General features: G+C 44.5%; 4 protein-coding genes across 5 annotated transcripts; 1 reads left to right on the top strand and 3 right to left on the bottom strand.

The window, feature by feature from the left end:
- Window positions 1-28,534: 28,534 nt before the first annotated feature.
- On the bottom strand, window positions 28,535-40,261 carry GDF6 (growth differentiation factor 6). The gene is made up of 2 exons (XM_042786326.1): window positions 39,847-40,261; window positions 28,535-29,488 (listed from the first exon to the last, which is right to left on the bottom strand). The coding sequence occupies exons 1-2, from the start codon at window positions 40,181-40,183 to the stop codon at window positions 28,617-28,619; spliced, it is 1,209 nt and encodes a 402-aa protein (XP_042642260.1). The 5' UTR covers window positions 40,184-40,261; the 3' UTR covers window positions 28,535-28,616.
- Window positions 40,262-74,440: 34,179 nt separating this feature from the next.
- LOC104357186 (cytochrome b-c1 complex subunit 7) lies at window positions 74,441-79,283 on the bottom strand. The gene is made up of 4 exons (XM_042785796.1): window positions 79,172-79,283; window positions 77,852-77,923; window positions 75,923-76,089; window positions 74,441-74,679 (listed from the first exon to the last, which is right to left on the bottom strand). Exons 1-4 carry the CDS (start codon window positions 79,188-79,190, stop codon window positions 74,602-74,604), a joined length of 336 nt encoding a protein of 111 aa, XP_042641730.1. The 5' UTR covers window positions 79,191-79,283; the 3' UTR covers window positions 74,441-74,601.
- A 3,098-nt stretch (window positions 79,284-82,381) lies between these two features.
- MTERF3 (mitochondrial transcription termination factor 3) lies at window positions 82,382-96,898 on the bottom strand. The gene is made up of 8 exons (XM_032987913.2): window positions 96,738-96,898; window positions 95,995-96,331; window positions 93,721-93,873; window positions 92,517-92,706; window positions 89,191-89,338; window positions 87,873-87,944; window positions 84,926-85,087; window positions 82,382-82,638 (listed from the first exon to the last, which is right to left on the bottom strand). The coding sequence occupies exons 2-8, from the start codon at window positions 96,308-96,310 to the stop codon at window positions 82,444-82,446; spliced, it is 1,236 nt and encodes a 411-aa protein (XP_032843804.1). The 5' UTR covers window positions 96,311-96,331; window positions 96,738-96,898; the 3' UTR covers window positions 82,382-82,443.
- A 130-nt stretch (window positions 96,899-97,028) lies between these two features.
- On the top strand, window positions 97,029-128,782 carry PTDSS1 (phosphatidylserine synthase 1). Of its 2 annotated transcripts, none has more exons than XM_042785795.1 (13): window positions 97,029-97,300; window positions 102,655-102,746; window positions 104,320-104,364; window positions 106,220-106,344; window positions 109,448-109,606; window positions 113,134-113,285; window positions 115,272-115,413; window positions 116,358-116,470; window positions 117,985-118,050; window positions 122,072-122,171; window positions 123,339-123,407; window positions 123,935-124,004; window positions 125,314-128,782. In XM_042785795.1, exons 1-13 carry the CDS (start codon window positions 97,122-97,124, stop codon window positions 125,421-125,423), a joined length of 1,422 nt encoding a protein of 473 aa, XP_042641729.1. In that variant the 5' UTR covers window positions 97,029-97,121; the 3' UTR covers window positions 125,424-128,782. The 2 variants fall into 2 exon arrangements, with proteins under 2 accessions (XP_042641729.1, XP_042641728.1); XM_042785794.1 differs by having other exon boundaries at window positions 125,311-128,782.
- Window positions 128,783-142,960: the final 14,178 nt, after the last annotated feature.

The following is a 142,960-nucleotide window of genomic DNA, read 5'->3' as shown; positions in this document are numbered from 1 at the left end:
TTTCCTTTCCAAGAGGGCAGGGAAGAAGAAATAAAGCAGGCTCTCCCCTGTTATCTGGTAGAAGCAATAAAGAGCTTTCTACAGCTGTCAGGACAACCCAGGGAGATCTACCAGACAGCATCAGCTTGACCCTGTTTTCTGTCCCAAAGCCAAACAGTTGACACGTCAAAACCTTGCTGCCAATGCCTGCATCAGCCCAGGTCTCCGTGGGGGCCAATCCTGCAAGGTGCTGAGCACCCCAGAGCAGGAGCTTAGAAACCTTTTTGTGCTGACAACAAAATGCATTAGAAAGCATTATGTGCAGTCAATGGGGCACAAAATGAACTGTCATTTCCATAGCCCCTGTTTTCACTGTCACTCTATGGTGTTTGCATTTCGTGTATGTATATTTTCTAGGGGCACTGCTTATCTGAGGTGCCTTGTCATCCACTCAAGGCAAACCTAGAACTATGTAACAAGACATTAGCTGAGTGAGGAGCAGCTCCAGCATCTATTCCTCCCATAGCTCCAAATAGCTATTTCAAATAAGGGGAATATTTGTTTGCGTGTACTGTTTTCAGCTGGCCTGGCTCTAAGATATTATCAGTACATGTATGTGGAGGAAGTTTGTCAGAACTGAGTTTATGCTGTTGGGGAACCCGAGAAATGAGGGGAAATCAAGGACAATTCTTAACAGATGCAGCCTGAAAACAAAGAGTGTTTTTTAAAAAGAATGCAGAGAAAAAATAAATTATTTTGTGAGGATCTGTTGTGCCATGTCTGGAGACATCCAAGTGTAAAAGAGTTTCAATTCTACTTCAAGTGAAAATCTTGACTCAAACTTTAACATGGAGCAGCTACCAACATCTTCATTTTATAACATGTAAAGCACACATGCAACCACAGAGCTATTAATTTCCATGCACAGAAACTTTTGAAGGAACAACACCAGCTGCTTAAATATGTCTATAATTATTCACGCATTAACACCTACTGAATTAGCAGCATTAGCACCTACTGAATCATCTTGTACACATTTAAATAAATTAAGGCTGGGATTCGGTGGCCCTGGCCCAGGAGTCTGTTGTTGCTGGGGTTACAGATGCGGTGCTGTTTGACCTGCCAGGCCTATACAGCAGGTGAAAGATGTTGCAAATGTCTTTTTAAAAAAGCCTAACCTCTAATGGGCAGCAGTGGTGTAACCCCTCAGATGATGTCGTTTGGCACTGGAATTTATTTCCTCTGACTCCCTGGTTTTGTTTCAATTGAGGAAGATTCTTGCAGCCTTTTTATTTTTTTTCCCTCCTGTACTCTTCTTACTAGGCCCCATTAGGAAACTCACATTTCTCCATCTGTCTGAGAGCTTATTTTATGTGGAAATATTTCAAAACTCACGCAGCTCTTGTTCAGCCCCATGCAATTGAAAGAAGTTCAAAGTTGGACAGGGCACCAAGTCAGCAGACATTAATAACATTACCTTGCAACCATTCAAAACCTGTCATTTGTTAAGTCTGTCCCTCTCTCATTCCAGAAGACATAAATCGTGTATAAATGAGCTCCTACCCACAAAGGAGAGCTGATTTTAACATCTAAGGCAGTGCTGTCACCATCAGGAATTTTTTTTTTTTTTCACTGTTTTTATTTTTTCGAGTCCAAAACCAGAAACAACTCAATGCAAATACACCTCAGGAATGTTTTGGGAAAAGGAGATAAACAACTTTTGCATGAATATCCCAGCTCCTACCACTCTGATCCCACATACACACCCAGCACAGTAGGAGCATCCTCCACATCCCACCGTCAGCACCTGCATCAGCCGGGTGGGGAGAGGGGCTGCCCGAGGGAGGGCAGTGGGTGTCCGTGCTGCCAGAGCAATGCCAGGGCTTTGGAGGGACCGTCCTCCCCCACAACCTTTCCTGCTCTTGGCAGCTCTTCTAGCACTGAAGCATGTGTGTCCAGTGGAGTCCTTCTACAGAAGCCTTGCCAAATGTGAGGAAACAGTAAGTCTTCACATCATCGCATCAAATTGTCACGGGGCTGAGGGCTGTGGGTCTCAGGAGAGGTTCCCACCTGCCTCGTCCCTTCCCTTTCTCCTCTCCTGCAGGCACCAACCTGCTGCTTCCTATAGGACAGCCCCCAGGCACAGTGGACTGACCTCACTAATTGAAACACAAGAAATTCCACTTAAAACATAAGAGAAAAACCTTTTTATGGTGGAAGTGGTCAAGCACTGGGATAGGCTGTCCAGAGAGGTTGTGGAATCTCCAGCCTTGAAGATACTCAAAGCCTGACTGGGCAGGGGCCTGGGCAGCCTGCTGCAGCTGACCCTGTTTGAGCAGGGGTTGGACCAGGCAGTCTCTAGAGGTGCCTGCCAGCCTCAGTTATTTTGTCACACTGTGACTCTGTGAATATCCGACTGTGCCTCCCAGCTACCCTCAGACACTGTATTCCTGGTGTGTGCCCCCCACCTTTAAGGTAACGTTTCATCTCTAGTCCAAACCATGCTGCTGTGGCCAGAAAATGTCCTCTACTGTACTGTGAGGCAAGAGCCCCAAGAAAGCATTCACCCCAGGCAGGAGTGCCTGCTGTCCTGCAGGTCATGGGAAGAGAGAAGGCATCCTTCCCTTTTTATGCATTTGTGTATACATCAACAACTTGCTCACCTGTGGTGTTCACAAATAGAGCTTGAAGACCAGGCGCTGGAATGACCCGGTGCCCGGGGCTGTGCACAGCTACAACCCTGCAGCGCTGCTGTTTTCCCACAAAGGCTCTGAGCAGAGCATATGGTTTCAGACTATCATGGCAAAAGCTGTCCTAACCACAGGCTTCCTGCCATGAGAAATCAGTGACTGGGAAATTGTAGCTTTCTGCGACAAACCATTGCAAAGCAGCTCTTAAGAGACTACTCGAGTCTTTTATACACCAGTAGGTCTGAAACACTCTGGCTGGCCTTTTGAAAGTTATTTCAATGCCCTTTTTGTTCACACTCTGAGCCATGAATTTGGGGATTTGAATTTTATATAATCTGCTGAAACACCTAAGGGTGATTTTTGCTTCAGCAAGCGTTGTGGAGTCTCCATCACTAGAGATACTCTTTTTTATATCACTGGAGCGAGGCAAGTTGACTCCTCAGGGCTCTAGGTTATGAGTAGGTTCAGAAAGTGCTAAAACCCATCCTATTTATCACAGTCAAATCCAGGTACTATATGACCAGTGTGACCTCCAGAGTCCTTCTCAGAGCCATAATGTACCCTCTGGGGTCCTCACTTCAGTTTGTTTCTGCTGACAAGTTTCAAAGAAGTTACAAGTTTCATTCAGTTACAAGTCACTTGGGCTCCTTCCTTTTAGTGGAAAATCTCCTGCGAAGTATAACAATTAGGTTACCAACAACCTCAGCAAAGCTTTTGCAGGCTAAAAATTATGCACCTGGGCGGCTTCCCAAAGTGGGATTATGGTCTGTAGATGCTGCCTTCAACAACTGCCTAAATAAAGCTTGTTCTTTTGCCTTTTTGGGAAACTTCCAGACACTGCTCTCACTTTTTTGCAAACCCTCCAGCTCATTATGCCCTCTTTCAATTCCTTCTCTGATGTCTCCAGCTACTTCAGGTCTTAATTCCAACTGCAAGGTCCACAGGTCTTGTTTTAGACTTTGTCTGTGATTTCTTCAGGTTTTTTACTGACTCCAGTCAAGTCATTTTGATATCTCCATCATTTGTTTCTTCTTAGTTCAATGAGACCATCAGCTCACAACAACTTTGCCAGGATTGATCTTCTGTCTGACTCCAGGGTTGTCCTTCCCAACCCAGGTAGGACAGGGAGTTCTCCTTCTTGTTTCTGTTAAAAAATCAGGGATTTCACTGATGCTATCCCACTCAGTAACAAAAATAAAAAGAGAAAACATGTTCTACAAGCACATTTGGACTCAAAGTAGCAAGATACGATTTCTTAGTTACTTCTATCACCCATTCCCAGGTAGTATTCTACTCCAGTCTCTCTCAGGATCACATTACAAACTCTTCCCGCTGGCTCTCTTTAGCTGAATTCTGCCTTTTTTTGTCTACTTTTCTGGTGATCTGGCTTAATTTTTCATGTCATGGTTCTATCACAGCTAACACCTGGTTACCTGCCCACAGTGAAACCTCTCTGCCCGCACAGCTTTTCTCCTACCAACCCTGCCTGCTGTCCACTGTTTCACCAACGGATTTTTGTTTCGCTTGTCTTATACCTACAGTGAGCTTCACCATTTCTTAGAGATAATGTATAGGATGATTCATGTTGTTTTGTGTTTTGAGTGAACCTAGGAAGTGTCCCTGGGTGAGCAGCACCTTTGACATCAAACAGCTGTACCCAACACACTCTCTTTCCTACCACATCAAAAAGGGAGAACTGGAGGATGCTTTTACGCAAAGGCACCAGCGGTATCACTGACTTTTCTTAGCCACTGTGGCAGAGTTTCTAACCCAACTTCCTTTTTGAAGTTCTTGGGTACCTGAAATGGCAATAATCTGTGGCCAGAAGTAACTGAGACGAGGGGTGGAGATACAGAGGAGAAGAGGTGTGTGGAAATCTTGTAAATCTTGTATCCCAGCCTTTGAGGTTACAGGCTGTTGGGACAGTCTAGGTCCAGCCAGTCCTGGGCCATGGCCAGGGGGAGTGCAATGGGGACAACACTCATTTCACAGGGGAAGACTGTCAGGTGATGGGATAACATGGGCACCTTCCATGACAAGACACTTCTGCTGGGCTGACCTGTGCCCACCACCCTCAAGGGTCACCTAATGCTGCTTCTCCTCATGACCTGCAGCAGAGTTTGGGCTTGCTTGGCTTTACCTTGGGCAGCAGCACCAGCTCCCAGCTCTTCACCCAGGCCATGTGCATGCAATTCTGGAGTCTCAAATCAGGCATTGTCCTCCCCATCCTACTACTGCCTCCCACCAAGGTGGGACCCTGAATCCATGTCCTACACTTGTCTCCCTCACTATTCCTAAAAGGTAGGAGCACATCTTCTCACACCATCCTCACCCCTCACCTCCTGACAGCTACACTTTTTGCTTTAGCTTCTGAACTCAACCCATCCTTCTCCTCCGCATGATATATAAATACCTGCAAAGGTCAAGGCAGCAGCACCAGCTCTGGACTTTGTCAAGGCACCAGCTTTCACTGGAGATTAAAGACACCTGCCCCACAGCATCTGTTAGAGCCTGTATCAGAGCTAGCAACATCCATTGCCCCTAGCTTTAAATATGCTGCTTTGAAGTGTTTTGGGGTCAGGTAGGGAACCCCTGCTTCTCAGCAACCTATTTGCAAGTCTTTCAAAAATAAATATATTCCTTTAGCCAGATGTACATAGTTTTCACAATATCTGCATTTGTGCTTTACCCTATACCCTGTTCCTACTATTCCAAAAAATTAAAAGTTGCCCTGGGAAACCAGAAGCTGACCGCAGACCAGTTAGAACCCAGTTTTTCTTTTCTTCTGAGCCATCAGCAACAAAGCGTTGAGTTTTGCATGGCTGCAAGAGTACCAGAAAAATAGTATCAGATGCACACAGATCTTAAACACCCCTCTTCCACCCACGCAGGCACACACATACACACCCAGAGCAGAGACCAGGAGGAACAATAAAAAGCTCTGTATAAATATTTATTTTAAAATAGAAGCTATAGTTAGCTCTGCTCTGACTTACGGGACAGTCGCCTGTGCTGCTTCTCTGCGGGGGCCTGTAAAACGTTGCCTGTAGCGGCCAAGCAGGCTGATAAAACCCTGGCGGTTCCTGCAGGGTTGGAAGGACTCGGCACAGCACTTCTCGCAGCCAGCCAGCACCACCACTCCGTATTGACATTGGCAGGGCTGCACGGGTCCGTCAGAGGGAAACTGGTGACATCATGCAGCCTTCATCCTTCCACGGTGACCCACATCAAAGGCAATTTAATCACTGCCCAGAGGAATGGACATTCTGTAACACACAATGAATCACATTTTGAAGTCCTTGGAGGTCAGACACAGCTCCTGGCAAACCCAGAAGAGGAAGATGATGTGGATGACAACCCTTTGCAGCAGATCCCAGAGAGGCTGTAACTCTGATGATGAACTAGACCCCCAGAGGTTTGGCCCTCGCATACTGTAATGGCTGGATAATGTGAGGTTATCAGTAGCTCTGCAGGGACACTGATACATACATCATGGTTATCCCAAGTGTTAATACAGCTCAGAAAAGAAAATCTTATTATAATCTTCTTGGTCAGAAATTATTAGGACAGTTAAATCAGCTGAAGATCCTGCTTGTCTGATTGAACTGAGCACAGCTTGGTACTACAACGATGCTCAGGGCTGCCTTTCCAGTCATATGAATCCAGGTCTGCTGGGCAAAAGCATGGTCTTTTAACCATGCTTTCCACCAGCAGACAGCTTCCCTTGCTCTCCTTGTTTCAGCAGGGCGTGATGGAGGACCGTTACTTGCCCAGCACCATCACACTGTAGAGACCTGGGACGTTGTACGCTGCAGTCAGTGCATATCTACACTGTTATCAGCATCTTGTAGCAAGCCTACTCGGCAAGGCGAGAAGATTTGGCCTAGTAGCTTTAAAAGAAGTAAGGAAACCAAAGATTTTGGCCAGATACAGCTGCAAAAGCTCCTGAATTTTTCATGTTTTTATTAATAAGTCCAACCTCTACAAGGCCAAGGAGATGGTTCATTGGCCGTGTACTGCCACCATGGGTCTCCAACCCCCACCAGCTGAAGGCACTCTCGATTCTCAGCATCTGACAAAATGTTAACTTGCAGGTACTTCAATATATTGAACATAGTAAAGAGCAGGACATTTGTGAACAGCTGCTTGAGGGACAGAGGTGAGTGAAGACCTTTCCTTTTTGGTTTTGTGGGGGTTTTTTTATTATTTTGTTTTGTTGTGGTTTTTTGGGTTTGTTTTTTTTTTTTTTTTTATGAGTATATTGCAGCTGCTGGAAGGTCTCTGTTCACAGTTGACAAAGGAGCAGTGGAAAACAGAGGTTGTTGCTTACAGAGGGGAGGAGGCCTGTGTCTGCATCTGCAGGGGAATGGGAATCCAGAGATTTTTCACCGCAGCTGCAAGCTTCATCATGGGCAACTTCAGCAAGAAGAGTTTTCCTATTTGCCAAAAAGATCATCTCAAAGTGTTTAGTTGTCCTTAGTTGTAATGAGCAAAGCAGAAAAGTCATGATTTCTTTGATCAACAGTTCAAAAGAGTACTCAGAATGCTGAGGTTGTTTGCAGACTCATTTTCATCTGAACCTAAAGAAGGTAAGGGCAGAGCTTGCTCTGAACTGACAGTTACCATGTGGTGATCCGCTCTCCTAACAAGCTTTCAGACAGAAAAGTGAGGATTTGCTCTAAAAACCTGGCAAGTCACAGCTTCCCTAAATCAAGTGAAAGCGCTGCCATTTTCATAACCATCTTTGGAAGTCCTTCTATGTGTGAAGAGGGTTTTTTCCTGGTCTGAATCTGATCAAATCAGAGCATTGCAACTGCCCAGCAGACTCACACAGATTCCTCTGGCCATCTCAAAGGCAAAGTTGTTGGTTTGAGAGGAGCTAGGGACAGATTTCCCATTGAAATCACCTTCCCAGCTGCGACAGGAAACCACGATGTCTTTATTGTTCAGGTGTTTAATGCACTCAGAGCAGTCAGTAATAAAAAATAATGTCTCTATGTATCACAGAACAAAGTCCAGTGATATGCAATTCTGTGCAGTCCTGAGGCTCCCTCCATGCACTGCTGTCAGTCATGTGCCCCTGTTGTGCAATTCTAAAATATGGGGTTTTTCTATTAAATATAATTGCCTGTGGCTTTTCCTGAAGATGGTGAGAAGATTTCTCCTATTTACTACAGGGCTCACCTCTCTAAGGACCTCCACAGAAAGTGAACATTGCAAAACAAGAATCCAGGATTATGCTGCCTCCAGGGACTCCACACCTACCTGCTGCCTTCACTGAAATACCTTCTCAGAGCTCATGTCTTTTACTACCACTGCTAGCAGGAATCCTCCCAACCTTTCTTCTTTGCTTAGTGATTTAGCCAGCTTTTTTAGAAAGGCATGTTTGCAAAAGGTTGTACTTCTGTGAACATGCCTGCACCAGTAGTTAGACCCAGTACTAAGGCCTGCAAACAGTACTGTCCACATTGCAAGACTGGGACTACTGTGGGACCAGTCCCACAGTACATATCTCACTAACCCCTTGACCATGCCCTACCAATGGCCAGCTCTGTGTCAGGAAGACCTCTGCAGTCCTGGAAAACCACCTCAGCTCCCTCTTGGAGATATACTGTATAGGAAGTATGTTCACTTTTTGACACAGTAAGATTTAATTGCCTCAGCATTAGTGTTTAGGGCTATTTGAGATGCTCCAGCCGGTCTCACCTGGCCCCAGGCAGCTGGATAGCAGAATCTTCCATAAACCCTCTCCCCATCAACCATCAGCAGATGTCTTGGTGTGTCAGGACCTCTCAAATGGCACTAGACACCTATGGTTGGGAAGCTGCACTGAGCTGGCTGGTGCCTTCACTGGGAAACTCCCAAGGAGGGCTTAGATCACACACCTAAATGCTTAAATAGAGATGGGTGGTTTAAGGCTGGGTTACTCATTTTCTAAAATTATTTGGAAGTGATGTGGTTTAACCCGGCAGGCAGCTAAACATCACACAGCCATTTGCTCACTCCCCCACAGTGGGATGGGGGGAGAGAATCAGAAAAAAAGGTAAAATTCATGGATTGAGATAAAGACAGTTTAATAGGACAGAAAAGGAAGGGAAAATAATAATATTGATAAAAGAATATACAAAACAATTGAGGCACAGTGCAATTTCTCGTCACCCACTGACCAATGCCCAGCCAGACCCTGCGCAGCGGGCTGCCATCCCCCCAGCTAACTCCCCCCAGTTCTTTTGTTCAGCATGACATCATATGGTATGGAATATCCCTTTGGCCCATTTGGGTCAGCTGTCCTGGCTGTGTCTCCTCCCAGTTCTTTGTGCACCCCAGCCTCCTCACCGGCAGAGCAGCATGAGAAGCTGAAAAGTCCTTGTCTCAATGTAAGCACTGCTCAGCAATAGCTAAAACATCAGTGTGTTATCAACATTATTGTCATCCTAAATCCAAAACACAGCACTATACCAGCTACTAGAAAGAAAATTAGCTCTATCCCAGCTGAAACCAGGACACTGACTTGGTTTATAAATACAGACAGTAGGGAGTGAATCGGCTTACATATGTGAATGTGTATTTTGTTCTCTGCATGTGTGTTTGTCAGTGAGCATGTGAATGCCAAACCCCACACACAGCTGACACTCAACAAGCACCAAAAGCAGGTGGAGATGGTGCAGGTCTGGCTTGGCTCTAGATCTAGATCTTAATTCTTTCAAAGTCAGGAGGTGTTGAGATAAGAGGTTTTGCAGCAGACTGAGCACTGCAAACCTCCGCTTCACCTGCTCCCTCCTGCTGCCTCCCTCCGTGGAGCTGACTTTGCCAGCTGAGCACAACCGTGCACGAGGGGTCTCCCTGGGAGGAGACTTCCCCTGTATGCTGGTGCAAGAGGTCTATTTACCTCAAACTTTGCTAGCCCAGCTCCAGGGGTAATTAATTGACATAAAATAATCCAGCTATTTTTCAAATCCTGACCCATTGTTTGAATCAGTGACCTCCTGTAGTACCAAATTCCACAGATTGACTCCATACTGTGTGAAGTAATATTTCTATCCATTTACTAGCCATTAATGTCTGGCCTTTGGGAAATCTGAAATATGTATGATCATGTGAAAGATCTTGAGCAGTTCATAGTTGTGTGTTGTGTGAAACACATTTGCTCGTTTAACTAACTCCCAAGCTCATTTGGCCCTGACTTGAGCACCAGGCAAGACAAATCAGCCCAGAAAGCAAGAGGAATAGCAAGAAGCAAGTTACCAGCTGTTAGATGAGCAAATGGGGAGCTACAGAGATTGCCAGAGCCAAATTCTTATCTTATTTATGCTAGCATAAATCTAAAGTAACTGCACTGAATTATTCTGGATTTACCCTTCTGTAAAAGAGATCAGAATCTAACACTCACTTTAGAAACTTCCTTCATCTGATTTCCATTCTTCCTAGAAACAGAATTAGACACTATTGTGCCACAGCTTTTCCAAATATTTCTTGACAGAAAATAATAAAATAACCAACATTTCTGGGAAAAAAAAAATAATCCCTTGCAAAACCTTCAATAATCAAAAGAAATCTCACAGTTTTACAAATCCAGAGGTTGTAATGCCAAGACAGCTATCCAGAATTAAAGTTTTGCATGTTCTTTGTCTCTTTGGCCCCTACAACTATCTGCCATAAAATCCAGTTGTGGGTCTCAGTAGATCCTAGCTCTGGAGCTGAATTTGATCAGAGGGAAACACAAAGAGAGAAGGAACAGAGATGTTGCAGATGACAGGGAAAGAGTTGCAGGCAGATTCAAATGTGCACTATAAATTCAAGCGCTCGCTTGTTCTTTGTGGTTTTGTCCTCTTCTCATTGTCTTTTACAAGCATATCATGAGGCTGCTGTGATAGAGACGAAAAATGCAAATGTTGCAAAAGAAATACAAAGCAGGCTGTAATGCTAAGTTATGTAATAACATGTTGTTACAAACCAGAATGTCCTGAAAAGAATATTACTGCTTCCCTCATTTCTAGTAAAGCCTCCAGCTTCATTTTTCTAACACACACTATTTTATTGCCAGAGCGTTTTATACAAGACGTGCCTGATTTGCAAAAGTAGTTCTGAAAAGTTTCTTAAATGATTACCTTGCAAAACATTCTGGGACATTTAATTGAAATGGCATCACCCTGTTTTAAAACATTGTAGTGTTAAATAAACTTGACCTGTAGCACCAAAGCACTCATTTTTCTCCAGCTACGTCATACCCTTGAAATGCATATGTACGTATATAACACCCTGACTTCTCCAGCTGAAAGACAAATGCAAGCCCCCATTTAAAAATAATGACGCTCCCACCTTTCTTCTTGTCACAGAGGCTAATGGAGAAAGAGGCTCTAAGAAAGAAGCGCCTTGATCTTAATTACCAATGGAAAATGAGATTGAACAAGATGATAGATATTTTAAGCATGCTCTCGTGCTGTGAGTCCAGCTCCCACTTCGGCAGTTACAGAGTTCTCCTGCAGCTCTGCCCGTGCGTGGGCACTGGGGAGAGGGAGGGCAGGGGGGGGTCACGCTGGGGGTTTGAGGGTCAGAGCATCCCTGTGCGACAGGACCATGGGCAGCAAGGGGAGAGGGCTCCCGGCAAGACACGGGGCGAGCCGAGGGCGCTGGCCATTGCACAGCCAAGGTGTGCGCGGCCTCCCGCTCCCCCCGCCCTCGCCGCGGCTGCGGGGGGGTCGAGCTGCCTGCCAGGAGCCGCGTTAGAGCCCTCGCAAAGCTTGGCAGGGCAGTGTCCCTCGTCCCTTCCCCCTCTCCAGACCCTGCCGCCCGTCCCTCCTTTGGCACACTTTTTTTGGGGGGGTCAGAATCAAAGCGGAGGAAGGCGCAGCTCAACGCAGTTACCCAAATTGCGTAACTGTGCTGTGAGGACCAATAAAACTATTAGCAGCTGGCATCAAGCCAAGAATCCATTAATGACAGGCTGGTATCTCTCCAGGAATGTAAAATGTTTTACTAAATAAACATTAAAAGCAGGAAGCGTTCAACTTCTGTCACTAGGTAAAACTCCAGTGTGATTCTATCCCAAGGAGGGATAGCTGGGAGGTCAGCAAGGAAACTTTGTTTCACTGACAAAAAAAAACTATTTAGTACCAGGAGGAGCTGGTGAGATAAGTTTTATAGTGCCTTACAAAGTGTGATGAATGAAGCTCAATGCTTTCATGGGATCAGCATGCTGGCTATACAGAAGGGAAAAGAAGGCAGCAACCTGTGCAGACAGAAGGCTCCACCATGCAGGACGATAATCAGAAATCATCTCACCAAATATTGTAACTTTTTCTGGCTATACAAGCAGAATTGAGAATGAATGAAAGCAGAAAATTTGCTGAAAGCCTGTTAAGGTGTTTTGTTTTGTTTTGGTTTGGTTTGGTTTGGTTTGGTTTGGTTTGGTTTGGTTTGGTTTGGTTTGGTTTGGTTTGGTTTGGTTTGTTTTTTTTTCGTCTGGGGATCACTGCAGTGTGCTTGCATGAGGAACATGATGAAAAAAATATACAGGTTATCATTCCCTTCCCCCAGCACATGAAATGTCCAGTACCAGATGGCCCGTATCAAAGTCCTCCCAGTGCTAATGCGTGAGATCTCCATTTGGGGGTAGAAATTACTATTCTTTAGGCCATCTGTCCACTCTGGACCCAAAAAAAAAGGTCCATGTCAAAGGCAGAGCACTGTGGCATCACTGTGCTCTTATTTGAGGTTTTCCAGTGAAAGAGACCTGAAAATTGGAAATACAGACATTTAAGTTCCCACAGTTCACAAGGAGGCAACTTACCCCCACATAGATGAGACACAGAAGAAATCCATCTCTTGGAATTCAGGAGGAAAAGAGAAAGCATGGTTAGTTGGTTACTTCCCACAGGTTATGTCATTAGAAGGATTATGACGTACAGCAGGTAGAGCACATGATAGATATTAAGGCTAAAGGGAGACTTAAATGGTGGGCAGCTGAAAAGAAAAACACATGGCAAGAAATTTTGAAAACTCTCAGTGGCAAGACACTCGTAAAAAAGCCTGTGGCTCTTCTAAACTCATGCAGAGCCAAAGTCATTGCAGGGAAGTCAAAAATATGTATATGCTGCCAGCTACAGCATTGCATAGAAGTAAGAGAGCCCAAAGTGTATTGTGCGGGCCAGTGTAAGCTGATATTGCCCTTCTTGGAAAGAGGATGGGATTTCCCACAAAAAGTGAAGTCTGTAGTGGCAATATTGGGTGCAGTCATAGTGCTGGCCAGGGGAGACCCAGCTCCAGGAGTCCCACCAGGTGCTTTGTACCCTGCGCAGCTCTGTCTCCAGAGAGCTTGCAGAGCAGTTTCTCTTGTTCTGCAGCCTGGGAGACAAGCTGGCTGTTTGACAGCTGGTGCCCCAAATGCATGCAGCCTCTTCCATCCAGGTGTGCCCCAGAGAAGGGACCTCTTTGGTAAGTTCAGAACTGCAAACTCTTAGATTCTCAGCCCAGATCTGAAACTACTCCTGTATCCTTGAAAAATCTTCTCATGTCTCTGGTTCCCATCCTCTGTACAAAAAAAGTCTAAATCATCTTTTTACAGCAGATAGGGTCTTTGTCTTCCCATGCAAACCTGAAATTAGAGACTGCACAGAACTTGGCCTGAGGTTGAAGCAGGTGGATGTGGTCTCACTGGCAGGCTGTGTATGAAAGCCTCCTGCGACACACTTCCACCCACCCTCCAAAGCCAGAACAAGTGCCTGTCTGAGAAGCGTACTCACGACACAAGAAGGCAGAAGGAGCTACTCTGCTGGGGGGGGAATGCAGCCTGCCATCCCCAAAGACAGCTTGCTGCTGCCAGGGGTGATGGAAGGAGCTGATGCTTGGGCAGAGGTTGAGAGACAGTGGCTTGGGTGGCTTGTGGGGCTATTTGCAATGGTACAGGAGGGAAAAGGCTCAGGGGGGAGAGAGGTGCAGAGTCTAGATCAAGTCCTGTGGCTATTGAGATGGGACCATCCAGAGCTACAAGGTGGAGATTACTTTGGTACACTTTGGGCTAGAGGCTGACATTCAGCACTTGAAATTTTAGTCCCCCATTTGCTCTTTGTTGGCTTTTACACAGGATGCTCATCTGCACAGCCATGTACCAGTTGGCTTGACTACAACTACATCTATACTGGAAGAAAACTGTTTAAAGCCAGATCCTCAGCTGCAGTAAATCAAGCAGCTGTGGACTCAGGCCAGCAGAGACCATGCGTGAGATCTCCCAGTTTCTCCTCTCAAACTGTTATATTAAACTAAACATAAGATTCAGTAGCTCCCTATCTTTGCCTTGTTTTTGCACTCTGACATTTTGTCCGACTTCACATGCCAGGGTAAATACAAGAAAGATGATCACACCAGAATTGCATCCAAATTGTCAATGACTCACCCGCTCAGACAGCTACCTCTGTAAGGAAATATGGAGATAGTTTTCACCTCTCACTGTTTTAGGAAAGCAGAAGTATAATCCATGTGGTCTTGCATGGGAAGATCTTTATAATTCTACACCCCCAGTGTGTGAGATCTAAGAGTCAGCTCAGCAGGTACAAGAGGGTCTGGACAGCCCTGCCCAGGGGCCATCTCTGTTGAAGCTCTCTAATGAAGAGGTGCTGCTACTCCACAGAGCAAGCACTGTCCACGTGGGACCACCTGATGTTGGGATGGGAAAGCCAAGACCCAGCAGTCTGCATCTTCCTGGGTTTCTCTGTGTCACCTCAAGCCACCTGAAGGTTGATACCACTTGTTTGGTAATTTTTGCAGAGGTCAGTGGGCTCTGTGAGTTGTTGGTAGGAGGTGTGTTGCTGCTGCTGCCCTTTCCACGATCACACCAGAGTGGAAAGGGCTGTTATACAGCTTAGGCCAGCAACACAAAGGGATCCCCTGGCACCACAGGCACCTTCCACTGGTCATGCAAGCCAAATAGCAAGATGTTTTGCACAAGTAGACACAAGCATCAAGTAGCCTTTGTAGTACTGGAGGTCTCATATGTGGGAATCAAGGAGTCATGAGTGCTCTGGCACACCACAACCTGGGGCTGACCATGGCCACGGCTGACCTTATCGACTGCTGTGCCCAGGAGGGCACCCCACACCCCAGACCATTCCTCTGGAGCTGGTTAAACTGGCTTTTATGACCTTCTGAGAACTTCTCGGGTGCTTTTCATGAAAAACACCACATCTACATAAGGCTCACAGCCAGCATCAGGCCCCTTGTCTCAGATTCCTTCTGGACCCTCCTTCAGTGAGGAAAGGGTTGTAAATGAAAAAGAAAGAGATCCTGGTTTTTTTCCCCCAACAGCTTACAAATGATACCGAAGCATTTATTGGCCTGGAATTCCTAACTCCATAGAGATAATTCCTGTGTACAGCCCATCTAACAAATAGATGAGCAATGGCTGCAGCATCCGAAGGTAACCAGTGGCTAGCTGCTCTGCAGCACTCGGGGGAGGATTTTTGGTTTTCACATCTGGGCCAAGCTGTTACATTTGTGTGACCTTTCAAAATCAGGGGAACTTTCTGTGAAATACACAGGCAGCCAAATATTTAGGTCTGCAGAGTTACTGTGGGCCATTATTTACTTATCAAAACACACAGCTCAGGAGAGACAGAGCTGTCCAAAGTTTGGCTTGCACGTCAACTCTTCACATTAATGTACTTTGTCTATCATTAAAGAGCAATACGGTTTTTCTCCAAGAGCTTAGTTAGAGCCCATTTTTAGTAGGAATAGATATCCACGTTTGTGATCTTAAGGTATTGACCACGTCTTTCCTACAGCATCTACATGCACTAATTCCAGACAGTCGTCTCCCTATAAAGCAGCTCTCCTCCCTGTCACAACACTGCTGAGCGCTATTCCACCATAAGGGTTATGGAAATCAAAGCTTGTGTTTCCTCACTGGGTCAATAACAGCATGTTTTCTCCACACACCACACTTACTTCCCCACCCGGCACAGGTGACCCCCCCACAGCGGGCCACGGGAAGACTTGCCACCAACTGAGCCTCACACAGACCTTCAGACAAGACTTGGCTGCTGACCTTCACCACAACTGTGTGTTTCACCTCCCAGGAAACCTTCTCCAGGTGAAAGGTTTCATGCTAAAAAGTTAAAATTGTTTAAGATCTCTTAACTTGTTTAACCTCAAGGAACAAATCCAACATGGTTGTTGCTGGTTGATTCTGGGGATGCCATGACACACAAAATGTTCCAAGCATCAGAGCTGCTAAAAATAAAGTATTTTTTTAAAGTGTGCTTCAAGCTGGGGACTCATAAGAAGACCCTAAAATTGCTGTTGTGCCTGGCCTCAGTTGCTCAGGGTTGTGCATAGCTGCAAGCACTCAGAGTTCACCCTTTGCAGTATAGTAGCCTTTGGAGAGCTCCCAGGGTCGCTTCACTGCCACGCGAAGGTACATGCATACACCACACTTTCAACCAGGTTTGCTCTTCCTCATCAGTTGCTTTCCTCACTTTCAAGCACATGCTGTTTGCTGAGCTCAGATCTGCTTGGTTGCTCTGGCATATGAGCCATCATCTTCACACAGAGTATCTGCCATCTCAGAGAAGTGACATGTTTGCCTCCTTACAGCTTCTCCCCACCCCAAACTGGACAGCAGAGATATCCTCTATAGGGTCAGGAGATGGGGAGGGCCAGGAAAAGGACATGGCAATGAATTCTTTGAAATCCCCTCTGCTATAGCAATAGCCTCTTGCGATGACTAGACACACTGGAGAGCCAGGACCACCTCCACCAGCTACCCCAGGGCCGCCCCGGAGACCCCACACGCATTGTCCAGGGGCACATCTCAGCCAAAACACAAAGCAGAGTGTTCATTACATGTAGTGACAAATGCTGTGCTTTTTCTGCTCACTCAGCGTTTGTGAGCACCTCCATCCCTCACACATCTCTGAGCACCATCTCTGCTTTTGTGTTCTGATCACAAATACCCAGGACTGGGGCTGTGCTGCTGAGCCACCGTTGCTCACCTAAGCGACATGATATCCTCTCTCCTCCCAGAACAAATAACAGCAAATCCAAAGCATGAGAACTCTGCAATTTGCTTCCTACCTGCTCTTTTTTGTATTTTTTATATTTTTATCTATTTTATATATTTATTTTTTTAAATATATTTTTTTTTTAATTTTGCATTTGATATTGTTAATAAAATTAACATTTTAAAATCTAAAGTCTTTGTTGCCTGTGGAACCCAAACTTTGCCATACTTGTGCACAAAGGGCACAGGAATGTAACTGCATTGAATCTGTTGCAGACTGCAACATGTAATGACAGAAAATGCATTGCAGTTTCCACACTGTCGATGCAGGACAATGTCTGTCTTTGTTCTGCTGGTTTCAGTCCTTATTGCAGCATGAAAAACCTTTTAGAAATATTCAGTATAATTATAGTATTTGCTGCATCGAGATATATCGCAGGCTATCTGCAAGAGGGAAATATCAACTTGTTCCAGAGGCCTCCACCATGGGAGCCATGCCTGCCCTCAGGTCACGTACATATTTCTCCGCTTCCCACAGCCTTCCAGGAGGAATCTCTTTGAATCTGTGAAAACAAGGGATGGGTTGCACCGTGCAAGTTGTGTCAGGTTAGGTCAAGCAGGAGCCATCGACACGCTCAGGAAAAGTCAGCGTGGCCGAGCACGGTGCCTGGGTTTATTGCTCAGCTGTGCCAGGAAGGCATGCTCAGAGCGAGACGGCATGGTCCCTGCTCTTGGGAACCCATAGCTTCCCAGGGATCCCCAGGGTGCCCCAGCAACCAGCACATGCACCTGCATCGGGTTCCTGCAGCGCCAGGACCGCTGGGTTGCTGAGCATCCCGGCTGCCCCAGCAGCTCCTGCTGCAGAGGGGAGCAGAGGACGATTTTGCAAAAAAAAAAAAAAAAAAATAAAACAAAACCACGCTGGGGTGAGAAGGGTTGCTAAGTGGCTGAGTTTTAAATTAAATTAAAATGCTCACTTTTTTTAGAAAAAATAACTTCAAGTTTTTAGGGCTTTGTCTTTTATTATTTTGCTTGGCACTTGGTATTAAAAAACCAGAGAGGGTAGAGATGAAAAGTCACAGAAAGTGGTATTTTACCCCCATCCTTGCAAAGGCTTCTTTAATACCAACCGTGAAAAAATTTTAGTGATATTTTTCCCACATAAAAATCCCTTTTTTTCTTTTAGAAATCTTTCCAGTGGGAGTGGAGATCTTTGCATCATAAAAATTGTAGCCTTTTTTATGTAAAAATGGGAAAGTAAAAGAAAGACAATGGGTTAAACAGTTTTGTTGCACACCAGAGGCAACCTCAACCTTCTCTATCAGGATTTTGCCAGTTTAGTTTTCAGGGATGGAGTGTGAATTGAACCAGCAGGATTTCAAGGGTACAGTGCTCCTGAAGAAAGTGTGTTTTTTGTAGCTATGAGAGTGACAAGAGATTTGGGATCTGCGAGTAGGAAGGGGTGATTAACGTGGAAAAAGCCATGACTGGGAGAGGGAGAGGCATGAGGAGCGAGCAGATGCCATCATCTCTGAGGGAGCTGAGGGACTATGCCCTGAGAAACCACAACATCCAGACTGGTAAGTGGCTGCACAAGGTCTTGAAAGTAAAACTAAATGCAAAAAGAACAGAGTCTGCAAAAGAAGAAGCAGAGGGAAGGGTGTGAGAGGGGCCCGTTGTTAGCCTGAGCGAAGGAGAGGGATGGTTATTTACTAGCTGTGCTTGGCTGGGACGGAGCGGAACGATGTCAGAGCTTGGACGGGTGCAAGGGAGCAGAGCAGGTGATCAGCAGGCAGGAACGGCAGCGTTGAAAAGGATGGATCACTCCAGGGCAATGGTTTCTACTTGCTTCATTATTTAAAAGTAGGCTGAGGCAGGTAATTACTCATGAGTCTGACCACGAGGTATTTAGCAGTTGAACCACAGAAGAAACTGCACGCACAGCCTACCTCTGCCTGGCAGGAGGCAGAAGTTGATGATTAATACAGCTTAAGTCACTTACAGCTCACCTCATCGTGGGCCCATTTTCCTTGAGGAATAGGTCTGCCGTGTACAGCTCGGCTCCCAGCAGCTTAGGAATGCTGTGAAATGATGCCCGCACCTTGCAAGGCCATACGGGAGCCAGGCAGAATGGTGCCCACCCCCCCCAAACCCCCCGAGACACCCACTGCTCCCACCTGGCTGCTCGCTGCTGCGTCCCAGCGAGGCTGAGCAGGACGTGGGCTGAGGGGGGGATGCTGCACCCTCGGGAATCCCTGGAGCCCGTGGGTCGGGGGGCTGATGCCTGGAAGAAGTGCTGCGCCCTGAGGCAGCGTGGGCTTCTTTTCGCCTGGGGGAAAAGAGAAGGCATGGCCGTGCCAGCCCAAAGTCACAGCCCTGTAAAGCAGTCTGGCCTGCTTGCCTGCGTTGGCTTCTCAACACATACTTTGGGGTGAAGGACTCAGCAATAGTTTTTTTTTTTCAATTGTACTTTTCCTGTTCTGACAACGGGAGGCTTAGTTTTGAACAGCACTATGAAACCGGTGAGATAGAGGTAAGTATTAGCTGATACTCAATGCCAGGAATGACCTGTCTTTTATGTCCTCTCACTGTTCTGGTAGAAGCCTACCAGAATGCAGGACACATGTTTTCCAACTCAATAGCAGGTATCCAGCTGGAGAAATGTGTTTCCCTGAATTATGGCCATATGCTATATATCCCACTTCAACGTATCATATCATGTTCCATCTGCACAGAATTTGACACTGCATAAAACAATCTGCTTTGAATTTGAATGCATATACTTCCTCACACAAAACAAAACCCTCTTGCTAGGCTATGAGTCTAAATGGCCTGGACTTTCTGGTGGAAGCTGTGCCACAAGCAGAAAACACCAGAACCAAAGCTGTAGAGAAGAGAAAGCACTACCACTGGGCTGTGCCATCTGAAACAAATTTCACCTTCACACCAAGGAGTTTGTCCTGATGGTTGCTGGGAGTGGACAGAGCAGAACGCAGAGCAAGAAATATTAGCAGACATGCTAGGACTACCAAGCTGTACAAAGCATGATATGTAGGAGTACATCGTTCAGGCTTTCTCTAAGCTGCTCTTGTCCTTTCACATCTGTAACAGTGCAATACTTAAAAGATAACTAAAGAGTAGACATCTCATTAATACTATAGCACTCAGAAGTATAGAAAAATTCAGAAAACTTTCATGCATGTTGAAAACAGGTTCTTCTCACACAGACTAACGTCTATGACAAGTCAATCGGGCAACACAGGGGGATTTTTTGTTGTTTTACAAGAAAATGTGAATGCTGTCAAATTGTTTGCCACAGTTGTAATGGCACCAGGGTGATTCCATCTATCTCACTCCCTCAAGCATTCATACCCTCCTAAGGAGGCCCATTACTTAGGAAGAAATGTGAAGTCAGAAATACTCAAGAAGTCCTTAAATGATAAACACCACTTCTTTATTTCCTCTTTCTCACTCAAAATCTTTCAGTCAGATTTGCTGTTGCTGCTTACGTTTGATGGCTCTGCTGCCTATTTTCTCAGTGACAAATTTGTTTGCATTGCCTCCCAGCAAGCCAGCCTTTGGCAGAGATACATCCCAGGTTAAATAGGTTTTTAGATTCTAGTCTAAAAGAACAAAAAGAAACAGCAACTGAATGATAGAAAAGGGTCAGTACAACTTCAGCACTGTTAATGAAAAGAAGCTGCTTGTAGGGTATTGACAAAAAGGGACAGAAGTATGTTTTACAGAATTCCAGTTCTGAATGATGGTAGTCATTTATTTCACTCTAACATAACAGTACAAAACAACTAACATTTGGGACCCTGTGGCATACTGGATGCTGATCTTCTTCGCTAGTGAAAGACATACGTGAATGGGTTGATTAGCAGGCATGCTGTATGCAGTTTGCAGTTGTGCTGAGGGCCTGCAGACACATCTAAGAACTGCTTCCCCTCAGGTCTGCAGGGTTTCTGATTCAAGATGGACCAAAGCTTTCCATTGCTTTTATCTGGCTCACTGCAATAAGGTCCAAAACTCCTCACCAGAGATCCTCATCTGAACCAGTATGAATAGTAAATGACAAACAGAACAGCAATGCCAGATTAAAACTTTTGAGGACACAAAATTCGGTCTCTCAAAAGTATTTAAGAGTCAGCTGCTGGACACAGCAGTGCCGGGTGCAGAATATCTGTTGGAAAGTGGAGATAACTGGTTTTAGGCAGACTGAGGTTTGGGACATTTTTGGCCAGCATTGGCATCAACAGCAGATCGTGTCTGGTGAATTCACTGAAGCCCATCAAGACAGTACATTGTTGTCATGCCATGAGCCATTGTCTCGTTTATGATGGCAACAAGATACTCATCCAGCGCAGGACTCCACCAGAGTGGGAGCAAACAAAGGGTCTCTCTCATTCTGAATCATTCAGCTGGCCGTATTAAACAGAATGCCTTGTATAAAGTTATGGGAGATGTTTATTCCACTCTGCTCGGTACTAATGACATCCCAGCAGGAGTACTGTCCAGTTTAGGTGCCACAATAGGCTTAGCAATAAATCCCCTATTTCGCATTTTAAGAGCAAAATTCATGCCTGTATTTCTCAAGGGAGTTAATTGCAGACAAGTGCATAACAGTCTTTAGGAGTAGCATAGCATCCAATTCGCCTCAGTCCCAGGCAGTTTATGATGAAAAGACTTCAGGCGCTGTGGCACTGCAGAGAGTGCTCCACGCACTGAGCCCCTGGTAGCTCCACTCCTTCCTCTTCTGATGGTGAAGGACCGAGCAAGGCCCATCCTGGTAGGCATATTTGAAAATATTTCTCATGGCATAGAGAGAAAGAAGGCAAGAAACACCCGGTCTGTGGACCACAAGCTGCCCGGTCTTACATGCGTATCTGTTTTGCCCAGATATATTTAGGTCTCAGGCCCTGTTAGTCAGTCTGTGGTCAGCACACCGTCAATGGTCCAGAAGACATCAGAAAATTATCTGCAAGAGCATGATCCCTAAAACTGGACACAGAACTTTACCTGAGTCCTCATCAGCCCAAAGCACTATGGAGTATTTCTTACATCTAATATCCCAGTTATTATATTCAGGAATATCCTGGACAACAGCATCATTTACTATCCCATATTCAGAATTAATTCCACTATAAAACACAGATTCATTCTTGTAAAATCCATTATTTAGCTAGATTTGCATCTTATGCTTGAGGTTATCCTTCCTTAAGTGCAATATTTTGCACTTGTTGCTATTACATTTGACTGTACTTATGTCGAACTGTCCCTTTAATGTAGCAACATAATCTGGAAAACCATTTTCTTAAGTGCTTGAGTTACATTTTACTCTTATCAAAGAAGAACGTTAGACTAGTTGAATATGATTTGTTATGGAAAAATTCACATCGACTGTTTTTATCACATTATCATTCTACAGTTGCTATCATATGAAGCACTTGAATTTTTGCAGTATTTCTCAAAGTATTTGAGATATCTGAGACAGGTTGGCTGATCTGTAATTCTTGATGCCTCTCAATTCTTCTGCGTGTTCTTAAATACACTTGTTAATATTACAGAAAAGACTATGGTTAGTTCTTTAATTATACCAGAGCAAACGTTCCCAGGACTTCCTGCTCTGAGTACAGGCACTTTATTCAAATGTTCCTTCCCTTCTCATTCACTGCCTGCGTTTCAGTCCCCTTGCTAGCTCTAAGTGTGTTTGGCCTCTGGTATCAGGTGTCCCCTACTTGCAAAGAAGGTGTTTCACACTTCAGCCCACTCTGCTGTTCGTCTTTTGTTCACCATCCCCGTGAAGTGATAACCACTTTCCTTCTTTTCTTCTCATTGCTTTTTCTGGTCCCTTTTGCACTCTTTATACTTTAGCCCTTTTCTTTTACTTTTCCCAGTACGGTGTCTTTGCTCACTTTTTGTATGATGGGTTTTTGTTGTCAGATAATCCAGCGGCTACTGACTCAGCCCCCTGATTTTTTCCAATGCTGTCCTCCTTGCCAGCAGGATAATCTCCTACAGGACCTTTAAACAAGGACTTTTTCCAAACTGCCTGTTTCCTTAAGCTCCTTTCTCCTTTCAGCTCCTCCCTGCAGAACCTTCCCTATCAATTCCCCAACATGAAGAAATCTGCCTTACAGGAGTCATTTGGTCTTGCTCTCCTCCTCACAATCTTAATTTTTCTACAGATGCATGAGTTCCAATTGCCATATTGCAAGTTTCTCTTTATTAGTCATATCTATCATAGCTTATCTGGTCATGTCTCCTGGATCTGCCTGCACTCTTTGAAACAAAAAAGTTGTCCCAACGCATTCCAAAAAGTTGAGGAACTGTCCGTGCTGTGATGATATGTTTTTTTTCTTGGTATTTTTTTTTTTTTCTTACAGCAGATATTTGGTTAGATAAAGCCCTCAATTACCACTACCTCATACCATCAGAACACTCCCAGTAGCTGCTCAAAAAACATGACATCGACCTCCTCCTCCTCTTTAAGCAACTTTTAGTAGAGGTTTGCAGTTCCTCTCTATTTTATCTCCAACAGCTCTGTCTCTCCCCTCTTTCTGGCCTTCTACACATTCCTAATATACCAGATAATACTCTTCCCTTTTTTCCTGCCTGTCCTTCCTACACAAATTATACTCTCTCTGCTAATACCGAAGTGCTGCAATCTATTCCACTGAGCCTGTGCAATGCTGATTAAACTGTAGCCTTTGTTGTGTCCCAAGTTTTCTAGTTCTTCCTGTTTATTCTCCATACTCTTAGCATTAGTGTAAAGACATCTCAGATGTTTGGCAGTTTGCCCTTACGTTATCCCTTTTGTTCTTCTATGGCCCTCCTGCAATTTCCCACTTCCACTGTAAAAATGAGTTGTCAACCAGACCTCCAGTTTTCTTATTCACCTGAGGTCTTTCCTGCCCACCCAGTTGAAAACTGGTGTCCTAGGAGTCTTCTCACTCATTCTTCTCCAGTAATAACATTCTCACATTCTGAAAACCAATGTTTTTTCACTGATTAAACAATGCTCCATAGGATGGAGATTCTCCTAAGGGTCTTCCTAAAAAGTGGTACAGAAAGTTGTTAGTAGGAAAGTGGTCTTATGGGATAAAAGTCCCCAGTCCAATTTCTGACTTCTCAGTTCCAGAGCGAGAGGGCCAACAGCATTCGTAGTTTAAACAAACGCAAGTTTTGTCAAAATGCTAGCACATGGGCAAATATAGGGTCCCATGCTCTGCATCAGGCTGATGTTGTGCAAAAGTTGTTCAAGTTAAAACCGGGGGGGAACCCTTTCTAATTCCCAGCAGTACAATACACTAAATAGTAATGTATATTAACTAAGACAGTGGTACTTTTCAAGGCTGCAGTCATCAAGGAACAGGCAGATGATGAGCGTAGCAGGGATAATATGTTGACTCTCCTCCCTCACAATTATGAACAGCTGGAACATCCTCAGTTTACAATGGGTCTGACACTGCAAAGAAACAAGAACAAATATTTGGAAATCTAATCGTATAATATAGCTGAATGCTGACAAGAGGACTCCGCTCTAGGGGAGTATACTCCTTTATAGCACATGGCTGCTATGTGAGAGAACAAATTACATGCTATTGAAATCTGCTGTCCTGCTGCACAGCCTCTGAATGATTGACAAGGGTGAGGCTCAGTCACTTGACTTCCTCAAAGCTTCAGATGTGCTTCTGAAGCAAAGAGGTTATGAAGGAAGATGTTTCATATAACGTGATCAACTCTGTCCCTCAGCTAACATTTGAGGTTAAACATTGAGGTGTTAGAAATAAACATGCTTATTTTATACGTTTCAGTAAACAGACCAACCTCTCATCTCCATGGAGATAATGAAGAAGATGACCAGATCTACTCTTCACGGGGGCGTTCCAGTATTTTCCCACAAAAATATTTTCAAAAATATACCCCTCCCATAAATCAATGTAGGAGGGAGTCTGCAGTCCAAAAAGGAGCAGTACTTACAAAGTAACAGCTTAAGCCCTGTGCTATTTTTTCATTCACGTACTCAAAATTTAATGGTTCCGATGCTTATCTATACTTCAAAGATGAGCCAGTGGTTTTCTTGTGTTTGAGCAACACAGCCAGTGTGATGGATGAATTGTGTAATGTCTGCTGATACATATCACACCACCAGCCAGACCGACTTCAGCTGTCTTCTGTCCGCTGATGTCTCTTCCCACTACTTCATAGATTCTGCTCCCTCTTCTGGCCAGCAAGATAATAAAAGAAATCATTTCCCCATTTTCAGTATGATTTTGAGCATGGGGAGTTGAGAAATGGAAAAGAAAATTCATATTACTTTGGCAGGACAAAGAGATCTGAGCTGCGCATCCGCTGAATTTCCATATTTGGATTTCTCTGTAACAAAGGCTTGCAGTATTTGTGGTAAAAGCTGAAAAAATAATTACTGGTATTTCTTGTTCAGTTTACTGGTTTGCTCTTGGGGGTGAAGGGGGGAGAGAAGAAGGGAGGTGCAGGGAAGGAAAGCCCATCGATCAGCTTTGCTGTATCTCTTCACTTCTCCTTCTGGACACTGTACTGCTCCTTCTCAGTTTTGTGCAAAAGAATATTACAGACCTAAAAAAGGAAATGAGCAGAGATCCCATCTTTAGGAGTAGCAGACTTGCCAAAATGGGCTCAGATAATGTTATATTAGCTGTAGCATCCAGAGCACACGCTCAGAGAGGCCCACGTTTCCTCTCAGTAAGCAAAATCCACAAGGTTTGTCTCCAAAGCAGATACTTCAGATTTTGACTATTTTTGCCTTTTTACAGGTCCTCTCACTTCCCTTGGAGGCTAACAAGAACAGGTCAGACATTTGGGACAAAGGGCTTTCAAACCTTTCTGGCCATTAAAGACATCACCGGAGAATCAGCTAATGTAGGAGAAGGTACAAACTGCTCTACGCTGTACATCCAAGACAGCAAAACCTTCTCTGTTGCCTCTTTGAGGAGAGATTTCTTAGGCCTCCCACACAGGGAGGTGAACTTTGTCTGATGAAGCTTCCCAAAGCCACGTCTGAGGCGGTGTGGGAAGGGCAGCTCAGTCACAGCACAGCTTGCTACCAAGCGTGCGACGGGCGGGCTCGCGATAGAAGTGATATCAGTGTTTACATGGAAAGGAAATTGCATTGAAAATCTCAGTGGCTGGCTTTAGCCAAAGCATTGTCTGTACACGTGATGATTCATTTGCTCACTAGACAGCAAAATAAAGAAATGATTCATTCAGCCAGTGCATTTTGTAAAATTTTATCTGTGAAGTTTGTAAAATTTCAGATTTTCACATTGTGTTCATTTCCAGTTGACAGCGTCTTACGTGTCTTGATCACCTTTTTCCTCAGAGAGCGTATTGCTGCCTGCTGGGCACCATTTGCCCACTGCTTTCCTTCATAAAGAGAGCAGGAGCTTGATCCATAGCAGAAGACTGAACCGCTGTGGTCGGAGCAGCAACCAAAGTTCACACCAGTCAGAGCTGCAAACAGTGCACCCGGCTTTAAAACTAAAGCTCTTTTTAAAGCTGCAATTTCCGAATCTACTATTAGTCATGAACTTGAAACACTATTAAGTACTAAAAAGAAATATTCCTCTGGCAGTTGTACCAGCTCTGAGGCTGGACTCTTCTACAGGTCTCTCAGCTGCTGCTACTCAAACACTCAGGCCCGATGCTGCAATCCTTTGTTCAAGCACCAGTCCGAGGGGGTGAAAGTTGGCCAGAGAAAAAAGTGTGCGATCAGATCTTGTGATACGGTAAAAAAATTCCACTTTCCATGAAAAGAACCTTGTTTTCAAACACATTCCACAAGGTGAGCAGCTCTTTCAGCCCTTCTGCATATATAAGATGAGGCTTTTTTTTTTTTTTTTTTTTTTTTTTTTTTCTGAGAGTGGGGCTCGCAGCCCCCACGCTGCCTGCACCACCTCCTCCACTCACATCGCTGCGGGAGAGGCAGGGAAGCCTTCTCTTACTGAAACAGCTACTCATTGAATAGTTCTTCTTTATCTAAGAGATAGCCAGGAAATATTTAATAAATATATTACCCATTGCATCAAAATAAATATAATTTATAAAACATTCATTGTCTCACGCTCATCACCATCATACAGTGTATATAAATGTGCCCAGTACAGATGAGATTTACAAAGGCGTGCCTGAATTCTTCCCCTTAATGCATTCTCCCACTTACAGTAATCATCACGTAAAATGCATAAAAACATAATGCAGCTTTATGCCACCGGCATATACCAAAGACGAAATTAAAGACCTTGTGAGAGTACAAAAAGTCTTCAGACAGGAGGAATGGCTTTAGGTACGTCTTCAAGTGGCACTTGCTCCAACTCAGCTCTGCAGTATTTTAGAACTGGAGCCAATGTTTACTTGAGAACTCAGAATTACTTAACCAAATAATAGAACATATAAAAGCAAGCTGACTTTTTGGAAAAAAAAAACGTTTAATAATACAGTAATAGTTGTAGTATCGTCCAGTAAAGGTGTATTGTAAAAATGTTCTGAATATTAATTTACCTCAGATAACTTCAGAGTTGTAAATACTTGCATTATAGTGAGGTAGACAGTAAAAAAAAAAAGTTCTTTTCTCCATTATTAGCACAGAATTTAAATCTTGTAATAATATCTTAAGGAAATGATAATGTTAAGTAAGGATGAAATATTTGATTAATGCTTAATTCTGTACAACTCAAATATAAACTTTTAAAAATATTAGAAATTATAACATTTCGAGTGCATATAATGTTTTGTACATTAAAAAAAAAAAAAAGAAATGCATGTTGTTCATCTCCATTTTGCACTTTTCAGTCTGTTTAAATAAACAAATATTTACAACTTTTATATGAACAACACTGCATCCAAAGCAAAATGTGCATTTTAAATTATTGCTCCTGGTCGAGTCTTTTTATTAGCATTTTATATTATTATTCTATTCTCTTTTTTTTTTTTTTTTTCCACCAGTTTGTAGCTCTGTGAAACCAGATAAGCCAACAATTCTAGAAATCAGTGGGGAAAAGCCTGAAACTACGAACATAATAGTTACATTAAGAAAGGGCTAGGCATGCTTCGAAGTGCGCTTTCCACATGTGAAGCCACAGCTGAGACCAAAGGTGGGAAAGAAACAGAAATCCTACATGAAACGCCTTTTCCAGCACAACATTTGCGTATAATACTGCTGCAGGTTGCGAGGACTGCCGAGCTAGAGCTACTTAGAGATCTGGCACTGGCACCCTTGCACTGTTCGTGAAATCCGAAGGAGTTTCCTTTCCAATCCACCCAGGTTGTGCTTTCTGCAATACTTCGCTCTTCACAGTTTTTCATTGCTGTCTTAAAATAAAACCTAACTGAGCAATTTTAATCCATTTTTTTTTTTAGCTTTTCTCCTTTTTTTTTTTTTTTTTTTTTTTTTCCTTCCTTTGGGGGGTTGAGGGGCCGTAGGCTATTTCTGGCTGGTAATCTTGCAGGAATGTGAAAGAGAGAGGGCCGAAATGACACAGCCCTCTCCAGAGCAACTTCAGAGAGAGGGCTCAGCCCGCTCCCTCTCCCTCCCCCGACTCTTTTTGTACTTGGTAAATTGCCTTCACCTTTGGAGGGAGGAGGGTAGATCGCCAGATAAACCCCGGGGGAGGGAAGGGACGCGGGGAAGAGACCCGGCGGGGGCCCCGCCCGCTCGCCCTCCCCCGGGCGGGAGCCGCGGGCCGGCGCTGCCCGAGCCGCCCCCCCCCCCCCCGCCCCGGTCCCTCCCCGCCCCCCCCTCCGCCGGCCGCCGCGGGAATGAGGCGCCGGGGCCGCCGCCCCCCCCCCCCCCCCGCCGCTCCGCGCGCCGCTCCGCGCGCCGCTCCGCGCGCCGCTCCGCGCCCCCCGCGGGCGCGGGCCGCCGCCGCCGCCGCCGCTGCCATCTCCGCCAGACGCAGCCCCGGCCGCCGCCGCTACCTGCAGCCGCAGGACTCCACCACCATGTCCTCGTACTGCTTGTACACCACGTTGTTGCCCGCGTCGATGTAGAGGATGCTGATGGGAGTCAGTTTGGTGGGGACGCAGCAGCTGGGCGGCGTGGAGCCGGGGTCCATGGAGTTCATGAGGGTCTGGATGATGGCGTGGTTCGTGGGCTCCAGGTGGGAGCGCAGCGGGAAGTCGCAGACCCCCTCGCAGTGGTGGGCCTCGTACTCCAGCGGGGCGATAATCCAGTCGTCCCAGCCCAGCTCCTTGAAGTTGACGTGCAGCGGCTTCTTGCTGCAGCGCAGCCGGGCCTTCTTGCCGTGCCGCTTGCCGTGCCGGCTGGCGAAGGCGGTGCGGCGCTGGCGCCGGGGCGGCGGGCGGCGGGCCCCGGGCGGCGGGGGCGGCGGCGGAGCGCCCAGCTCGGCGCGCAGCTCCCCGAGGAGGCTCCGCCGCCGGGCGCGGGTGAAGACCACCAGCAGCGCCCGCTCCTGCGGCGGCCGCGGCCGGCGCCCGAAGCCCAGGCCCCGCAGGTCCAGCCAGCGCGGCGGCCCGCGGCCCGCCGAGGCCCGCAGCTCCAGGCACAGCCGCCTCCCCGGCCGCGGCTCCCGCAGGCCCTGCCGCACGTCGAAGACCTCCCAGCCGGCGGCCGGGGCCGCCCGAGGGTCCAGGGCGCGGGAGTCGAGCGGCCGCGGCGAGAGGCAGGGGAAGAGCTGCATGTGCAGGGGGGCGGCGGGCGGCGGGCGGCTGCGGGGGGCCCGGCGGAAGAGCCGCAGCTCGGCCCCCACCAGCTCCTCCGTCTCGGAGAGGGTCGATACATCAAACACATACTGCTGCCGCCTCAAGGGAGCGGGCGAGAGATCGTCTGCGAGATAAAAAATAATTACAGTCAGTCGCGCTCACGGAGCGGGGGGGGGGGGGGGGGGGATCTGCCGAGAGGTCTCTGAGGAGGGGAGGGGCGGGCAGGGGCTGCGGCCGGCCCTGCCCGGGCCGCTCCTGCCCCCCTCACCCCTGGACCGCGACCGGGGGCTCCGCTGGTAGCCGGGACCGGGAGAGGGCGGAGAGAATGAGAAGAAGAAGGAGGAAGAGAAATGGAGAGGGAGAGGGACAGAGGGAGAGGGAGAGGGAGAGGGAGAGGGAGAGGAGAGGAGAGGAGAGGAGAGGAGAGGAGAGGAGAGGAGAGGAGAGGAGAGGAGAGGAGAGGAGAGGAGAGGAGAGGAGAGGAGAGGAGAGGAGAGGAGAGGAGAGGAGAGGAGAGGAGAGGAGAGGAGAGGAGAGGAGAGGAGAGGAGAGGAGAGGGAGAGGGGAGGGGAGAGGGAGAGGAGAGGAGAGGAGGGGAGAGGGAGAGGGAGAGGGAGAGGGAGAGGGAGAGGAGAGTAAAAAAGAAAAGAGGGAAAGGAGGGGGGGAAAGAGGAAGAAGAGGAAGAGGAGAGGAGGTATGGAAGGACCCGGGGGAAAAGAGGGAGAAGAAGAGGAAAAGGAGGTATGGAAGGACCCACACCAGACAGGAGACTGCTCTCCTGCACCAGAGGCAGCCCTCACTCCATGCACATCCTCTGCCTGTCAGCCCTGCCAGCAACGTAGGACTGGCAGTGTTTGTGTGCTCCTGTGCGTTACGCACCCATATATACACATACGCATCCAGATTCTCCTTCAAGAGAAAAACCTGGACTTCTTTTTTGACACATTGGTGTACAAAGTGCAGCTCAGAAAGCAAACCAGATTCCCCTGAGCTGCTTTCCAATAAAATGTTTACAACCCAGCAAATACAAAAATTCCCAAAGCCCCTGGGTTTCCCCAGAAGCTAGTAAAGCTTGTGTAGATTTCAATAGTAAAAGTGTCACTGGAGCCTCTGTTCAGCAGCCCCTTCGCGGGTTTTCCAAGATCAGCCCGCTCCAGAGGTAGAAACGGAGACTAAAGAAATATACAGCCCCCTGTTATTTATTGATATCAAAGGTCATTGTGATTCCTAATCAGTGTATTTCACAACCTCGGCTCTACCTGACAGGTCTGGGGGAAACTGCTGGGGGGCAGGAGGAACAAGGGGATGATTTATGCAAAGCAAGACCTTCAGACGCGCCCCGGCAATGTAAAAATCAATGCGGATTAACATGCAGTTAATCAGTGCGGATTAGCGAATCGCCCTGCACTGCTGCGTGTTGCCCCAGACGCCAACAGGGAGATGGAGCGTGGAGGGCAGCAGGGACGGCGGGAATTGCTGGGAAAGGGACCTGCCCCGCACCCAGGCCACGGGAGCCCACGGCGGAGCCTGCCTGCCGGCCGAGCGCATCCCTCCTGCCCCGCGGGGAGCCGCCGTGGGAAGCCCCGCCGCCCACGCCGCGCACCCACGCGGCATCCCCGCGGCTGCGGAGCTGGGTGCCCGCCGGGAACCGCACGCCTGCCCTGCCTCCGTGGCCCTGCCGCGCTCGGGGAGGGGGGAATTCACGGGCCGGAGCCGCCCCCGCGGGGCGCGGGGCGAAAACAGGTCAGACCCACCCTTCAGACATCGGCGAGGAGTTCGGACCCAGGCCCGGAGCATCCCCGCCCCCGCCTCCCGCCGCGGCGGGGCTGCTCCTTCCCCAGCGAGGAGCGCATCCCTCCGGCCGGCCGCGCATCCCTCTCGGAGGGGCCCGGGGAGGGTGTCTGCAAAAACCACACACGCAGCCCGAAAAATGTCGTCACAGCCCCAGGTGACGGCAACAGCTGCTCTGTCGAGCTGCTGACGGGAAAAGTGAAACCCAGCGGGAGCTGCTTATGGGCGCTGGACTGGGCAGGATTTGGCCCACGGGTCACTTGTGGGTCTGGGAGTGTTTTTTCTCCCTTCACCGGGGACTGAGGTGCGCGTGGGTTGCGGGAGGTGGGTCTTGCAGCTCAGGAGAGCTCAGGAGCAATTGACCCTTCTACAGGGGGGTCCCGGGCAGGACTGGGGACTTCAGAAAGAAGGGGCTATGCATCCCTCGGGCAAGAATGCGTGGGTCCCCTTCCTCCTTCTCCTCCTCCTCCTCGCCTTTGGCTTTCCTTGCGCCCAGCATCTGTCAATTGTCTGGGCAGACGGGTCTCCTGGCCACGCCGAGCTTCTCCCACCTTCCTCTGACGGCTCCAGCGACCGTCGAGGAAACCAAATCAGCACCTTCCCCTACCCTTACCCCCACCTTTAGGGTGTGGGCAGAGCCGGGCCTGGGCACAGCCCCGCTTTTAGGCCATCTCTCTGCTTGGGGGGGTGGTGGATGCCAGACTTGGTTTGAAAAGGGGATGCTCGCCCTGTTTGTTACTCCTCGTCGCCATGGGGTGGAGGTGGGGGGATCGCTGCCTCCAGCCCGCTGTTCCTCCGGAGCAGACACCCCCCTCTCCTCCCCGTCCTACTCCTTGGCCGGCGGCCCCGCCCTGGGGGCCCCCGCATCCCTGCCGTGGTGCAGGAGTGGGGTAGAACTGCCCGGCCGTCCGGGCTTTCGGGAAAAGAGAGGGCAGCCCTTTCCCAGGGGGGTGGGGGAAACAGAGGTGACAGCGCCTTCACCCCACACACACCCCCCGGGAACCCCCCACGCAGGCGGGCGCCTGAGGCTCGGGGAATCAGCTCCTTTGGGGGTGACATCCAGGCGTGCGGGCCAGACGGGAGGACAGCGGGGAGAGGCTGAATTCCCGGCGGATTCCCGCTGCTGAAAGCGCTTTATAAAGGGTCTGCAGCCCCCGGTCATGCGGCGGGGCGAGGGGTCGCCAGCTCCGGTCCCGCGGGTGTCCGAGCCTTGCTGAGGGGCTGCGCCTGCAACGCGCTCCCCAGCAGCATCCTTTGAAGCTGGAAGCTTTGGCGAGGGCTGGAAGCTTTTGCGCGGCCTCTCCGGCTGGCTCGCTGGCGTGGCACGCTGGGGACACGGCCGAATGGCAGTGAAATGTGCCCTCGGGCGAGCGGGTCTCCGAGCCGGGTTTAGTCAGCACCGACTCTGCGCTGGAAAACTCCCACTGGTTCATGCAGCTGCCGGCGCCCGCTCCTCTCCCCGAAAGGGGCAGGGCTGCCGGTTGTTTCAAATAAGCAGCTCTGAATCCGATCAGATAAACGCTATTTATTCACTCTTGTAACCTAATAATTCCAGATGAATACATAATCCTAAACCAGTACTGGCTCGCTCCCAGCGCAGTCGAGAGGGTGGGAAAAGCAGCGGAGGGCGGGGAGGGGAAGCGGTACCTCCGGAGCCTCCACAAAGCGGGGAGAGACGGGGCTGGTTTGGGGACCCTTTGTTCCAGCGAAGCTGCCGCCTTCCCAGCACACAAAGAGCGGCAGCAGCGACGGCGTGGGGACACCCCGGCTGTCCCTCTCCCCCCGTGTGAGGAGCACATGCGGACCGGGGCTTGTCCTCTGCAGTTTTCCTTTAAACCCGAGGAGCGGCTGGGGTGAAATCCGGGGTTTCTAACAGCCAGCTCGAGATCTGCCTTTTTCTCAGGCCGGTTGAGGCTGTCATTGCCGTTATTCCCGTTACCGAAATATTTGGAGAGAGCAGCAAAGTCATCTCACATCCAGCCGGGCTGGGAAAAAGCCACATTGCAGAAAATGCACCGGAGAGGTGTGTTTTGTATTTTGTAACGTTACTTTAGATGACTGTTAGTCACGCAGTAAGTATTAGTTTTATTTCGACTCTCCGTTGGTTATTTTTTTCGGGCGAAAATACTGGGAGCGGGAAGGAGGGCGAGAAGAAGGGAGTTAAATCCCTCTGTGGGATTTAAGCGTGTGTCAGCGGTGGGGGGGCGAGGGCAGCCCCACTCCCCTCTGCCCTTCCCGAAGCGGCCGGGCCGCGCCCGGGGGGGGCTGCACCCCCCCTCACCCCCCCCCCCTTTACCCTCCCCCCCGCCTCCTCCCCGCTTTTCTCCACTTTGCGGCGGTTTTAGCGTCTCCAAGGTGAAATGAATGACTGGGCTGGGACGTTTCCTTCGGCTCCCGGGGTGAAGCCTCTCTCCCGCTTCCCGGGTTCGCTTTCTCGCCGGCAGCCGGGGCTTTGAGGCGAGCCGGGGGTTAACGAAGGCGACACAAAGTTTCCCTTTTCATGGCAGATCAGGTACCGGGCTCCCAGCCAATTCATCAGGGCTCAGATCTTAACTTTACATCACTGCAAATTATACCCAAACCACATTCAAGAAGAATTTCCCCATTCCCAAATTCTCTTTCAAGCCATATTTAAACTCGCAAACCAAAAGCACATTTGCAGTTTAAAGACCCTTCGCAGGCGCTCGCTCAACAATAATCTGGAAATTAAAACATATATCCCCCATAATTGCGAGGGGCTGCCCACACGTTGTCTGCAAAGTCGCAAGGCTGACAGGTATTGCTTTCGGAGCATTACCCGAGCTGTGGAAACAAGGGGCTGACTCTCCATGTGTGGTATTTCTCCGGGTTTCAATTCCGCATTTCCCAGCGCCTGCCTCGCCGTGGTTTTTTATTACATCGGCTGATTAGATTTAAATGTTTCGTTCGCTTCGCTATCGAGTAACCGGGAAAGACCACACCTTCCTCGGACGAGTTCCCAATTCTGCCAAAACCCCGGAGAGCTGGTGGAGGGCTGTTTCTATTATTTATTTATTTATTTATTTATTTATTTATTTTCCCGGAGCGGGAAGGCACCTGGCCGCGATATACCTTTGATCACGGCGTTACCGTACCTGCTCCGGGAAAGGGGGCCTGCCCTCGCCCCGCTCCCCGGCTCGCCGCCACCCCGTTTCCCACGAGCGACACTCGGCCCCGGGGCGCAGAAGGACGCCGCAACACCCACGGGGCATCCCGCGGGGCCTCCGCGTCCCTCGTCTGTCGGCATCGCCCCAGGAGATGCGCTGAGGCGGAGAGGGGTTTACTGGGTGTGTGTGTGTGTGTGTGTGTGTGTGTTTCTACCTGCTGTAACAGACCTTAACCAAGTCCCCTTCCCTTTCCCCGTTTGCGGCGGTTTCGCTACCCGAAGTACTTCGATCGAGGAGAAAGCATTCCTCCAAAATGATTCGTGTTGAGAAAATCGGACTGAATATTCCCAGTGCTCGGAGCTAAGAAATGGAGCGAGGGGACGCTTTGCAGGGTATTTCTGAGCGATATATGTGGAAGCGCCGGGATACAGCAACACAACATACGGATCTGGCCACGACTAGCAAGGACTGAAACGTCCTCTTTCGCCCAGAAACCAGATTTCGGGCGCGGAAAGACACCTCAGTTCCAGCCTGTCCCGAAATCGCAAGGAAAAGAGCATTTCTCCGACCGGTTGTTTTGGGTTTAGTTTTTTTGGGGGGGTTGGTGTTTTGTGGGTTTTTTGTTGTTGTTGTTGGTGTTGGTTTTTTTTGTTTTGTTGTTTTTTTTTTTTTGTTTTGTTTTCTATAGGACTACGAAGTGAGGAAGGAACTGAGGAGGACGAGGAGTCCTGCTGCCGTGCCCAACTCCGGGATTGCGCCGGGCTTTCGCCCCGTGGGCCGCTCGGCTCCCGGTTGGGGCCAGCCCCGGCTGTGGCACGGCACAGTGGAAACTAAACGGCTCCGAAGAGGAGAGCTCGGGGTCCTACCGTCCTCAGGAAAAAAAAAACAAAAAAAAACAAAAAAAAAAAACAAAAAAAAACAAAAACAAAAAAAAAAAAAAAAAAAACAAAAAGCAAAAAACAAAAACCAAAACAAACTTAAAAAAAAAAATTAAACTCGGCCTCTTAGCAAGCCTCGCAGGAGGGCTTATGGATTTAAAAATTAAAAATAAAAGATCAGGATCGGGTCCGAAATGAGCCACCGGAATGGCTTGATAGACTCTAATTAGTCCTTCCCGTTAGCAGAGAGGCTCCGCGCCCGCGCACCGCTCCGCCGAGCTACCTGTGCCGCGGAGCGGCCGCGGGGGCCGCGTCTCTCCGCGCCTGCGGGCTCTGCTTTCCCCAGACCGCCCTCCCCGCCCCGCCGCTCCGCTGTGCGCAAATCCCCGCGCCTTCGCAAAAAAAAAAAACAAAAAAACAAAAAACCAAAAAACAAACAAACACAAACCAAAAAAAGAGAACCCCGCTCCGAAACCCCACCCCCACCCCCCGATTTTCAACGGGGAGAGACGAGCGGTTCGGCCGCGGCTCCCGCGGGGACGCGCCGCCGCCTGCGCCCCGGCTCCGCGCTCCGCGCTCCGCTCCGCGCCCTCCCGCGGCGCGGCGAGGGGGGAACGGGACGGGGGGCAACGGGACGGGACGCGACACCAAACCCCTCGGGCAGCGCGGAGCCGCAGCCCGCTCCCCGACCGCCGCCTGCCCCCGCGCTGCCGGCTCCGCGGGCGCGGAGGCTCCGCCGCGCCGCGCCGCGCCGCTCGCTGCTCGCCCGGGCGCACGGCGGGGATGAGGAGCGGCTGCTCGCTGCAGCGCTCCGGCCGTCTGGTCTGCATTAGTGTTTTTATAAGGGGCTCAAACAAATCGAATACAAGGTCACCAAATAATTAACAGTTGTGAATTCCCTCCTTCCCCATTAAAATACTTCCCTGCTTATATTTCATTTTCCTTCTGCCAACGACAACACTGCCTGGGCAAAGGCGCTGCACAGATTACACTATATTGCAGCTTTCGGTCCACCCAGAAACCCGCTGTTTTGCATAAACATGTTGCACTAGATGAACTTCAAGTGGGATTTACTTCTGCCACATGCACAGCCGGGACATTTCCAGTTTCTGCGCACGGGATCCCCCTTTCGTCCTGCCCCCTCTCCTCACCCCCCTCCCGACCCTGATGGCAGGGGCAGAATAACGATGGTCGGACCCCTGCCCGTCTGAATCAGCTGCCTCTCAACTGGAACGCGAAACTGCACAAAGGGAACGGAGAGGGAAAAAGGAGACGATCTCGACCCACTTCGATTTCCCCGTCTCTTACGCGCGGAGCTCGACATTTCGTATGCGGGCGCGCGGGCGCAGTACCGCGGCTGCGGGCAGCTCCGCAGCCGCGCAAGGCAAAGGCGAGGTGAACCCACGGCAGCCGGCACTCGTGGCATTCCCTTCCCACGGGAGATCCTTTTGAAAACCGCGCTCCCTCGCACGCCGGCTATTTCTTTTTTGTTTTCGGTTTGTTAAGAGCCGTGCCGCGTTTTTTGTTAGCTGTGGATTTGCTTGTTTATAGCTCCCTTCTCCAGCAGCTCCCTCTCATTTCATTTTTTTTTTTTTTTCTCCCCCTCTGCCTGGTGGAGTCCTTGCAGCTCCTAATTGTCCTGCCTTACTGTGGAGCTCCAATGCTGGGGGTCCTGAGGCCAGCGAGAGCACCATCTGCGTTTTAATGAGTTACTTCATGTGCCAACAGTAATTTTCCTACATTCAGCTAGGTCCTGTCTGATCTTGCGACCGTAACAAGGGGGAGCGAGTAGGGGGCGGGAAGGGGTGGAGAAGGGGGAATCGCAAACCCTTTTCCCCCTTTCTGCGCTCTTTTTCTACCGGGGTGTGTGTGTGGGGGGGAAGAAACAAACAAACAAATAAATATATATATATATATACACATATAACGCAGTAGTGTGGCTTTCCTCCTCTCGAGCCAGCCTAAAAGCGATCTTACTAGCTTCAGGCGGGAAGGAAAGCTGGAAGAGGCGAGGAGGAGCGGTTGTTGGTGTCCGCACCGAAACGCGCTGCCCCACGCAGCTGCGGAGGGCGGCGGGACGGGTGGGCTGCTGCAGGCAGCAGCGGGCAGCCGAGCTGCCTTTCCCGTGGGATGCTCTCACGGACACGCAAGCACAGCAGCCCACGCCGCGCGGGACGGGTGTTTCTCGGCAGGACTAGAAGCTGCTTCGTGCTCCTCTCCGGGCTGCTAGTCCCCCCAAAATCCTGCCGTGAAGGATGCCGTGCGGGCAGACTCCCCCGGAGCTGCCGCTTAGGTAAAAAGCAGCCCATCTAATTGGGTCAATTTGGGCGGCTATATTGTCTGCAAATGAATTGACAGAAACTTCCACCCCCTCGCCTCTCCCCGCTTTCCCTGAGCAAAGGCTGTTCATCATCAGCACAACTCCAGCTCGCCAATTAACTGGGCTAGGAGCCCACGGGGAGGTGGGCAGTAAAATAGCTACCACTTCAGAGGAACGGAAGCTCTCTTGAAGTTTTTTGGTGATGTGCCATTGGCTGGTCCGCTTCATTATGGGAGACTAGACAATATTTGATATGTTATGACATGAACACTCAATTAGATCACTGAGTTGAAATACTCCAATCAGTGGCTTGATGCTAAGCAACCCTCAGAAGGTCCAGCAGAAGGTCACAGCCTGTGACACATCAAATCAAAATCAATGGGGAAAAGTGAGGCTTTTCCTTAATCAAACCAGGACTTGTGTTAGCAAATCGCTTCCCCCGGAGTAGAATCTCCCATGCAGCGAGATGAGCTAAATTTGTTAAATTAACTGTCTTTCTTCTGGTTATCAAGAATAAGATGATCTTGAGAGCGGCTCTATCTCCCCCCGGCTCGCAGAATTAACATCCCGTTTCCTCCCCGGCGTGGAAAGCGGGCCGCCTCTCTCCTCACGGCTGGACTTTCGAAACCGTATTTCTAGAAAGTGAGTCCTCTTTCCCCCTCGCCTTTTCGTAGAGACGAAGAAAACAACCCCCCCATAAGGCGAAGACAGAAAACAAAACCCCCTGTCCCCTCTCCCCTCAGAAAAAGCTGGGCGCTTCCGACCGCGGGGAGCACCCACTGTGGGCGCTTCCACGCACCTTCCCGAGCCCAGAGGGACGCGACGGGCACCGGAGCGGGAGGGGAAGAGCCCCGCCGAGCTCCCGCCGTGGGGGGGGGACGGACCCCCTCCCCCCGAGCCGGAGGGGCTGCGCTGTGGGTGCCGACGAAGTGGAGAGGCTGACGGCTCGGGGCGGGGGGCGGCGGAGGGGGGTTAGTTTGGGTTCGGTTTGGGGAGCGAGCGGCTCTTGTAGCTCCAGGGATCCGTGAGGTTTTCCCGGTGCTGCGTTTTGCCCTAAAACGGTTGGGAAGTGGGAGGTGGGCGTGCTTCCCCGTCTCCCGGCAGGTACACGGACACGGTCCCGCGGGGGGGTGGGGTGGGGGGCGCGGGCGGAGGGGAGGGTCTTCAAATCTGGGAGGGGGGGGAGAAAGAAAGAATGCACAACCTTCATTAAGAACCTGTTAATTAGTCTGTCCCTAATAGTTCACAAAACAGGGTAATGAAAAGAAAAAAAAGGAAAAAAAAAAAGGGGGGGGGCCGTTTTGAGGAAAGGGAATTTTTCCTCTGGATCAGCGAGGAACCTCCACCCGCTGCTCCCGGGTAGGAGCGATAAAACAACGAGAGAAAAGCAAAGCAGAGCCCCGGCCGGGGCTGCAGGTCGCGGAGGGGTCCCGGGAACCCCACGGCCCCGGTGCTGCCCGGGGAGAGCGGGGGGGGGGGGGAGGGGGGCAAGGCCCGGGGCCCGGCTGGCCCCTGCCTCCGCCGCCCGCCCCGTCCCCTCTCCCTCCCCACTCCGCGCTCCCCGCCACGGGGCAGCGAGGGCCCGGGGATGGGAGAGCACCAGGCGTGTGCGGGACGTGGGACGCGGCCCCGGGGCGGTCGTCGGGGCCGGGCCGCCCCCCGCTGAGCCCCGGGGCCGGGAGGTACCTGGGCTGCCCCCCCCCCCCCCCCCCCCCGCCAGCGGAGCCGGCTGCGCCCCCGCCCCAGCGCTTCCAAACGGGGCCGGTGCTCTTCCAGGTAACCCCGATAAAGCGACTCAGCGAGAGCAGCTTGAGGCAGCAAATGTTTGCCCTCGGTCAGTTTGAACTTTCTATTTGCCTTACAGCCTCAGCGATAAGAAGAGCAATCCTTTCTCTGGCAGACGGAAAGAAACCAGAAGAGATATCTTTTTTTTTTTTTTTTTGCCTTTTTTTTTTTTTTTTTCCTTTTTTTTTTTTTTTTCCCCCCAAGGTTGCATTCACACCCAAAGTGAGCCTGCAACGCCGAGGCGTGTTTCCCACCACCCTGTGACGATTCGGCGACGAACACGCGTGTTTCTCGCACGCAGCATTTTACGCCTTGCCGCGCTCCGGGTTTAAGCGCCGCGGGGCAGTTTGCTTTAAAATAAACCAACGCGATCCACAATTTACCGAAAGGTCCACTTTTCTGCAATACCGGGGAGCGCGGGGAGGAAACACCAGTGACCGATGCAGCGCGCTCCCCGCCTCCCCAGCGCCAGGCCCCGCGGGACGGCAGCCTCGCACCGCGGAGCGCCGCGGAAAGGGGCGCCCGCAGCCCCGGAGGGACGGTGAGGAGCGCGGGGGGGCGGGGGGGGGGGGCAGAACTTACCTCGTCCCCTGTCTACAAAACTAGTGATGGTGTTGGCGGATTTGGACGACTGAAAAAAGCTGGCGTTGATGCCCAGTTTCTCCGCGATGGAGTAAGTCCTGAACAGAGACAGCATGTATTCGTGGGGTTCCGCCCGTGGGAGCGCCCTGCCCGCGGCGGGTCCCCCTTGCCGCGGGCGGTTCTCCCGTGGGGACCGCGGCACCCTGCGGCCCCGTCCGCCCTTGGAGGAGGCGGTGAGCTCCGAGGCGGCGGGGAGGGAAGCCGGGAGGCAGCAAGGTAAATCCCAGAGGAGGCTGGCGAGCAAGGCGGCGGAGAGCAGGGCCCGGCGTGCATTCATAGCGAGAGGCGGCGGCGGTGGGGAGGAAGAGGAGGGCGGCCCGACGTGCGGCTCCGGCGGCCCACGGAGCGGCGCGGGGACTGCGCGGCGGCGTGGCGCGGAGCGGGGACTGCACCCGGGCGGGCTCGGCCCGCAGCAGCCCGCCCCGCCCCGTGGGTACCGCCCCGCTGCGGACCGCCCCGTGGGGGCACCCAGCCCGCCCCCGCGAGGCGGTCCGCGGCGGGGCGGGACACCCCGCGGTCGGGTGCTTGGGTGTCCCTTCGCTCCCTCCTCGCTGTGGGCTCCACGCGGGAAGCGGACGCGAGGGCCGGGGACAGATGCCGCGTGTCTCGCTGCCGCCCTTTGGGTACCTCTTCTCATCAACTGACCAGCGCTTTGGTGTGTTCAGGTGCCTCTCGGGGGCTGCGGTTTCGGGTGTGGACAGATTTGTGCAATGCCCGAGGCTCTCCGTATTCCCACGGCCACGTGCCTGTGAGCTGGGCACAGAGCAGGGGTCCCTCGGGAAGGAGAATTTGGTAGAACGTGGGGATCTAGAACGTGGGGATCTCGCCTTGGGATGCGCCAGACCCCGGCTAACGGGCAGCCTTGAGTCAGGCCCTGCCACCCATCAGAGAGGGAAGGGAAAGCACAGGAGAGAAGAGCCAGAGACCGTCCTCCTTCTCTCAAAACCTGCACAGCCACCAAGAGGGGTCCAGCCTGAGAGGAGACCGATGCCAGGCTGGGGCCTGGGAAAATGCAGCACTGGGCAGGCAGCGCTGGCGAGATAAGCAGGGCAGCCTGGGGCAGGCAGGAAAGCCTCCTCAAGGCAGCATAAAGATCCTCCTTGTGCTGGTCATGCAGAAGGCAGCAGTGGAGCAGAAGCAGGAGCATGAGCTCACCCCTTTTATTCGGCTTTTCAGAGGTGCGTCTGCCAGTATAAGACTGGTGTCAGCTGTCCAGATGGTTTCATCCAACCACCTATCCAAGGTTCACGGCCATGGACAAGGCATGGTAGCAAGCTTGCGTTACCCTACCTGGCCTGTTCCCTCCTTGCTTCTTCCTGACCTCCTTCTCATCCTCCTGCCTGAACCACGGCACTGCTGCTGCTGGCAGCCGCAAATCACCCTCCTCCGCTTCCTCACGTTGTTTACCTTTGCCCTGTGCTGAGCTTCTTCCCTCCTCTCTTCTCCTGATCTCCCTTTCTCCACTTCTTCCTACCTCTCCTATCTGCCCCAGCTCTGCCACAGGTGGATTTTCCTCTCATTCCAGCAAGAGAAGATGCAGCCTGAGGGTTGTGCGTATTCAGCAGTGAAAGCTCAGTCAATAGCAAATAAAGGGAATCTGTTTTTCACCCCATGTTGAATCTGACACCTCTGACCGCCCTCCTCCATCAGCAGCTGTTCTTCACTGGCCACGCAGTTGTACACTGGACTTTCCTGTCTTTTTCTTCTCCCTCCTCATTTTCCACCAAGACAGGGCAACTTACGACTGGGCTTTTGGCACTGCTCCCAGTGCAACACACGCATCAGTGGGTCGAGGCAGATCCAGACAGGGCGTACGGATCAGGCGTGTAGCCTGGTAGGTCCCAGTTTGCCCCTAGGGAGCTCAGTTCCACCGTGCTCCCTGGCTCTTGGGGAGAGATGCTAGGGGAGATGAGGAGCATGAGGGGGAGATTCAAAGCCAGTGAAGGTCTCAGGTTCCAGGTGACCCAGCCTGCACCTCCACCAGGGAAGAAGACAACTCCAAGGCAGGGGCTCACACGCTGCCCTGCAGACTTCCACGCACGGCTTAGCAAGCTCCCTGGTGTGGTTTTGGCCCATGGCAGCTAGCACTGTTCCAGGCAGTGCCCAGGCCTGTTCCAAGTTGTGGCTTATGCCAGGGGCTGTCCCTAGACGGCCATTTGGATGTGACCATGTGGATGTGGGACATCCATAGTATAGCTTGGATTAGAGAACGGGGCCTGTCATTGCCTTGGCTTCTTTTTAGTAGGATAGATGTACTGCGAGGCGCTGGCAGATGAACTGTGAAGAAAGAGGGCTACAAAAGAGTATCAGTGACAGTGCAGAAATGAGGCAAGTGTTCTGCAAAACCAATTCCCACATCGCTCCATCCCATTTTTTCACCTCCCTTTATTTATTGTGCTTTCACTCCTCCTGCCTATCCCCTGGCTTCACAACGCCCTCCTGACCATTCCCCTCCCTTTTTATCAGCTGCTTTCTGCTCTGGGACATTCCCCCCCTCCTCCTGTCCCTCTGGCTTCACTTTTCTGATGCCTTATTTTGTTACTTCTACTCCCCTTTGCCACTCCCATCCTTTCTGCTCTGTACTTAGCATTTTGACTATTTTTTCTTGCCATGACCCAGTTCCTTCCGGAGCCTTATCATCACTTTTTTGTTTCCTTCTGCCCCTTTTGTGCCCTCTTCACTTATTCCACGCTCCTGCCTGCTATCTCCAATCAGCTGCCCAGCTCCAGTTTCTTCTCCGCCAACTTCTGCCCAACCCTAGTCCCCTAGGCTCTTTCTTTTCTCTCCTGCTGCATTTCATTGTCCTATTTTCCTTTTCTGATATTGTTTCCACTTCCCACATCCCCTCCTTGCGGTCCCCAGTGCTGCCGCTGTATGGCTGCCCTTTCCCACTCCCACCCCGCTGGTTTCCAGGGTCTCCTCGCTGCTCCCAGAGTGTCTGTTGCCTTCCTGCCTTTGTCTCTCGGTCTGTCTCTCCTCTTCCCTCTTTGTTCTCGGCTTTTTCCTCCTCCTCTCCCAAGGGAAGGTGGTTTCGTACTAATGCAAAGCTGCAAGGGTCGAGTGGTCTCGAGAGCAACTTCCATCAGCCTGATTTAATTTCTACCTGCTGATTTTACACGTTTTAACGCATTCTCTAAAACTGACTCGGGTGGCTGATTTCCACCCTTGCTTCTTTATCGGGGGCCTGACTCGAAACCCTCTGCAGACAACGGGAGGTCTTTCCCCAGCCTCTGACAACCTTTCGGGCAGCGTGGAGGCTGGGGGGAGGCTCACACCCTGTTGTTATCACCCCAAGACAGCGATGCTCACCAGATGATAGCGTACACAGGTAGTAGTAACAGCCATACATTAGGCAGTGCTGCTCCCCTGCCTGTTTCTCGCAATGCTAGGCCCTATTGCTCAGGGTGTCCCCTTGCCATTTCAGAAGACAATGCCATTGTTCGATACAGCTAATTGCCAGGAGAGTCATTTAAAGGAACGACGGAGCGTAGGGAACCGAGAAGATGCAGCAGTTGTGCGTGGCAACTTATGCAGCTACACAGTCAGATCGCTGCGAGGGGCTTGGATACCTCAAACCATCTTAAGAAGTTTTGGTTTTGATTGGCATTGCGAAAACCGTGTGGAATCGGACTTGGGAACGGCAGGCAGGAGCGGGCACCTCGCAGGGCAGCGCAAGAATGAATCAGCGCCTGTGAAACACTTGGGATCCAGGCTTCGGAGCTCAGCATAGGGCATAATAACGGCAGCAACAATAAAATAAAAAGCCAGTAAAATAATAGCAGCCACCAGAAAAGAAGAATAGCATTTTTTAAAAATTATTTCCTTTCCGGTTTTCTCAACAATAAAAGTTGGCCGGATTTCAGTTTGTAATTGCATTAGGAATATTTTGTAACAATTTTTTTATTTCAGTGATGTTTCTCCAAACTAAAGCAATTTGAAGACTGCAAAACTGCAGTTTTAAAACCAGATTTGTTAATTTCCTTGCACTATCACACACAGTTTTCACATTTTTCAAATTGTTTCCTTTCCGTGAATTTGCTATTCTGAGGAAAAGAAAAATCATCAGGGGGCAAATTTGAAAGCCAGGAGACAGCCAAAATCAAATGTATTTTTTTTTTCCCTTAGAAGTTTAATGGAAATTTATCTTGTTGTAGCCATGAAATGAGCAGCAATGTTGAGGACTAGTGTCAGAGGTTAATATTCATCCCTGCACAAGTGGCCAAGCCAAGGCCTAAGCATCACTCATTTCACCTTTAGTTTGTGGCCTTTTTGGAAGACTAACTGTGGTACATAAGTGGCGTTGATACAGAGCTGATCGGTTTGTAGACAGTCCCTCTTAATATCTTTTATTTTTTTACAGCTAGGTTGTGGCTTATTTTAACATGAATGATCCATTGTAGGGTTTTTATTTTTGTGAAGCTAAATCATTCTCCATTAGTATGACTAGAAAATGTACCCACACAAAGTATGGGCTTCTTCCCCCTTTACCACAAAAAGCTCTGAAAAGGCCGTGGTTACACCACATAATCAGGGGGAAGGGATTCCTACTGGCAGTGCAGTTAGCACAACGCTTTCCAAAATGCCCGTGTAGTCCATATGTGCTGGTTTTCAGCAAAACACCATCCTCCACAAGCCTTGGCTTTGAAAATGGGACTTGTCTTTCAAAGGCCCCAGATCTGAAGCATCAAATTCCCATCTGTTTTAGCTTCAACATTTTTACCACCTCTGCTTCCTTGCTGCAGTGCTCCTGAAAAGGTTGGTTTTCTGTGCTCCATGCTAGCATGAATAATTGTTTTCAGAAGGCAGATTTGGACCCAAAAGTTGCTTCCCTTTTCCCAGATGGACCTTCCCTCGTGGGTAACGTGTCAGTGTCTCTGCCTCTCTCCTGGCTGGGCTGCCCTGCTCTCAGCTGAGAGCATCCTTGGGGATAGACCACCAAACTCCCTTCTCTGCTGCCTGCATCCTGGACCATCACATTAGGCAAATATTATATTTTTTTTTTTGCTTAGTACAGCAAACCATCACTTTTTTTTTTTTTTTTTTTTTTCTCTCAGCATATTTCCTTCAGCCTGCTCACTCTCTAAACTGCTAATATAAACCTCAAAAGTCTAAGCGGACCAAGAATTTTAACTGTCAAAACTATGGCATGCGAACTAACAGGAGGTGAAGGAGCATACCCTAATGCATAGGGTTGCTTCAGGAGAGTCTGAACCAGCTCCCGTGTTGTTGTCCTCCAAGAAAAGTTCTGTTTCACTTTCCAAGCCTCCCGTGAGGAATCTGTGCCTCTCCCGGAGCCCCATGGCCCGTGGGGCTCTTCCAGGCCACTCTCCCATGCTCCGGCTCGGTGGAGGCTTGTGCAGACCCACAACACAGCGAAATGGCTTTCCCATTTCTCTTCCTTTTGCTCCTGCTTTTGGCGGTTAGTCTTTTCACAAGAAAAGTCGGGAGAAGTAGAAGGGCTAACCCTGTACACTACTGTTGCTTTTTATGGCGTTTTATTTTGCCACGAACCAGTGGCAATGTTGCTTCTCTGCAAGCTCTCTGCATTTTTGTCACTGTCTTAGATTAGAACCATATTGTCTCTCACTCACAGTTAAAAACTTAATATATGAGCACGAAGAGTGAAGCCACTCCTGCATTCTTGGTGCGTCAAAACACATCCTGAAGTCGGGGACACAAACTGTGTCATATAGATCAGGAGAAAGGGAAGAGGTTTGCAAGAGTGGTTCTGCTTCCATTCGCTCTGGTGTAGAAAATTAAAATGATGTAGGAAATCGTCTTTCCTGTTTAGGGTAGATTTGGTTTTGAAAAATTACTGCTAACTTTGTAAACATTAAAATAGAAGCAGTAAAGATGTGAAATTTCACACAGGGGATCTACAATGTTTGTATAATTATAAGCATATGGTTACTTTACATGAGGTCTCTGTTACACTTTTATTTACTAGTGCTTGGGGAAAACAGAGGTTCTCAAATTCAGTGTTTATTTACATGTATAGGGAATGTCACAGTCCCCATTAACCTGTCATAATCTGTATTTCTGTCTCGGAGTTCCAGCTATATAAACTGAACCCCCAGTTATACGATAATTTCTAATTTGTTCAGCTACACTTCTAACTCAGACAATTTCTGTCATTTCTAAATAACGTATACCCTGCTGCTGGTGGCAGGATGGGAACCACTTACCGCCTCAGCGCCTTCTCATTTCAGCTCTTAAGGGGGCTAAAAGTGAAAGGCTGTTGCTTCGATGCAGTTTTCTCTCTTCTGAGGAGTTTGGTGGCACTTTAATTTATTGTTTTCTTTTTAGTTTGACTTTCCACTAGGCTACAAACCCAGCCCCAGAGGATACTCGGCATTTCTTCTTCGGTGCAGAGTATCCACAAATCCTAATTTTGTAGGACGCAAAAGGACCTCAGCCCCAGCAGGATCCAGCCCTCCATTTGTGGGCTGAATTATACTGTTTGTTGTCTTTAATACTTAGTGGCCATATGTCTAGGGCTGCTTTTCAGTGCAGTGAGTGCAGGAGCTCATGTATGCATAGTAACTTCTGATCTTAGAAAAAATGTAGAATAATTTGCAGAAAATTCTTGCGCTTTTACATTCTACATAAAGATACTTAGAGTTTTGATAATTTATATTTAGCTATAGGTTTGGGTTTTTTGGGGGGGGTGAGCACCTCATCTTGGGCTTCCAGCTTTGGCTTTGCTCAGGCCGGTGCTATGAAACGATGCTCACTGTCGTGATCACAACCACATGTTCTGCCTGGAGAGGGACAGGGACATACAGCAAATTCCTTTTTAAAAAAGACGAAGGAGTCCATATAAAGTGCTGCATCATCACAGTTTGATCTAGCAGCATGAAGGAATTTATTTGCATCCTTTTATTTTACAGTTCCTTTCTCGCTCCTCTCATTTCCCTTGCCTCCCTCTCATCACTTCAGCACTGCATGGGCACTTTGAGCACAGCAGCTGGGTTTTCTTGCAGGCCCTGACTTTAAGGCATCTCAGTTACTGTCCTGCTACCAGTGTTGGGATGTGGGTGAGCAGCTTACCCGAGACCCCAAAGTTCTCCTAATCTCCTCTGTATTCACACTACTTCAGGAGTTTCACTCCATCTTTCCTTGTTGCTGTTTCTACCTCATTCCTTATTTCAACAGAAAACTCTTCAGGACAGGGGCTGCTTCCTACCATAACATCGCTATTTAATTTTTTTCTTGGCAAGGAAAATTACATTTTTCCTTGGTAGGGAAAATTAAATTTTTCCTTATGTTTATTCAGTTCAAAGCAGTCTGCCAGTGCCAGCTCTACTGAGCCCACTGGATGTTGTTTACTGCCTTCCTGGGCAAGGACCTGCAGTCATTTCCCCTAAAGAAACTCCTCGAGGAGCAGCGTAGGAGTCTCACTGCATACAGACCCAACCCAGGGGGTGCTAATTGAGCAGCCTCTGGCAAAGGAAACCAAATCCTGGGAAGTACAAAATTACTGTTGTTGATGCCCTGGTGTCAGAAGGAGCTGTGCTGCAGCAGTGCCCAGGCTGGGGACATTCCCTGATAGGTGGAGGTTATGCCTGAAGACAGTGGCAGGAGAAGGGAAGGCACAGACTGAACCGTGCGATGCTGACAGCTGTCATGTTGATTCCACTTTTTTCCCCCCTATTCTGTTTTCTGTTGGGTTTACTGAGGAGGGAGTGAAATGCATAGAAGGGAAGAGGAGGGGATCAAGGAAGGAGAGGAAGAGGCAGGCTGGCAGTGGTTTTATATCAAAAGGTTAGCTGTCAGCTGGATTTTCCCAACTAAAGAGAGGGTACCCTCAGTGTGAATTTAACTCCGTCTCAGAAAACATCCCCACATGCTGCAAGCATTTCTTTCCTTCTGCATTGCCATTTCTGCATTTTAAAATCTCTCTAATTTTAAAAAGTCACTCTTCCTGTCCCTGGTACAGGCCGAGACAGGCACAGCAAGGCAAAGCTGCCAACTTTCCCTGGGGAAACAAGAGCATTTCTCCAAGGGGGCAGTGCGAGGGCGCGCAGCCCCATGCCGAGCCAGCTGACACGCAGAAGCTTCCCTGGCACACAGACCAGCGATGCCTCAGCCCGAGCCAGCCGTGGTGTCCGCAGCCTTTCTCAGTCCCAAATTAACTCAGTTATTTTGCTGAGTAAAAGATGATTAAACAAGCACTAAGATGTTATCGTTAGAGGCTTCCTATTAAACTATGACTATAAATACTGGCACAGGGCAGATAAAGCTTCCTCAAGCTAAGCATGTTAGCAGCTAATGTTTCTTTAAACATTGTTCACAAAATGCATTGGCTGACCAAAATGTTTATCAATGCTACCTCTTAGGAAACTGAACCAGTTTATTTTCAGTTCCTCTGACTGCCTTATATTTAGTGCAGTAATGCAGTTACCTTTTACATAAAACCGCATCATTGAATTGATTCCCCAAACAATTTTCACCACCACAAAGGCGAAAGACTAATACAAAAGAATGTTGAGGCTGAAAAAGAAGCATTCACCAGCCAGAGCACAGCAAAAAACCTCTCACCCGTACTGTATTTTGATTCCTTTGCAGCTTAATCATAATTCTGGATTCCCTTATTTGAAATGCTTGCTCTGGGATTAATTAAATCAGCCGGTCCTTGTGATACTGATGCGTACACTTATTCTTTCTTAATGTAGAGTGTTTTTTTTTTCTATATACAGGAGCAGCAGTAGCAAGCCAGAGCAACACCAGCATGCTGTAGTGAACAGAGGTCTAAAGCAGAAGTGGATGTCAGAGTGTTGCTCCTCCCTGCTGATGCCAACACTGCCCTGGTACAGGGAATCACGCTCCTGCTCCTCCTATGACTGCACGTGTGCAGCTGCTGGTGTGGGCAAACACCAGCAAGGCAGGAGGGAACCAGGAGCAACGGCAGAATAAAAATATTAGTGCATTTTAAAGCAGAAAATGTGGGCATTGCTTTTATCCTGGCTATTTTAACTATGGCAATCGAGCAGTATAAAAGTCCTTTAGGAAAGCCAAGCTCAAACTGTGCAAACAGTGTGGATAACAACCCCCACGCTCGCTGCGGATGAAATAAATGTGCAATACTTCAGGAGGTGCTGGTTTGCCTCTGCATTTCCAAAGTCCGGAGAGATTTATTCATTTTGGGCCAGAGCCCAAAGCCATCCGTAGGCAAGGGGAGTGTTGGCTGGGACAGAGGGTTGACCTTTTTATGGCAGGGCTGGTCTACGGTGATCGGAAAAGAGCTGCTTCCGTTCAGCCCGCGTCTGCTTCACATGGGGAAGCACGCAAATGCTGCTCTCACTGACGTTAATGGGAATTATGGTTGCAGTTTAACTTCCTCACGTGCCAAGGTATCCCACAGGTAACAGCCCGGGTGTGTGTATACAAATTAGGTCTTAAAGCTGCACGCATTTCTCCTCTTTATAAAAGAAGACCAGGGACTCTATAACTGCTAAGAACAGGCTGTCTGAAAGGTGTTTTATTAACTAAAGTTGGGGAAGAAAATGAAACTGAAAAGAATACGACTGCATATTAAACTACATGAAGTGGTCATGACAACTGGGGATCTCGGTATCATAAAATTTTAACAGCTGGATGCAATCAATGGGGATTTTCCTTTTTTATTTTTTTTTTTTTTCTGTTAAGCTTAAGAAAGAAAGAGAAAGGGGGAAAAACCAACCAAACAAAAAAAGCAAGCTTCATTTTACTCAAGCAAGTTCCTTATCCAGCTCAGCTTTCTTTGCTTAATATCAGAAATTGTCTTTACTCCTCTATCAATCTCAGCACTGCCTGTGCTCAGCCAACGCCGTCCCTTTCCCGGGGCAGGGATTCCACAGCAGGAGGTGTTCAATATCCCCAACAGCAGCACGACAAGGAATGGAAACCAGAGAAATGAACATTATAGGGAGACTTCCCCAGTGTCTATACAATTTTCAGAACTTACCGACTAATTAATCGACATCAAATTTTGCCTCAAAATTCATCAAGACTCATTTGTGCCTGAAATCCCACAGTAGTACTTCAGCAAAAGGAGTAAGTTCCAGGGTGAGTCAACAGAAACACTTTACTGTTTGGCTGGGCATCTTCCATTTCATCACATGTAGTCACAGCCCAGGCTTTCCCTTATGTACAGTTGTTTCACTCTAGCACTGCTTACTTCTTGGTGATGTCAACACTTGCTTTGAGGTAGCTGAAGAAATATTTCACAGACTGAGCTTTATCAGAGCTATAGAAAAAGGAAAGCCTTGGCCAAAAATAATGTAATGGGCTTCTTACCAAAAAAAATTAATGCATATGTTTAGAAAACAAGTCCAGAATTGTATATAACTTATTGGAATCATGTTCCTTGATAGCTCCATCGAGGACTGCCTTATTCATTCAGGGAGTAATGGGATATTATTCAGCATAAGTAAGTTTGATGGCTCTCAGTCTGACTTGTATGGCTTAGCTCAGACAACCTTACAAACAAGCATGTTTCCTCAGTTTGCTGTTATTTCCATGTCTGTTAAAATGCAAACCAACTCCAAACTTCTGACTTCACCTTCCAATGGTTATGTGTGAATGTTTGTTTGTTAAAATAACTTCATTTTTCATTTACTGATGCCTCAAGAAGCCTACAACAGCATCCACACATCTGAAGAAAATCTGCTGCTCTTGCTGCATATTCAGCCTGTCCAAACCTCACTTGTCTCCAAAGTCACAGGTTTTCCAGAGCAGAGGTTGGGATCTGGATAAACTCCTAAGCCCCAGTTTTGAGAACTGTGGATGACCCTTGCCTCTCCTGAGGGACTCGGCACTACATACTCGTAGTGGGGCTCACAGTAAGGCAGAATGGAGCACTGAAGCTTCAAAAAAAGCAGATGTCAGCCTGGGGAGTTTTCACCTTCAGCCTCCCAATTCCTTCAGCAGGTTGCCCTAAATCTTGTTTTCCATGCTTCACCCACAAGTCATTTGGAAACACCTGTAGGAGGGCCAAAATAAACATCAGCAGATGGTGATTGGAAAATGTCATGAGCTGCCCTTTGCCCAGGTGCCTGGAGGGGAGCGGAGCACATCCCAGGGAGAGCTGGCAGTGCCCGTAGCAGTGAGGCGTGGAGAAAACAACTGGTGGGTGACAAAATGCTGGCTGGACTTGGTGACTGCTGAGAGGTGGGATGGGGATCTGGTCTCTGAATTTGGGGGGAACACATCTGGACTGTGACAGACTTCTGAATTGTGTGCTTGCTTCAGTACCAAAGGGCTCTGAAGTAAAGCGAGCTGTTGTTAAAGGACACTGTGAAGCTGCTGCAAGTGCCTTGGGCAGAGATGGAGCTCAGAGCCACCAGCGCGGAATAAAATGATCAGAGGGAAGAGCCAAGAAACATTCTTGTCTATAAGAGACCAGTTCGTAGTAGGACCAAACCACGGTGGTTGAACTATGGGATGTGGTTTTGAGGCTAGTATGAGGCATTGGGTGGTGAGGTTTTTTCCTTCTGTTCCAAGAGAAATTGCTACCTCAGAGGGTCATTGGGAAACTCACTGAGCTGTTCCACGCATCACTCTCAACGAACTAATGGAACCCGAGAGAAAAACCCGGGCAGCCCGCGGATAAACCCTCCTGGGGATACATTCCACTGAAAACGAGGATCCTACTCGCACCTGATGTGAATCACCAGAGCGACCCAGACATCAGTGGGGCAACTCTGAACGCGCTAGTAGGAGCTGGCCCAAAGGCTCCGAGCAGACTTTTTTCCAAGACCGCCCCTCGCACCGAGGGGGTGCACAGCCCGGGGAAGCGGGGCGGGGGGGGGGGGGGCACGGTGTACCGGCTGTCTCCGCGTGTTTCCTGACTTTCTCCTCGCACCTCCCGCTTCCAGACGGCCCGGAGACCCCGGTGTGCCCCGGCCCCGGCCGGGAGAGCGGGCAGAGGGGCGGGAGGGGCGGCCCTTCCCCCCCCCCACCCCCCCCCCCGGGCCGGCTCCTTCCCTCCCGCCCCCCCGGGGCCGGCGGGGCGGCCGCGCCGTGCCCGGGGCGACAGCGCCACCTGGCGGCCAGAGCGAGCGGCGCCGCCGCCGCCTCCGGCCCCGCGGGGGGGACCCCGGAGGAGCCGCCCCCCCCCCCCCCCAAATCCCGCACCCCTCCCGGCCCTGCCGGGGGCTTCCCCTGCGCTGAGTCCACTCCTGACATACTGGCACGCACACGGGCTGCTGAGCGCCTCCTGAATGCCTCCGTGACAGTCACGCAGATCTTTTTCTGGGGGGACGGTTTCGCTTAATTTTCTGTTTCCTGGGGTGGGGCTGCATATGGGGCCGTGCCGCGGAAGCGCCCTGACTTCACGCAAGTGTCCGACCTCATTTCTGCGTTCGCCGGTTGTGTGTGCTCATTTCTGGGCTGAAAGCAGCAGCCCGCAGGCTGATTTTAACAGCCGATGCTTGCCTTGGGCACGGCGAGGATCAACCAGGGATGACAGCGGAGACACGGAGCAGCTACAGGGAGCATCCGAGGTGAGGAAACCAGAAGGTAAAGGTTGAAACAGCAGGCATCCATCCTGGAAATCACAAGAGCCGTTCACAGCGCAGGGGAATGATGAGATAAGGGCTTTTCTAACAATAATGTAGAGAAGAAATGTAAGGCTAATGAAAAAACGAAGGTTGTTTTCCTTCACTTAGCGTAAGTCCTGAAACAGTGAGAAGTTTGGGGAAAAGTGGCTCAGTATGTCCATGGACATTGTCAACTTGATGGGTGCAACGGCTACCCAAGGGACCCCAGTGGCCTATGCTGCAGGTGCTCTTGCAGAGAATACAAACTTTCTGAGGATTCATGCTTTTTTGCATGTCCTCGAGGGACAGCTTATAAACTCTTATGAGAACTCTGCCTGAGTTTACAGGCCCACAAAGGTGCACTGCAAAATGATAAAGCCAGCGTGAGCTCCAGAAGCACTTCTATAACACGTGCAGACCCGAAATCCATGAGCACATATTCCCATGAGGCTGTGCCAGAGCCCGAACCCTGCCCCGTGTGTCACTCACCAGTGTCAGAAACACCACCTGTGTTTCCAGATCACTCTTTGTTGATGATATAAAGTGATGAAGTTTAAACTGTGGCAGATGGAGTCACGTTATATTCCGTTTTGACACCCCTGCTAGGTAGCAATGTCTTCCAGCAAACCGCCAAGAGGCTGACACCCCAAACAGGCACGGCGATGTCTATCGGAGCCTGTCTGTCCGCAGGCACCATGAGATATAGAGGCTTAGCATCCCGGTGGTCTGTGAGGTGACATGTATGGCTCTGAACCTCTGCTCGTGCAGCCAAGACTCAGGTGCAGAAGTGAGGTTCACCCGTGGCACCCAAATCCTGCAGGTCCCTGTTTTCCACTCTTTGGAAAGATTTCTTCTTGTTGTAGAATGGCCTTTTAATGATTTTTCTTTTCTAACATTTATGTTCATTTTGGCCTTTCAACTTACTGATAAATGTAGCAGCCTGCTTTCCATTTTCACAACGTGTTTTGCCCATGGACTTAAATCTTCTCATCAGATGTTGAGAGCTGCAGAGGCACTTGGAAAGCTCTTGGCTCACATGTACTGCCCCGGACCACACCTTCTCCTTGAGGAATTCCCAGACTTTCAACTTGAGGCTGTGATCTCTGTAAACCCTTGTCTGTGATGTCTCAATATTTATTATACTTCTTATTGTTCAGGATTTAGCACTGCCCAAGTGCACGGGGCAGCTTGCCATTCACCTGCAGAGATGTGCTGGGCTTCCTCCAGCAAACCTTCCTCAGCTCCCCAAGCCCTCCTGCGCACACCGGCGGGCTGTCAGGGAGGGCTGGGGCCAGAAAATTGTGGCCCCCTCACGAGGCAATCACGAGAAAACTTTCTGCCGGCTTTTGCTGAGTCCACACTGTTGGCTTCCACGCGGGCGTCTCGCCCTGCTGCCCCCCCCCAGCACCGGGGCAGTGTCCCAGCTCGGCCCTCGACGGGGACTTTGGCTTCTCCCTGTTGTAAGCTGCATCCCCAGAGGGTGGATGCTGCTGTGGCCAGGCGGCGAGCACCAACCTCGCTCGGTGCCAGTGACCTGCCCTGTCAGCCACCGGCCACCTCCGTTAGATCCAAAGAGCTGCGTGGCTGTGGACCCCACAGGAGTTAGTGGGTGGGAGCGAAAAGGCATCGCTCTTAAACATACTCGCTCTGGGCATGAGAAGTATGGAGTCTTCCAATTGTGCCTGGACTACTTGGTGCTTTGTAAGCTTTGGCGCAAGAAAAGGGAGAGCCCGGGAGTTCCAGTGAACAAGAAAAGCCCACGGTACATAAATAAGATTTAAAACTAATGGAGCTGTAAGAACAATAATTGCAGAATTACATGCTGGTAAATTTTTATCACACAATAATACATATGGCACCAGCAAAGAGAGTCTCTGATTTCTTTGCTTCAGCATATAAACTACCACACATTTATAAAAGCAACCGTTCCCACTCTGTTATGCTGTTCGGAATGTGTTTGAAAAGCACATTAAAGTGTGGGGAAGTGTCCAAAAAAGTTGGATCGGTCTGGTTTATGACTGACAGGAAAGGCCAAGCAATTATCTGAACTCCTGATGGGACAATTTTGTTCAGATGTATTTTGGGGTCAGGAGGCAAGGATTTCATCAGAGAGAGTTCTTCAGCATATGAAACGTACAATGTGTCCAAAACAAGGTCTGAAGTTGATTAGATGTAAGTATTCAAAAGGAAATGATTTACATGACAGCCCTGGATGCATCGTCCTCTCAGTAAGATCTGACCCAGCAAGGCTGAGATAACTTACTTGTGAAATAGGACTTGTGGACCCAGCTAGGCTTTTTTTTTTTTTTTTTCATTATAATGCTTTGCAGGGAATTAGTATATCAATCTTCATGAACGAGGTGAAAATATAAGAACAGTTCCTCAGCTGGTATAAGTCAGTGTAGCTCCACCAACTGTGCTGGTTGACATCAGCACAAAACCAGGGTCGTGGTTTCTAGATGGGCTGAAGTGCTCTACTGTGTTTGGATGCTATTTGTCAGGTGTTTTGAAAGAGGCATTTTGGGGCATTTTTACTCCATTTCTAAGTAACTACCATGGACATATGACAGGTTCACAGATGTTAGTGGACCTCCTGTAAAACGATGCCAGTGTGACTGTGTTGAGCATCCAGGTTGCCGGGTGGTCCAACACAGCACATGCCACACGCATGCACGGTTTGTCACGGCCACAGGCCCGTGGGGTCTGCTCAGGAACAGATGCCAAAGCCAAAAGAGACGGCTCCCTTGTCACCTGAGGCTTTGGCACGATGAGCACTTTGGGGACACCTGCAGTTGCACTAGTAGGCAGCCAGAGGATGGGGTTTTTGTCTGGTGCAGTATTTCCCTCCTCTTTATCACCTGGAAACCATGCAGCCTGAATGCCTTCACAGGGCAAGATCACAGGGAAGGTATTTAAAAAAAAAAAAAAAATAAATTTTTCCTGTATTTTCTCGTTTTCCTTTTTTTTCCTATTACTTTTTTTTTTTTTTTTTTTTTTTTTGTATTGCAATAGACAAAGCAGCCTATTTACAGGTGCCTTAGCCTTGCTATGTTTAAAAGTTGTTCTTTATTTCTACACCTTTTGCATTTTTGTCTTAAAATTCTGGCATGGGCACAGAGTTTGCCGTGAAAAATGGAGAATGGATATTTTAAAATTCAAACAGGTACACTTTTGCAAGCTTTCTTTTTACAGGTGAGATCCCTTTCTCACACCTTCTTAGAGGGCTTTGCAAACATCCCTCATGCTTTTAGCAAGACAGGCTTGATGTCTCCAGAAGATTTATTATGAGTCACAACTTAATCAAGGAACCAAGAAAGATTCATTTTTCATGCAACTTGTACAGCATCATCACCTGAGAGACTCAGCACTAGTAAATCTTGCTGGCATACTGTGAAGGGTGATCCCAAATTTTCGGAGCCTTCCCAAATGCAAACTGAAGGGATACACTGCTTTGTGTCTCCTTCCAAGCTGAAAAGAATTATGTTTGGGAAATAAGCCCTTTAGATGGTAATTTAATTTGGGGCAGATGTGCCCAACAGCTATGACATCATCCTGAAGCAGGTCTTTTCTCCTTCTCCACTCCCCCCTCCCCAGCTTTACAGGAAAGATACGGAATGTAAAGGGATTTATCAGGTGTCTTATCATAAATGTGCTTTATATCCTGAAGTGTGTCTGTGAGCTGGTTCTCATAGGTAAAACCAGCTGTTAGTTCCAAACCATGACAAAAAGAGAAAAAAGAAAAAAAGAAAAAAAAAAAAAAAAAAAAAAAAGATTGTGCACAGGAAAGAATTTCCAGCAATCATGTATGCTGTGGGAAAGAAGAATAAAATCAAATATACATCTTATTTGTCTTTAAGCATGTGATTTCTTTCACTGTTAAAGCTGTAGGTGAATTTGATTTCATCTGAAAGTGAATTCAGCTCTGGATTTAGCAGCAAGCAGTGCTGTTGATGGTGAACCTTGAGAGACCGTCTTCAGTTGGTACATCAGGCTCCAACCCTTTGATCATCAGCAGCTCTGCTGAGGCAGCCAATGCAGATGTAAAGTAATGCTGCCTGTCATGGTGGATTTGGCTCTCTGAGCACCCTTCCTCAAAACCTCCACCCACCACCAAGTTAATTTAACATCAATTAACAATTACCATCATGCCTGAGAGAATGCATGGATGGCAGGAGTTAGGTGCTGGGGACTTGGGAAGTTCCAGTGAACGTAGGTACCTCCTGGGAGGAGACAACCCTGGAGACCAAATTAGTCCCAATTTAGTTGAGTTTTAGGCGGGCTAGATCTTGCCTCTATTTCTTACCAGAAGAATTATGTTAGAAGGAAGAAACATGGGGCTTTGAGATGTATCAGGCATAAAGGCATTTTGTAGCATTCTTTTGTAGGTGTAGCATGCAAGGGGTTTTGTCTTCATTTTCCATAGGTGTATTGGGAAGCATGGAAATCCAGTGGCCTTTTCTCAGGGGTTTTTTTATGTTATGTTTTTTTTTTTTGATGTGAAGGTCTTTAGGTTTTCACAGAGCAGTAATGTCAAGACTTTTGACAACAATGCAGAGATCTCTTGGCATGGGGCAGCTTGTAACGGGCAACATGTAAGGTGCTCCATCACTTCACCTGGTGCTGAATATGCTCCTATCACATGATGGAAATCCCCTGTGCTTTCACCACCCAAAACCCACATGTTTTGCTGGGCACAGGGGAGAAGTGCCTATCCTGGGGAGAAAGGCTGCTGGAACAAGAAGTATTGCTCATTACTGAGTGGCACTTGCTGGGGGAACAAGATATCCCATGATGGTACTGAGGCCCGGGAGAAGCTCTTTGTGTCCACAAAAGCGTAAATATCTGCTTAAATGAACAAAGAGGAGGGAAAAATGCTAAAAAAAAAAAAAAAAAAAAGCAGCTAACTGCAGTACTTGATCTTTCTGCTCTTTAAATATCTGCAGCCAGCAATGCTCACAGTGAGTGCCAGGAATATGAAAAGGTTGATGAAGGGCAAGCGCCAGCAGCCTCAGCCTTTTCACACTTGTTGCTGCTGAATCATACATAACTCCACATAACTCCACATAGCCCTGTTTGGGGCTGTGCGAGTCATTGCCAAGATAGTGACATCTTCGGGCTGGTGTAGTCTTCTGGAGCATGGAGAGCTGCATTGACCGTTCTGAGGGAACTGGGAGGGCAGGATTTATTCAAGCATGACAGAAATATGTGTATCTGGGAAAAAAAAGAAAAAAAAAGAGAGATCGGGATAAAATTAATTTTTACTGCAGCCATTTAGGTCTTGGCTTTGTGAAAACTGTTTCAAGCCATTGCCTTTCCTTAGGCAGGTCAGCGGGCCAAATCCAATGATAAATACAAAACTCTGAGGTCATTATTCCCTTCTTGGATTTTAACTGATGAAAAGCTCCATTCTGTTTGGCTGGGCTGCAGTCCAAAGCCCAGTGACCACCCTGCTGCAGCAAAATGCTGAATTAGGGTATTCTTGAAAACCTAAAACATCAGTTATGCTTTTCCTGATAGGAAACAGATAAAAGCTCGCCGAGTCTCTATCTTTAATCGTTGATGCCCTCACAACTGTCTTCCTCTAGGCTTCATAAAACCCTCTTGCAGTTGAAGGGTGTAGCAGTTGGGGCGCTTGGTGCCAGCGGAGGTTTTTTTGTGCTGGGATTTTGCTCCGTGAAGGCAGGGGAAGGCTGGCTGCCGGCCAGGCAGCGCGTGGGCAAGGCTGCCCGAAGCCTGCAGCGGGCTGGGGTTGCGTTGCTGGCTGAGCAGTGGCTACGGCACCCATCTCTGTGCTTTTTGAAGGTGTCCACCAAAATCTGGGTTGAGACTATCGCCTTCACTGCTGTTAGCAACATCGACTGAATCTTGGTTAAAGTAATATTTTGTTTCCGTAGGTTTTAATCTGAGGCATGAGTTCAGGGCATTTTATAAACAGCCTTAAACACTGATTTCCAGTGGTCCTGTATGTTCAAGCTGGGATATTTTAATGTTAAACTCCACCTTACTTCTGATTTTAAGTGAGAGTGAGAATTTCAGGACAAAAAGAAACCCAAGCCCCTTAAACCTATCCACCTCCACTGCAGTAGGTGAAACTTGCTTTCCACAAGAATTCCCAAGCATATTATGGCAAATTTCCCCAACCTTTCTGCAGCTGCGCTGGCAGGGGGCCAGCAAGCTAAAGGCAGTATCAAATTGAATGTAAAGGTGCAATATACATAGCCCAGAGCTACCAGCACAAAAGGCTCTGCCCTGGATCCTGCTGCTGCGGAGGCCACCGTGGCACTCAGTGCACACCCAGCCCCAGACAACCAAAATGTGTATTAAAAATTATTTCTCTCTTCCCTTATTATGATTAAAAAAGTCCTGTTTCTCCTGCAGCATCTTCTTCAAGTTTGTGCCTGAGGAGCACAGCCAGCCTTCTCCTGTGCTCTCCCAGGAGGATGTTCCTCCTCCTCTGGGGGATCCTCCACCAAAGGAGATTCCCCCAAGCTTTCCTTCCCTGCGATGGGTGCCTTTCTTCGTCTGGGTAAAACAGTGTTTCTTCATTTTCTGAACTCCCTGCGAGGTCTGCATGTAAATGTTGATCCTGTCTTGAATCAGGGAGAATGATTTTTACGTTGAAATGGCAACAGCGTGACGTCCCTCTGCCTTTCCAGGGCTGTGGGTGCTGCTGGTCTCACTGCTGGCTGCTAGTGGTGTTGGGTTTTGGTTTGGAGGGGGACTGTGGATGAACCCATGTCCAGATGCAGGATGAGGAAAGGAGCCTCGGGACAGGCTGCTGCCCGGGCAGGATGCTGCTTTGCTCTCCTCCTTCCCTTCTTAGCTGTTTCCTTGTGTGCTCGGTCGTAGCATTACAGACTCATGATCATTGCAGACACTAGCATTTGTCAACAGTAAGAAATTCTGTATTTAACAATGCATTTTTTAACAGTTTTAAAATAGCAATTGCTAAAAACTTCCCTGACCCCAGTTGAGGCTTTGCAACTGGTTGGGCAAGAGTCCTAATTCTCACAGCCTGGCACAGCATGGCCAAGGTAAATCTGATTCAGAAGAACAAAGATGTTTCCTCTCTCTTGGTGACAGGCGGGGAGCAGCAATACGTAACTCGACTAGAGTGGGGTGTTTGAATGCATCCCCCATGACATTCTTATAAGGCCAGGTAAGGAAATAGAGGCCAGATAAAATCATTAGTCAGTGGGTGCACAAATGGTTGAAAAACATGCTGAAGTTATCACAGTTTGCCATCAAACTGAAAATTCATTTTTAATGGGGTCACCCAGGGTCTGTCCGAGGCCTGTTTCTGTTTGATATTTTCATTAGTAACTTGGATAATGGAATAAAGTATGCTTATAAAATCAGCCCATCATACTAAGCCAGGAGGATTGCGAGCATATTGGGGCCCAGGATTAAAATTCAAAACAGCTATGAAAAATTGGAGAGGTTTTCCAGAATCAACAAATGGAACCAAAGAGAGACACGTGCAAAGTGCAAGGAGGTCAAAAGGACTTGTATTGAAACAGAGGGTGACTGACCAGATGGCAGAAGAGACCTGGAGCTAAGCACAGTCTGGGTGACCACAGTGACATCCACGAGTGTACTCACAGGGATGGGAAAACCAAGGGCTGGGTGGTAACTTCATGGTGCTGGGAACTTGTCAGCTCCAGTGCTGTGTCCAGCACTGGGCATCACCTTTTAAGAAAGACTTTAATGAAATAGAATGCCCTGAGAGACCAACAAAGGTGTTAAGAGGATTATAAAACCTGACCTGTGAGGAGAGGTTGAAAGAGCTTGGGGTTGTTTAGTCTAGTGAGGAGAAGATGGATGGGTCTGGAGGGAGCAAGATAACAGCCTTCAAAGATTACTGTAAAAGAGGGTGAACATCTGCTGCCTTGATGTCCACTGAGAGTGGGACAAGGAGTAATAGGTTTAACTGGAAGCAAGGGAGATTTTGATCAGATATTAGGACAAACTTCCCAACTATAACCAAAGATAAGCTCAAGAGCAAGCTAGCTTTGTGGGCTGGGAGAGTGCAGTCATTAGAGCTTTTTAAGAACAAATTAGATGAACATCTGTCCGAGGCAGTCCATTACAGCTCATCTCACCTCAGCACCAGGGAATAAGCCACATGACCTTACCTTGCTGGGATTGCTTTATCTTTCCCTGCAGTAATTTGCTGGAGTTTTGAAGGAGCTGAGGGAGCTGTCTGTATCAATAGCTCTTGGTTTGTTGCTTGGGAAGTAGAGCAGTTGTGGCAGGAGCAAAAGCCAAACATCTACCTGGCACATGGGTAATATGAGCACGTGGTGACTGGTACTTACACAGGCATCAGCCACAGCTGCATGACTTTGCTTATAGAGCAAGACATTGCAGAGCTCCACTTAAATTCAAGCTGTTCTTGAGTTTCCTCTCTCGGTGGGATCCTTCCTTAACACATCTCCTAAGGCACCTGAAGGCAGTGATGGAGTTCTTGTCTCAAGCCTCATTTCTGATGTTTAAGCAGGTTCGGTACTCAGACGTGGCTCTCAGGAACCATCTAACACCACAGTACTGAGGTTACAAATTGAGTCAATCTCCATGACGCAGTTCCTGATTAAGGTGCTAAACAGTAAAACATCAAACCTGCAAATGGCAAAAGCAACCATACTGCTTTGTACATCAAACCAATTGTACATCGGTAACTCATTGTCTTCCTATTTCCTTACCTTTTTTCAGTGTGATACAGCCTATGATAAAATGTGCTTTAAAAAGCAGATGGTTAAACAACATGTGCAATCTGCTTACTATTATAGTTTCTGCCCCAAGCTGTGGATCAGTGCCTCTTCACTGCGACAGTCCAGGATAACTCAAGCATATAGGTTTGTGTTCTAGGAAACAGTAAAAATTGTCTACTCAATGATAAATAATTGATTTTTCTTTAGAAGCAGTTGTTATCACCTCCTCATACTGAATATTTTTAGTACTAGCAAAGTATCTTCTTTTCAGCTCCCTTGAGACATCTGCTCTCCATATGGTGGACTTGCCTCTGCTTCCACAGCCTGTTTCTGGGAAGGAGACTCCTGATATGACAAATTGGAATTATTTCCAGGTCTTCAAACACTTCACTAGTTCCTGACTCATGTAATTGACCCTAGCAAATTCTGCACAATTGTACATGTTTTAATCCCTCTTGCCTACCTAATTTTTGTCATATCGCTTCCGCTGTCAGCAAGCTGCCCTTAAAACATCGACACGAGGTTGTCGGTGAAAGAGAGCTGCTTAGGAGCTAGTGCTGGTGCTGGGCCCACCTAGGGTACATCAAAGCACCGAGCCGTCCTGCTCTTCTGCTCCTCGAAGGGAACCCCCTGGAAGCAGCACGGTCACCCTGTCCCAGCTGTGACGGTGGGGCTGCTGGCACAGGAGCGCAGCCCCTTTGAGCATCCGTGCCAGCTCCTCAGCACCGCGACTCATGCAAGAAAAATGGGGTCATCCCATCACTATGGACCATGGTTTTTGCGTTCTGTGGTTTCTAAACCTCATTCTGTGGATTGAAGTCTCCTTCTGCAACCACACAGAAAGGGGACAGCAATTTTTTTTTTTTCCTTTGGTTTGGCAGTGAATGCCAGAGGATGGATCAAGAGCTAAAAAATAATCACTCATGTTTGTGTGTTGTGTGTATATCTATAGTTACCCTTTTATTCCCCATTGTAGCCTGTGATGCATGTGTACTCTCTGACCTCACACTATAAAACATATGAACTATTCAAATATATTTCCTCATGCCTTATTATAGGAGCTGTCAGTCCGAATTTTTCTAGAAGCTGTTACAGTACAAAGAGACACAAAGCTCCATCAAGTAATTCATTCCGCACAACAACATGATATTGCAAGCAACAGTGGAGGAAAACCACACAGCTGATATTTGAAGGGTAAGACCTTCATAGAGAATCAGTGGACAGCACTGAATATTGATACCTCTGACTCATAATGTCTGCATATGTTAATAATACCCATTCTCCTTCCGTGCTTACAGAAATCGAGAAGTGCCACACGAACCGATCAGACGAAAGCTGTGTGTGGGGAAGAGCAGCACCAACACCTCGCTGAGCTGCGGAGGAGTGGGGACCAGCAGAGGATCCCACATTGTGCTGACCCCTCAGCGCACCGCCAGAATAAGCTGTGATTTCATCTTGAAAATCTAATGCTTTAAACTATCCACATGGTATTTTTTTCTAAGATCTGTAACTGAAACTCCAAGGATATAATATGTGGCCATGAGAAATGCATCTAGCCATAATTTTTTTTCTACGGTACGTATTAAATTCTTCTTAATTAGAAATAAGAGAAGTCAATTGTTTTGGCATCTGAGTATCACATACAAAATACGCAGAGAAAAAAAAAACAGTACTCCAGATCCCACTGAAAATAATGGAGACAAAGTAAAAGCAGAGTAACCCACCTGAAAAATAAAATCTGAGAAAAAAACCCAATGTTTTTCTTAAATTTTTGGTTAGTGAGAAACTAACCTACCTGTCTTTTTATCCTTTAAGTAAAATATACAGAACTAAGATATTGTTTCTTGCAAATTAGTAATATTAGTAATATTGCTCTTTTAAGATAGCTCAGAAATCTGTGCTTTATGGAGATGCAAATAAACTTTGCATATGAAGCAGCAGATAGGGCACAATCAGCAAGCATGTTATCACTTAGCTTCTGCATATAAGACAGTTTCTGCAGCTAAACAATATTAAATGTTTTAGTAATTCATTGCATCATTAATTAAGGGCCTAAAGGACAAAGATGTGTCAAACTGAGTATGCTGCTTTGTCTCAACTTTTCCTACATCCAAGGTTACAGCAGGACAGTTCAGTGGCATGTTCCCAAACACTGAGCCACTGCCAACATTTTCTTAATGGGATTAAATTATGCCTTGTTACTGTACAAAGACACATTTTAAGTATGCTTGGCCATTTATTTGATGTATGATTCTCTTTGGCTGAATTATTATCCTGAATTTGTGAATAGTAAAGTCTTTATTTCACTACTTGCTGTAACTCTTCTCTTAAAATTTACCCAATTAGTGATAGAGGTATTAGTAGAATGGAGAAACAAGGTGGGTCATTTAGAAGTTTTTCCCTTCTGTTAGTATCTCTATCAGTAATTGAATAAATACTAGGAGAAGTACAGCATCTTCATGTACATACACTTAAAAAAAAATAGTTGAATTGATAAATGTCTGGAAGCACTATCCTGAGATGGCACCCTGCCTTGTAGAACCAGAAGGAAGGATTTATAGATGGCAGCAATACTAACCACAGCTAAAACAAGGCACAGGCTGCTCAGGGACAGGGCTTAGAAGCTGGGATGAGGATGGGGATGGGATGGGATTTCTGCCAAACTGGGCCTCTGTCATCTTTCTGCCATAAGCAGTAGAGCAGCAGGGATTGTCAAGCGAAGTCATCTTTGGGCCATGATACAGGCAGTAGCCACGGTCACAGCAGACTAAATATGCTGCAGATATTTCTGGTTGCTGCAAATTTTAAATTGAATTGTAACTAAAAGGCAGTTTTCCCTCCCTTGAAGCTGGCCAGGCAAACGTCTGCAGCACGCTCAGGTTTGCCAGGCTCCTTTCGCCCCAGCTCACCTCTCTCCCACGGAAGCAGCAGCCCAGCCTCGCGTGGCACCCACTGGTGTCCCTTGCACCACTGGGCAGCCAGAGCGAGCCCAGGCACCAGAGCCCCGCACCTTGCACGAGCACAGCAGGCACACACACGCTGCTGCAAAGACTGTTTTCAAGGTCTCGTATGAAACAGTTTGTTGACCGCTGCTTTTGAGCCCCTGTAAACAGTGGTTTGCAGGCAGAGGGGACCGTTCCCTGCTCCGTCACTCCACTGTAGTTAGGTCTGCAATGGTTCTTCATCCTCAAGTCAGGACCAGCACCTGGCCTGGGCAGAAATACCTGGCCTGAGGCTGGAGAGAGCATGTCCCTGCTACGGGGACAGTGGGGACCTCAAGCAGGCTAAGCAAATGATGCGAGTGCTGCCTGTTGCAGTGGTAGGAAGGAAAATAGAAAGCTGTAATTAGATGTATTATAGGTAGATGTCATCTCCAGGCAGGTGACACCCGTGCAGGACCCCAGCCAGCAGCACTGGAGACCTCTGTGTGCCCGCAGTGGGTGGCTTGCTAGATAGCAGCAGCATGCTAAAGCCTTACAATAGCTGCAGTCTGTATTAACGTGGACACAAGCTCTTACTGCAGAGTTGTTAACCGTCATAAAATGTGTTCTACAATCACTTTTGAGAACTCAACACTCACTATGAATATATCACAACCGGGACTCTACACTGCTTGGTTCCTGCAATTGTTCAGCAGTTGAAGTCTTTCACGCGCTTAAACATTGATTTATTGAAGACTTGATTCTGATCTTATTTCACAGCTATATAATTCCACTGCTATGACGTTATCCCAAATGACTTTAAAATACAATGCATAAATGTGGAAAAATTAGGAGGATTGCCAAAAGGCGCATGGGCAGAACATTCGTATATTTGATTTTGATGCTAAAGACCACAAACCTGATCCTCTCCTCTCGAAGACTGGCAGAAACCAGGACGAGTATATTGCAGTTACCTTGATAAATGTGCGAGGATAATTAAGACGATGACTTGTATCACAGATCAATATTTTCTGTCTTATTTTACTCTGAAACCCTTTCCATTTCTGAGTATAACGACCAAGGGTGAGCACTGGTGACTAACTCTGCTTTATAATGAAGCAGCGTTGCTCAGATTCTTCCCACAAAGGATCTGAGACAACACTACCAAGGTCTGCACTGCTAACAAAGACTGCACCACTTCCAGTGCAAAAGCCACCATTGGTAGAATTAAAACAAATTTATGGCAAAAATTAAAACATTTATATTTTAACATCTCCAGACTTTATTAGGTGTTCTTTATACAGTCATCTGGTATGTTTAAAGAGTGAGCAATCATATAAAAGGAAATATGGTCATAACTGATTGAAGTAATAAAACCCTGAAACTAAATAACATCTCATAACTCATTACACAGCATATATTAGATTTCATTACATCAGTATATGACTTAGTAGTAAATTCTCCTGTTGGTCATAAACCTCTAAAGTGTTGTCATCCTGAAAAATGAAATTAAAAAAGAGAAGAAGACAATGCCAGGACACTCTGGTGCTGCTCGTACTGTTACAGCACAGCCCCACCTTGTGTCAGGGTGAGCTGGTCTTGATGGGCGATGCTGGGGATGGGTGACACGTCTCTTCCTGCCACTGCCATCGTGTCCAGGATGAAATCACCCCTTGACACAGCGGACTGGTATTGCCAGGGGCTCATTTTTGTGCAGCCAAACTGCTGCTGAGCTCGTCACCCTTGCGTGCTGGTGAAGCCCCATCCATCTCCAGCACTGGGCAGCTCCTGTGAGGGTGATGGGTGAGAGCACCCTCCCGCTGCGCACCCCACTCCACCGCCGTGCCGCACCGGGGCTCAGCACCCCGCTGGGTTAGTGCCAGTGAAGCAGTGACGTGCCGGTAATAGAAGCCAGAGCCGTGGGCCGGGTGCCTGTGTCCCCTCTGCTGCAGCACCTGGGAGCGATAGCTGCTGGGGACGTTGCTCACCGCCTCGGGCAGGGCACGCGGAGGGGTTGCTGCCCACCCGTCCTTCTCGCCCTCTGCCAGAGCCTGAGCCGCCGCAGCAGCACGGCACCGCTTCCAGCTTTCGCCCGCCACCGTTCACAGCCCGGGGTGCTGTTACGAGCTGGCGAATGCAAGCTGGTAGCTCTGCCATGTGCCCTGGGCTCTGGGGTGCTGGACGGACACATCAACGATTTGCCGCTCGAGGAGGAGGCAAATGGCCCAAAGGGATGGCATGGCTGGAGCCCAGTGGGACTGCAAGCTGGGACTGTTGGAAGGGACCTCGGAGAGGCCGCTCACCAACCCATGTTGCCCCGTGGAAACACCAGCATAAGGATTTTCCAAAAGCCCCTCACTTTCTGAGGCTGAAGCATCTCCCAACAGTTGGGCTGCTGAGTCCCAAGGGCTCATCAGGGTGCTGGTGACTTCTAGCATCCTTCAAAGGGCTGAGAAGAGGGTCACTGGTGGCTTGAGTGTGCCCCACGAGGCCAGTGCCTTGCTCGTGGGTGTGAGGGGGTAGCACCTGCCTTTGGGGAGGTGAGGGCCTGGGGCTGATTCCTGACACAAGCTTACCAGGCCTTTTGCTCCCTGTGCCCACGGTATCTTTGTGCTATGAACAGCAAATGCTTCACAGAAACTGCACAAAAAATGCACTTTTGAGCTTGGGACAGACTCTGGTAAGTGTTTGAGCCACCTACCCACAGTGTTGGGGACCTGCTCCCCCAAAGCCTTGAACTCCTGTTGTGCTGCAGCACAGCACCGACACCTCGTCTGGGGCTCCCTCCAGCTGCACAGCCCGGCCCTGAGCAGGGGAGCAGCCCTGGACCAGGCAAGTTCTTTTCCCCCAGGGTCAGCAAGGCTGCAGCTTTTCCCCAGGTCCCCCTTCCTGTTTGAGTATCAGGGCTTGCATCTTTTGCCTCAGGGCCAGACGGGCTTCTGCTAGTGAGGTGCAAGGCACTCCAGGCTGAGAGATGCTGCCAATGTGATTTCTGAGCAGCCTTAGGATCACCCCAGAGCAAGCCCCTTGCTGGGGGGGGGCTCATCCCCGCCACGCAGCAAGCCAGAGCTCAGGCATAAGGTAGGCTCTGAGACATTTCCATAACACCAGCCTGGCAAAGCCAGGCATAAGCAGAGGCTGTCATGTCTCTGGGTGTCAGCTATGAACAGTGGATCTTCTCTTTGATTCCCCAAAGGCTTTTATGTTTTTTTTTTCTTTGAGACCCAACCTCCCCTCCTCCATTTGACAGTTTATAATTACCTAGAGCAACCGATCGGCAACTGTGCCATTAGCAACATCTGGGAGATCTTAAGGCAGATCCTAGTCCAAGCTGCACTGATGTAATTGTTTTGCTGGGTGAAGGATGATAACTCTCCCCACGTGTGTTTATACTCCTTCAAAATAATCCAATGGTTTTTTTGAAGCTCACTTATGTCAACACGTGTTTTACTGTGTCTTATGTGTTTTTAAAGTGCTGGGTAGAAGCAGCTGGAGAAGTCCCCTTTCAAAGCATACCTCCTCATGTTCTGTTTGAAGTAGTTCGTTGAATCGCTGTAAAATATCAAGACTTTAACGGCTGTTTTGGAGGTGTCCAGCCACACCACTGGGTTCGATATACATATGAAAAAGCTAAGTATAAAAATTCATGAAAAGGATTGCCAAAGCTCCAGGGGTGGAGGTGGCTACACCCCTCCTTTCCATGAGAAACAGAAAGAGCCTGCGCTCAAATAAGAACAAGGCTGTGCAAAGCCAGGCGCTCTCTACCCCAAGTTCTGCACCACAAACCAGCTCTGGGGAACGGCTGCAAACCTACGAGTTGTCCAGCAGAAGATGCTGCTCCCAGCAGAAGTTGTCCTCAAGACCTGGGCAACAGATGGGGTGGAGAATGTTGCTCTTTGCGGTAAGCCAGGTGAACCTGGGCTACCATATGCAAACATTAAACTACAGATCTAAATGTCTTATCTGTCGTAATTACATCACCAAGTTTTATAATGGGAATAGCAGCCTCTGCATCAGACAGCTGTACTTCTGAAAGGAAAGGAAATATGCTTTGTTACTTTTTCCCTGAAATTTCTTTTGTTCTGTTTTGTTTGGTGATTTTTTTTTGTTTGCATTTGTTTGGTTTTGTGGGTTTTGTGTTGTTTTTTTGTTTGTTTGTTTAGAAAAATAAAGCATCTCTGGCTGCTACCAGGGTAGACCCAGGTCCTGACTTTAACCTGCTTGAGCCTAAGTGCTCCTAGGCAAGGATGGCTGCCTCCATAAAGCTCCGAAATGCTGATCTCACCCCTCTTCTGGTACCTTGACTTTTGCAATGCGCAGAGCAGAGCTGAGCCAAACCTCACCTGGCAGCAGAATACATTTTGCTTTTTATCAGAGCCACCTCCACACTGCCGTGACAGTCTCGTGAGCTCCAGCAGGCAGGCTGGGCGCCGTGCATCGCTGGAGGCCTGCTTATACACTGATGGAAAATTAAAGGAGTTTTCTTCTGTCTTCTTCAGGGTGAGAGACTGCAGCTGAGAAACATTCAGGATTTGGAGAATTTTTAGTTAATTGAAGTAAACCAAACATATCTAGCTGCTTTTATGACTATTTCATAATAGTATCTTTTTAAGCTAATACTCCATCAGGGAACACAAGTTGCAGACAAAAAAACTCTCTGAAGTGCCTTGAAGAGATCTGAGCTTTGGACTCTGAACTTTGCTGCTTATAAACAATCATTTCAATCTGCTGGGCCGCAGCGGGAGTATGAGGCTTCATAAAAGGGCTTAGGTGTTGTAATACTGAGCGCAGCAGTGTTTAACTCCGTGTCTCGCTATCCAGCCTCCCCGTGCAATCCAGAAGATTTAGACACAAAGAACCAGATCCGCACAGGCCAGCGGGGAACCGCTTTAGGAACCACTGAGGAGAGCACAGCCCAGCTGTGCTGAGGTACGTCTTTCTGATCGGGTTTCAGGCCCCAGATCCCTTCCCAGCTCAGGAACTGAAGCAGCACACCCCCATAAAACAGCAACAGCAATTCCAGCACTTGCTTAGGGTTTGGAAGAGAAAGATCCAGCGCCCCTCTTTCACTGCAGGGATGCGAGCACCTCAAGCTCAGACCTGCTCTGTAGCTGACAGGGCATCCTCTTCGAGTCATTCTGGTTTTCATGGAAATAACCAGATGAGGTTAGGCATTTAGGTCACATCCAGGCAATCTGGAGGCAGGATGAGGACAGCTTGGGCTCCACTCATGATCCAGTTCAATGGATGACACTTAAATATTCATTAGGGAAAACTTAAGCCTCGGTGAGTGCCATGAACTTGGGGTTCCCGAAGTTAGTACATGCAGACATCACCCTCTGCACTGACCTGCAAAGCACCCTGGCCTTTGCCAAACCACCACATACCTCTCTTTCCTCACCATCCTACTCAGTGGTCCCATTTCCCAAAATGTGCTCAACCACATTTTTCTTTCTCCTCCTTCTCAATGACTGGTTTTGGTCTGCACATAAATGCCCCAACCTCACCTCATCCTCACCATGCACCCCCAAAACAGGCAAAGGAGATTTTGAGATCGACTTATTCTCCCTAGACTTCTTCCAAAGCAGTGCACATGGTGTCCTAACCTTGGGTCTACCCCAGTCCCTCATGCACCCTGTGTTCCTCGCTCAAGCCCTTGACTTATTTCCTTGGTCCACGTGCCAGGGCTGACTCAGGGCTCAGGTACTGCAGGACAGAGCTGAGCAGGGCAGTAACTGCCTGAGCAGGCAAGTGCCTCTAGGTAGGTGGAGTTTGGCATTGCCCTTATTTTGAAGTAGTCTGTAAACCAGCCTAGAAAACAGCTCTAACCTACCTACTGAAGTCACAGTCTCCTGGTACAGCTAATTACACCTTTCAGAACAGAACAGAGTCAGCCAAAGGGACTAACAGCCCCACTTGCACTCCAGAAAAGATGTTAATTAGATAACTATAGCATTCTCAGAGAAGGGAACTGTGAATCCACACCTTTTTTGTGAAGAAAAAGGAATCGAGCCCACAACCTGCCAGCATAAGCTAGCATTAAATCACCAGCGAGCAGAGGCATTGAGGGCTCCTTCTCCAGGCACACCATGAGAACACCCACCTCGCCAGGGAAGCAGAAGTACCCATGATTTCTGGCACCCTGGGGCATCAGACCAGTCTGTAACCTACTCCCAGCACCGCCAGCACTGAGGAAGCCAGGAACTATTTGACACTGAAGGATTTATAAAACTGCACCAAAGGAAGCTTGCAGCTCCGTATGGCCTGCAGAGGTGTTTGAGGAAACTGCATTTTGGGATCAGGCCCCGTTCTTCAAGGGTACTTAGATGCTGACCCAAATTGTTTGCAACGGGGATAGTTGTGTACAGATTTTTCAAGATCTTAGTCCTTTGGGCCTTAGACCAGCTAAAAGAGGCTGAGGGAAGTGAAGTCACACATCCAGGCCAGCTGCATAGCGGGTGGGACACGGAGCTCCAGCCCCGGTCTCACCCGGAGCAGCGGTGGCTCAGGTTGCCTCTGCCTGTTGTGCACTGCGAGGGCAGCCCCTACCCCGGGCTGAGTTTCAGTCCATGAAAACTGACCGCAAGGGCGCAGCAGCACTGTGGGGACGTCCTGAAGATCATCTTTTGACTTTTGCTATCTAGAGAGAAAATGCTTTAAGTAGGGCTGTGTTTATCATCTTAATGCTAAAACAGTTCCATTATAATGACAAGCATGTTTCATCAAAATTCTTCTGAGAGTTGTATCCGCTGCAGCTCTCCTTCAGATGGAAGTTGGATATAAAACAAGCATATGTTTCTTGTTACAGTGCTGCAAAAAATCCATTGTTTCTGGGTTGATGGATTCAAAATTTAAAGAAATCAGTCTGCCATAACAAACATGATCTTCAGCAATCAAAACGTATTCTTGTATTTCACTATGTATTTAATAAAAGAACTTCAAGTGAAGTGCAGGTTCACTTAAAAGCGATGAAAATTAATTCAAGCTAAAACTGTCATCAAACTGCAGGATTAGCAATATCAGCTCAGACTCTCTCTTAATTTGACACGCATAATTTAGACGTGCCAAAGATACCGTGAACTCAAACTACAAAAAGACCTCGGTAATTTATAGAATCTGTATAGAATATATATCCAAAAAAACCTACATTAATCAAGACAAAGGTTTCAAAGTCAAGTTAGGAAATGCAAGATGCACCATTGCCTTGTGCATTATGACATGACCTGAGATTGCAGGTTCGCATTTTTCACAGCAGGAAAAGCTCTCTCAGGAATTCTTTTCAATCCTCTCCAGTGCACGGCTCAATCTTGCTTTCTGCACTCCGTACAGGCTGCAAATGTATCAGCTTCTTTGTAAGTATTTCTGCACTTACCATTAGAGGAATAAGGATTGTGAGGTCTTTTTCATATCTGTGAGAATCCTTGTGAGATTTGCTCCTGGTACCACCACCTGTAGCATCCATTGTGTGCATGGATGAATACCAACATTTGCACCTTATATTTTCAGAACAGATCTACTGAACCTAGGACACAGATGTGATCACTGCGCTTCTGCAGATGTAGCCCCAAGCACCACCTATTAAGCATTTTGCTAAATACTTAGTTTCTGTGAACCACGTGTCTTGCTCAGTTACAGAGGAACCTCGTGACAGCAGGAGAAAGAAAACCCAGGTCTCCAAACCAGAATGCTTTTTCCTTCATCATCAGGCTATCATCAAAGACATCATCTTTTCACCTCTGGCAATTGGAACCCCTTTATTGTCATCAAGCTTTTCCTTAAAACGAGGCAATTCTGCAGATATCAAGCTCATGGCTGCACAGGCCTGGATCATTCACAGAAGAACAGACAGCTGCACAAGGAATATGGCAGAATCCCACAGAAAGCTGCGCAGGTGGGATGGAAGCATGACAAGGAAATTACAGATCTGAAAATCCCTAAGTTTTTCAAGTCCATTCCTTCCCATCCCAGATATTTTTAAGGATAAACACAAGGATTCAAAAACGGAAATCACTCCCGACTCTCCAAATTGTCACCAGCAGGATTCAGATCTTTCCTACAATAAAACTCTCTTCTTCTAGCTACAGATTAGTGCTAGTAGCTCAGTGTGCACAGAGGGGAACACCAGAGGGTGAAATATGAAATGCTTTCCAAGTTACTCATGTATTAGCCAGTAGCACAAGCATCCAAATCTCACATCACATATCCTAGATAAGAGCTGACAGTCTCTAACACAAAGTTGCTACAGTTCCTGGTTCCCAGGCAACAGTTATCCCCCTCTTACACCCACCTCCTTCCGCCCTCTTTCTCACTATTTTTAGATTCTCCTAAATGTCTCAAAGAATACACACCCATCTCTGCTGAAAAAACAACTAAGACATCTTTCTTACTAATATCATTCTAAGATACAACTAAACAGTATTCATTGAACTTTTTCAAAATACTTCAGCAGCAGACTACTGCATATTATGGGAACTTACAGTTAAAAATGATCAATCCAAGTCAGAAGCATTTGAAAACACATCTAAATGAAAACTATCAAACAACCTCAGCCTCAGTGAACAGGCAAGCTCTTAATATGGCTTCCTTTTCTCTCCCCTTGAACTGCTACCAGGCTCACTTGGAAAGATTCTTATTAACTTCTACTACTCACCTCTGACTTAAAATGTTAAGTGTGTAAAGAGGTGTTTTCAGGTGTGATAGGCCAATTGAAACACGGCTGCTTTGCATCCCACTCAAAGGTCAGCCTAATTTTGTGTCCAATGCCAACAAAACCATTTTCTCTAAACCAAGTAATTTTTGAGAAACTTTTGAATCACATTCATCTTAATCCAAACTTATGGTCAAATAAGCAGATGCCATTTTTCTACAAAATCCTAGGTTTTGTAGAAGTCAGACCCGCTATGCCTTTCAAGTGCTACTTCCATTAGATAACTCCACAACATTATTCTAACAGATAATGAAACAGTTCTAATTCCATTAGAAAAATTAAGTAATCTAATAACTCCATAAATAGAAGTGTGAAACTTCAGGCCCTATTTGTCTCTGGGCAGAAAAATTAGAAAGTTCTCAAAAATACATGAAATTATGTATGCTTCAGTCGTAAGAGTTTACTATAGATGAAAGAAACCTCACATCTTAAAATAATCTCCCCACAGACTTTTGAGGGGTAACGCTGATGCAGGTATTTTTTCAGCATTTTGTTTCACTGCATCAGGCTGTTTAGTTTTGAAGTAAGTATTTCACAAAGGGATCGCTGTATCCATCCTACAGATGTAAGCAACTAAAGCAAGCAGATGAAGGTTAATAAGAGAGTGATGAGCAAAGCTAGAAGACAGTTTCCATTCTAACTTCTAATCCAGTATTTTATTTATCTGATCATACTAATTCAAAAACTACAGACATTGTTTGCTTCATATTTATGTAATTTTGTTTTTTTTTTTCTAAATTGATCTATTTTTGGTCAATGGATTCTTGCATTTGGCAGACAAGCATGCGTAACAAAAAGAAAAAAACAAACCTTGGGACTATCACAACAGATTGCGTACTTCACACAGAATGCTACATGATAAGCTTTGAATTTTGCATGCACTACCAAAGTATGTCTCAAATTAACACTACCATTAAACTATGGAAGACTAAGCTCAAGATCTTCAGCTCATACAGGCCAGTACTTTCTGGATACAACTGAATTTCTTGTTTTAAGCAGAGCTTGAATTCCAAGTGTATCTCTAATGTCATTAAGCCTGATAGTTTAAAATACTTCATACTAATCACTGTAAACACCAGCATGTTTTAGGCCATAGAAATATGAGAAGTTAATTATCATGTTGAAAGCACATCAGCATACCGCTTTTACTCTTTAAAAGGATAAAAAGTCTCAAGAAGCTGAAGTGAGACAGTCATTATGGCTTATACGAAAATAGTCTTTTAAGGATTAACAATGTTTATGGTATAAAAAAGTTAGTGAAACATTTCTTGATTAAGGATCAGGATTAAGGATCCTGATTAAAGATCAGTGATTAAGGAATCATCTATATTTTCCATTATTGTAATACATATGTGCTTAGATGCACAGAATGTTACATTCTACTGTCTCACGATGCCATTGTAACATCAAGCACTGGTCCAGTACTGTTGTCTTGAAGGAAAAGTGATGAAGGAAATATGCCTTTTTAATTTAACAGAGCAACTAGCACCAATAACCTTGTGTGTTTCTTACCTAACCCTGCAACTGCAGAAAACAGCTGCACTATGAAAAGGGTAAGAATCAAAAAGCTGGAATGAAGACTGCATACCACTAAGCTAATATGTAATGTATATGCTCATAGGAAAGATCTGAACATTAGCTTGTTAACATTTACAAAGAACTCTTCCAAGTAGATTTTGTACTTTGACATGTTTATTTTAGTTGGATGAACAGATTCAATGAACAAGCTGAAACAGTATTCCTCAGCCTCAGATTTGCCTCCCTGTAGACTTCTATAATGAAATGTTTAAAAATAATGAGAAATACGTGGATATTTGCATGAAGTAGTTCAATAATTATTTCTTGTTCCATGCTTCTCTTTCAAGCCTTTCACGGATTACTTCTTTTAGGTATGGTTCAAGGTAATGCTTATCCTGAAAAATAAGAGCATATATTTAAACCTATAAGGAGGTCCAGAAACATCTCAAGCCATTCTTACAGATTACTGGTATATCATTCCCTCTCAGATTTGACTAAAGCCCAACCTAACAAAAAAAAAAAAAAAAAAAAAAAAAAAAAATCAAACATTCCCTTTCCAGAGTAAGTAAACTTTGTATCTGCCAAGTCTGCAATGACAAGTTATTTACTACAGCAACCACTAATTCCTTATGCCTTGCCAACATTAACAAGCGAAGTGATGCTTCCAGCTATACCTTTAGAAACAATGTTCTTTTGGCAGATACCCAAAGGTTAAAGATCCACTTTAATTAGTTCAAAGTCCAACTATAATACTCTGGAGAAACTAATTTTGAACTTAACTTCTAAACAGCAGTGTGAACTTGGATTCGATGGAACACCTTGTCCATGTTTAACACTTACAAACGAAACTGCTGCTTAAGTAATTACGCAACCAGTTATTCAATGCAGCAGTTACCTAAATATGACCAGTAAGACCAGAAGGAACAGCCCCTGCTTAGATAGAGAAACGTAATACCCTTATATACTATCCTATAGTCAAAAGTTCAGTATTAAGATTCCTCTCTGCCTGGTAGTTTGGAGAAAGCCAAGATGGACAGTAATGCAAAGTCCATGAATCAATCCATTACAAAAAAAAAAAAAAAAAAAAAAATGTAGTCACAGCTTAAAAGAAAGGTCTAGTTTGCTTTCCAAATTAGAAACTCAAATTTATTTTAATGAAAGATTTCCCTTTAAATTATTCTTCCTTGGCATCTTCATGAATAAAAGCTTTGGCTTGAGATTTTCTATAAAATTAAGAAATTAATCGAAATGCAAGAGACCTTTTTAAGAATTTCCAGGCTAGTTACAGAGTATTTCTTTCTCTGGTAGCTTAGAAGAAATATTTTGTCTGGATACAAACAATATGCTATGGTTCTGAGATGTAGTTTAAGCTTAAGAAACTAGTTGGGTTTTAGTTAACTAAGCTGTAGTTAAGCTTGAATCATCTTGAGAAAAATTTTGCCATTTCCACTGAAAAATAGTTATTTTTAAACAGTGATCAAAAGCTCTGTTTTCCAGAGCTATCCTACAAGATACACACTCATTTATTCATTATAAAGAACATGTAAGCACGCATCTCTCCAGAGACTGAAAATCCCAAAGACCAGTCACAACAGTGCCATTTAAGACCTCCACCTTGGAAACACTCTGTACTCATACCTCTTCGTACTTCACCCACTGGTCTTTTGGAAGGATCTGATGTTTCAGGCTTAAGTCGAGTGCTCGCTTTATGCGAAATATTCTTTCATTGTAAAGATGTTCTGGAAGCCTCTTCAGTGCTTCTTTTACATCATCATCTTCATACAGTGTATCATCTCGCATTAAACCTATACCAAGAAGATTTTACAATATCACTGAATAAACGTTCTTAAATTTAAGATTTAGGATTGACACAAGTGTTTCTATATAACATGGGCAAAACATTTCCAATGCATAATTATGAAGAAAATCCAAACCAATCCACGAGAAGAGGATGACTAACTGGTCAGAGAACAAACTCTAAACACTGGCTTCCACATACTCTATTTACTTGTTTTTACCCCTTTTCTTACGAAGGAATAGGGAGAACGGGCATTTAATTCAGTGTGTTTCGTAAGACTACATATATATATAAACAGTAACTCTTCTGGATCTGAGAGGTGGACTTATAGTCATCTAATTTTATATGTGTATTTGACTATCTAGGTAAAAGGTTTTAAAGCTCTGAATCCATTACAGTCAGTCAACCACAGATGTGACTACTTCAGTGCTGAAGAATTATTTTCTCAAGTCCGCTATGCATAATGACTAGGTCTCCACCGACTATATTAAGCTATGGAAACCTGAAGCTAGGTGTTAGTTGGTTCCCTCCCATGCCATCCCAAATCAGAATTATATCAAGAAGTACCTAGTCTTCTCAAAACCAAGAACAGACCCACACTGTGGAAGAAAGGAGTCCTGAAATTCAACCAACCCTGCTTTAAGTTTCAGTATTAACAACACAGGACAAAAGGTTACTTCTGTAACATTCCAAGATTGATGCAGATTGCAAGAGTATACATACTGACTGGTGGTTAAAAGTTTTGCTCTCATGTGACTGTGTTAACAGTAGTCTCCCGATAAACCAGAAATTTCTTGAGCCACATATTCAGTTTTGTAATTTATGTCAAAGGCACACGAAGGATGGCTGCTAGCTGAATCACTAGATTAAATTATTTTTTTCTCCTCAGTTTTCAGTCACATTCCCAGAAAAGCGGCAGAAAGTATTAATGCCTTCAAGAATTTCAGCAGACGTATATAAAAAGAGGGGCTAAGCACTGCATCTCTGGAGGAAAGACCTAAGCTTATTCTTCTATAGTTGTCTTGCAGTTTTTTTGCTAACTTCCCAAGGGAAGGTATGTTAACTTCCTTTAAATGATTTGCTCATATTGTGGTCAGCAGTAAATTACAGCCTCTGAATATTCACATCCCATTGTCATTCAAGAACAGTTCTGCCATCCAAATAGCTGAAATGAACTTAGTAACAACTCTGAACAAACTGATGACAGTACCATCAAGGCAATCTTCTCTGCTTAACAAAACACTATTTTTACACCTACCTCACCACTGTGCAGGTCAGAGAAATACCAAGTGAAGCTGTGGTGATACAAAGGGCAAAGCAAACTAAATCCTGTTTTGCACTTTGGATACTTTGCATAAGTATCACAGCAGACTGACTGCTATCAGTGGGTACCTCTCCCAGCCTCAAAGGCAGCCTTTGGGTTAGAATATACCAGCCAGTGAAAGGGACTTGGTGGGAAAAGATAAATAATAAAGTTTTCAGGACTGCTTTGTGAAAGTTTTTCAACTGTACCAGCTTAACGTTAGCTGTTATAAGTTACTTAACTGAAAAGAAGAGCAAACACAGAAATAACAGAAAAATCACAGATTCAGTACTAGGTAGCAATCATGATGACTGACTTTATTGCTAATTTTTTCCCCACAAAAACAGTAGCTAATTTTGAACAAAAAGACTTATGCCAATCTGCACGTATGTACACCAGTTATGAACCATAATTAGTTTGAGGACTGTTACACCTGCAGAATTTTAAAACTCAGTGAAACACTTACCGAGTTTGTTGAATCCAGCTGCATTATAATACCACTTGCGAATCCTGTCCAACAGCCGACCACCTCCTGCAACTGAATGTGACCATCATCAGTTGCAGACCGAGATAAAATTCAACATTTACACACTACTATGCCAGCACATAAATATTTGGTGTCCTCCTTCACATACAGTAATGCAACACAACGTCATTTGAATTTGAACATCTATGACTTGGCCTGTCTTCTTTTCAGTATCCCTTAACTGCCACTGAACAGGTAGAATGAGTGCTTGTTACATACAATAATGTCGAAATTCAGTGAAATAGAGGTCAAAGCAGACTGCTTTAAGACTTAGAACAATGCTAACATTTCATTGTCAAAGACAGCACCAACACTTTTAGGCTCCTTAACTCTTACAATTGAGCTACAAACTTCATGTTCTACATAAAGCAAAACCATCATGCTTTTCAAATAATTTATCTAAGTTCCACAGCTCTCACTATGGTTAATGTGATTTCAAGGCCAGCATATTATTGTTAACCTTCTGCTCTCCTCTCCAGTTACTTAAGTACTATTCCAGAGATTCCTTTTTCAAAGAGCTGCCAAAGTCAACTGGAAAGTCAACACCGAAACCTCAAAAAAATTCATTTACTTTAAAAAGAAAAAATAAAACACACCACATGTAGAATGTTCATCTTTCCTTAACTGCAATTTTGGATAGCAAAAGTGTTTTTACATGTAATCAAGTACAATGCAGTACCAAATACTGGTCAAGTAACTCAACAAGGGGTCTAGAAATCCAGAAACAGCACAATAGAAGCAATGAAGCCAGGGCAAGCCATCTTTAATGACTTTAAGTCACTTGTCTTACTAAGTCACCCCATGAAACCTGTGCTACGTGTGATACCAGCACGCCATTTGCACACTACCGCAATCAGGCCTTATTCCTTCGTTCTTCAGGATTTGGGAAGGAATAACATTAGATCAACTACGCCTGGAGTCAGGATCTGGGCATGACAGCGATCCCGAGGCCCCTCCGGAGCCGCCCAAAGGCTCCTCCACTGCTCCCAGAACACCCTCAGTATCGGAGCCAGGCTCCGGCCGCTGAGACACAGCCCTCGGGGCCGCCGCTCGCGACGGCCGGGCCAGGGCGACACCGGCTGCGGGTGCTCTGCCCCCGCCAAGGGCACACAGCGCACGCCGCCCCCCACCCCCCATCACGGCCCGGCCCGGCCCGGCCCGGACCGGCCCGGCCCGGCTCGGCTCGGCTCCCGGGGCGGGGCGGGACGGGGTGAGCCCAGCACCCGAAACGCTCCCACAGCTTGCCCACCCCCTCCTCACCCGGTGCCCTCGCCGCCATCTTGACCTCGGCGCGGCGCGCGGCCTTCTGGGTAACCCGCAGCGTCCCCCTCCCCGGGGGGCGGGGGCGGGCCCGCCAATGGCGCCTCGGCGCTGGCGCATGCGCCCTGCTGGCGCGGCGGGACGGGACGGGACGGGACGGGACGGGACGGGACGGGACCGGAACCGGAACCGGTGCCGGTGCCGCTGCGGGCCGCACTCCTCCGCGGCTCTGTTCAAGCGGGCGGCGAACATCCCCAAAGACAGAGACTGCCCCACCGGCCCGTCCCTGCTGCGGCCTCCCGCTCGACTGCTTTCTGCTCCGAGGCACCTGCCTGCCCGGGGGCGGAAAGAGCGACGAGGAAGGAAGCCCGTGACTCTTACGATAATTTTAAGTAACGCTAACGGTGTCGGAGGGTCGGTGGTTAAGCCAAGATTAATCAGCTCTTGCTCAGAACAAGAAGCAGAACGTGGTCGCCTCACAGCGCACGTGCACCGCAGCCGCTCTGCAAACTGGCAGCGGGTCAAAAAGCAAAATATTTTGGTGCTGTGGTCTGAGCCACCACCTTTGCTAGCGGTGCCCGTGTCCTGGCCTGTGCGGGCGCAGCTCAGAGCCCGTTGGGGAGTTGATGTGAACAAGTACCGGCTCCAGCGCGAGGTAGTCCAGCTGTCCATCGAGGCAGTTGAAGCGGTGTAACTGGGTGCGGTGAAGGCTCTTTAGACCAACAACTGCAAACTGAGGGGTAAAGGTGAGTATTGGCTAAAAACGAGTTTACATTTGTAAAGCACAGTAAGCCAAGCACAAAGTCAATCACAGAAAGAAGCAGAAACCTCTCTCTGCTCAGGTGACGCAGCTGCCATGGGAGCGGCTCTGTATCCTCAGGGACAGATCACTGCCTCTCCCCAGCAATTCCTGCAGACACGGATGTGGAGTTATTCCAGGAATACTGCTACAGCAGGCAATTTCAGTCAGAAAAGCATGTGGCTGAATGTGATATGCAAGCAAACAGCACAGCTCAGACTGCAGCACATCAGCAGACCACAAAGGGTCTTTGCCATATTGTACCCAGCAAGCCTCAATTAATCAACATGCTCAATCAAAGGCTGCTAGTCCTTATCAAGAACAGCAGACTACAATACGTTTGGTAAGTCAAGGCCAAACATTTCTTCTAAAGATTTTTTTTTTTTTTATCTTTAAGCCAAAAAGTATTTGGCATGATCCTCAAAAAGTTCTATCCTGTCTCCTCTTTCCTTTTTAGCACTCCCATAAAATCTTTTGCTTCCTTTCTTCATGGTATTTCTGAGAAGCTATTTTGGCATAAAGTCATGCATTTCACATTTCAAAGAAACTGGTTTAGCTCTGGCAGCAATCATTTTTACATTTAAAAATATTAAAGGAATTAAAAGCTCAAGGTTTGAGACATTCAAAAAATATACATTCTATAGTATATATTATAATGGTTTGTCACATAGTAACAAAGATCATGATAAGGGCAGCTGGGTAAATCTGCAAAAGCAAACTCTTTGTCATTATGAACCTACATATTTTCTATTAACAATTTTTATCAGATTGTTTGAAGATTATAGTTTGTTATTAGCATTTAATACAGTCAAAATCTAAGTAAGCATATTGAATCAGACTTGGATATTTTTATTTAGAAGGAGGGAATGGGTGAAAGTTTTTAGCCATCACATTTTGGCCACTACTTTAGATGACATTTGTTATGCATCTCCACCAAGAACAGTCTACTTAATAGAGGATTTCAAGGGATCCTCCCAGGCCAATGGAGTGGGAAACATGAGAATGAATGGCAGAAGAGACCATCTCAGATAAATATTGCAGACAATGAATGGGGCTTTTTACTGTGTTTCAAGTGAAGATGCCCTGGTAAATAATTTTGCACCCTGTTTGTTCTGACAACATTCTTCTTCTTGGGTGTTGTAATTCAACTTCTGAATTTTTGTTTTGGATAAAAGACCTAAATCGTAATCCAGAGATCACTACTATGCTCATTCTTTAAATGTCTCTTCAACCCTACTTTATTTCCCACCTATTAGGGGAATTTAACCTTTTGAATTTTATTCTGCTATCTGCATACAAATTGGTATTTTAAGCTCCGACACTGAGCTTTTAAAACATTGAGGCTTTTTCATTAAATGATCTTAAATCCAAATGAAAACATCTGGATTTCACTTTCCTGAACTGTTTTAACTGAAAGAATGGAAATTTCTAAACAGTAAACTCTCAGACAGTTTGTATTTGGATTTAGTCAGTTTTTTCACTTCACCCAAATACACCGTGAAGCATTTGATAATTCTGTATTAACACAGTTTGTTTACTGATAGGATTAAATATTTTTAATACTCCCATGATTCCTAATGTTAGCATTTACTTCAGTTGCTACAACTGAGCAAAGTAACTCTGTCAACTAAATATACATTACAGCCTCTTTTCATATGGTTACTTGTATACTAAAGCCATGCAAATCTCTTTGGGGTGGGGAAAAAACTGCTTCCCCCCCCCAACAAGGGGAAGAGAAAGGTGACTTAAAATAAGCTCCTTCTAGATTTCAGGGACATGTCTAGTTTGATTTTCTTTCTGTAATTTGCCTAGATTCCATTTGCTGTTTTTCTTTGAGATTCCAAACCAAGTTTGACTGCACAGCTCTTAATATCTTAACTTCAGCAGCCAGCTTCACAAAGAAACACCTTTGTAACTTGTTGAAAAATGCCTTTTTGTATGAGGGGCTTCACATATGTAACAGTATAGTTCTTTCTACTGTACAAGGAAAATAACATCATTGGCTTATAAGATAAAATCAGGTAAATACATCACCTCTTTGCTACTGTATTAGCTTGTTATTGTAGCTTGTGGAAGGGAGGGTGAGAAGGCATAGGGCAAGACAGGGACTAAGTCACTAGCCAGTTTTTCCATCTCCCAAAACTCTGAAATTATTGAAAGAAAAAAAAAAAAAAAAAGATTCCACTTCAATTTACTTTTCTGTCCGTGTACTGGCATCATTCATTCTGAATTCAGTTAGTAACTAATTACAAGCATTGCATCAGTAGCAAGCAACATACATTCACTCAATCCTCCTGAAATATATTTTTAAGTCACCATAAAGAATATTACTGTGAGCCTTTAAATCCTACAAACGTTTCATAAGCAACAACTTCTTAAACCACTAATTAAGAAGAGACCATAAAGGGGAATACTTTTATAAAATATGTTTATTTCATAACTTTATTCTATCCCTTTTTACATGTGTTACTAATTAAAGTGTTTTTAAGAATTTTTCAAAGTCCTGTATAGAAGCTTTGGCAATCTCTGTACAAAACACCTCATCAGGCAAGGATACTAGCTGTTCTAGAGAGATGTAGCTGGGTTGTGCTGGGTCATACTGGGCTCTTCCCAAGAATGTAAGAAACATATGTCTCTCTTTGATTCGTAATAGCTTTGAGTTGAAAACCTAAGAAAGAAAGAAAGGGAGGAATCTTTTAGGTTGTCTAAATTTCAGATTCTGATGAATCTAAAATAAGAGCATTTTTTAGACAAACTGAAGATCTAGGAAGGAAACAAATAATTCACATCTTTTTGTCTCATTTATGTCAAACACCAGGTAGGTTACATTTTTACATAAATATTCTAAATACATGTTTCAATACAATATGCTGATGGACACACACAAGGGAAATCAGGGAGTGATACAACTCTCAAACACTTTAGTTTTTTTGTTTATAGGTGATGACTGTATTACTTCTGTGTGATCACAGCCACAAGGAAGGGGAGAGGAGACATTCAGAAACAAGGAGCAAGAGTACCTAAACATTTCCCCTATACTATCAGACATGTTTATTTATGCAGCCAGATTCAGATGAGCATTGTTGTAAGGAAGAAATGAACAGGTGACCACACGGCATCATACAAACGAGTGAATTGCATAGTGGCAATGGAAAAGGTGAGTGGCTGCACCTCCTGTCATAACACAGCAAAAAGGCACAGTGTAGTGGTTCAAAACAACCACTTGTCTTCTGCTGCACAGCAGTGTCTACCTTTGAAGAGATTTGTCACAAAAAACATTCTAGACAGTCAAAGGTGAGAACAATGGTAAGGGAAACATGAAAGAAATCGGTGGAACATCTTAAAAGAGAGAAGTGGGTAAGACAAGAGATGCACAGTTAAGGCTTGAAAGCAGAGATCTAGCTGCATTTCTGAGCAGTACAACTGAAGAGAGAGACACTGCTTTAGAGAAGATAATGGTGAAAACATGAATGCTACAGCAATGAAAGCAGAGTTTTTACTAAAAAAGATAGATTACGCTACTGAAGGAAGGATTTTATGAGGATGCAAACTAATTTGAACTAGGACAGAAAGCAATACTACTGTTTCTTTATTGCCTTCCTTGAATTTTAAGAGGGATTCAGAAGACAAGGGAAGAAGCCTTAAGCAGTATTCATGGAGCTAGCTGACAGGAAGGATGGTTACAACAGTAGCTGTAACAGAGAGGACTTGACAAAAAAAAAATCCTCTCTGCCTCTTATTTTCAGCATTACTCTCATTCAGGATAGAAGTCTCAGATGGAGAAAAGTATGCTTTTGTGAATGCACAGTTTAATGGCCAGACCACATATGGACTGAGTTGCGTTAGCCATATCCTAGAACTCAGTTTTTGAGGATGGAATGGAAGAACAGGGAAGAGAGAGGGTGACTGTGCCAAGAACAAGGAATAGAAGAAACTCTCCTCTTACCCTTCTGAACAAAGGGAAGGGAAGTAATGAGGTGAACCACCATGAAGCCAACAATAAGTCAACTGAGAAGGAAGTGAGCAAGACTTCTGGTCATTTACAGGTCAAGGAGGGCAAAAGTGACACATGGATTGGAGTTACAACAGGCATGCTTGTTAAGTAAAGATATATTAGATAGCAAGATTAAAATTAAAATCCTGGGAGTAGTTTTATTTCCCCATAATGTTGGCTTTTTAGCCAGTTAGATTCCCTACTAGACTTGCTTTAGGAAGAAAATTATTGCAGTTCAGAAGTTCTAAATTGTGCTTTCTTTTTTTTCCTTATAAGAAGCTAGTGTGACTGCATGTCAGCATTGGATGAAGTGACTAATGCTCTCAACTTCTAATTTGTGAGGAAATAACAGTAATGAGGAGACAGAAAAAAAATGAGTCATCAAGAAACGGATCTATTTTCACTCCTGTGATTTTTTATCTATTGCTGCAGCAATAGGAAGATCAATGAGAATCTGATTGCCTAATGGACAGAACTTCTCTTACCTTTAAACTATGTTTTCAGATTCTAGACTCTATAAAATTTATTTTTTTAACTAGACAAATCCAAAAGAAATCTTTTTAAATATATGTTATCTAACAAACAGATCATCTACATGATCTGTCCTCCCTTGTGTCTCTTAGCTAGGTGAGATTCCAGGACAAGGAATCCCTAAGCAGGCAGTAATCTCTCTTGCTTGAATCCAGAAGAGATGAGCATGACTACTTCTGTTGAAAACGTAAAAATTCACAAGACTGTGGGTGGTAGTGTCACATATGCCAGGGGGAGAAGGGCACTTCCACACCGGCATCCTCAATGGTTGCTAAACTGCTAATAAAAGTTAGCCCACTTAGAGTAAAAGCTACAGAAAAGTTTAAGAGTTCACCTGTGTCCTGCATACAGTGAGGATCCACCTTCAACACCAAACCAGCAAAGCAGCTATGCAAACACCTACAATTTTATTCCCAGACTAACAGCTCACCTGAGGAAAGCGAGTAAGCATGTGGTGGGAAATGCCCATTATGTTGTGTAAGTAGTCAAATGTCTGTTTGAGTCTCTTCTTACTTGCAGTTAAAATCTTGGGGGTTTTAAACACAATCTCTTGAATTTCATTACGTTGAAAACCAAGTTCAATCTGACAAACCTGAAAAAGAGCACAATTTTATCTTCAAAAGTCAGCTACAGCCAACAGCTTATTTAACATGCCACTGAAATAAACTAATGCAAAATTCTTCTACCCTTTGTCACACAGCAACAAGAATGAAACCCCACAATAATATATGCCACTCCAGTTCTTCTTAAGTCAGATAGTGCAAATTACTTATCATTTGGGGTTAAAGTGTAATTTGTTTATAGAGTATCCCTGAAGTAAAGATTACTTCTGTGAATGCTATGTATTTTTCAGCTTGTCTAAGATATGAACAAAAAAAGCTGTGTCTCAGCATGCGTGGCAGTTACAAGCATAAAAATTCTCCCTGAAGAGTCTTTAATCAGTTTCAATACCAAGCTGTCAAAAGAGATTGACTTTCTAGTTGTGGAGCTGTTGAGCTTTGCAAAACACAGCAATCAAATAGCTAGTGACTACTTTTGTTATAGTGTTATTTCTTTTGCTAATGTATCTAAGTTATATTTTTATATTGAGGGTATAATTTCAGTCCTGTAGTCTTCAACTGAAGTCTGTTGGACCTGAAAGAGATGTGTAGAATATGCAGTGTATTCAATTTATTTTACAGTTGGTTAATGTCTAAAATAAGATGTCTTTTTCAGAGACTGCCTTGACATCAATTATGGTTTCCCAAGAGGAAAACAAACCACATTTTTTCAGTAAAATCATGAGCACTCCTCCCAACATGCAGAATGGCAAGCAGTTCATTGAGTTGTTGAGAAAGGAATTCAGCATACAAGAGTGTCTGGTAACTCAGCCATTTCTTCTATCCTCCAGTGACATTTAAAAGCAGCTTGTTTAGACTTTCAAATCCTACTCAGGTACTTCTTCAGTTGGCAAAAAGGTGGTGCTTTTTGTTTTTCTAATTTGATGTGCCAAGACTGCAGCTCTTTTCTAAAACTGCCTGGCAGCCCTTCTCCAAAGGGAAAGGCTTAGAATCTGGGTTTTGAAGCTACCATAGGACTTCCAGATCCTTACAGGGAGTCGTTTCTAGAGGTGACTATAATCAGGTCTTTCAACTCCTGGTTATTCCTTATCTGCTTGATAAATATTTGCACATCACAAGAAATAGTAATCAACTAAGACAGCATTCAAGTACGAAGATATGTGTTTGCACTTTGGTGGTGTCCTCCATGGATCTGAGTTGGCAGGGGTAACTTACTGCATTAAGATACACAACTGAGAGTAAGACCTGATGTTAAATCAGTGGAGATATATAGCTGGCCCCACTGTAGGAGGTAAATGTGGCAAGAATCTTGAGCTTTTCTTTTCTACTCTGTGAAATGGAACAGCGCTCACTTGACATGAATGGTGAGCTCAACTGTGAGTTGCTTTGATTGCACTCAGTTTGACAGCAAACATATTTAACAGTAACTCTCCAGACCACGTATGCTAATATCCTTACTGTGTAAGCCCCAGCAATATTCAACATACTCTGTATGATTCCCACAACAGGCAGTGGTAATACAAGCTTTCCAGTTTTACCCTATCAGTGAATCTCTAACTGTGCTTCATGAAACCTTCAGAGGATGGAATAAGCCATCCTTCAGCTCATTTAGTCCATGATTGGTATCTTTTGACAACCAATACCAGCTGCAGCAGTTGTTTCTATGTAACAGCCCACTCAGAATGAGGGATACCACCAGATCACTCTTGAACTGCTGGTATATGGTTTCACTTTGAGTGCTGCCTGTCCACCATTGGCTTAGGAGGTACAGATCTGAACCCAGATTCTGATCCTGATACGTTCCATCTCCTGAAAGGCTAGAGCTTCTAAGTATCAGTAGATTCTAATAGTGAGGGCCTAAAAATCCTTCCTCTCTCTCAAGAACATGTTAAAAATAAGGATGCTACAATATACACTTTTTGGTAGACAAGATAGTCGCATAGAACTGAGGATCTTAAAAACACATTCATTATAATATACTGAATCCCTAGCCTGTGGAAACAATGTTCATCAAAACAAAGCACTATTAATTGGAACAGTCTGCTGCTTTCCAGTCTCCTCCCTAACCACACACATTTCAGATTGCAAGATTCCCAGTGTTCAACAGTTTCAGAGCAGTGAGTCTGTCTGAAAATTATATATTTAAATTCATAGTTATGCGTTATAGGATAATGGGATTTCTCAAATTGTTACACTACATCATGCTGTTTGGCCTATATGGCTTTACAGCACAATAATTAAACCAATACATAGTTACATTTTCAAAGGGGAAAGGAGTCCCTGTGGGTTTGAAGTTATTTACCCAACAGTTGTTAATAACGACCATCTGCTATCAGACAATAGGTGTCAAATGTACATTTTGGCAGACTAGCTACCTGCCAAGAGGAACATAATCAGCTGCACATTTCTTGCTCCCAAATCCTCATGGGCAATCCAAGTTAGCAAAAAACGATAATAATTAAGGAAAAAAAAAAAAAAAAAAGGGAGCAAGCAGGCCCTATTTTTCACTCGTCATAAAGAAATGGGTAACAATTTGTGTCATTAAATAGCAACTCTTGGCAGGAAGGGACCCAGATGAAGTTTCTAACCTACATCAGAGTAGAAGATGGAATGGGATACTGCTCCATGTATGCTGTAAGCTTGCAAGATATAGAGGAAAATAAATTGTTTAACAAAATCCTCAGTTATTTTTTATCTCCACTAGAATTATTGAATTATTTTCTTTCTGTGCAGGATTCTCTTCCAGGAATCTTATATTCTGTCAACTCAAACTATATGGATACACAATATACTTTTAATACCTACTAATAAGCTCACCTGAAGATTTTCTTTTACAGGCTCTAATTTACCAGTCAGTAGCCTTGGAAGACGAATTACCAGATCCTTTGTCTACAATTAGGGAAAACACACAAAGGAAAGATTATTACTGAAAACTTGTTTGCAAATCAATCTGTGAAAGAATGACAGAAATGTCATATAAACTTTTTTTTTCCCCAGTTGGAAGAGGGATGCACTTTCACTTGCACTTCATTTAATCTCTACCCCAAAGAATATATTGCTGCTTCACGCAAATTCATAAGATGCAAAAAGTTACTCAAATATGTTTGTTTGGAAAATAAAAAAATAACTGTTGTAAAACAGACAGGAAGAGGGAGTAAAAGCATACCCCAAAAGTAGAAAGCATTCTCAAGTGCCCAGTCTCTCTCAGTGCTCAAGTTATTTCTTCCTACCTTTTTAAAAAAAGTAAACAACACATTACCTGATAGAGATTTTTCAGCTGCAGTGGAATGTCTATCTCAGGGTCTAGTTAGACCATAGTGTTATGGCAATACAAGAAATTACTGCACATCCCCCAAGCCATGCGATTACTTGTAATCTGCCCTGAGTACAAAGCAGTGACTAAACCCGTTTCCAGAGAGCTCTCTTACCTCAAGCATGGAAAGGCCAGGAACAGGCACTGTGACAGCTATGACTGTTCAGCTAATAGAAGCCAACAGAAGAACACCAGATTCCACTGGGAACTTGACATTTATTGCAAACCCCAGTTACTGCAGGAAACAACTAACACTGCCCACTTATTCCAGGAAACTCCAGATACTACTTCCTCTGAAGATCCTGAAGCATGGTGCTAAATACCTGCTAAGTATGCTTACCATATTACACTCCCAAGCAAACTCAGGGGTTAGCCTTGGTGAGCTGAGCATATAGTTTGACATTTAGTTTGAGATGATATTCACAGATTAGACTGATTTTCTCTGATGAGTTAAGTATGTTACAATATCTTGAAGAGATTAAGACAGCCAAATAGTTTTCTAGAAATTAAAAAAGCTGCTTGCTGTTTCAGCAATGGATTCCATCCTCTGGCCCATCTCAGATAATAAAACTGGACACATACATGCTTGCTTGACAACAACCTGCAGCAGATAATTTTCAAGACCTGTACTTCAGGACCTTTGAACCTTAGATGCCCATATTACTTCTACAGACAGTTAAAATCACGTTATCCTCCTGTAACTCTCTGTTACCATCGGTAATGTCACTAGTGTTTGTAGATAACCTCCTAACACTTGAAGTATTCATGTTCCAAGGCCCTACAGTTGTCACTAGCAAAGTACCTAAAGACTTCAGTCTTTACCTTTTTTACACTGAGACCAAGCTCATTTTTGAAGAAACCCAGTCTGTTATCCAGTCTTTCCACTGAAAACAACAGCAAATATGGAGCTCTTGAGACCATCTGAGCAATTTCTGCCTTACCAAATTTTTTTGATTTTAGGTAAGCCACTCTAGAAGAGAACAAAAACAAAATAAAATCCAGTGATGAAAATTTTATTGCCTCCATTTATTCAGTACTTGCTTAAATTCCTTAGTGATATCTTATAAACGGACAGATGTTCTAGCATTAACATGCAACCCTGCCAAAAATAATTAGGGGGAAATCTGCAGTTATCATAAAAGCAAAATACCATCCCTTCCAATTAATTAGAAGTAAAACAAACCTCAGAGCAGAATGTCAATACTGAAGACAGATTTTAATTCTTTCCAGCTGTACTTAAGCAGATAACTATGTTAACTTACATTTAACTACCAGCCTGTCTCCTAGATTGCAAACACATTAATAGATCATCATAGGGTATGGACAAGAAGATATATACAGCCTTTTGCTATTTTAATGAATTCCATTTCTTCTGCTGAAAGAACAGAGTACTATACCTCATACATCCCCATTTTGCCAATAGCACTGGAGTAGAAATATCATACAACAATGCTATCTGTAGAGACATTGTCCAAAAAGACATTTCTAAATCAGCTGAAAAATTGAGTTTTGTTACAAAAGGTTCCTACTTTCAGTCACTAGTCCAAGGATTTAGTTACACAACATCTGGTTGTCAGAAAGGAGAAGGAGCTGACTAAAGTTTTTGTTTAACAGAGCTTTCTTTCCAACTCAAAACTTTTTCCAAACTTTGAATTCAGTGAAAGTGAAATCCTATTTCAAGTACTACTTGCAGTTGATTATTACCATAGCTCCCAGAAAAGGGAATTGGTGTGTGTGTGTGTGTGTGTATGTGTAAATATAACACACAAAATAAAAAGAGACATGATTAACCCACGTGCCACCATTTACAAAAAGCTAAACTACAATTTTAAGAAGTTTTCTCTTGTTATAGATGAGCATATACAGAAGTATTTGCTGTTAGATGAACTTAGAGCATATAAGAACTGATTTTATCTGGCAGTAATTAAGATACTAAATAGATTGCAAACTATTCAGCAGGAGCAGATATTCAGCAAAAGACAGGCTGTGTGTTAAATCATGTCTAGTGGAGAGAAAAAAAAATAAAAATACCTTCCAGTTACTATGACCTCCCTTCTCTTTCCACAAACCCTCAAAAATGAAGCCATCACAAGCCAAAAACCTCTAGACAGAAGACCTAAGAACAAGCTCTAGAGGACCAATTCCTAACTGAGCAGGCACCCCAACACAGAAGGTAGCAGCCTAGGCTCCAGACAATGCTGATGGAACTGGCTGCAGGAGCCTCGGACACAAGGACAGGTTAGGAGGGGAAGAAATGCAGAACAGGCCAATAAACAGCTAGCCCTTCAAAATTGTCCCATTATGTACTGAATGCCGCAGCATGACTACACTATACTTCTTCCATTCATTTTTTCAAGGGCACAACTGCTAAGCATTTTAGAAACATAGCTAAATTGGATTAAAAATAAAACCTTTCGGTTGTCCTGACTCCCCTCCGCTTATTTTCTGTTAACAAGTCATTGACATCCACACCTGAAGCGTTTCCTCACATCTTGGAAAGGCAAGAAGCTTAAAAGAGGGATGGCAAGACTAATAACCTGACTCTGGGAACTGATATATTAAAGAAGCACAACCACCTAACCCAACCAAAATTTGAGATAAATCTTTGAGTGTTGGCACCAAGGTTGGCCCTTGTTCTACTACAGAGATCAGCATTTCTATGTAGCATGTTAACAGTTTTAAGTCACCATTAACAATACCGTAAAACAAAGCATCTGGTGCAGCTGCAGTACAGACACTGATTTGCAACTGTCAGAATTGTTATGAATTATGGAATGTTTTGACTTTTACAGTGTTTATCTGAAGTCAAATGCCAAATCTATTGAAATTTGTGTTTTGTTTCCTGGCAACCTGGAATCCATAGCAATAAAACATTCCAGAGTGATGTAACCAATACCATGTCCATCTGCACCAAAGTGTTTATGCGAAGGTGATACTCAGCTTTCAAAAGACAGCTATCTGAGACACATTCACTTCACAGCCTGCCATACACCCTCCACAGCACACTTACTTTAAAGCTTGCAGGAGAGCATTCACCAGTGCCAGAGATAAACTTACTGAAAAATGAAGCTGCAGAAAATGAAGAAGAAATTGTATTGCCCTGTTCAGCCTCTACTTCACTAACTAGGCAGTGCCACAGGACAGTCACTGAAAAGCAAATCTGACTTCACAGGAGTTAGAATGTTTATCACAGCAAAAAATACTCTTCAGAAGAATATAAGCAACTGTGACATCTAGATTCAAAACTACTGCTGAAAAATAACATAGGTTCTTTTTGGATATTGTTTCTGAAAGCCCACTTACTGAATAGAAGGATAGAAGAACAGAGGAGAACGAAGAAAAGCCAGGTCTATGTTAGACATGAATTTACATTAGACATGAATCTACTAATGTGCCAGTTTCCAAAAAGCTGTATTTTCAGATTTCTGTTTTGGACAGCTACTATGTACAAGAGCCAAACAGATTGACTTTCTTTTCTGGAATTTTTAAATACCAAGATATTTTCAGCTCATTACAAAGTGTGCATACACACACATGAGTTGTTCTGTAAAAGAACTGTTGAATTAATGCAATCCTGTCTGGAGTAGTTTTAAGAATAAAAGTCCATTTTATGGACTAAGGAATAGTGTTCAAAAATTAGTTCATTGCAGTCTCATGCTCAGTTTGAACTGGACAAGAGGAAAAAAAGGTTACCAAAACCTTCTGCTGCTATTACATGTAAACACAAAAGAGATCTGATCTCCTTCTACTGCAGAATTCACAAGGTACGGGTAGACATATCATCAAGAAGAGCAGTTTCAAAGCATGACTGAAGAGGTTAATATTGTTCTACAAATTTAGGTAAAGTCTCAGGGACTAACATTTTGGATTCTAAGCTAACACAGGTAAAGCAAGTGACCTAGGATGCCGATCTGCTTCCTCTGTGGCAGAGAGGCAGGGATGAGCAGTAAAATTTTTTAATGGTCAGTTTTCAGGTGGATACCACCACATGTTAATGCTGACTGATGGGAAGGCACAGGAACACAGAGCCAGGGATCAAGTGAGAAAGGAAGCAGCACCAACACGGGTTCAGACAAGGTTAAGCCAACTGGGAAATGAGGTCTTCAAGCCACGGGAATTAACACCCCGCTGCTATTTGAAAGGCTTACCTGGTTTCTAAAGCTTCCAGATCTTCAGCAAGGATGTATGGATTTTTGGTCAGGAATGGTCCCAGCTGATTGTCTTCTACACCCACATCCTTAAGAAACAGAAGTATTTTTTTTATATCTTTTTCAAAGTCCAAGGTCAGTAGGAGCTGACCTGCCTTTTGGCGTTTCTCTACTTGGGATAAGTTGACTCCTACAACAGACAAAATTAGAAATTGTTTTAATTAAACACAGACCCTATTTCCTATAAATGTTTCATGAAGGCATGCTGAAATTTATAGGACTACTCCTTTTCTGCCTTGATTTAGCATACTTCAATTACTCAACACAGCAAGGTCACAACACCTTGTATATTGTGGAAAGATTCCAGATAAAACAAGCAGTCATTTTAGATGCTTTTGCTGAGTTTATTTTTTGAAGGAAGACATTTGCAGTGAATCCTGCATGTGAAGAATCAAGTAAACTAGCATGTGCCACACGTAGAGACCTACTCTTGTTGCACAGAGGTATGTGTGCAAGGAATTCCCAACTCCATTACACAAGGGAAGGGAACAGTTTTGCAGTGAAGTACCTTTGGATACTGGCTCACACATAGCAACTTGTTATTACATGGGGTCATGTCTCCCCCTTTCAAATACTTATTTTCCCAACCTCCTTCTAGTGTTCCTTGCATTTTTGGGAAACAAGGAGGTGGCCAGCAACCTTGAACTCAGCTACCCCTGCAGAGTCCCAAGTGCTTTTTGATGAGAAGTAATGTTGTCTTCCATACCCTCCTTCTTGCCTCTCCAGTTTATTGTACCCCACTTCTAAGGTTTTACATAGCAACCACTCTTGTTCCTTCCTTCCTAGGATGGAGAGCTGCAATTTTTTTGGCAGCAAATTAAAGCACCCTTAACCAGCCCAAAAGAAGAAAGACCAGTCAAGTTACATAAAGTGCTTCCCACCTCTGGAAGCTGTGGGAGATACCTCCTTCTAGCATACACAGCACTAAGGGACTAAAATCAGTCAGCTTTGTCTTCAAGTAATATGGCATTGCTAGTGAGTCCCCTCTTTTTCCATTTACCCTGAATAACATTCTTCTGCTTTTACTCACTGGTCACTGTTCCTATTTTGAAGTTTACAAGGTAACCAGGTAGATCAAAACACAAATTATAGAATGTCCAAAGCTGCAGACATAGGCAAACCACATAAACAAAATCACATGTACCTAGGTGGACAAGTTTCGCCAGGGTTTCTGAGTGATCGACATAATCTCGGAGTGTGGAAGACCGAAGGGGAAGAAGCGGTTCTGCAATGATCTGTACAGCTTCTTCCTCAGAAATCTCCTCCAAAGCAGATGAAGGTGGGATGTCATCCCAGTCTAAGAAAGAAATACAGAAGACCCAAATGCATTTTGTGAAAGACAAAACGCAAGAACATTGTGCATGAGATGAACAACCAACCTACTATTACTTGAAAGCATATGAAAACACAGACTCCCAGTTTTTGTCTCTGTTACATCTGCTGTCACTGCCCATCAACTCTCACGTGGACAAATCTGAGTGTAGTACCCAGCAAGCCTGACTTCAGCCTGCTACCTTGATGACTGCAGACAGATCACATCACCTTCTTGAAAAAGAATCTTCTTTCATGTCTTCAGAAATGCATTCTTGCCTCATCATATCCAGATCAAAGGCTACTGAAAAGATTATTTTTCATAACCTGACAATCCCACTAGTTTGTGCCTGTTCTGTATCTGATGCCTGAACTGCAGTTGTTTTAACTTTCAAGGTATTTCACAGCTAATTCCAACAAAGTTATCATGTCTTATCCGTTACAGAATGGCTGCTGACTGCCAGCATCTCTAACAGCTAAAGAAATCAAGCTCCATTTCCTACTCATGAAGATTTCCAAGTGAACATCATTATGCTTGTTTCCCCTTAAGTGTTCAAAGTCACAGAGCTTGGTGTCTTTTTAAAAAATATTTCTCTAATCTCATCTATTTTTCCACCGACAGCTCACAGCAGCTAGATCAAGATCACTGTTTGCAGGCTGGCTGCTGGTATTCACCTCAATTATCAACCTGATTACTGATCAAAAGCCCTAATTATAAATTCTTCAGGATGGAGATTTTCTGTGCCCTGTACCTTTGCACAATGACTTCCTAGAGACTAGGGTAACACTTTTCCATGTCGAGAAAACAAAGCCACAACAGAACTACCAAGACAGATTCCAAAGTAAGTAGGATGATCTTAATGTTCCAGGAAGAGTTACATAGGAAGAGTTGCATAGACTAGCTCAATAGCTGTTGAAGGTCTTGCCACTTATTCTTTTTTTTTTTTTTTCAAAGCTTCAAAACCAAAAGCACAGTAAAACATTTTTAGCAACATTTACACATTAAACAGTCATAAGAACTCTCTAGGAATCTATATGGATATCAAGTATTTTCTTTCAACTTGCTGAGGACCAAACCAATATACACCAAGGTCCCTTCCAGAAGCACAGATGCCCTTTTTTTTTTTGCCATTTTAAGTTCTTTAGCTCTCCTATCATGAAACATACCTCAAGTCACCAAAAAAAATAGTTAGCAATTATGTTTATTCCGCTATATACACTGCCAACTGGGCAAAATCCTCCACACACACATACACAACAGTAAGTCTGCTGGCAGATAAAAATCTGGCACATAGATAAACTGCACTGCAGGTGCAGACACATACGAGCTGGCTGACCTGTCAGTTCTGGTGCAGCACTGTTTCCAGAACCAGCTGCACAAACACACAGATCGCAGTTGCAGCTCTGAGCCACACCAAAAATAAGCCGTGTAGGATCCAAGTTGGCTGGGCTCAAAGCAGAATGTGAACATACAAGACTGCTTAGTAATCCAAAGCAAGTTTCCTCGGTATAGTAGAATTATTTTTAGAGGGTGGTATTTTTTTTATCCTCACTTAGATACACAAGTAGAGAAATGTGAGGCAATTTCCTCAGGGCAACAACACCAAGGCAACCTTGTATCTATCTCCATTCCTCAGGAGACAGTTGGAAGAACATTTCTCACCAGGGCAGTGTTTCTCACTGCTGCCTCCTGTTGTCCATCCCTGATGGATCAAAAGGCTATGGTGTGCGAACTGTTTCAGGGCTGGCCTCCCCAACCCTTGCTCAAAAAACCCCCAAAACAACAAACAAACCCCTTTATTTTGTACCAGCACACCTATGAGGGAAAGGCAAATACTCAGCGGCTACAGGTGGAGTTAGGAAAAGCCCTTCAAACAACAGCTCCAGACCGACAATTCTACCCAAAACATTGTATCTTTATCTCGGCTTAGAGGTATTCTTTGTATGCTAGAGTGACCACAGGAATTCGGCATTAACTATGGGGCTAAAAACGAGTGAAAGTCAGGATAAATGTTTTAGAGAAACAGGCCAAGAAAGGAGAACCAAGGGCAATACTGAACTCATGATCTAGAGATCTGGGAGAAACGGTACCCCTGAGACCTCTTACCTTCACACAGTATTTCTGCATTCAGGTCTGGTAATGGTTCTGCTTTTACTTGCTCCTGTTTTATTGGTGAAGGCAAGTTACTTTCGGGAGAAGGAAAGGATCCCTCCTTGGCACTGCGAGGTGGAGAGCAGCTTCCTACAGATGCATGCCTGTATGCCTGCGATCTCCACAGAAGAGCATCATTGCTAGAGGGCAGCGAGGCAGACCCACGACACGCCTGTGCGGTGCGGCCGCTCAGCCTCCGAGAAAATTCAGCAGCCCGGGCCGACTGCAGCAGGCGACACCAGCGGGAGACCTGCCGAGCCCACGAAGCCATCTTCCAGCTCAGCGCAGCATCCTGCGGGGAGAGAAAGGGCTGAGGAGCAACACGGGCGCTGCCCTGCTTCGCCCGCAGGGCTGGGAGCGTGAATTCCCCGAGCGCTAAAGCACGAAGGGGCTGCTTTGAGGCGTTAAATGCGTGACAAACTGAGGCGTGAGGGGAGCCGGCTCTGAACGCCACAGCTCGCCGCCCGGGGTCCTGTGGGAGCAAGGGGGTGGGGACCTAAACCCGCCCCGAGGGACGCAGCCCTCCGCAGAGCCGTCCCCTCGCCCCGCCGGCGCAGGGCGGCGGGAAGCTGGGCCCGCCGCTTGCAGGCCGCCAGCCCGCGGGAAGCCAGGCCGCCCTGGGCCGGCAGCCCACGCGAGGACGCCGCTCCACGCACGGCGAGCCCGGCCCGGCCCCGAGGACCCACCAGACGCCTCACCTGGCCCCCGCGCCGCTCAACTCGACGAGACCATTCGGGAGAGGGGAGAAGGAAGGGGGAGTGGGCGGGCAGGAAAGGGTCCTCCCCACCGCTTAGCTCGAAGGAGGCGGTGTGGCTCCGCCCCCGCCCCCCCGTTCTTGTTTCTTCCTTCTTCTCTCCCGGCGTGGGCGCAGGGCGTCGCGGGAGCAGCGGGGCGGGCTCCGCCCCTCAGGCGGGCGGGCGGGCGCGCGCGCGCGCGGCGCTTCTCCCCCTCAGCGGCGGCGCCTCAGCGGGAGGCGGCGCGGCCGGGCGGGCTGGTTCGGGCCGCGCCGGTTCGCGCCGCGCCGGGAGAACCAGCGCAGCGCTGAGGCAGCAAGGGGGTGGGGGGGTGGGGAGGGGGACGAGATGGCGTCGTGCGTGGGGAGCCGGACCCTGAGCAAGGACGACGTGAACTACCGCCTGCACTTCCGCATGATCAACGAGCAGCAGGTGGAGGACATCACGCTGGAGTTCTTCTACCGGCCGCACACCATCACCCTCCTCAGCTTCACCATCCTCAGCCTCATGGCCTTCGCCTTCACCAGGTGTGCGCCCCTCCCCGCCCCCCCCGGTACCGGCTGCGCCGCGGCCGCCCGTTCCCGGCCCCAGGGCGAAGGCGGTTCCCGGGGTGGGGAGGGGGCCGGGGCCGCGCCGCGCGGCTCTGGCGGGCGGTGGGTGCTGCTGGGGGCGGGTGGTCGCTGCTGGGGGGACCCGGTGTCGGGTCGTGACTTGCCGTAGGCTCTGCGGGCGGGGCTGTTGCATCGCTGGCTGGCTGGAGAGCACCCTGCTCGGGTGGCCCTTCGCTCGCAGGGCGATTATCCGCCTCCGCTACGTTTCCTGGGAACTTGTTGATCGTTTTGAGCCTCTCCGTTAAAGCCTTTACCAAAATGTCTGTCTCGAGCAGTTGCCAAAAACGTCTTTTATTAGGCTATCAAGAAACCCAGCAATGACATTGCTCAAGTAGGTTAATTTACCAAGCGTTCAATGGACAGGAGTGGCTGTATTGTCTCATCACTTTTATGCAACGTACTTTGTCTGTGGCCAGTCCCACGTTGGCTTAGGCCCTGGTACTGCTAGGCTTAGCCACATCCTTTCCCCACCACAGCTCTGTGGACTTCGCCACTGCAGTCATTCATGGAAATAAAGCTAAGAATGGACACAGTTACTTATTTGTAAACAAAGGGTATAGCAGTGCAGTCTGAAGGGTATCTTGCAGTATTTTTCGAAGTTGTGCATACTTTTTATTGCTTCCTAATGAATGGGGCTGTGAAGATGATAACAATCCTCCTTTAGCATAAATCCTGCAGCCTGGGCAAACAGTGATTCCTGAGAGGTTTTGGCTGAGTTGTGTTCTGGGTTCATTTATGCCTTTGTGGCATTGTATGTACGCAATCACAGGTTTCAATGACCTTGTTGATTACACTCTGCATTTGACAGAATAACATAATTATTTGCCCTTAGGCCCAAAATACAGTTTCATGTGTAATCTTCTACCTTATCCTAAGAATCCAAATGTATAGTTTTTGTCAGCTATGAAAATAATGGTCAAACCTGGGTTGAGTTGAGAAAGGAGCATAAGGAAAGGTAAAATAGTGTAGTGCAAATGGTCTGAGGTGTGCTTTTTCTTGTTTCAACTTGTGTATGGCCCCAGGGAAGGTATTTCTGGTGAACACATCCCTTGTTCTACTTAAATCTTGTTACCTAAGCTAAGGTAGAAAGTCCAGGGGATCCCTTCTTAACTCTTAAATCAGACACATGTTTCTGTGCTTTGGTACAATGTTTAGAGATCTTTGCCACAAGTGCTCTTCTCCTGTCTCCCCTTGAGCAATCACTTTTCTCACTATAGGGCTAATTTAGGTCAAACTTGTGAGTTACTAAGTCATTCTCATCCAGACATCATTCTGAAAGATTAAAGGAATTGATTGCTCACCTTTGCAGAAGGAAGGGAATTTTACTGTTAATTCTTTCAAGCAGAGGATCAGACAAGCAGCAATCTCAGAACTATGGAGTCTTCTAGACCCAAAGAATATTGCTTCCCTTCTGGGATGGTTGCATTTTTCCAAGAGAGTTCCTAACTTGTCTTCCCATTTGACTTGCTAGCCTTCTAACTCCAACTTCTTCAGTTTCATTCTCTTCCCCTGTCTGTCTCTGCTCTGCCTTATTTCCTATGTTTAAATACCCATTGACTTCTCTAACTTTTCTCTGTTTCTCCTCGTCTCAGGTTGTGGAAGCTACTCTCATTTTGTTTTCTTCCCTCCTCTGTGTCCTTCACCCCCCGATATTTCCAACTATTGCAGGAGTTTCCTAAATTTCTTGGTTGATAAGAGTGCCACCTCTGTCTTCTTTGGGCCACTACCCAAACCATATGTACTCTTTGAGAAACTGAGGGAGGCAGGAGATAGCTCCCCATATGCTTAGAGTATGTGCTCCCAGGTTTGGTCTTTCTATTCCCATCAGCTTATTACATTGAGTCTCCAGTGACTGTGTTCATGTTTCCACCTCCTGTACACAAGGCTCTGTAGACTTCTCAGTAAGGTGTGACAAGTGATTCTTTGCTTTTCCTGTGCTGTCAGTTGTTCCGTAGCTCTCCTGGTCAATTTATTAAGCAGGGAATTTTCTGTGATACATTCATACTGATGTTGTTAAGTTTATTTTTTCAGGAACTTCACCATAGGCAGAGGAAATTCTGCTTCCCTTAAAGCCTTTTTTGTCTCTTCTATAATTATTTTATGTCAGAAGTATGTGTGGGTTCAGACAAACTTAGAAAATGCTTTTCCCTTGGAGGTACCAAGCCATAACATGGGCTATCCCTTGGGGTAACTGAGAGCTGCTGATACTGTCTTTGAGCTGACAGATAAGGGTGAAGCTGAGCGTCAGATAGCAGTAATCTTCAGGTAGCAATAACAATAATCCAGAAAGAGAAATGTGAGTGTGTTTAACTTTTCCATGTTAAAGTTGGGAGTAGAGGGTATTCAGTTTTTTAAAGCACATCTTTCTAGTGCTTCTGACAATGGCTGCAGCTGCCTTGGTTATTTCCTGCTGAATGAGCCAGACACCGGCTCCTCTGCTTCCAGGCTGTGCCTGGGAGCGGAGGCGTGGAGCGGCTCTAGCTTTCCATGTCCTCTTCCTCTCTAGAGAGAGAGGGATGTGTCCTCTCTGAGCCCAGGGGCAACCAGCAGGAGGGCAGGTGGATGCCTGAGGGGATATTTTGTGGAGCACAGCAACAGGACTGGGAAAGGTGACAGATTGGTAGCCTCTGGTGTAAAGTTGCAGGTGTTTATGGAAGCAGGAGTAAGAACTGTGAGGAAGTAGTGCTGTTGTCTTTCACATCTCTTCATTAATGGAGTTGATTAAACTGGATTATTGTGCATTTACGTTTGGTTTGGGGATTTTATGGAAGATTACACCCACCCCCCCCTCCCCCAAATTTAGTGTCCTAGCTATTTTTTCCTCACTTGAGTGTAATTTTGTTTTGTTTATGATATAATGACTTACTAATTTACATTTTTGTAATGTGCCAGTGTAATGTAGTGCTCTGGAGAAGAGCAGGAGAGGGAAAAAGGTTATGGAGGTATTATGTGATTTGTTTTTGTTATTTGTTATTTCTTCACCAAAAAGCCACACCATTGAAAAATGTGCTGGTAAAGTGGGCTTAAAGTGAGAGAAGTTTCATCTGTCCTCCCACGCGAGCATTAGAAATCTTAGTTTTGCTGCACGAATGCTTATATTTCAAAGTCAGCATCAAAGTTCCTAAGGCGAAGTGAGGAGATGATTTAGCACATTTTCCTGATTGCAGCTTGTTGTGATTGTGTCTTTCCTCCAATAGTTATTTTGCTTCCCTGTTTCTTTTGGTGTTCCCCAAAATAGTTTTTCCAAGCAAATGCTATAATTCTTATCCTAACTAGTGCACAGTAGCAAGGCTCTTGTTCCCACCTGTTTTTACCTGCTTATGGCAAGAAGATTGGATGTCTATCCCTTTTGAAAGGTATCTGCAAGCCACAATTAAATGCCTCTACCGTTCACTTGGAATGAAATGCTGTTTAACACAGCATAAAACATATTTGTTGATTTTTTTGGGGGGGGAGATGGTGCCCATGTGACTAGGACAGCTTTCCTGAAGCTGAGTAGTACTCAGAATCCTGATGGACAAAGGTGAGGACACTTCAGCCCAGCTGGAATGACAATTAAGTGATGTGATCACAGTGTCTTTCACTTCTTTCTTGGCCACGCTGAATTGTACAGTGATGTAACACTAGTGATCTGTTCGCTCTTCAAAAAAAGAAAAAAGATTCCCTTACTTGATGGTACCCATGACAGCATGTGTGTGTGTGTTGTTTGCATATGTTTAAACAGAAATATGGCTTTGCTGTCTGAGCCATCAGAGCCTGAGACTGGCTGGGAAGTGTGCTGGGTGGCATGAGGCTCTTGAGACTGCCAAGGGAGCTAAGCTCTGGAACTTGGGCTTCACAGCTGGTGTAAAGTGTCAGCCCGAACAGGGTGCCTGCAGGAAAATAACTGGTATATCTTTACTGAGCTGGTTAAAAAAAAAAAAAAAATGCTGTGGGGAGTCCCTGAGGCCTGCAGAGAAACCATTGATGCTTAATGTACTTTTTCCTGCCATACAGTTAAACTAACACAGTGCTTAAATGCCTCACAATGATGAAAGTCTGTGGAGCTGTTAAGGTTCAATTTTGAGGGAAAGGGAAGTAATTTGGCAAAGAGAGAAATATTTTATAACTGCAGCAAATATCTAATGTGGAGCGCATTTATGCTGTCACAGATTCTTTGCTGAACCATCTAGAAATGTGACATATGGTCTGCAAGGAAGAGCTTTATCTCTCTAAAATTCGCTGGGAATTTTTTGGTATCATGGGTTGGGAATATGTATATGTGTATATATGTATATATATATATATATAAAATACAATATAAAGTAATATATTTAAATAGATAAACTGATCCTAAGTACGTGAAAACTACTCAGATAGTAAAACTTTAATTTTAATTGTAGTGGGTGATATACTATGAAATATTAGCTGTGTGTATTATGATAGTCTGAAGGTTGTTTCTGTTTGTATTACTGAAATATTCTAGAAGTTGACTGCTCATTAGAAGACTTGAGTGGGCTTTTTTTTTGTTAATCTTGCTGCTGTACACCATATTCTACCTGCCTGAAGAGAAAGAGGAGCTCAGTCAAGTTTGCCTTGGCATTCCAAACATAATTCTTAGGTCTCTGTTATGGCCACAATATGACAGTAGCACAAATAATACCTGGTATTTTGTTCAGAGCTTTGGCTTAGTAGATCTAAAAGCAAGTTGATATTTTGCCCTTGTTCTTTTAAGTTTTGCTGTCTTTCTGTTATACACAGATTCTAAGCTGTATAATCATTATTTCCAAGGGCTGATTGTAATCATTTCCCCCCTCTCTGCACTAACCTTGGGCATTTGGCATTGGGAACAGGCCAAGGGAACTGAAGGGGATTGTGAGCAGCACCAAACCAGCAAAGGGAAACCTAGGATTTGCATCCAGGCTTCCAGAGTTTTTGGTCTGAGTCTGTTTGCTGTGAAAAGTACGTTTGATGATGTTTCTGTGAATGTTAAAGCAGGAATATTTTTTTTCACCTTGTATAAAATTTAGTAAGTGCTTCTGTGTTGACTTCTAACAATGCTTATAGCTCGCGTGCATTGATTATATGTTTAACTCTCTTGTAAGAAAGGGATACCCAGAAGTGCAGAGTGAAAAACATTAAGTGCAGTTACTATCTTGACTTGTTATATAACCAGCATGTTTACTACTTATACTTATTTCTATGTAGTCTTTATTTAAATAATATATCTGCCAAGCCTTTCAATTTCATCCTGATAATGTACTTTAACACTTTGTTGTCTGTCTCTTCAGGGATGATTCTGTCCCAGAGGATAATATTTGGAGGGGTATCCTCTCTGTGATTTTCTTCTTTCTAATCATCAGTGTTCTAGCTTTTCCTAATGGTGAGTAAGGTTTATACTGTTTATATTTCACCTTTTGTAACATGTGAATTTCTCTTTACTGCCACTATGTTTATTTTGATTTTATTAAAGTACCACTTTTAAATGTGTGGGTTGGGGGTTTTTTGTGTGTGTTTTTTTTTGTTTGTTTGGTTGTGGGGTTTTTTTTGTGTGTGTGTTTGTTTGGTTTTTTTTGTGTTTTTTTGTGTGTGTTTGGTTTTTTTTTTTTTAATTCCTTTATGTTAAGGGACAGTCTAAAAATGGGTTGTAATCATACTGAGTGGGGATAACGGTAAAATGCAAGTTATTTATAGTTTCTCTGTATCTAACAAGGAAGTCGGGTTTTCAAAGTCAGTGTCTCTATTTGCATGTGTGCAGTTGCAGCTTAGATTGCTAAGTAATGATGCTGCCAGATCCTTAAATAATGTTTAAAAGGAGTCTGCCTCAATCTGTTCTAACAGACATGTAATTCTGCAAATTCTCAGGGATATAACACCTTACAGAAATCACATTACCAGAAACTAGTGATAGTTAGAAATGGTGGAAGTCACATTACAAAGTAAAACCACAGTTGCTCCATAGAAGTTTAAGTTGGACAAAAGTTTTGGTAATTGTGTGAGGAGCAGAAAGTGCAAAAAGTAAAAACACCTGTGTGACAATTCTGTGGAGGAAATGCTGTCTTACTGCTGTGTGGTTTTTTTTTTTTAATTCATTTATTATTTATTTTTTTAATTTTTACTTATCGCTGTCAGTAAGAGCATAACTGGGTCAAGTCTAAACTGTCTCAGTATTGACAGTGTTCAGGAAAAAACAGTGATTGTTTTCGAGGCAGCTTTGTAGTTCAGAGTTGGGATGTATTTTTCTCGTATTTTAAAAATCATTTATCCATACTTTTCACAGACCACTCCTCAAAAACTGAATGCCAGAGAAAAATGCCACTTAAATGTATGATTCGTATTTAGAGGTTTTCCAGTTTCACTAGACTTACCTTCTCTGCTTTTCACATTGAGAGATTTGTAATCTAATAAAGTCAGTTTAATCACCGGCTCTAAAGTAAATAATATTGACACTGGTAAAAGAGCATAGGTATCTTGCTTCTTAGATACATGATGACTCAGTTTGGAAGTTTTAGGAGGCCTGCTTGCTAACATTTCATGGTCATCTGATGGCTAAGCACCACGTTTCTTTGCTAACGTGGAAATTTGTATTTGACTTCATTGAGAGCAAGCCATTTGTGAGCTGTGGTCTAGAAACCAGGTCAAGAGATCCTCAGGTGACACCTGAGATACGGTGTCTGCTGAGCAAACAGCGTATTACTGTTTTGGAAATGACTCCATAAAAAATAATTGAAAATTTTGTCTACACCCTACTAATTGGCAGTTTCCTTTTCCTCTCTGAAATATGTTGTTACCTTGTTTTTTTTAACATAGAGCCTCAAAATTTGGGTACAGTACATAGTTTGACAGAGAACTGATCTGTGCTCATGTCAAATCCTCATATGAGATATAACTAAAAAATAGATTATGTGGTTCTTATTGATGTGTATTTTAATAGGCTTTTTGTTTGCTGTCCACAGGACCCTTTACGCGTCCCCACCCTGCAATATGGAGAATGGTTTTTGGTAAGTTTAAGTTGTGTTTCTGACTTTGATGCTTCTGCAGGACTGGCCATTTTAACTTTCAAATGAATGGAATTGTCATGAAATGTAATTGTGCATCAAACTTGTGTCAATGTCACTTCCCTCCCACTTCTGAGCTGTTGTTTATAATCTGTTCTTAATTATGTTTGGGAATGTCATTGTAGTTACTCTGTGTCAGGATGGTGTAAATTAAATCACCAGAAAGGGATCATTCACTCTGATACTCTGTTTTAATCCTGTTTTGTATTTGTGCTTCTTAATCTCCTGCACCCACACCCTTCCTACTGCCATCTCTTCCCACCCCAAAAAGGTTTGGGTGTTTATAATTACTGCATATACTATCTGATTTCTAACTAAATCTAGTGTTTCTTTTCATTATTGGCAAAACATGCGAGTACTATATATGTTTATTAAATTGTATAATTGTCTATCAAAATACACTTATTAATATTCTTTACATGTATATATTCATATTCTTAATTTATAATTTCAGCATAAATACCTGTAAATATTAGTTGTATTCATAGTTGGAAAAATAACTGTGTTAATTACAGAACTTACTGAGTGAAATACTGATCCTTAAACATCTGAATTACATGACAAAATGTAAGAGATTTTATTCTTAAATAATTCAGGGTTCACAGATTGTATCCTAAACTTTAAGCACATTTGCAGAGAATTAGGCGCATTTGATTTAAAAGCTGATCTGTTTCTTTTTAAGGAGACTGTGTTTCTCTCTCCTGCTGCCTTATACAGCTAAAAATAAGTAGCCTCCCAAAGTAGCTGATTACTCATCTGTTGACATTGAGAGGATACTGCTGATTAGATAGTACTCAAAGAATCCTGCTTCTTGTGAAGTTTGGGAAACACAGATCCTGCTGCTCATTTCAGGTTTCAGCAAACGTACATTAAAAGGTCATTTTCAATGTTTGTACTGTCAGAGCTCGACCCCTTGTACCTTCTGGAAAAGGCTGCATGCAAAATCTGGAGCAATATTTTTCCCTGCTTAATGCTGTTTCTTCTGGCATGGCTTATTTAGCCACAGTTGAGGTCTCGGACCTATTCAGTAGATGAAAGGCCAGAGTAGTGTGTCCTCAGCTTTTCAGGATGCACCCTCACCTGCAGGCTGTACTTCCTGTAGTCGTTCGGCATCTGTTTACCTGATGTGTTTTTAGGATGAACTGGAGAGGACAGTACATACACTGTCTCTTCATGTGTTTGTACTTGAACGGAAGTTGTTCTCTAGCATACACTGGGGATTAATAACGTGTGAGTTCTGGTTATGGTTTAAAAGAGCTTTTTAGAATTGCTATAGTTTATTTTGGGTGGCAGATACTAAGTTTATTCACATTAATCTTTCCGCCTTCCATAACGTTGCTGCAGGACACAACTAAGTTTGAGTACTAGACTATCGAAATGGTGTTGGTATTTCTATGCCTCTTCCAAATGTGGAATCTGTGAGATCTTAGATATCTTTGAACTTGTGAATAATGCAAAGATGTGCTCACAACAACAGCAGCTTCATCTATACCTACAACTCTTAACTTCCTATAAGTTTCTCTTTTTTTAAAAATAAATAATTCAGACACTGGGATGAGAGGCAGTAGTCCTAAATGCAATAGTGTTTTATAATTTAAAATGGTGTGAAAACAAATCATAATCATCTTTATCTTTAAAAGCTTCAAACAGCAAATTTTCCAGCTCATAAAAGTAACTCAGACATACAATAGTTTACATTTATAACTATTCTTTATTGTTTGAAGGCAGTTTTTTGGACTCTCTGTGTCCCAAGGAGTTTTGTGAGTGAACAAGATTTTAAAGCTGAGTCTTTTTGCAGGTCTCAGTGTGCTCTATTTTCTGTTCCTGGTGTTCGTGCTCTTCCTTAACTTTGAGCAGGTAAAAGCAGTGATGTACTGGCTGGATCCTAATCTTCGATATGCTACAAGGGAAGCAGATATTATGGTATGTATCCATGGCACTTTACTGGACATTTTGGCTACTTTATGTGTGTTTTACATGAGTGGGAAGGGAGAAATCTGAATTTGCTGGTATGAGCAGTGCAGGTTTGTGGCTATACTTGAGAGTCAATAAGTATTTTGTGTCAACTGCTGTTTCCTTACATTGAAATCAGTTGTTGTGAAAAGAGTCTTGACTGTGTTCTTTCTAATGGAGATGTCCACACGGGTGTGCAGTCAGGAGTGTGAGATATGTTTGCAGTGGGGTGGCTTTGGATTCCTTTAAATAATAGATGTGAGCCTAGATACTGAAAATAGACTTAGCAAGGTAGTATCTAAATGAGACCTGCAAGGTGTGTGTCTCCCAGATCAGGTTTGGGTTTGGTGTTGTTTTTTTTTTTTTTTGATGCCACAATGCTGCAGTCGAAAAACTGAACTTTGGTCTTGCCTTACTGCCCTGAGCTTGGTACATGACTGGCATGCTACTGAGCGTGTGGAAATACAGGTACGGCAACTGCCGGGCTCTGCTGCCTTCCAGTCACCAAACTAAGCACTGGTGCAGTTACCACTGGGAAATTACTTCCATAGACCATGATCTGAAGTGGCATGGGTAGCCAGGCTTGTTCTGCCAGTTGAGCAGTTTGCAAAGAGTTTTCAATACAGAGAACGTTCCCCTTCAGGTGAGGACACTAGCAAAGGGAGTTGTAGTAAAAGGAAGCCTGGGAGGCATGTGTGAGGTGTGTTGGGAGGCAGGCAGAAGGGAAAGTGAGCAGGTGAGCACCAGGCAGAAGAGCATTACTGCATGGAGAGGCAAGAGTTGCCAGTCTTGTTCTGTTCACTATCTCATTAAGTTACTGTCCCCCACCTCACTAGTGTGCTTCCTTGCCCTTGGGTTTGTGCACCTGCACACCGTGGTCACCTGTTGTATAGTAGGTGCTGTTATCAGACACAGGCCTCGAGTAAGAAAATACACTGATTGTCTTTGGCACAGAGCAATGCACTGCATATGCAAACACAGCACCTAATCAGCAGTGGCTGCTAACTCCTGCCCTGTAGCACGTAAGAGGGAATGGAAATCTTTACAGTGCAGTAAGCTTACATTAGTTGATTGATAGCGAGGGCTGCATACAGGTTCCTTACCTGGAAAATGCTGGATGTTTACCTGGAAATCAGCAGGATGTACTGCTCATCAGCTGAGGTGCATTGTGTTTTGCAACTCCAGCATCCAGAGCAGGGCTGTGACTTTCTGTTCTGCAGGAGACTTGTGGTGGTGACAAGGCGTGGGCAGCCTGCAGTTAGGGTGGTAGGAGGACACATTGCTAAATGGAGCATGAGCATGGGGGTTAGTGATGTTGCTGAGCAACAAAAGGGAGCTAAGTTGAGGAGTCTGTTGGTAAGTCAGATTCACCTGGGTCTTCTGTCATTTAAGTTAGAAATAGATTGAAGTCAGTGGAGGACTAGTATTACTGCTGGCACAGAACCACAGTACAGCAGATTCCCTGACTATCAGTCAGTGGAAGCTTACTCTGTACTACTTTGCAGTCCTGATACAGTCACTTAAAGTTAGAGTAAATTTTTAACATGCAACTATAATGAAGGTTGCAGTTTGGTCTCTTGCACAGGCCTGGCAAAGTTGCTTGAGTATAAAAGAAAGTTCAACACGTTTCACTGTATGACTGGCAGAGGTACGGCTGAAAAGATGAGATAGAGGGGAAAAAGCTCTGGTAAAAATAAAAGCAAAAAAGCAAGAGCCCTGAAAAACAGCTTACTTTTGGAGTAACCTTACTGTGTTCACTCATCATAGAGTTTCAGATATCATGGTGTAGCTAGGAGCCTGTACCTTCCATTGTGCATTCTGTTCTTCTGCTGGCAAATGAGCCGGTTTCGGATCTCTCTGGGTATGTGCACTAAAGCTGCAGCTTTACCATCCTTAAGACAGGTGGTGCACCTTTCCCTGAATGACCAGAAGCGCTGACAAGAGTGAGAGGCAATACCAGGCTTTCACTTCAGGGAGCACCAGCAGTAAGGGTTACTTACAGTTTCATAGTGGGATTTAACTGCCTGCTGATAGAAGTATTTGTATGAAACTGTGCATTCCTCTCTTTGTGGAGACCAGGTTTTAAATCTTTCTCTGCCATCCCTATTTCAACTTGATCATGGTTCATTTGCGCAGGATTAGCAATAGTTCTGGCCTGAAAGAGAATCTTCTTAATTCAACAGCAGTGCTGCGTTGTCACCTGCAGGTGGCAATGTATATTTTAGGAGGGTTGGAGAGCAGAGATTTTTTTAAAAATGTGTGTTTCCAGTTGAAAATAGTTCAGTTTGTGCTCAGTGACAAGACAGAAGCTCTAGTGATGGCATACAGATTATTTTTTCTGTTGGGCAGTGTTTTCTAGCACTTGCTGTACAACATGATGCGAGAACACATTTCCTTTGTTATTCACGACTAGAATATTAATTAATATTTTTAAGGTATCTGCCACTCATCTGTGACAAAACAGTTGCAAGTTCCCTTTGATTTTTTTTTTTTTAATTCAGCCTCGTGACTGAACTTTCTCAATATGAATGTGTTCTAGAAATTGCTTTCATGAGGAAAATAAGATAAAAAAAGATACTCAAATGAACATTAAGACAAGAAATGTAACATCACAAATTGGTGAGGATTAGCTACAGATGAGCCACATCTGAACTCCAGACAGCATGAAAATGTAGAAAGGTGGTTATTTTGAATCAAGACAGAAAAAAACCCCAAACCCAAAACAACTTATTTCCTGGAGTATTGTTTGCTGGCTTTATTATTATTAATTTTACTGCTCCTGCTGTTCGTGTCGCATAAGAAATACATACTCCTTCAGGCACCAAGGTCTATTCTATCTCCCTTTAGATTAGACTGTACTGTGATGATGCTGAGTCTCAATACTGAAAGCTTTCCTTCAGTTTAGAAGGACAAGAAAGCAGAATAATGCTTATTTCAATATCTTTATAATTTCAGGCTTGTTGCACTGGGTAAGAAGTTTCTTCATTCTAGTGGTTCTGAAGTTGCTTGTTGATTGAACAGTTTTTTTGTGGGTGTTTTTTCTTTTGTTTGCTTTTGTTTTTTTAATTAACAGGAGTATGCTGTGAACTGTCATGTTATCACCTGGGAGAGAATCCTCAGCCACTTTGATATATTTGCTTTTGGTCATTTCTGGGGCTGGGCTATGAAGGCTTTGCTGATCCGGAGCTACGGGCTGTGCTGGACTATTAGCATCACCTGGGAGCTCACTGAGGTAGGCCACCCATTTATCTTAACTATAAGCAAATGTGTGAGACTTGAATTGCTCTTGGAGGGAAGTGTGAATGTTACTAGAAGGATGATTCACTAGTTCTCAGTATAGATTTACATTTTAAGCCTTGTAAACCAGATGCTAAGCAATTGATGCAGTTGCGTTAGTGGACAACAGTAATCTGGGGTTTACTACCTGAACAGGAGGGAAGTCTAGGCCAGCCTTTTGGTGCCATCCATAGTTTGTTTTTCTGCTGTTGTGAGAGTCAACACTCATGCTACTTCAGACATTGACTGCTATTCCCTGATCAAGAGCAGTTGTTCTCCTTTTTCACCTTGCAGTATCAGTGATCTACTGTCGTGACCCCTTACCCCAAATACCACAGTATTATGCGTTGTGTATAGTTGTGCACACTCTACAGTGAAATGGAGTTGAGGGATTCTTGAGGAAGGTGTGAGGGCCCATGAGAAGTCTATGTGGAGTGGCAAGACACCACTTGGTGTGGTGTTTTCTGTCAGGAGGCCTGAGTGCATAACCCTTTTTTTGTTAAATTGTATCGCACAAGCCTAGTTAGTTCATGTTCACTGACTTAAAAATTATTTTTTTACTAGTTTTGGATCTAAGCTAGTTCACATGAAGTGTAGTGCCCTGCACCGTGGTTTGGAGGACCACTGACTTATTTTTGTTATCTAGCTCTACCACAGTTCTCGCAAGCACAGGCTTAAGTCATTTGATTGTTGGCACTTTTATCCTACTTTGAAAAAAAAAAAAAATAGAAGATACTTGACCTGAATCAGTCAATTGACTGTTGCTTGGAATTCTGTTTCTTATTGTTAGATCCATTTTAAGAATTCAAGCTGATTAGTTGCTACTCTCAATATTTTTATTTGCATGTAACCTAGAGCTTGATTAGTAGAATATGTCACCAAATATCCAAAGATGCATTTCCATAAAAATGAGTTTAATTACATTATATTCTTTGATTGGACAATTCAGAGAAAAAAACCAAAACAAAACAATTTGTATCATCTTTTGGGACAGCATAGTCTAACCTGTCAAACTTAAAATACTAAGCGTAGATCTAAACACCTGAATTTAGTCTTTAAAATCATAGTTTTCTGTAGAGCTTGCTCTCTTGTGAATGCTTGGCTCATCTGATGAAGCATTTATAATTCAGAAACAGAGAAAAGGATTTAGTTGTCTAAAATTCAGCTTCTGAATTTGAAAATACTGATGCCATGAGTTCGTTTTCAAAACATGTTTCTGTTCTGTGTCACTGAAGGATACACTGTTTCCTAAACTATTTTGAAATTTAAGATTGGGAGTTCACAAGTGCCCATCTGCAAAAAAACAATTTAGCTACTTATTGTACTCATTTTTTCCCTCTGGAAAAGAATAAATTTGGATTTGTTTCATATGCACTCTTATCATTCAGCTGATCATCACACAACCATCGTCTTCAATTTGACACCGCATGGGGTGTCTAGTGTTCCATGTTGTTGAAAGGCAGATTATTGGAACAGACAATGTGTTGGGTAAAGTTCAACATATAGAGAGGTTATCACTACTCAAATGGATTTTTAATGAATTAGTTAATTCAGGAGAGTCATTAGAAACCTACAGAAGTTATCAGGGCAGTTACATAGGGATTTAGCTGTGCATCTCCTGTTAGCATTAATGGATTTCAGCTGGCTCCCCCGTTCTGAAATGGAACACTTGTCTCGTGCTCCATACTATCGGATTAAAGTTGGGATGCAGGCAGACCTTGGTGTCTCATTCTGAGAAAACAGCTAGCACCTTAGAGTTGGTCTGGCTAACACCTAAGTTCTTTTTTGCTGATTTATTATCTGTAACTTCTGATGTCTTTGGCTGGATTATTGCAGACTGAGATTCATAGCCTAGTGCCCCTTTCAGGTTAAATTAATTTAAAACATGAAAGGGGAACTATAGCAGGATAATGAGCAACATGGTATGGCTTGGATCCTGAAGAGAAATTAAAATTTTCTTTTCTACAGTTTGAAATTCCGATAGCCTTGTCAAAGAAAGAAGTTGCTTGGATAGACTTCTGCAAGTTTTTAGAGGAACTGTAATTGTCAATATCAGCCACTGTAGCTTATTATAAATTGACCAGTATTTATTCTTGCTGTATACAGAAATCATTCTTCTTGTTCCTTTTCCCATACCTGCTTTTTTCCAATATCTTATTTATACATCTCTTAACAAAAGATACTTCATTACAAAATCATACCAAAAATCTTCCACAGACACGGTGTATGTACATTAACTGACAAAAATGGTTCTATTTTTGTGGACGTAAGAATACTCTTTAATTTGCTATGTGTTTCATTAAGCATCATATTGGGTATTCCAAAGGGACTGCTTAACACATGGCTGTCTTGATTTCTAGTCCACAGCTAACTTTTTCAGTCTGTTTTGGGGGTTGCTGTAATATTTGTTGCAGAATAGAGAATACAATTATTTTCTCTTAAAGGAGAATGAGGGGTGCTGAGTCCATTTCTAGCTCTCAGTAAATATTTATATCTTGCTTTATTATGGCTGGTTGTTCTCCTTCTCTCTGTCAAAAGTGTGAAGTCACCAAATGTATCTGTAAATACATTTAATTGCTTTACTAATGCCCCACAGTCGTCTTCAGTGGAGTATTCGGAAAGGAACACATTGCTTCAGATGTAAATCATTTGTGCACTTCCCAGTGGAAATCTTTAGGGGACTGAATATGTTTTGATATACCCAGATGATGTCAGCTTTTCAGTCTGATGTTGGTTTCTGGCCTATTTTCCAGTATCTTCACTGTAAAAGTACCTTTGTCATTAGTGCTTAATAGATACCAAGCAGGAGGGGAAAGTAGAATATCCTCTTAACTTCTTGAGCCATTTTGGATTAAGTATAGCAGCAAAGACTGTAGTGTCTGAAACATTGGTGAACTCTTAATCTTTTTACAGTCACTAAATTTCCTAAAAATAGTAAATGTAAGAAAAGAGTTTTGAAATAGGACAAGTCTTAAGTCCTGGGCTCCAGCATGCTTTGTTACTGACAGTTGTTACAAGTGCATCTGTTCTACTTACTGCATCTTGTTGCTGGTTTAGAAAGGATACTGCTTAAAACTATTTAGGAAAAATAAAACAAAGGTTCCCTTCAATTTATGTAATTTTTTTTTAAAGCACAAAACACCTTATTTCCTCCAAGAAATGCAGTAGTTTTGCTTGTTTCATGCATTTCTATGAATGTTTTCTATATCATCTTTGAGAGGCTAAGAGCTGCATATTATCCTTATATACATTATAGCCCCAACAGTGAATGGTGAGAAGGAAACCTCTGATGTCTTGTGTGGTTCTATCCAAGGCCTTTGGATGTTAATGGAAGGATGCCCATCAAATTTCAGTGGTTTTGGCTCATGTCCTTGAAGTACGATGTGTACTGAAATCTGATTATTTTTAATGTGTACTTAAAAAGTGAATTTCTATGAATTGTGTACTGTTCCTCACCCAGAATATTTTTGCTGTATTCTGTAGCTCTTCTTCATGCACCTTCTGCCTAACTTTGCTGAATGCTGGTGGGATCAAGTCATTTTGGACATCCTGCTTTGTAACGGGGGTGGCATCTGGTTGGGCATGGTAGTTTGTCGTTTCTTGGAGATGAGGACCTATCACTGGGCAAGCTTCAAGTAGGTCTAAATTAAAGCTTGATAAACATTGTTTGATGTTATAATATTCAATTAATTTCCTTGGAAAATATACCTTCTTTGCATATGTAAAATGCATGTGGTATAGAAATAGCATGCAATCTGTATGTGCTAACAATGCTGTAAATTTATTTTAAAAGTTAAAAATCCATTTTATGCTACTGTACAGCATATATTTGTAAACACAATTTTATATAAATCTTCCTTTGTAATCTTAAGTTAGAAGCATTGATGCCAAATGAAAATATAAATTAGTAAAGCTATTTGCATTTTCAGTTTATTTTGTACAGGTGAAACTTTGAAGAAGGCAGCGAACAAAACAAGCTGTAATTGTTTTCTTATTATACAAGGCTTTTAAAATACTTTTGGGCTCACTTTGATGAGGCATTAGTGTGGCAATCTATCAGCACTAGTTGTAATTGCAGAAGAGGAATCAGGCTGATTGTACCTGTGCAGTAGATTGCCTTACCCCATTGCTGACCCTCTGTAGTAAATGGAGCAACTGCAAAATAAAGTAGCATTTGTTGTGTAAAAGGGCAACAGCTTTTGTGGCCTAGTGTCAGTTCTTAGCTGTCCAGGTATGGTTTCTTCCATAGTTTTTTGCCCCTTTCCTGCCTTCTTCCCTGCCAGTCGGTGTCAGGCATGGTTATCGGCACGTTACCAATGATATAGGTGAAACAGGATAAAGTACCACGAACTGCCAAAGGATATTGCCTTGAGACATGGAAAAGGAGCTCAAAACTTGACTTCCAAATTTGTATCGTACATGAACTTCTGCACTGCTTTCTTTTCTCACTCACAAGTTTGTTAATTGTTCTAAGAACCATCCAGCCTTTAGTCTCAATTCAATTTTCCTGCATTTCAATTCAGAAGGAATAATGAGCATTATAGAGTTGATGGTCCCTCTGTTTTTAGAGAGTTCAATGAAAGTTGAAACAGCAAAATATCTCTCAGGACTAGTCTTTACTGTCTTTGTGGAATAATTTTTCTTCATGTTCTTTTAAATGCGTGAGTAGATTTTGTTGGACCTTTAATATGAAGAGGAGCTACATGGAATGAGAAGCTTTTGCTTGTGCCCTTTTGTTTTCTTCTCCTTTTTTTCATTGAATAAACACAGGTCTTAAAGATTAGAAGATTCCCTCTGACCTCAGATCCCACAAGTATCAGAAACATTAAATCTGAATCACCTTTTTTGTCCAGAAGGGCCAGGGAAATAACAGCATGAAAACTGACTTCTAGCCCTGCTAGTCTTTCTTCGGAAAAGGAAACTGAGGTTTTTTTAGATTCCCTGCCCTTTGGATGCTGTTGCTCATCTGAATTAATATTATCGAAAGCAAGAACCAGTAACACATCTGACAAATGAACCTCCGTTCACATCCCCTTTCAAAAGGGAACTTAAACGCCTTCTGGCTTTTAACAGCGCTATCACATCTCTCCAGAAGATTTGCATGCATCTGATATCAGAACAGCAGGCGTTGTGTGTGCTGGAAGTGCAGCGTTTTCAAACCTGTGGAGCCAGCCCCTTCTACAATTAATAACTAATCTGACAGATTCTTGAGTCAGTGAGCTCTAGAACAAGGAGTCTTCGGGACAAGAGCAGTGGCAGCATAGCCAAGGAAGAAATGTCCTCTAGATTTTCCAAAGGGCTTGCAGAATTGCAATCCTTCTTTCTTTCCTTTGTGGAGAGAATGATAGATAGGTTTTGTAGTTAGTTACTGACTGAGGATAGAGGAGGGCAGGCTTTCATAGTGGAATGCACCCTGACTGAAATGCTTAATAGGTTATATTTCTTAATTCACTCGTGCCTGGTACACAGATGTGTCTGTGAAGATCTCTGCTGTCCAGCGAAAAAATGATTGTTCTGAAATATCAGTAACACGACTATTACTTTGTCCATTTTTTTTTTTTTTTTTTTTTTCTTTCCCATGCATATTCCTTGTATTTACTCCAGTCATTCTCTTTTTCTAGGGACATTCACACAACCACAGGGAAAATCAAAAGAGCTGTATTACAGTTCACCCCAGCCAGCTGGACCTATGTCCGCTGGTTTGACCCTAAGTCTTCATTTCAAAGAGTGGCTGGAATCTACCTTTTCATGATCATTTGGCAGGTAAGAAATAAATTCTGTGAAATCAAAGCTACCATCAGCTCAGTTACTTATTGGCTGTGTTTGGCTAGAAGATATTCTAATGCAATGTATGTCTGTCATTGAAATACACAGTTAAATGAATTGATAATACAGAATCGGTCAGGGCATTGTTCACGGGAGTTACATGATAGTTCAGGAGTGTAATTACAGAATCTGTGGAAAAAAACAAATGTTACAGATTGCTGTACTGGCCATCAGATTACTCTTTGCAATTGATACGGTTCTAAAACTGCTAGACAGTGGGGTTTTGGGTTGTTTGGTGGTTTTTTTTGGTTTGATTTTGTTGTGTGAGGATTTTTTTTGTTGGTGTGTTTTTTTGTTTTTTTTTTTTTTTCTCTTTCCCATTAACTGCTGGATGGAACACTGATACTCAGAATTCTGGCCTTGATACTGCAAGGCTCCATAATATGTCCCAACTGCTTTGGTACTTCATCATGCAAATGCTTGCAGACTTCACTAAAACTTTTTTTTCTTTTTTTTATTTGGTGAATTCAGTTTTTAGAAGGAAAACTGGAAGTTGATATACTTTTTTTTTAAATGTGATCTCTGTGAAATTTCCCTCAGTAATTCATACCTGATTTAGGATATGAAAGTTATCAGAAGACCTCTGCAGTGTGAATTAGTGTCTGGTTCCTTAATCGGTTTCTGGAGAGAGAGCAAATACTTTCGTGTAGGTGTCTAGGGGAGAATTCTTTGTTTTACTAGTATATTCCTTGCTTGTCCTAGAGCAGGAATCTTAGACTCTTTAAATCCTCAAACCAACCAGCAGGGCTCTAGTAGAGCATAAATAGCTTTCCTTCCATGCTTTAGTTTTCATATTATTCTTTGCACATTTTCCGTAGTAACTCATTAAGAGTTATGTAAGTTGAACACTAGTAACTAACCTTTTTTTTTTCTTCCCCTAGCTGACTGAGTTGAACACATTCTTTTTAAAACATATCTTTGTGTTCCAAGCAAGCCACCCTTTAAGCTGGGGGAGAATTCTCTTCATAGGAATCATTACAGCACCCACTGTAAGGTAATTTTGTTACCATGGTGTTTTTTTCTTCAGTTTAAAGTAGCTCGACTTTTAGGCACCCAAGAACTGCATACGGTTTGTGAATAAGTACAGCACATTTCAATAAATTTATGCTTTTGCCACTGTGAAAAGGAAAACAACCATCACTATTCAGTAAAGTGTATTTTCTGACAAGTAAACTAATAAGGTAAAATGTATATAAACATCTGTTTCCATAGGGATGCAGCACCAGTCTGTTCCATTTTCTGTTTGTATAGCATCTCCCTCTTTTTGTGGGTTAGTTGCATATGTTATCCTTGAGGACTGCATGTGAAAGTATCCAAGTTGATGAGTCAGGTGCTCAAAGAAGTGTGGATGAAGTAAAATCGAGCTGTTGGTTTTTCTGAGCTCCTTATTCTGTTTGTCTACAGGAGATATTAGCATGTTATAAGAAATCATCGAACATTACCATATTCTGAGTAACAGAACAGTATTTATGCAGTGTTACCAGTTGTATAGAAATATTAACCTGCTTTTAATCGTGCACGCTATTTCATGTTGTTAGCAGAATCCCCTTAATTTTTTTTCCTGTAACATAACTGGAGGTAGACAAAATGCACACAGTTCTTAAGTCAGAGGCAGGGAATTTCCCATTCATGTGTAAAGTGATGTTACCTTGGACAGTTAAATGGCAGCTATGCATTGGTTATTCCTAAAGTACAGCTCAAGTTATCTGCAGTGATTTCACACTGTTAATTAAATCACCTTAAACATCTTATAAACTGCATAGGTGAGCTTTTAGGTATATTTATGGCACTTGCCAACTTGTAACAGTCTTTGTTCTCAAACAATCCTTGTATTGTTAGATTAATAACACTTGTCTTCCCCATCAGGCAGTGGAAATCAGAGACTGAGAGAAGGAACTGTTAGTTCCACTTCTTTGAAATTCCCCTCTCTAAACTTAAAAATTAGGAACAAAAAGAGCATAAAGAACAGAGCAGAATGGTCTCCAGACTGTTTTCAAAATAGTGAGAAATTCTACTCTGTTCTTGAGAGGAAAACATGACAGTTATAAGAGCACTCACCCAGGATATGGAATAGTCATGTTTGGTTTCTTTCAAGATTCAAACCCACATCTCAAGAAAATGCAGTTGTTAATAAAAGACAAAGCTGTGGAAAAAGCGGCGGATTCTCTAATTCTTTCAAAGCTGTTGCACTTTGCCTAAAAAAATTGGAGATACAGTGGAGAGGCAGGAGACAAATACGTAGCTTTGTTAGCCTACTAGTTTGGGTACTTTCCCAGTCCTTGCTCTCAGGATTGTTTTTTGTGTTGTTTCAGCTATTCGATCTATGTGATAATCTGTCCTACTAGAATTGAAACCATCTGGTAGACATCCAGCATGATTGCATGTGGTTTTAACCATCAGCACTTCATTTTCAGTATAGATACATTTGTAACATAAACTTGTTTTTTAAATGTAAATACTCTGGGGACTTCCAACTTCACTGAAGAATTTTCTTGTTTCCCTTCTCAGGCAATACTATGCGTACCTCACAGATACACAGTGCAAGAGGGTGGGAACTCAGTGCTGGGTGTTTGGGTAAGTGTTCTTGCTGCATTCTTGAAGCTCTTGGACAAGTGTTAAGTATGAGTCCAGCACAGAAACAGGCTTGGCATGAAGCCAGTCCTTGTCCTGTGTTACTTTTAGTATAAAGAACAGTATGGAGAGATTTTGGGGTTTTTTTACAAGTTCAGAGGAAAGGAAAATTTTGGATATGGAGGTAGAACATGGGAAGGGATGGAGTGAGTAAGGAGAAGGAGGAAGACCTAGAAACTGCTGGATAAAGCTAGGCTCCTTCAAAGTAGCATTGGCCTTGTTGCCCATATTCTGAGTCAGGTGAGAAGGATAAAGCTTTTTTTTGCCTCTACCACTTGCCTGTCATCAAAGCAATGTTTACCTGGCCATCAAGGTGGGCATTGCTGCCGTTAGCGGAATCACAAGAGAAGACAGTAAAACAAACCATGGTTATCAATTATTTCTATTCTGTTCTCAAAGAGGGAAAGAAATAACACTATGAAGCTTGGCTACAGTCTCTTTCAACATGTATCTTGGAGGGCACCTTTAAATGAAGAGTTTGCACATTTGCTTCTGGGGAGAACTTCCTTCTCTACATGGCTTGACTAAAATGTACTGTTCTGGAAACCTGGAACATATGCTATTGCGGTGTTGTAAAAGCTTCTTGTAAGTAGGCAGCATAGTAGTGTCCCTTCTGATTTATGACTTGGAAGCTTACAAATGTGAAAACATAAAAGATCCTAAATTATGTCTTAAAGGGAAAAAATAGTGTGTATTTTAAGAAACTATTCAAGAAGCTTATTTCTGATGGCAATGATTTTAAATTAAAACAGCCATTTCATTCTCTTTGTCAAGATTAGTGTATGTCTTGTTTCCAGAATTGTCTGAACCATTTTTGTGTTTAGTAGAAAAATCTATTACTGTTTTAAATCGGAATAGCATTTCAATGAGCCATAAAATACTCAAATCTAATTTAGAGGCAGTGCTCTGTCAAACTTATCTCACCTTTACTGTTAGTTTTAGGAACAGTGCTGGGCTGGAAGATGTGTTTCCAGGTGCACTACACTACTGTAAAGAATACCCCTTTCTCAACGTTTGAGATGAGAGCAGAGCATGCTGCAATGCAATTGAAGGGATTTCTACTCTTGTTTTAAATCTACCCTGGAGAACATGACACATGTCTCCTTGGGTTTGGCTGGGCTTAAATATTCACCTCTTTAACTGATTTAGCACCTTCATGGATGGATCTATTACTGTCTTCAACATCCAGTGGGCATACAAAAGGTAGTAACTTTGCTCTTGTTTAGTTTTACTGGTGCTGAATAGGAGTGGATAATATTTTCTGTAAGCCTGAACAACCTTACTTAGGGAGGATCCCCCTCTTTGAAACATACATTAGGATTCCTAAAGAGAGTCTCTAACATACACCACAGTCCTTATAAAGGATTTTTTAAATGATCATGGCAGAGTAACCTGTCTTTCTGGATTGGTATGGATGGTGCTTTAGTACTGAAGATAACTAACTAATCACACAGTTAATATGACTACTTAATCTACAATTAGAATCAAATAACCTTGTGCTGTTTGTGCATAAACAGCGGTTACAGATCAACTATTAGTATTTTAGAGGTGTGCATTTGAATACAGGCATGTTACTGAAATCTCTATTTAAATGATTTAGGAATCAAGATGTTTATATGAAAAAGGAAATTTTCTCAATTACAGATGGTAATTTTATAGAAGTTTTATAGAAGACACATTTTAAAGAATTTTATAGTTTTGGGGAAGAATTTTCAAATTCTGCATTTTGAATAAAGGAAGGTGAATTTTTGTTTCATCCAGGAGAATGTAAACATATTCTTTTGCAAACTGAAGGGACATACAATGCTGAATGTTTGCCTTCTGGCTCTGAAAAATTGTTAAGGATTACAGAAACCATCAGCTTTGGTTCAAAGCTCTCACTGAACAGATTAATGTCATATGTCAATAAATAGATGCCCAAATATCTCTTTACGATCGCATAACAAGAACTGCAGTAGAATATTCATCTAGAGTCCGATATAATCATGGCAAATGTGTAAGTATTCTCCTTGAGACTGCTTGCTTCTGTAATCTGCTAAAAAAAACAGAGCAGCACTAGCAGTTCCTGTTTTTTGTTGAAAAAACAGCACTCTTCCAGTAATTTAACTATCCTATTACTATTAAAGCTATATTTAACTATAAAAGCTATTTAACTATACTATTACTATAATTTCTGAAGCAATTAAAAGCAAGTATATAGAATATTCATATCTGTGGTGATCCAGGCACACTTCTAAAGGCACAAATTGAATTTGTAACAGTGTTCTCATCACCCTTCAGTAGGACACTAACACCTTTCACTGTTAGCATTATTCTGTTTTTTGATTTACCACTTCTTTAACCGTAATAGCTGTCCTGTTGTACAATGTACTTAACCCAAGTATACTTGACAAGAATAATGGAAAGAATGTATAAATGCTGCACAAACAGCTGTATCATTTTTTTGAGTCCTTGTTGAAAATAGCCTATTGTTTTGTTTATACCTTTGACTATATCATACCCTCATGTTTGTTTTCTGATGGTAGTCTTTCTGTTTCCATTGCTGTAGCCGAGTTTAACTATTTTTTAATTTGCAGCTGGATCAGTAAGAATAATATAAAACCAAGAAAGAAAAATAGTTGGTGACCCAACAGAGTAACACCGCTCTCAAGTTTTTACTAATATGTACCTCATCAACTTACAGTATTGGTCAATTAGGTCTTACTTCCACAATTCTGTTTTGGCCCCACTCATCGCGCTGCAAATCACATTAGATGGTACAGAGAAACCTGTAATTTATTATTTGCACCAGGACCATTTCTGCAATACCAGTGATTAAGTCGCACGCACATCTTTTCTTCTTTCATGGAGGGAGCTGGGTCCTGTCTGCCAGGCTGCAGAGCTGTTTTTGGCAGCTCACTGGCTGTGGAGGGTGCCGGTAGGGAATGTGTCCTGCAGTGTTTTGCCTGGGAGACTGCAACACCTGATCTGATGTTAAGTGTGCCTGCGCTCTGGAGAGGAGTTTTCATGCATGTGCTCATATGTACAACCTCAAAGTCACTATTGAACAAGTTAAGCACTGAACTTTTATCAATTTAAGTTTTCTTCATAATTTGCTTCAGCTTCAGAAGAGTCCATTTTCATTACTTTTGCTTCACCAGTAATGTTTCTACACTTGTATTTGTTAAAAGTATGTAATTTTGTGTCCAGGACCAATACAAACTAAATATATTTGTGACAGGTGATGGAAGCTTGGGATTCATAACCCTTTGTTCCACACCAACAAGCCTCCATAGCTTTGATCCTGAAAAGATGTAAACATCTGTTAACCAGGAGAGAGCTGGAGATACTTGTTTTGATTATTATAATGCCAGAGAGGAAAGTAAATACTGCAATTTTTCCTCTCTTAATTCTCCTGAAATCCTTTGATACTGTAGGGTGGACCTGAGTTTACATACAAACCTGAGCAAATGCTTAGCTTCTCAGAGCATTTGAAATGCTGTTTTGTGTTAATTTTCTCATTAAAATCCATCTGAAACAAGCAAAGTAGCTTATTTAGAATCATAGTAAATTTACATCCAGTAGAGAAATACCCAAAGCACAGTTCTAGTTCACCCAACAGGGAGTCTGTAGGTTGTTCAGCATGGTAAAGAAATTGTATCTGTTGAAGGCGGAAGCACAGTGGTAGGTATAAAAAGAAATTATCTGCTGTTGGCACACACTCCTGCTTGTACCCTGGGCAAGCAGAGGCTTGTGGAATTGTGAACTGCTGGTCAATCACTTTCTATATGCTGTTTATGCGGAAGAGAAATATAGAAAGAAAATAAATTTCACAAAGAATGCCAGTTAGTGGTGCTATTGGGGAGGTGTGTGCTCACTGGAGAGTAGTGCTTGTTTAGAGCTGACAGTCGGGGGTCTGGATTGTAAACATGAGAGCTAAATCCTTAGTGTTTGTAACCACCTCCTCTCTCTCATTTACCCACAGGGTTATTGCTTTCCTTGAAGCTATTGTGTGCATAAAGTTTGGACAGGATCTTTTTTCCAAAACACAAATACTGTATGTTGTGTTTTGGCTTCTCTGTGTGGTAAGTGAGATTTCTCATGTGAAACATAAAGCATGGCAAAAGCATTGAAAGCATCTGAAATAGCTTCCTCTCTGGAACATTGGCAGCAAGGGATCATTGTGGGGGAGTGCTGGTGAAGAGCTTTATGCATGTCCTAGGAAAAGCATACACTAGGTTGTTTAGAACACACTTTGAAGAGCTTAGAGTAACTTTTTTCTTGACATAGCAGAATATAGCCACTTTACCAGTACTTAACAATGAAACAAACACTAGTTATAGGGCACTTTGTCTTTATGGGAGAAAATGTCAGTCTGATTGAGGCTAACTTTGGTGGTGCTTGCTATAGTGCCCACTGAAAGGAACAGAAGTTAATGAATGGCATTAATAAGTAATGCATGTTGTTTCACACTGAAGCCTTGCAACTACATAAACAACCCTGCTTTATCAAGCAAATCATTCTCACTCAGCCTGCAACTTTCTGTACTTCAGTGTGATTGCTGCAAATGCAGCATGAAATGCCCATTTTATAACAATAAATGGATGTTTGTCTTGCCAGACTTGTAACTCCAATGCCAAACACATTTTTAATGGTCATTGAAAAATCAGGCATTTATAATGGGCTGACAGATAAATACTTGTCCCTTCTAGTTGAGAACACAGTTTGAACAGGTGATAGGGAGTCAGAATTTATTCTCATATTTAGCATGATGATTTTATTCCTGAAACTTCAGAGGAGAGAAGTATTGAATTGCTTCCCGGATCAGAGCACCACAAAACCAAACATGTAACCCAGCCTGAAGCATGGACCAGGGAGAAAGAGAATTAATTTTTCTTTCAGTCTGGTTGTTCCTGATAACATAAGTGCCTACCAACTGCCTTTGTATGATGACTGTACAGGGTAAGGACAAAAATAATGCTGACGGGGTATCCTGCATGTATATAGGTGATCTGTATGTATTTTTATCCTCCCACTGAGAATTGCTCTGCGTACCCCATGGTGGTAGAATGTGTGCGTACCTTGAAGTTGAATCATGAGTCTCACCCATCCTGACAAAAGATGCAGAGAGAAACAGAGCATGAAAGGCTCTGAATGAGGAATCTCCAGGGTCTCCAAGACCTTGAACCAGCAAGGAATTTGGAAAATGTTTTACAGATGCTTTTTTCTTTTTCTCCTCTTCCCTTGTTTAGGCCTTTACAACTTTCCTGTGTTTATATGGTATGGTTTGGTATGCAGAATACTACGGCCACCGAGAAAAGGTACTTTATTAGGAAGCCTGTTTTTGTTTTATACCAGAGTTAAAACTGCAGTGCTCCTAGATATTAGAATTCTTTACCAGAGCTAGTATAAGTGGGGGTGAGGGGGGATGGTCCAGAGTCTAACTGAAGTCAATAGAAAGAACTCTGAATTCAGCGGGCCTTGGACAGATCCCAAATTACATTGTGGTTTCTAAAGAATGCTGTCCTCTTAGTTACTCAAAATGAGGCTGTAATTTTAGCAAAGAATTCAGGGATGAATGGTTAGCTAATGTTCCCATTGTACAGGTGGAATGCTAGGGGAATATTAAGAATACTTGGTTACACAACAAATCACGTGGCAAGGGTTGAGTTCTTACTGTATCATCTATGTTGTACCTTCTAGCTGGGAAGAGGAAAGTCCTAAGAGCTGGCTGAATGTTTTATGAGAACTTCTGCCACAGTTTAAATTTACAGGTCTAATTACAAACAGGAGAAGTGATGATCACAAAACCCAGCATCCCAATAACACGTCCTTCTTGTTTTTGCAGACTTTATCAGAAAGTGAAGATAGCCCATACAGTCCAGATGCTTCCTGGCTTCATTCTAAATTCAGTAGAGGTATTGGCACTTTTGCACCGATATTCCTGAAATGGTAGCCTTAAGGCTCAGCACTAGAAAGTGAGGCTTGAGAAACTTACCTTGGAGACAACTGGACCTATTTATATATCCCTGCAGGAGCTATACAGATGAATCATCTGCAAAGCTATTTGGCTTTGCTGCCTTTTTTCTTCTAACTCTTGGAAATGTATTTATTTTTTAATGAAGCAACTGAATTTTTCTGCCTTTATTCCAGGCTATTCTTGTAGGTTTAGGGCATTATGCATTTCATAACAGTTGTGGACAGGTTTTCTCTCTGAACATTGCGTGTTTGATTTGAAACAGATGAATGTGAATTGTGCTTTTATTCCTGCTTATTAAGAAACAGTCAAGAATGTGCCCTGGAGCTTGTGTTCTTACTGACATTTGCCTAGTCAGTGTAGTGCTGGTGGTCATGAACAGCTTTCTCTGTCCTAAGCAAAGGCAGCCTCCTTCTCTGACTTTTTCCCTACACTAGAGGTCAATTAAGTTACCTGCCTCCTCCATTAACTCTCTAGTGAGGTCTTGTTTATTGAACACATTGGGATTCACACCTGGAAGTTATCTCTGCCAGAGTTTTTGTATCATTAAAAATATTTCTTATTTATCATATGTTTGAAAAGCACTTACAGCAGGCCTTCTTTGTATTTCATACATAATTTTTCTGGATGGTGATATTAATTTATTCTCAGTTTAGTAAATATGTGGATTTTTATATTGTGGAGAAAAATTGCTTGCACTCAAAAGGTTTTTCCCATTTATATGTGTTGGATAAATCTGGCCAAGCAAATCTTTCTCCCTCTTTACTTCATTAATTACAAACTTCAGCCTCTTTTTCATGTTTTGCTCTTGAATTTTTGTTTCAGTCCCCATTGTCTCCCTCTGCTTTCTCAGAGTCAAACATTGTCTCGTGAAAGACTGAAAACAAGAAATGTACTCCCACAAGAATCTGTGACTTCGCTTCCATAGTTCTTAATTTCAGATAGTAATACCTGCCAGTAATAAAAATGTGGAGATTTAATTATTGATGGCATTTAAAATGGAGGATATTTTGCCACTATATTCTTCTGTAGCAAACTTCTGAATTTTTTTTTTTTGGAGGCAGAATTTTGCAGAAGTCTTAAGAATTGAGTTTTTTTTAAAAAATAGGCCACTAGATGGAGTACGAGTATTAACCAGTTTGTATTAGCCTGAAATAATCCATACTGTAAACACTGTAATTCTAGACAGCCTCACTGTTTTTCAGACAAGAGCTTGCAAATGTCAAATACATATATTTATTTCTCAGCAGGTGCTGAAAATAGTCCACCAAAACATTCAGTCAATAGTGAAAGCCATTCATCTAGAAGGAGGAATCGGCATTCCAAATCAAAAGTAACAAATGGAATCGGCAAGAAATAAAAATGATCTCTGAAGATATTCTACAGTGTGACCAGAGGTGACAAAGAGAATCAGACCTGGCTCTGAATTTCCAAATGGAAGATTGATTTTTAAGTTTAAAAGTTACAAAAAGAGGTGTTAAAGAAAAGAATGATTGAGGTGGAGCCACCAGTATAGTGCAAATCATAGCCTGATGACACTTGCCATTCACTGATTTAAATCTTGTTTCTTCAGCATGTGGCACCAAAAGCCTAATGATGAGTATGCTGGGAAGAAAAGTAATTTTGTCATAGCAGGTACACCTTGTTTTGTGTTCAGGTGTTGCAAGTGCATTTTTAATATCATAGTTGAGGACTTAAACACAAAGGTTAGTAAACTGATAATCAGTTGGCATAGTTGGTTGGATTTTTTTTGTTTTGTTCTGTTTTACTGTGGTTTTGTTGTTTTCTAAAAGAGTATGTGATCCTTTGACTAAAAGCAACTCTGCTCTTCTTTCTCAGTCTCACAGCTAAACTTTTCTATACAACAGTTAGTAAGTATTTAAAATGTCCATACTTGTATCCATCTGCTTGCTTTTATGTAAAGGCTCTTTAGACCTGGTTGACAGGGTTTTACCAGCAAAGAAATGGGTCCAGGTTTCTTGTAAAGGATGTGAAATTCATCTTCAAACGTGTTTTTTGTTCTGCACTGTCCTTCTGCTTGATTGCTACACATTTGATTACTTTTGAGTTTTTAAAATACTTACATAAAAACCTGTTGCAAAGTGGAGGGCCAGGCCTCCTGCCCTCAGAGACAGATGTCATATCATTTAGTTGTTTTTCCTCCTTTACTGCAGTGAATTTTGCATCTTTAAGTGCAAATACGTAATTTTTTCAGATGTGTCACATTATGTACAATGTTCCTTCCCCCACTCCCCTCTAATGTGCCTCCGCCTCATCTGGAACTAGAAATCCCAGTGTTTTCTTCAGACTGATATTAGAAACTGCTTTGAAGGCTCTGATGCCTTACTAAGCCTGGTGATAAAGCAGTTTTTTTTTTTTTTCTGAAGTGGAGTTGCTTACTACTTCCATAAACATAATTATTTGTGAAGCCTTGCTGTAGGTGTCTGAGAGGCAGCATGATATTACTGTGATATACCCCATTGCTTTGGTATTTGCTATCGTGCAGTCAGATACCCAACAGCAAAGTCATTCTTTCCTGCAGGTTTTTTTTCCTGTGTGTTTTTTTTTGGTTTTGGTTTTGGTTTGGTTTTGTGGTTTTGGTTTTTCTTTAATGTATTAATTCTGATATCTAGAAGAGTGGGTAATTCTCCAGCAGTGAATGTAATATTTAAGTCAAGAGGTAAACAATCAAGAGTAGCCTTTTTTTTGTATTAAGTTATCAAAATGTTTTTGTGCCAATTAGATTTTTGGGATTTATGGGGTTCAGAGAGGTAGATAGTTTAAGCAAAGATAAGTAATACCCATTAGTCACTTAGCCTTCATAAGAGAATGGGATTTCCTTTTTCATTGAATAATATTACTGTGATTTGCCACAGGCTAAGTACTAAAAAAAAATGCAGCAGAGACTTTATACAAGTGTATGATACTGTAAATAGAAAAAACTATCCTGTGTAAGCCATTAATTCCTATGTGCCACAGATTATCAATGTTTTCAATGCACTTAAGTGTTGCTGCTGAACTCCTTGGAGGCCCTTCATTTCCCACCCCCCTTTTCAATCAAACAAAGTGTACAACATAGTAGAAGCTGCTATATCATCATTGCTACAGTGACATTAAATGTTACATGAGGAAAAAAAAAAAAAAGTCGGGAAGACTTTCAGGCTTTCCTAGGACTATTTGGTTTTCATTCATGCTATAGCAATTCCATGTCTTGCCTCCTTGTTTGTAATGTACTACATATTGATGAATGTATTTGTAGATTTTTTTTTGGATACTGAGACTTGTTACTTTTTTATTTTCTTGGTTAATAACTCAGTCTGTGTAAGACTGAGGAATGGCATTGTAAATTTTCTGTCAATTCGATACCAAAGCAAGAGATGGGAAGTCTAATGGTTTAGATATTTTAAGTACTGTGGTTTTCAAAGGTGAGAGCCTGTTTTGTACTTGCAAGGTGTATACACACCAACTATGTATACAAAGCTTACATATGTAAGCAGATGCTGAAGTACAATATCTGCTTGTCTGTGGGGACAAGCACTCATTTTGTAAATGCAGACCTGGTGCTCACTCTGCTGAACTGCACCCTAAATATATCGGAAAGTCAAATATGAAGTGTCATCTTTTTGGAAGCTGACTTCTGTATACTGTTACAACAGCTTGGCCTTGAAAAAATGTTGTTTGACAACACCTTTAAAAATATTTCCTGTGAAGTCTTTTTACTTTAATTTTTTTGTTTGGTTAGGGGTTTTTTTGTTTGGGTTGTTTTTTGTTTGTTTTTGGCTTTTTTACTACTTTAAAAGAGGGGTGGCTATGGAGAGGGGAAACTTAAGTAAACTATTCAAGTGCTGTTTGGAAAATAGCACTTTGTGTCCTCTGTCAGCAGTTCTGGCTGGAATTCACGTGTATTCTGACAAGTCCTCCACTGACTGACAACTGTATTTTCAGCCTCATCGTTTGGGATGTGAGCTTTGCACTGGTAGGTGTTGGAAAGGTGCTTTTGATCACTGCTGTAAAATTAGTGATCTCGATTTTATCATTTACTGCGCTATTGCTGATTTCTGTGTGTGTAACACTTACAACAACAAATCGTGGAGCTGTTTAGCACAAGCATTCATGTATGAATTTTGCTGCTTGAACAGTATTTTGTAACAGTCACGGATGCACTGTCCTGTTTTTAATGACTTGTTCTGTCAGAGCCTCTCGTTCCTACTTTCCTGCTTCTGATGTTCTTTCCTATCTCTGTCCTCTAGTGATCTCCCCTGCTGTTATGGAGAGATCTGAATTGGCCCTCCGGAGGCTGTCCATCAGTGATGCCAGTCATTGAAGGGAGGCTAATTCAGGGCAGCATGGTGTAAGCAGAAGGTAGTGGCAAGAACTTTAAGTAGTGGATTAAATAAAAACGGAAAGTTTTAAAATGCGGGTATACAGTGAACAAGAGCTGGCCTTCAGTACTGGATTCCAGTATTAAAGTTGCTGTGTAGTTCATACAACATGTCTAATTAACTATTTGGAGTGTGATTTCAACGAGTGCTTTTGTTACTCTTCCGTGAAGATCATCATCTGATGTTCCAGCTGTTAAAACTCTAATATTTTTTACTTTGTCGCAAGAGGACACAGATGTTACCATGTATTTAATAGTTTTTGAATAGAGTTGCTCTGTATTGATTGCAAAGTATTGTATTTTGCAATAACTCAGTAAATCAACCCATGTCACCAGAACGCGTGTTTGTCTGTACCTGCAAGGCATAGGAAATGATTACATGCTCCCTTTAGAAGCTGTTACATTTTATTCTATGTAATTGCATGCTGACAAATGCAGTGGTTCCTGAGCAGCCTACAGTGCACACTAAGGTTTTGCTGTAATTTACTATTTCGGAGCAGCAGATCTGATAATACGAACAGCTCTATTATGCCTTCTGAAGTTTCTCTAGCATACAGCGTAAGTCTTGTCTTAAAACAAATCCAGAAAGAATAATTACTGTTGGATGGGAGAACTGAATGGCAAGATGGTCTCATGACAGGCCTTCAAAGAAGAAATGAGACTTCCTGTAGAAGAACTGTAAGACAGGCTATCGGCAAGTAAGCAAGCTTCTGCCAGTATAAACGTGTCACTGAGTATCAGAAAACACTTTGCTTTGGCTTCCACCGCTGCCGTAGTTTCCGCAGCAGCAGTTTCCAGTTGTTTTTGTACCTCAAATGTATTGTGAGCTGTTGATTACTCCTCTGCTGTTGGCACTAGCCTGATGTCTAGTGTGTAAGGAAGCATGGCTTTTCCTCCTCAGTTCCTTCTCTCTACAGGCATTGAACACAGGGACTTTTTGCCTTTCTGGGAAGGGCTTTTCTTCACCATGACTTATCTTTTTGAACACTGATTCATAGAGAACCCATAAATTCCGAGGTTGTAATAAAGTCTGGAGTATCCAGAACGTAAGCATGTTCATCCTCTGGGAAGAACAGCTTAGAGGCAAGTGTTGAGTTTGTAAATCTCTTCTGAAGGGTGAGAAAATACCTGATTAAACAATTTATAAGAGCCACCTCTCTCACAGGACACTGTTTACTACACTGGAGAAGGCTTTTTTATGTCTTCATTCTAATCAATTGAAGCATTAAAAATACTGGGAAAAAAAATGAAGCATTGGAAGAAACTTCCTTTAAGAAGCAACACTTGAAAAATATGCTTTTTTTGTAAGCATGGCGCTCCACTGCTTTTAAATAATCACTCGTTATTTTGTGTCTAGGTAGTTGCTGTTGCAGATGGAGCTTAATCAGCAGTGTCAGGGTAGGGTCAAGTGAGCCAGACAGCTTCGTTTCTGGTCAGTTGTCCTGTGGCACAACTTGCATGGTATTTTGAAGTGATTTGGCACTGGAAGGTAGAGCCAAAAGCTGGCACGGTGCCGACTGAAGTGGGTATTGGTGCCCACGCCTACTTTGATGTCCGAGTGCTCGTGTCCAGTTACCTCATGTTAACATGTCCTGCTTTCCTGTGCCACTATTCCCACGGGTACTTCTGCATCTGACCATGCAGGAGCCCTGTAAGGACTCCAGCAGGGGGCTTAACCAGAGGCTTCTGAGCTGATTTTAAGCCTCATATGCTCAAAAGACCTCCTGCAGTACTTTGTCTCCCTCTCCCTCTGGGTCTGCTCTGTCTTACCTATCCATTGCTGCCACCACCACCTAGTTTTATTTTCTGGAGCCCCAGTAAGGACTGGTCCTACTTCAACAAATTAAAATGCAGTTTCACAATTAGATGGAAATGTGTTTTGGACAAACACGCACCCCATGTTACTCACATTGCTTTTGCTTTTTGCATGGCTGGTCGTCAATTGAGAACATAACGTTGTTATTCAATGAAAGTGGGACTGAAAAGCCACAAGCTCTTCATACACTGGGCTGAAAGCACAAGGGCGACCAGACTTATGACCAACAAGATGCATGATCTGTTATACGAATGCCTGCTCACTCGGTTATCAGTGCTGTGCCTGTGACTGCAGGCGTGCCTCAGGTGCCTCCCCTGGTGCTGGTTTCATCTGTGCCAGCCCCCTTTGAAGCCAACTGATATTCAAGTTGTGCCTGCTCCCAGCTCTTTCTGGAGTTAGTGATACATCTTTCACACTTAGCACATCTGGGTCTGGGAGTGCTTACCACTGAAAGTGTGAAAATAGTTGGCTTTCAGGCTTTTTCACTTTCTGTATGGTATCAATTAGGCCAATAACCTGCCTGTATGTGAGAATTCTATGCATAAACCACCAGACTGGCTCTAAAAATCCAGCTGGGGTCTGGAAGAAGTACCTTTACTTGTTTTTTTCTGTTTTCTGGAGGATTGCAGACCTGCTGTTGCCTTGGGCAACGTACAGTTTGCTGTACATGTGCAGAGCATCCTGAAGAGCTGATCCTGTGCGAGTCTTTTGTATCATGTTTTTCACCTCTCTTTTCACTTTGGACAACTGCTCAGCAAAATTTATCAAGTTCCTTCATATTCTAAAGATGAGTCCAAATCATGGTTATCTCAAGGGACTTAGGAAATTTTGGGGATCAATTTTTGTTTCCAGCTCCTTCCTATGCCTTTAATTGGGACCGTATCTTCTTGTGTTTCCGTCATCTCTCAGCAAAAGTCCAGAATTGGTCTCTCGTGCTTGGACTTTGCTTCTCTCACAAAGGAGCAGTCCTGCCCTCAGCAGTCTAAATCACATCATGGTAAGACCAAGTGAGTTTTTGCTTCATTTCAGAAAAAAAGAAAGTCTGGGAAAGAATGTAAATTGTAAACATTGAATTCCTATAATCAGCAACAATGTAAGTGCCAGACTATCCTAAGCATACACATGGGTTTAGTTTTCATAGTTTTCATGGATCTCAGTTTGCAGATGATCATGAAATAACTGGATGGCTTATTTAATGTTTTTTTAGAGTAGGGGAATTTACAGCAGTAGCATTCCTATGACCACGATCCAAAGTATGTTCCACAACTGCTGTGCCCTCCAGTTCGGTGTTTTGGTGGTTCTTGCTTTAAAAATGAGTAAAATACCTGTGCGTGTGCATGCATACACATAAGTCTACCAGATGAACTTTCTCATCAAAATGCTTGAAGCCTGCTTGAGTGTAGTCTCTGTGACAATGACTGCTGTGTGCCTGCACGTTTGGAGGCATCCAAGCCTGTATGTACCTCTGTAACGTGTGGGACTATAGGCACTAATCTCAGCTGCAGCCCCTAGGTGATGCTGTAACACAAACGCACAGAGAACATGACCTGGATTTTCAAATGTTGCTTCTAATTTTGGGCTACTGGTTTTAGCCACCCTGGCTCAGTTTTAAAGACTTCATAACTCCTGTTGACTTTAATTACATGGGCCGTACACACGGGCCTGCAGAGTGCCCGTGTTGTCAAACTTGCTGCAGAACAACCAAAGCAAAATAAAATCAAATGAATAGCTTTGAGGAGGCTTTTAATTAAAATCTTAAATGATAGCTCTAGTCTTTGGAGAGCAAGAGCAAAAGACTTCTATTTTGGTTTCTACCAAACGCACAGACTACCAATTTGTTGTCCAAGTACCTTCCCTGTTTGAAGGGAGCACTACTCTCTCCAGAGGATCTTCGGGATGAAGCTCTGGGCAGGGTTCTTCTGGCTTTCCTCCTGTTCCCGCTGCCCTTTGTGCAGGGCAGCAGGGTGGGACAGGGTGACCACTGCTTGAAAAGGTGGTTTGGTTTTTGCTCCCAGGAACTCAGCTGGAGCAGGCCACAGTCTCCGTGCTGCACGCTCGCCTGAGTTTCTGGCTGTAGCAATGCAGCTGTGAGTTTATCTGCTTGTCCCTCATCCCTGCTGTCCTGTTTGGGACAGGGAAGCCACTGTGTGCGATTGCTTCATGTCTTTATGTGGCTCAGAGTTTGAGATGTCTCAGTATATTTCAGCAGGCAATCAGAACTTCATACTGTCTGCAGAAAATTCCCATTAAGAGCCACGGAGCATTTTTTCTAAAGATTTGGAAAATCCTGTTAGTCACAAACCTCAACAGGGCACCCGACTTGTACCAATTACTACGACTTCTGTCGCTTAACACTAAGATGTTCTTATTGACTTAATAAAAAAGCCTCATTTAAATTGTATGTGGTCTGCTGAAAGAAGAAATTGCAGCCCTCGTTCCTTGCAGGAGGAAACACAGTGTCCTTGCTCTTTTCAACCTGGTGCTGTACAGGGTGACCACTAGTAGAAATCTGTGTTGGTTTTGTTGTAGCCTGACTTCAGTAATTAATGGAGAGGAAAAAAGAATACGGTGAAAAATACCACTAAAGGACATATATTCCCATTAATCAAATAAATAATCTGGAAGAAAACCAAGACCTTTGATTAAATTAGCTGAGACATTTAGGTTGACTTTTTTTTTTTTTCCCTCTGTCTGTGCTAAAGAGCTGTATGTGATGCAAAATGATGCTTAAAAGTTTCTAAATATTCTTATTTCTGCCCATTTGCTGACTTTACCATATTTGGATCCCAAATCTGGATCTGCGCATTCCATTTGCCCACATTTAAAATGCATTTTGAATAACAGGACAAAGATTGGGGTGGAGAAACCAGATAGAGCTGAATTGCAATTTCCTGGTGACATGTTCTCTAAACATCCCAAAATATCTCTCAGGGTGAAGTGTTGACTTTGGTTTCAGCAACACACGCCATTCATTCAGTCCCAGTGCTTCTCACAGGGATGGTAACGTGATTACCAGTAATGATCTTTCATGCTGTAAAGTTTTCTTCTTGTATTGCTTCCATGTTGAAGGAATTTCTTTGAAACAAAGCATAGGACATTGCAAACTTGATGCAGGGGTGGCCAGTAAGTTCATGTTAAAGATTAGAAATGGGAACAGAGAGTGACTCGTCTACATTTCCTCAGGAAAATGAAGACAAAGAGAAGAGTAAGATTGCAGACCTTCAGTTCCCATGCTGTTACCAGAAAATTATCATGGGACTTACTAAAAAAGGGCTTCTGTAGTAAATCCAAAAATGTTATCTGCATCTCTTACTCCCTGAAAATGAAAACACTGCGTTACACAAAGAGGGAACAGGGAGTGAGGTGATACCCTCACCTCCATTAGTATATTCTGGTCGTCATTTTATTCTGCTGGCTTACTTCAATTTACCTACCTTTTCCAATGAGCTTTCATGAGCAATACCTCGGCTGTTGATTTAAAATTCGGGTTTACTAAAGGTAAGTCAACACATATAGGGCGAAGTAGAAGATCCTTGGATCTCCAAGGCATGATGGGGCACCATGGTTCTGAACCAACCTAGTGGCTCTCTGCTTTTCTTGTTAGTGCTTGGAGTCTGATACATTTGACTTTCCAAGCGATGAAACTGGCCCTTTTGCCTTCCTTACTGTTCACCAAGTCCAGCAATCCTGGTTGAACCAGGGCTGCAGAAGGGACAGCAGCCAGGGAGAGGTTGAGAGTGGGGTTCTCATCCTGCGTTTGAATCAAAACTGTTTTCAAAGGGAAATCTTAGTCCTTTAGAAGACACTTCCCCCATGTCTGTGAAAAAATAGTAGCTGGAACTGTTCTAAAATAAATAACATGGCAAACTGTGATCTCGAGGGCTCCTTCCTGCTTTTTTGGTTCATGCAGGTGCTGTACTCATTCTCCCTGCAGAGTCACCACACTCTGTTGATACACTCCACATCTGTCTTGGGGTTTGAAGTTTATTTTGGACCTTTTGCTTCTCTGGGGTGTGTCCATTTCTTATGAGCCCAAATCAGTTTTGTTTCTCAGCTTACTGCAAGACTGTCCTTACTGTGGGCCTCCACAAGGACCATCACTTGCTTCTTGCTTATCTGCCCATCTGACCCCTAGAAAGTTTCCAGAGGACCTTTCTGAGAAAAGCTGCTGGGATTAGCTGATAGCACATTCCTCCCGTGTCTCTCTCAACAGTGAATCTTTCAAATTTAGCTCTCGTTAGCTTGGTTATGGAGATAGCTATGAATACTCCTCATGCACCACTGGCCATTAAAACTGGCATGGGCCATGACTCCATGCCAAATAATCACAGTATTTCCAAGCAACTGCTGACTCAAAATGTACTGCTACAAATCACTTGGAGAACCAAGCACTGAAACATCAGTTGCCTCTCTGAAGACCTTGATGTCCGCAGAGCCCCAAGCTTGGATCAGGTACGAGTCTGGCCACCGCATTAATTGAAATTTTCTTTTGTTTTGATGAACAACTCCACGTTGTTCTAGAGAAGCCTGTTTGCTGTGGGTTTGTGTGCCCAGGCACGCATTGCCTTCTTGCACCTGGATGAGGAAATTGTAATTTGTAGAAGTGGGTAATTTGGCACAGTCTTGCTACTAATACCAGGACCTTAAGGCCCTCATGGTTTTGGTTTTGTATTTATCAAAATCGCTGGGTGAGCTGATCTTTGCATCGTGATGTTTTCCCCATTTTGATATAGCAAGGGTAAAGGAGATGACGACCCAAGTGACTTTGTACCAGGCTAGTACCAGGCTAAAAGGTTTCCGTTTCTGCTGTTTAAATACCGTTCTTGAACCTGTCCAGGCTCTGGTGTTTGCTTCCATTAGCTGTGCTTTTCTGCCTTGACATGTCAGAGATCTTTCAACAAGGACTAATTACTTTTTGAACTCGATAGGAGGATGCCAACCATTTTAAAGTGAAAACAAAAAGGAACCAAAATACGGCTTTTGTTTCTGAGCTGGGTTCCTGGCTCATCTCCGTCCTTCCATCTAATGTGATCCCACAAGGCTTCAGCTTTCAGTGGGTGACAGAAGTGTCCCACTGACAGTCTGGTCCAGCCTCTGCTCTGCTCCACCTACAATTACTTTTCACTCCTCTCCCTCAGCAGCCGTATCGCTTTCCCTCATGCAGCGACCAGCCTCTCCCCTTCCAGCAGCAGGACGGGATGCCCGGATCTGTCTCCACTTGAGCCAATTGACAAAAGAACCTAAATTAGGTGAGAGTCCCCGTAGGCTTCCTTGCCAGTCAATAGTATTCAGTAGGCACCTTCAAAGAGCAAGGGAGATTGTAGATGGTTTAATCAGTCTCTGGAGTCACAGGTGACCTCCAAAGCCTCCACTGCCAGCTGCAGGCTTGTAGCTACACCATTGCAGCACCTCCTGGAAATGCCTAAATTACAAGAGATGAGTCCAGGCCCTTGTCCTATGTTGCTCCATTGATTTGAAGCGCCCATCTCTTTTCCTTGTTGGTTCTCACAGTGCGATACTGTTTTCCAAATGCAGAAATACTGTACTCCAGTGATGGACAACAATCATCTGATGGGATGGAATTACTTGTCACCCCGCTTTCCAGTGGTGTGCTTTCAGGATGCCACTGATACTCTGAGTCTGTTACAGTGTCAAAAAGGAAACAAAGGGATCTATGCTGAAATTAACATGTTGTCCACCTGCTTTCTTACTGGACCTGCTAAATTTGAGGCTGTTTTCCTACTAGTATGATAAGCGATATTCATCATGGGAAAAGATAAGAGACAAACCTTTCTTTCTCCTCTCAACTCTCCCAAGCTGTAATTCATCTTCCCCAGCTTCTTTCTTTCTTTCTGCTAGCTGCAGCTGTTAGAAGAGGGTTAAACAATCTCACTAGGAAGCAGAGAACTTTATCGTAGCTAAGGAGGATTAACGCACACGTAATCCCCTTACAAAGCCACTTGCCTTCCAACTCCAGTGTGTAAAAATAAAAAAAAAAGATTGGATCAATGTTGTTTTTCTCATATCTAATTTGAGAACAATAGAGCACATTAAGTAATTAAAATGTTCACCTGTAAGACGCTTAAAAGCAAGGCTGCTGGCAGATATATAATTAGCTCCAGTTAGTTGCTTGCTTGTTTACTTCAGTTAATTTACCTAGTGTGGGGTCTTTGGGCTCGAAGCTTTATTGAGAAAACATTTTGTTGTTGCATGAGGTAATGCAGTGGATAGCCGGGGACCAAAGACAGAAAAATAAAAAAAAGATAATTTACTGTGCCAACATACATGCTAATGTAGGGCATTTCAGGTTGTCTTTGTTAGGCCATCTGCAGATGCTGGCAATTTATCTTTTGTCAGAACTATAGTTCTTAATAGATGGGGTAAAATCACCCTGAACATCACTATTTTTCTTGTGTTGTTTTTCTTCCACAGAAGACCCAGTCTGCTCTGCCTGTCTCTGCACATAATATACAAAGCAGTGGGTTTTCAACTTGCTTTAATAGGATGATGACTTAGAAAGATGCAGAGCTGTGCGTGCCCAGACCTTGTGGGCATTTTATGAGCATATCAGGGCTACTACCTGCACCACCAGATAAAAACCAGCCTTAAACTGTGAGGGTTCACTTACTATTTGTGTTTGCTCCTGTATTTTGTGTGCAAGTGCATGGGGATGCATGTGAAGGGATGGACAGCAGGATTTTTGCCTGGTTTCACATGCCACCTCTGCCAGCCCACTGGCTGCCTGAAAGCCAAAGGATGCATGTTGACAAACCATGGCAGGACAGACAGACAGAGACCCGAGCAGACAGAAGGAGAGAGGAGAGAATGGCAAATACAGGCTGCAGTTAATAGCTCCCTCACCGTGAAGTATAAGCGTTGCTGCCCATGGGTCGGGAACATTCATTTCACTTGGTTTTTATACAGTGTCTTAAAAAAAATCTGACAGCACTGGGAAAACAAACTTTGGGAATGATTTGCAATTATTTATTGTGTGGATGCTACATGTGAATGGATGACTCTGCAGAAAAGCCCACAAACGGTTAGTGTTTATGATCTGGATAAGACATATGGGAGGCTGGAAGATAATGACTGACACCAGGGAGGAGGGGGAGATATCATTATACTGATGTTTTGTGAGCACTGCAGAGGAAGTGAGCCTTTAAAGTGTGAAACCTCCAGTATGATAAGCAGTGCCTACAGAAATCAGCTTGTGGGATCTGTTTCTCTTGCTAAGCCGCCTTTGAAGGCTGGGGGGTTGTTTTGCCTTCAGTTCCCCGAGGAAGTTTTCCCGCCTTTCTAGTCTTGCCCGCTGATTTGAGCTACACCCTTGGATCTGTAGGTGTCTGTATTCCCGTGGCAGGCTATGATAAAGCCCAGTGTTTTTCTGCACAGTATAAAAGATTGTACTTCCCTGTAGGTCTCGAGTTCACCAATCACACGAGACTGAGCCTGTCAGCAAATGAGCCCTTTGTGGCTTCTGCTTTTTTAGTGAAGTGTTGGTTTCATGGCTCTTGACAAGTGCATTTCAATATAAAAATCATGTGTGCAAGTTGACTTTTTCTTCTCCTTTTTCTTTCTTGTGGAAAACTTTGCTTTCCTGTATTTACTCTCTTGCTTAGGGACCAAGGACTAAACACCCGCCTGCCATCTCCCCTGCTGAGCCCAGGGCTCCCCCTTCCCTCCAGGACCTGCATGTACTTTCAGCAACTGGTTGATGTTCAAGTGGCCTTGGACAGACTGAAGATCCTGAGAAGCTCCTCCATCACAGCCTTCTTCAGTCTTTCCCACTGTCACTGAGCTGGAACGGGATGTGGGCAGCTGCTGATCTAGGGTAAGGCTACCAAAGCTGGGGGAGTTTTACCAGAGATGGATCCATCCATCCGTCCATTTAAGTGAATCTAAGGCCAAGTTACTCAGGTTACCTACTTATGCCCATGATTTACTAGATTAGAATCAACCAATGAACTACAACATTGTCTTATACTGCAGACAGTCTGGGTATCCAACTCTTGTAAGCACACATTTCTCACTGGGGGTAGTTGTTTCATACAAGGCTGGCACCTGGCCCCTGTGACACTTGATTAACATCGCAGCTCAGTATCTCCAGGAACATCAAACCTAATAGCTCAACGGGGATGACTATATCAGCTCCCTCAGCCTACAGTCACATAAACACCTTTTCCTTGCAGAGCTGCCACTGCCTTCCCGAGCCCCCCTGGCTGGAGTGCAGGAGCCAGCCACGCCAGGAAAGCTCCTTCTGCTCTTCCCACGCTGCTGTGGAGCTTGCATGCCACCAGCACGGAGGATATCACAGCCTGGCTGCTGCTCCTGCTGCCAGCTGGTGGCCGGGCACATGTATGGAGCCTTCAAACTTGACTCAGGCAACAGGCAGAAGGGTGGAAGGAGGACAAATTGCAGACATATGGCATTCCCCCTCTTCTCTATCCCCTAACCTTTCCTATGGCAGCCTGTGTTTGACCACTAGAGAGTCCACATCAGCTAATCAGCTCTCACAGTGTGCCCTGAGTATCTTCAGCTGGTCCTCACCAAGCAGTGAAGGAAGTTGCAGAGTTTGGACCTCATCAGCGAGACCCCTGGGCTCCCCTCGGCTTCCCCACGAGGGGAGGGTGGCAGCGAGCGGCTTGCTCAGCCGCTGCCACAGGCAGATGAGCTGTCCCCAGCCTGGCACACACAACACCACCTCAGAGATGGGAAGTCCTATCACGGAGCCCCAAACCAGGCTTGAGTTATTCTCCAAACCTCCCAGAGCCCGCAGGAAAGAAACAGGGTCTTGTGTTCACTCAGCACAGAGCCAGCTACCTCCAGGGGTAGGCAATGGTTCTGTGAGTGCTGGATAAGCACAGCTAAGAGCAGCCAAAGAGGACCAGCTCCATCAGAAACATGAACAGTTGGGACGGAGAAGGAATTTGAAGCCACATCTCCAGAGAAGAAATTACAGACCTTGAGAGACTGACTCAGAAATGGGACAAAAGGTAGCGATTGTGTTTATCATTGTAAAGATCTGCCTCACCCTCTGACTTCACCCTTCCTGTTTCAGATGGGTCACCCTGACCTAATTTTCAGACAATATTTTGGGATTTTACAGAGCCACAATGAAATCTGGATAACTAAGAGCACAGAGGGCTTTCCTGGTAGGTTTGCAAATGCAGGTGGGCTTGGATTCAGGTGGAAAATGTGGTGGAAAAAGTCATCCCCTGTATTTCTTTACCCTGGTCATGGACTATGGCATTTTTATTACAAACCCCCCCGTTACAGAGGTGACCAGTGTCACATTGCAGTGGTGTGACTGAAAGGGCCGGTAGAGGAGTACGGGGGGCTACCTGGAGAAATCTGACCTGGGGTTTCCCATTTAAGCTAAATCTCTTCTCCCTGGCAGGCATAAAGGTTAACTCAGCTGTGCAAACTAATTTATATTCAGCTGCACGTGGCTGTAAACTGTACTTTTTGTTCCTGACAAATATGAATATGGTATTTGCTCTGAAAATTCACCATTTCTCATGCAAAATCTTTCCCCTTGCTGTGTCTCTGTGATGTAGTTTTGCTTGGCAGATGGACAGTGCAGGAGGGTGGCCAGGCTGCGTGGGAAAGAGTGCCCAGGATACGGGGTATCGCGCAAGTTTTAATAAATTGGTGAATCGCAAATGGCAAAAGAAGAATGTTCTTCCAAACAGTTGAGCACAAAGGGAAGATATCCTCCAGCGAGAGAATGGACAGGACAGTTGTGGATACAGGCCATGACAGAAAAGCTGTTCCAAGCCCTTTTCCAGCCTGGAGATTGGATTTAAGTAAGTGAGCTGTCAGGACTCAGAGCTGTTATTCAAGGCCATAGCTGCCCTCCCTGTATCACTCTGTCTTTGCTCTGGATGTAAGGGCCTGGTGTACAGACTTTCCTAACTGGAAGGAAGCATTTAGCTTCACTTTACTGAAGGTTGTTACCAGAGAGCATCCATCATGACCAGTATGTCACAGGATTCATTGTACAATTTCTGGAAGCCTTAAGGGAGTCATAGCAGACACATCTCTCAGTTACTCAGCTGGCTTTGCCACTGCCTCAGCCTGGAAGCCACTCCATAAAGAATTTTTCAAAGATTCAAAAATTTAATTTTTAAAAGCTTCCCACTCTCTCCCAAAATCAGCAGGCACTGGCACCTTCTTTTTCTGGAATTATCATCTCTATCCTGTAAAAACTATGAAATGACCTACATAATGTCAGTCAGACAAACTATTCTAAGAAATTTTTGCTTGAGCTTGGGAAATAATGGAACAACTCTCCAAGCGAATATTTGTTCTTGCAGTGTTAGAAAATGCATATGTGTGTGTGTGCACATATGAACATTTGCAAATAATTTCCCTTGCTCTGTGAGCTGGGAAAATAATGATGAAAAATTATTAGATAATATTATGCTGTTGGCCACAGAGCTGTTTCAATGTTATTATCCAGCCTGTTGCCCTCGGCACAGAAGAGCTGACTTTACATTCTGCCCGTTCCCAAACCCATCACGTTAAACACAGGACTAAACCACACGCGCAGAACTGAGGAGCACGGGAGAAATGGAAAAGCTATTCAAGAAGCTGGCAATTGACAGCAGGATCTTGAAAAATTATTTCCCTGGATTCGGCAGAATTTCTTATTCCCCTGCTCCAGACAGGGCTCTGCTAGGAGACAGTTTGGGCCACTGTGGTTGAACCAGCTGTTGAAATCCCAACCAGCTCCTGAGCGAGCGAAAAACTAATCAGAAGCTGCCTTCAGCAATCTCTGCTTTTGTGAGCACTGCCGCCTCCTCACCCAGGCCATGTGCTGCCCATCACCAAATCCACAGGCAGCTTATTCCTGCTCGGGCCTCGAGCAGGTGCCTCTGTCTCCTGGCCCCATGCTATGCCTTGATTGCAAGACCCCTTGGTTCTCATTTAGCAGCACACCCATGCCTCCAAACGTCATTGTCCTTTAACATGGGGATCTTACCATGCTGGTAGAAACACACCTACTAGTTTGATGAGCCCTATTTTAGATGAGATGATCAAGGGATGCTGGGGGGCTTTGTATGAGCATTTTAAGACTCCAGCAGGTCAGTCCTTGAGGCTCAGCTGAGCAGAGCATCTTTAGGATGCATGTCAGGCTAGGGCACCATTTTCAAAAGCACCATGGCTGTGAGGTCTTCAGCTGGAAAGCTGGAGGAGAAGTCTAATCTGAGGGTGTCTTTCCAGGGATACCTTTATTCAGCCAGGGAAGCTCTCCTGATATTGGTACAGCTCTACTGGAAAAGCTCCGTGGTCTACTAGGCTAGTAACATGAACATGAGCCAAATCAGCTACACCAGGAAAAAGTTTCTGGTGTTCCTTGGTTTACCCCCTAGCTTTCTGCCAGCACATCACTACTGACCTGGGACCAGGGCTGTTTGCTGACATCTTTGACCAAGAGACCAAGGGGCCAGGAGGCAGAGCCACTTGCGTCAGGCTTTGATTTGATGATGGGCAGTCTATTGCCTGGGTGAGGAGGTGGCGGTGCTCAGGAGAGCAGAGCTTGCTGAAGGCAGTTTCTGATTAGTTTTTAGCTCGCTCAGGAGCTGGCTGGGATTTCAACAGTAGGTTACAAAAGCTACTCAGAAGACCTCAATTCTGCCTGCTCCTTCGCCTCAGGGTTAAGTACGGCTGCGCACCCCAAACACCAGCACCAGCCCCAAGGCAGTCCTGGGTTCAAAGCCTGGGGCAGAATTCAGGTTCTCGAAGTACAGGCTTTCACTGTTAGCAGTTTCTGTCAATCCCATCCTCACGTCCTCACCTTTAATCAAATGGAGGACACTTCAAGGCAGAGGAACAACAATGTGTGTCCCCTCTCTGTGCCGTTGCTTGCAAGAGCAATCTGGATTAAAAGGGACCAGTGTTTTCCTGGCTGGCTGCACGGGTGTCCCTGCTGTGGCAGAACAGGGCACCATGAAGTCACTCTCTCTTCCAGCTACACAAAGAGCTGGGCTCAAGCTTGCCCTGCCATATGGCACTGCTGCTAAGCCTGTGGAAACAGCAAAGATGCAGAGGCTGCTTGCATGGTTTGAGCAGTTTAAACGTAAGCCCAGCTGGGGCTTATGTGGCAGTCCTGGCCCTGCCATAGCAGGCGGCATGCGGATACCTGTGTCTGGCACACCTGGGGTCCCGGTGCCACAGAGGTGGCCACAGCTGCAGCCCTCCAGCGGTCCTTCTCACTCACATGTGCCGCAAACTCTTCTCCGATGATTAGATAAGAGGAATTGCCCATTTACTTTCATTTCACTTGTGCGTGACTGGATCAAAGGATGTACGCTCTCTTTGCTTCAATTACGCATTTTGGTCTAATGTAGTCCAGATGGCTATTTCATCTCAGCCTTTATATTTATTCATGGCCTTTCTATTTAACTTTCCTAAAACAAATACTCACTCGTAGGCGTATATTAATTCGGGGACAAGAACTGCCTCAATCAATATGTTGAGGTTAAGTTTCTATACCACAATAGGTCCTATGTACATAATTTCTATTTTTATTACCCCACTGCTAGCCTCAAATGTATGAGCAATTTCTTTAAAGAGTTTACTTTGGCTTTTCCCTAAATTTAAACAAATTACAGCTCTCTTGATTATTAGATTTACAATATGCAGATATTCTTTCATTGACCTTTCAGTTAAACCCTTCTGCAAACTTTGGCTGAAT

This window comes from Tyto alba, unplaced genomic scaffold (assembly GCF_018691265.1).
Source record: "Tyto alba isolate M040663 unplaced genomic scaffold, T.alba_DEE_v4.0 Super-Scaffold_9, whole genome shotgun sequence".
Classification (NCBI taxonomy): Eukaryota; Metazoa; Chordata; class Aves; order Strigiformes; family Tytonidae; genus Tyto; species Tyto alba.
Note: the sequence above shows the minus strand (reverse complement) of the source record. Positions and strands in the feature narration are given on the sequence as shown.

Bases quoted from the DNA above. Each gene is read 5' to 3' on its own strand.
- GDF6 (XM_042786326.1), bottom strand. From the start codon at position 40,183: ATGAATGCACGCCGGGCCCTGCTCTCCGCCGCCTTGCTCGCCAGCCTC. The intron at 29,489-39,846 runs GTAAGTTCTGCC...TTTATCTCGCAG, and splicing joins TTTTGTAGACAGGGGACGAG to ACGATCTCTCGCCCGCTCCC.
- MTERF3 (XM_032987913.2), bottom strand. From the start codon at position 96,310: ATGGCTTCGTGGGCTCGGCAGGTCTCCCGCTGGTGTCGCCTGCTGCAG. The intron at 85,088-87,872 runs GTGAGCTTATTA...GCTCTTTTTCAG, and splicing joins CTGTAAAAGAAAATCTTCAG to GTTTGTCAGATTGAACTTGG. The intron at 82,639-84,925 runs GTGAGCTGTTAG...TTTCTTTCTTAG, and splicing joins TGCTTACTCGCTTTCCTCAG to GTTTTCAACTCAAAGCTATT.
- PTDSS1 (XM_042785794.1), top strand. From the start codon at position 97,122: ATGGCGTCGTGCGTGGGGAGCCGGACCCTGAGCAAGGACGACGTGAAC. The intron at 106,345-109,447 runs GTATGTATCCAT...TTTAATTAACAG, and splicing joins CAAGGGAAGCAGATATTATG to GAGTATGCTGTGAACTGTCA. The intron at 122,172-123,338 runs GTAAGTGAGATT...TCCCTTGTTTAG, and splicing joins TGTTTTGGCTTCTCTGTGTG to GCCTTTACAACTTTCCTGTG.
- LOC104357186 (XM_042785796.1), bottom strand. The intron at 76,090-77,851 runs GTAAGTGTTTCA...TTCTTGGTATAG, and splicing joins AGCTGGATTCAACAAACTCG to GTTTAATGCGAGATGATACA. The intron at 74,680-75,922 runs GTATGAGTACAG...CTTATTTTTCAG, and splicing joins AGTGGGTGAAGTACGAAGAG to GATAAGCATTACCTTGAACC.